The sequence below is a fragment of the Homo sapiens genome, chromosome 8 (genome assembly GCF_000001405.40).
Source record: "Homo sapiens chromosome 8, GRCh38.p14 Primary Assembly".
NCBI classification, from domain to species: Eukaryota; Metazoa; Chordata; class Mammalia; order Primates; family Hominidae; genus Homo; species Homo sapiens.
In genome coordinates, this window is record NC_000008.11 from 182,146 (window position 1) to 297,789 (window position 115,644).

Here is a 115,644-nt window from a genome sequence, read left to right on the forward strand (position 1 = left end):
GGGGTCTACTTGAGGGTGGAGGGTGAGAAAAGGAAGAGAAGCAGAAAAGATAACTATTGGGTACTAGGTTTAATACCTGGGTGATGAAATAATCTGTACAATAACCCCCTGTGACACCAGTTTACCTATGTAACAAATGCCCCTAAACTTAAAATAAAAGTTAAAAAAAAAGAAAATTAAAATCTCCTTATCATCTACCTGGTAATATGAAAAACACAAATCTTTCATTCATTCCTTTCAACTGATGAGGAAAATGAGGCATCGGGAGTTAGTAAAAGTCCACATTGAGATATGAGACCCACCACTGGCTGGACGCAGTGGCTCACACCTGTAATCCCAGCACTTTGGGAGGCCGATGCTGGTGGAACACCTAAGGTCAGGAGTTCGGGACCAGGCTGGCCAACATGGTGAAACCCCCATCTCTACTAAAAATACAAAAATTAGCTGGGTGTGGTGGCAGGCACCTGTAATACCAGCTACTAGGGAGGCTGAGGCAGGAGAATCGCTTGAACCCAGGAGGTGGAGTTTACAGTGAGCCAAAATCACGCCATTGCACTCCAGCCTGGGCAACAAGAGCAAGACTCTGTCGGGGAAAAAAAAAAAAAAAAAAACCACCACCATCATTTTGCAAGTGTTACCACTATTGTGTGTTAATATTGTAGAAGTATTCCTAATTATGATTTCTTTGTATTCCTAATTGTAATAGCTTTGTATTTGAAAAATTATTGATTCATACTCTATATGTTATTATTTTGTATGTGATGACAACAGAATATATTATCATGCTCCTTTTGTGAATCTCATTCATAATATAAAGTATAAATTTGTGATTTTGCTTTAATTTGAAATATTAATTTCAAATATGTTATCACAATTTGATACAAACTATTGACAGTAAATCTGTGGATTAAGTAATGTCTTAGTAGGTATTGGGAAAATTTGAAACTAGTAACATGGAGGACTATTGTCATTGTTTATTTCAAAGCCAGTTAAAATTCTGCAAAGCAGTGTACATAAAAATAATTTCAAGAAATTTATAAAATACCGAGATTATGGTGTATAAACAACTTTAGATTCTTTGTTTAAGAAATTCTGCCAGTTTGTAATATATGCTTCATTCAAAGTAGCTAAGGGCTGTACCTGGCTAATAGTAGGCACCTAATATTTGTTGAAAAGGAATACTGAGTAGCTGGGACCTCCTGAGTAGCTGGGACCACACACATTTAACCTGTATTTATAAAATTACTGTTTAGAGAATAACATTTGATGGAATCATGCTTTTACTTTCTGCTTATGACTCAATTGTTTGTACTGACATTAACATCCCAAATCCTTAGCATGGCCTACAAGGCCCTGAGCAATGTGGCACCTGCTGAAGCCTGCTGCCTCATTTAATAACTCTTTGTCTCTTTCCCAGATCCAGCCACTCTAACATTTTTTAGCTCCTGGACCAAGACAAGCTCTTCCCAGAACCTGACCTTTGTACCTGTTCTTTATTCCTGGAGTATTGTTCCCCTGACAAATTACTTATCATCTATCATAATTCAGGTTAAATGGCACTAACTCAGGGAAGCCTTCCCTAACTGCCTCCCTTCTCCAACCAAATTAGGAACAATTATATGGCCACATAGTATCGAATCAAGTTTATAATTTTAAAATAATTGGGAGATTTTGTTGTTTAACACTTGTTTTCACTATAAGACTGTAATTACATGCAAGTAAGAACCATGCCTGTTTGTTCACTCCTGCCACAGTCAGAATAGTGCCTGGAATATGCAGTAAGGGCTGAACAAACACTAAATAAATGAACAAGTGAATAAATGGATATTGTCTCATTTTTAGAACAGAGTACTGAATGGATCATGAACACTATCTGGTATGTCACGTAGGTAATTTACAAGGGCTACAATTTCAGCTCAGATTTACCTTTTCCTGGATACAGGTCTTGATAGGTCTCTTGATGTCATTTCACTTCAGATTCTTCTTTAGAAAACTTGGACAATAGCATTTGCTGTCTTGTCCAAATTGTTACTAAGAATCAAGAGAGATATCTGACATGAAATGACATTGGAAAACATTAAACACGATTGAAATAATGCTAGCCAATATGGTTATTATTAGAAACCAATTACATTTTCAACTTAAAAACAGTAATACTTATTGCAGACTCAAATGTGCTTATTCTAAAACAAGTAAATGTTTGCCTATGGTCTGAGATTCTAATCCACGGAGTTCATTCTAATCCACATTCAACACTATCATGTACCAGTGGGCCTCATAACCCACCTAGCCCTGTGATTTTTCAGGTTCACTTTTCTAAACTTGTGAATTAAATATTTATTTTCTTAGTTCAGAAGAGGAAAAAAACTCTTGTAATTGTTGCCCATTTCAGGAGAAATCTTGCATATGAAAACAAGAGATAAATATACACAACTGAGGGCTGTGGTTTAAACAAAATCTTGAGAATGTTTTTTGACCTTATACATTTGTGCTTTAGTATAACAAAATGATATAGACAAAGGTAACTTTTAATAGAACCAGTCACTAAATTAAAAAAATGACAAATTCTTCTGCTTAGCTAAGCAACAGAGAAGGTAAAATACTAATTCAATTCATCAATTTAAGCAATACTCATTAAGAGCCAAGTATGTGCTTACTGAATAAGCTGCTAAGGTTTGGTGGTTACATAGTGTGCGGTGAAATGATGTCTACATCACAGTCCAACATTCACAGAGTTTAAAAGCCTACCAAGAATCAAGACAGACACAAATACCTAACATAGACGTTTGTATATGATAAGAGAGCCAGAGTACAATTTAGGAGAAGAAATTGTATGGAAGGAAGGTTCATTTCCATTAGACCAGAAAAGACAGCACATTTGAAGGCCTGAATAAGAAATATTCTGGATAAGATATTGTGGCTGCTACCAGAATGGCTCTTGATGATCTCTACCTCTTGGTATTTATACCCTTATATAATCTCTTTCCTATAGTGTAAGCTGGTCCCAGGTACTTGTTTCTATTGAATAGAATAGAACAAAAGAAATGAGATGCCACTTCTGAGATTAGATTATAAGATACTGTGAATTTCTTCTTGTGCCCTCTCCCTCTCTCTCTTTCTCTTGCCCTCTCATTTGAATGAAGCCAACTGGCATGCTGTCAGTGGCCCAGTGTAAGTCCTGTTACAAGAAATTGACGATTACCTGTAGCCAACCCTAAGTGAAGAACTGAGGTCCTCAGTCCTACAAATGGAGAGAAACTGAATCTAGCTAAGAACCATGTGAGTGAGCTGGGAAGAAGATCCACCCTCAGTTGAAATTTAAGATGACATATTGAGCAGACATACTGAGACACACTGAAAGTAAGAGAGCAGGAGGAAACAAAACCAGGGTCATACAAAGAACACAACTGATTTTGAGATTCTCACATAAGTATTACACCTTCAGTGAGCACGTGTACTAGAAATTTAAAAAATAAATAAAATAAACCTTCAAAGTGAGCTAGCAAATAAATTTCCCTATGGTCTCAGCTCTGAGTGGAGAGAGAAAATGTTCCCTGTGGAGTTTATAGCCAGAATCCAGCTCTCAAACAGGTTTCAGCCTGAACTCACACAATCTGTGTGGCTTCCAAATTTGCAAGCTGAGAATTTAATTCAAAGTGGTCTCAGGTTGATAGCAGTCCAAAATGCTAGGTAGGAAAAAAAATCCTCTCTGGACAAATAAATCATCAAAGCAAGCTCATAAGAGCAGGTTTCAAAGGTCATGAGCTTCTAACACACACACAAAAATCACACACACAAAATGGGGGTAGCAGCAACATGGGTAGCGTATTCAAACTTGAAAAGACTTTAAATATTTGTATTATTAGATGTAGATTATGAAACACATATTTTAATGTGGTTAATTTTTTTAAGGAATCAAAACTATGAGTAAAGACCAAGAAAATTGTGCTGGATGGCCACTTCCACCATGGCTCCCCTCCTATTTAAGTCTGGGTACTGTGTCATCCGAAGTCTTCAGGCACATTGTTCCAGGTTTGGGTTTGCCTATGAAAGAAACTCATGAGAGCTGGAAATGAGGAGTGAAGAGGAGGTCTTCACATAAAGCAGGCTTAAGGATTAGACATAGCAGGTTTGACAGATGTGATGGCTTGCAGAATCCTTTATGAGCTCCCACTGTCCATCTGGATAAGATTTACAGACCTTTCAGAAATTCCTATAAGCTTGGGTTCTGTGCCCACACTCTAGACTGTCAGGCTAAGATCTCTGATATAAAACAGACCTCTTCTGATTTTGTCTAGCTGCTTTTCTAATATCTATTCACCAAGCTCTTCCAATAATAGCATAAGGCCCTAATTAATATTAAACTTTTATCATTATAATACATAGGATGTCTTCTGTTTTCCTGATCAAATTCTGACTACTATTAAAATATAAAGAATTGTCCAGAAATATATAAAAAAAGAATCACACATTGATCTTCTTTAAATGAAAATATAACAATTGTATGGACTAGGATGATTACAGTTGTTCAGTTCTGACTGTTATTTGAAGAAAAAAGCAATAAGAAGCCTCAGCAACTTAACAGAAGGAGCTGCCATTTACTAGGAGAAAAGATTGTGGATGAGAGTGTAGCAAAGGTCAGAATTCTGTGAAGCTTGAGATGTTTATTATAATGAATTATCTTTTATACTCACTACAGTTTCCTAACAATTTTGGGGTTTATATTTTTGAAAGAGATATACCTTTAATTTTCTTTCTTTGTACTACTGTTAGGTAACTTTAATGTGCAGATTATACTACAGTGAAAGTTGCCAATGACAAGGCAAAGTCACTTACATCAGACCCAAAGCAAAGTGGAGCCGGGTCATGAAAAAGGGGATCTTGTGTGTGTGTCCACGATAAGCACTATCACAAGGACTTTCTATAAACTCACAAGAAATTTCTGCCCACCCAGCACACTCTGTTTGTCCAGCTCATCCTGTAGGTGTCTCTATAATAGGACCTATCATAAAAAATTCCTCAAGACTGCAGCATTTCAGATAAGCCACCCTCACAAGAACACTTGCCTAGCAATGGCTGTTTCTGCCAGTAAGTTAACACCAGCTCCTGCATCAGACCCTGTGACCAATGATGTTTGTTTCAAAACAGCTTGCATGGACTTCTTTTTGTCTTTATATATTTTCCTTACCTCAACCTCTTGGGATGCACCTATGATTGATCATAGCACAAATATCTCAGATTATAATCCTTGTTTATTTCCAAATAAATTTATTTCTTTGGAGTTCCACTTTTTCTGTTATTATACATTGACATTGTTATTATGAAATTGGTTGGGTGATGTGTCTTATTTTCTTGTCTCCGGAAGAATTTCTGTAACAGTGCAATTAAACGTTCTTTGCATGTTTGCTAGAACTCACCTGTAAAATTGTCTGAGCAACCAAAGCCTGGTTTTTGTGTTTAGTTTTTCTTTTGTGATTGGGGAGGGGGGTTTATCGTACTGATTCAAGGTGTGAAGGTAACATCATTTTGATTTTATACATCTTCTTCAGTCCATTTAAGCATGTTACATAGCGTTGTTTGTTCTTTTCATGATATTCTTTACAGTAGTCTCCTAAATGTTCCCTCTGCTTCTGCCAGGAGCCCCTACAATCAACTCAGAAGCTATAGAGTTTAAAACATGTAACATATTATGCCACCTTTCTTACTGTAAAACATCCCATGGTTTCTCATAGTATTTATAGTAAAAGTGAAATTTTTATGATGGCTTGAGAAACTTTTCCCATTAGATGCCCAAGTGCTGGTCTGGTCTGATCTTCTCATCTTCCCTTGGGTGATTCTGTGGCAGTCACACTACCCTCCTTGCTGCTCCACAAAAACTCCAGCATGATCCTACTTCAGGATATTTGCCATTGTTACTGCATCTGCCTGGAACCTTTTCTCCCATATAAACATAGAGATTGCTCTTGCCTGTCCTTCAAGTCTATTCTTAAATGTCCCATTCTCTGTGAAGCTTTCCTGCCCACCCTATTTAAATTACAGACTTCACTCCCAATTCCCCATCTACTTTAAGAGTCTTCATTTATCATTCCTTGACAAACTGTAAATATACATGTTCACTTTTTTATCGTCTGTCTCCAAATACTGGAATGTTAAGTTCTGTAATGTCAGATATTTCTGTTTGGTTCACTGGTGTATTCTTAAAGCATGTTACATACTAGGTATACTCAATGAATATTTGTTGAATAAATATCACATTGGGCTTATTCCAGAAATTCAAGCTTGTTTCAATAGTTAGAGCAATCTACAAATGTAATTCATTACATTAACTAATTAAAGGAGCTAAATCACATCACCACCACAATAATGCAGAAAACCACATTTGATACAACTCAATATTCATGTCTGCCTAACAAACATCTCATGATACTAGGAAAAGAGGAAGGGATATATTATTTTCATGTATAAAGCACTAACCATTGTAGCATGCCAATATACTCAAAATTCAATGAAATTCCTATCAAAATCTTAGCATTCCTCTTAGTCCTCAACAAAGCATTTCTAAAATGTGTATAGAAGACCAAAGGGCCAAAAGAGTCAACTTCTGAAGAAGCGCAAAAAGAAAGTTGAGGAAATCTTAAAACATGTTATTGAGCTTAAAGTTGCAAAAATAAACTCATGTACCATAACTGATGAGTAGAAAAATAGACTAGTGGAATAACATAAAAATAAAAACAATGCTTACATAAAATGTTGTAACTGATTTGGATGTCATTAGAAATCAGTAAGTAAATAGATGGACAATGTAATGAAAGATGCTAGGCAAATAATGTGGTAGGGAGAATAATGGCCCTCAAAGATGCCCATGCCTAACCCTGGAACCTGTGAATATGTTACACCGAATGCAATAAAGGCTTATCAGATGTGATTAAGGATGCAAACTGAGATGGAGAGATCTTCCTGGGTTACCCAGATGGGCCCAGTCTAATCACATGAGTTCTTAAAAATGGAGAACCTTTCTTAGCTGAGTCCAGAGAGAGATGTGACAATGAAAGAATGGTCAGAGAAATGTGACATTGCCAGCTTTAAAAAGAGAGAGGAGAGGCAATGAGAAAAGGAATGCTGATGTTCTCTAGAAGATAGAAAAGGCCAGGATATGGATTCTACCCTAGCCGCCATAAAGAAACATGCCTGTCGACAACTTGATTTTAGTTCACTAAAATTCATGCCTGATTTCTGACTTGTGTACACTGTAAGATGACAAGTTTGTGTTATTTTAGGTCACTTAGTTTGTAGAAATTTGTTACAGCAGTAATAGAACAAGTGGTTATCCATATGAGGCAAATTAGATTGGATACCTATCTCCAATAGAAATCAATTCAAGGTGAATTCCAGGAAAATACTTAAAACATTTAGATTAAAAATAAATGAGAATTTTTGTTACTTTTTGTAGGTCATAGAACCAAGAAAAACAAACATTAAGGAGGAAAAATGAACATATGACTACATCAAAATATAAAGCTTCTCTATTTGGATGATATCATAAGGTGACAAATCATAAACTGTAATATTTACAACATATATATGAGTGAATAAATATACATTTAGAATATATATGAACTCCCAAAAATCAACAGGAAAAATAAGACATAGAACAAGCAAAATGCATAAACGAAAGAAGGCAAAAGAAAAATAATGACTCATAATTATATGAAAAGAAGCTCATCTTCATAGATGAGCAGATAAATGCAAATTAAAACCACCCTGAGATGCTTTTTACATCCATGAGCCTGATAAAAGTTAGAGTCTAAAAGTAATAATTAACAAAGATGGGAAGTAACAGAAAATCTTGTCCATTACTGGTTAAAGTATAAACTGATACAGCTACTTTATAGAATATTACATTATAGAATAAAGTTGTAAGTATGTATATGCAGTGACTCAGCATATTCATTGCTAGTATGTACTCAAGAGAAACTTACAGGAGTGGACTAGGAAGTAAATACAAAATGATTACAACATTGTTTGTTATATCAAAAAATAAAAAAGACACCCAATTTTCCAGCAAAAAAAATAAGTAAAAATAAATCCTGGTGTATTCTAACAATGGAATAATATATAGCCATTAAAATAAATCAACTATTACTGTACATATGAATGTAAGTATCAGCAAAACATATTGTTTAGTGAAAAACTAAGAAGCTGAAGAAGAATATATACAATATGGTTACATTTATATGAAGTCCAAAAACTTGCAAAATAAAGAAATGTGTTTAGAAATAGATTCACATGTGAGAAAACTAGAAGAAAATTAATGAAAGGATAAGAGGGATAGCAGTAATTCTGAGTAGTTGAGGGAATTTCAATTGGAAAAAAATAATATCATATTCTTTAAGTCAGGTAGTGGGTATTAGCATTTGTTTTACCATCGTTCTTTATTCTTATAGCTACACTATATATTTTCAATGTATTTAATGTATTTTTTGCATAATTAAATATTATGCAATAAAAATGAGAAAACAAAAAAGTAGAAAATGATAAATTACAATAAAGAAATGGAGAAAAAATTATAATCTAGTTGAGTAATGGTATATTACATAGCTATTTTCTTAAGTAGATGTATGTACATGATGTATGCACGATTGTACATACATGTTCTTAATTATATATAAATATATATGTACATATTTTTAATATAAAATACTAAACAAAGTACACCAAAATATTAGCTCCTATGTTAGTGAGATAATGTTTTGTTTTTTTGTATTTTAAGTTTTACATAGTAGGTGTATTTTTCTGTTTTCATACTGCTATAAAGAACTGCCCAAGACTGGGTAATTTATAAAGGAAAGAAGTTTAATTGGCTCACAGTTCAGCACAGCTTGGGAGGCCTCAGGAAATCTACAATCATGGCGGAAGACAAAGAGGAAGCAAGCCAGCTTCTTCGCAAGGCAGCATGAAGAAGTGCCGAGCAAAGGGGAAAGAATCCCTTATAAAACCATCAAATCTCGTGAGAACTCACTATCACAAGAACAGCACAGGGGAAACTGCCCCCATGATTCAATTACCTCCACCTGGTCTCTCCCTTGACCTGTGGGGATTATGGGGGCTATGGGGATTACAATTCAAGATGAGATTCAGGTGGGGATACAAAGCCTAACCATATCAGTAGGCATGTATTGAATTTTAAACTCAGAGAAAAATACTAGTGTTTTTATAGGATTCTTACTAAATAAAAACCAGAAAGTAGTAAACCATCTACGCTAAGACATAAAATTCAGTTGTTTAGTTACAAGATAGAATGTGGCCTTGTAAGAAAGCAAATTAACTTCTAACATACAAAGCCTTAGAGAAGATTCAAGTGACTGACGGATCTTAAACAGAGCTATTATTACAACTTGAACTGCAGTAAAATATCCTCAGCAACATAGATGTGTGTGTTTCACTAGTCAGAGCAATACAAATTTAATGAAACTCCATTGGTGGTGTTTTTAATCAGACAATTTCTGAAGATGTCCTGGCTTATTCACAGATGCAAGCCAAATCTCTAGAAGAGTACCATAATAAGAAAAAAAAGAATACAGGCAATTGAGAGCTGTTCCAAAGTTTAGGGAGTTTTTGTAAGGAATTAATAAATAAAAATGTTCTTGAAAGAGAGAAATTAATATGCAGTTCATACTGCCAGAATTGCAGGCAATTTATCAAAGTCCCCTAATCCTCCAAAATCGCTATTTTTTTTTTGACACACACTTTACAGTACAGAAGAAAATGTCTCCGGCAATGAATCACAAAGTTAAAATTACCTAGTCTACAATTAACTAGACAGTGATGGTAAATCATTTTCTACCAAAAGAAAGAAATGTCTTGTCTATTCAGGTTCTGCTCTACTTAAAAGTTTTCCTTGTTGGCGAGCAAGTGGTTAGAAAATCATATTTTATACGTACATTCAGCTTAAATATCATTCAGCTCAGGAAGATGACTCAGGGCCTTATCCATACCTTCAAGTTTGCTCTTAGCAAGTAATTGTTTCAGTATCTATATCAAAAATGGCTTAAGCCTGCAACATGTTTCTGAATGATTAACAAGGTGATAGTCAGTTCTTCATTGAATCCTGGATGCTTTATTTTTCTTAACAAGAGGAATTCATATGGATCAGCTAGAAAAAAATTAAGAGGAAAATCACATGGAAAGTTATATATTATATATCTATTATATATATTATATATCTATTATATATTATATATTGTATATCTATTACATATATAATATTATATATGTATTATATATATTATATATTATATATCTATTATATATATAATATTATATATTATATATCATTTCCAAATTCCCCAGCGTTCATATTTGTCAGTGCAAGTAAAGAGCCTTACTGCTGATGAGGTTTGAGGTATGACCATTTGGCCAGAATTTATGAACTCTACATGTCGCTTGATGTGTGCTTCAGGGTACACTTTTTTTTTTTTTTTTGAGACGGAGTCTTGCTCTGTCGCCCAGGCTGGAGTGCAGCGGTGCGATCTCAGCTCACCGCAAGCTCCGTCTCCCTGGTTCACGCCATTCTCCTGCCTGAGCCTCCTGAGTAGCTGGGACTACAGGCGCCCGCCACTATGCCCTGCTAATTTTTTGTATTTTTAGTACAGACGGGGTTTCACCGTGTTAGCCAGGATGGTCTCGATCTCCTGACCTCGTGATCCACCCGCCTCGGCCTCCCAAAGTGCTGGAATTACAGGTGTGAGCCACCACGCCCGGCCAGGGTACACTTTTAAGCAGAGACACTACTTTGAAGGTCATAAAAAATATAATAAGAGATAAGGCTAATTTGCTTTAATAATAATAAAATCCTTTAATAAAAATATAAAGGAATAATATAATAATTTTCTTTAATAAAATATAATAAGAGATAAGGCTAATTTCCTTTAATAAAATATAGTAACTACATACCAACAGAATTCCAAAAAAAGAAATGGAGAGGAAGGGAGCATGGGTCATTAATCTTGTCAAAAATATAAAATTATATACGAGGAATTCCTAGAAACTGTTTTCCTTGTCTGCGGCCATTGTGCTGCTGCTACACAACTACTGCAAGCAGCCCTTCAAGCCCTCCTCCCAGTACAAAGCTAATTGACTTGTGAGAAATGTTAAGCTTGGAAGAGTCAGCATCGCTGCACTTATTTTTTATTCTACTCTGACATTAGAATAATCCTTGAGTGGGGGAAAGGTTAAAAACCCCCCTGGATAAGTGTTACTAATTAATGATGATTGTTTTAAACAATGTTTGGATAATTTTTCCTTGTCCCTTGACATAAACTTGATAAATAACTGAGAAGTGAGAAGGAGATTAGTGGGTTGATTAAATTCCATTCAGGTACTTAAAGTTAGCTCCAAAAATTTAGCTATTTATAAATTGTCATGCATTGTTAATGTATAAGAGATGTAGATTTCATTTATCTTTGGTGGAGCGAGATGAAGCAGTGAATCATTGAAGACTGAAAGAAAGAAAAAGGTCTTTTCCCTTTTCTTTAAGAAGCATCATTAGTTAAAAACATGTTAGTTGATACCAGAGAACTATATTTAAAGGGACAGCAATAAGCAAATTGATTACTCTGGTGATTATTGGAGTGACATTGCCTTTTAGTTGTACTTTCACAAAATTCACAATATTTGCCAAAGTCAAGTTATCCATTACACTATTAATTTGTCATTCTTTTGTTTATATAGTCAATATCTCTATCTCAATTGGATCTATCTCAACTGCTTCTAAACAAGCCACCATAGTCTCTCCCATTTCAACAATCTCTTCCAAGTACCATTTCATTTCTTCTTTTCATATTTTTGAAAACTTTTGAAAAACTACCTATTTTCCTCCTCCATTTCTTGTTCATTCCATTCTAGTGGACATGGAATCTGTTCCTCCTCCAAAACGGAATTTGGTAACCCTTAAATTACTAAACCCAAAACAATATGTTGTCTTTATCTTTACCTCTCTGTGGCATTTAATGATAAGACCACTACTTTCTTCTCTTTTACCCTTCTTTCTTGAATTCAGTCAAACAACGTACTTACATTTTTCGTCTTATTCTCCATCTTAGAAACCACCTCAGCTTTCTCCATTCAGCTATAAAATTGTGCTTTTCCTCAAAGATTAATCTGCCTCTCCTCTCACTCTATACTATCTCTGTTAGCTAATTTTATTTGTGCACATTGCTTATACTGGGCATTATATACACATATGCATGTGTGTACATGTGCACACACACAGTGTATGTGGACATGTATATATATGTGTGTGTGTGTATATATACAGCATATATATAAATTACAATAACATAAAGGTGGCATTTTAAATTAGTGGAAATTACCCTGATTTGATCACTACACATTCTATACATGTAAAGAAAATATCACTCTGTATCCCAAGAATATGTACAATTATGGTTTGTCAAATGAAAAAGTTCATACATTGAAAAATTTTAGATAAATATCAAACTTTCTCTGAAACTGTAACTGTAAAATGTAAAAAACAGTAATTGCTATATTGCTTATTTCTGAGTAGAAGAATATGAGACATTTCCCTAATCATTATGTGTAATTACAATTACATATATATATGTAATTGTAATTACACATAATGGTTAGGGAAATGTCTCATATTCTATATATATAGACAGAAAGAGAGAAAATATATGAGGGATAGAAGGAATCTTTCCATCTCCTTTGAGTTCCACGGTGTTGAGAGTCAGGACAACTGCAATTGCTTCATCATGCCTGCTTGCAATTATAGGGCTTTTGAACCATTTGTTCCCTCCTTAGATATCCTCATTTTTTTCAGATTCTTGCTTAGAAGTCACTCCTCCATGGACCTCCTCTGACATATTAAACATTGCAGTCCATTATAAGCTGCAAGAGGACAGGGATTTTTGCCTGTTTTATTCCCTACTGTATCACCAGGGGCTACAGCAATATCTGACAAACAGTGGGCATGTAATGAATATTTGTTAAGTGAAGTAATAAATTCAATCAAATCACATCACCTGTTTAAAGCACTTCATTGGCTTCACATTGCACTTAGAATAAAGAGAAATTCTTTTTATACAATATACAATATATTTTATACAATATAAGTTCCTGCAGAATGCAGACACTTTCTACTTCTCCAGCCTCTTTTTGACTCCTCTCCTACTAGCTTCTGTATTTAAGCCACATTAGACCTTTCTTCAGTTTTTTATATAGACTTTGTCGCATCACACCTCAGAGATTCTGTACATGTTCTTCCTCCTGCCTAGAAAGGATCGTCCCTCCACTTTCGCCAACTAATCCCTGCTCAACTTTTCATCTCAGCAGGAAGCCCATTCTCTTTGGCAATCCTCTGGCCTCCAGCCCATTTATTATATGCTCACATGTCAACATGTACTTCGTACAGCATGTAACACAATTGCACTTTTATATTTTAACAAATTATATTTCCCATATTGAACTGTAAGTCTCCTGAAAGCAGGAATTTTGTTCTTGCTCATCATCAACTTTTTCAACATCCAGTGCACCATTTAGAACTTAGATGTAGTCAATACAGGTTTGTGGAATGAAAGAAGAAAAGAAAGAATTAATATTCCTTTAAATTAGGACGGCAAAGATCGTATATAGAAAATTGGCTAAGTTGTGGTACATTCATGTTTGCTCCCAATTAAGGAGCACAGCTATGAAAAGGAAGGCTTCAAATTAATAACCAATAGATTTTTTTAAAAAGAAAACTGGCCAGGTACTGTGGCTTATGTCTGTAATATCAGCATGTTGGGAGGCCAAGGCAGGATTACTTGAGCCCAGAAATTCCAGACCAGCCTGAGAATTTGGCAAAACTCTGTCTCTACAAAAAATACAAAAATTAGCCAAGTTTGGTGGCATGTGCCTGTAGTACCAGCTACTTGGGAGGCTGAGGTGGAAGAATAGCTTGAGTCTGGGAGGTCAAGGCTGCAATGAGCTGTGATTGCACCACTGCACTCAAGCCTGGGTGGTAGAGTAAGACCCTGTCTCAAAAAAAAAAAAAAAAGAAAAATCACTAAGCAAAATAAGACATGTGAAGGATCATGTCAAAGGTAAGAAAAATTAGGGGAACATTAAAAGCTTTCTTCCCAAGCCACTAAATCAACTTGACTAACAAAATTACCACTTGATTTAGTATTAGAAAATTACATTACATATCAAACATAAACCCATTAATCAAATACTAAAGAAATTTCTGAGTTAAATGGTATAATGTTAGCTTATGCCAGAGCTGACCTTGAAAGATTGTTCAAATATGGCTCAGTGTGATTGAAAGTTCTGTGTGAATATGTTTTTGGAAAGATCCAACAGCAACACCTTAGTGTATGTTTTTGAAATAAAATGTATCTGAGTAGCAGCAAAGTTATTCTCAAATTTCCATTTTATAGCTGGAGATGTTATACCGTGACGTATATGATAGGACCCAATATGGATCAATCCCTTTTAGAAGTCAATCAGGAAGAGGGGAGCAGTTAAAACAGTTGCTTGGTTTACAAACATTAGAACAATTTTCTTATTCACACCATCTGATTATTGTATTTTATTTTTTCCCCAACGTTTAGACTACACAATGAGTTAAGAATGATAAAAATAAGCTCACCAATATATTATGTACATATTTACCAAAATCTGTGCATGCTTATACATATAAACACAGCTGATAATTTATTAGTTAGGCTCATTTGTAATTTTTGTCACTATAGACCAGTTTTTTATTTAAATTGATGATTAGTATACATTTTAAATGATTAGTCAAAATAAAAAATCTAAAATGTGCTCTAAATACCTCTTAGGTCAGAAAAAAAAAGTCAAAAGCTAGAGTATAGAGAAATTAAGAAACGCCCTAAATTTCTAATCTGACAAAAATTCATACAAGATTTAAATATTTTAATGGAAAATAGAACACAACTAATTATTGAAGAAATTATAGAAAGGAAACAAAATAAACAGATTATATGGAGGATTTTTAGAAGATAAGTAAATAAATTAATATACTAGGAAAAAACAAGGAAAATATAATTGATAAATAAATACAGGTAAGAGTTCTTTTGAAATAACGATAAAATAGAAAATCTCTGTCAAAACTAAAAGGAAAGATGCATAAATATATAAATAAATGATAAAAAATGTTGCATACATATATGACTTTTTCAGAATCAAAAAATTTAAATTTCTGTAATAAAATTTAAATGTTTATAAATTTAAAAAACTAGAAGAAAGAATGTTGACTGTTCACAATACAAATAAATGACAAATATTTGAGGTGATGGATATGCTAATTATCCTTATTTGATCATTGGGCATTGTATACATGTATCAAAATATCACTCTGTATCCCATGAATATGTACAATTATTTGTCTCAAAAACAAACAAAAAAAAGATAATGGGAGAATGTTGAAAACTCAGAGAGAAGAGCAACTCTCACAGATAGGGATCCAGATAACATTAGCAGCTGATTTCTCGGCAGAAACCTTGAAGGCCAGTAGGCAGTGGATTATATATTTAAAATAATGAAGAAACCTGTCAATTGAGAAATATATAGCTGGAAAACTTATCCTTCAAAAATGAAGGAGAAATTAAGACATTTCCGGATTTTTTTTTAAAACTGAAAAAAATCCATTTATCCCTGAATTTGCCATTCAGGAAGTGTTAAGTCCTTCAGGTTGAAATAAATGAACTCTAGGCAATAACTATATAAGTAAATAAGCAAGCTGTATGAATATACAAAGCTCTCTGGTAAAGGTAAATACATAAACAAACATAAAAACAGTCCTATTGTAATTTTGGTTTGTAACTCTGCTTTTTATTTTCTACATAATTTAAAAGGCAAATGCATAAAATGTAATTGTAAATCTGTTAGCTGGTATACAATGAATAAAGATATAATTTGTCACATCAATAACATAAAAAGAGTAGAGCTATATATATAGCAGTAGAATTTTGGTATGTGATTGAACTTAAGTTGAAATAAATTCAAATTAAAATGTTATAACTCTAGGATGTTATATGTAATTCTCATAGTAACCAAAAATGAAATATACATAGAATATAAACAAAAGGAAATGAGACTAGAAACAAAATGTGTCACTACAAAAAAATCAACTAAAGATAAAAAAGAAATAATTGAGAAAATGATTGGCAAAAATCAGTAACTCTGACGTATTAAAACTTTCCATGCTACATAAATCTGAAAACTCTATTTCACATAAAACTGGAGCTGAAAGAAACAAATATTTACCTATAAAGTTAAAAGTTATATAGGGAACAAACACTAATTTTTTTTAGAAAAAATTATAAAAAGAGTAAAAATATGCCTTATACTACCGTAATTTCATGTTTTACAGCTCTGGGAAAATAGAAAATAAAATGTTCTGTTAGCATGAATCCCTCTGTGCCCCCAAAAAACCCTATGGATTGCATCATTATTACCTAAAAAGTCTATTCTCAAATGCAGCAGAGTGATATTTTTTACAAGGTAGATATTAATTTTAGATATGGAATAATATTGGTGATTTCAATTTTATAACACTGCGTTAAGATGAAAGAATGAGAAGATAAAGGTCCCTCAGCAATATAACTCACAAACATGTTCAGAAGCAGTAAGAAGTTACATTAATTATCTTTTGAAAGTCGATAATCTACATCTTTAATGTATGCATATAGCATAGCTAATGTACTATCGCTGGGTCCATTTATTCAATGAATAATTGCTGCTATGTGTCAGACATTTTTCTAGGCCTAGGAATGGATACATAAGTGAACAAAGCAAAGATTCTGGTTCTTGTAGAGTTTCCATTAAAAGACAATTTAGTAAAACTTTTCTTCCCCCAAATTATAAAATCTGTAAGATGATTTAACAACATGTGTAAAAGTCATTGTGGGCCAGGCACGGTGGCTCATACCAGGTGTGGTGACTCATAGCACTCTGTCACCCAGGCTGGAGTGCAGTGGCACAATCTCTGCTCACTGCAACCTCTGCCTCCTGGGTACAAGCGATTCTCCTGCCTCAGCTTTCTGAGTAGCAAGGACTACAGGTGCACACCATCACGCCTCGCTAATTTTTGTACTATTAGTACAGACGGAGTTTCACCATGTTGGCCAGGCTGGTCTCAAACTCCTGACCTCAAATGATCCGCCCACCTCGGCCTCCCAAAGTGCTGGAATTACAGATGTGAGCCACAATGCCCGGCCTTATTTTCTACAACTTTGGTAACTTTAGCATATACCCCAAATCTGTAAGACATAATATTATAATTCAAATGCAACTCATGGCTTCTCTTTGTACTCTTTCTCTAGCTTTTGAATTATTTATTCTAATACCAGTTTTAATTCTGACACAAAATCATGGGAGTTCTAATCAAAATCCAACCTTTTATCATAAAAACTATGAAGAAATTATGAGTAGAATTTAAAAAGGAAAATAGGCCTATTAATTAGATTTGTCTTTGTAGCATTTAACTCTATAATAAATAATATTTTATGCCTATGAGTCCCCAACAAAGCCTCCAGCTTCTATTTAGATATAAACTGTAAAAGTCACTACTGGATCCACAAGCAAGACTATGGTAAATAAATTTCTCCACCTAACCAGCTTCTTTTACATGATGTTACATGTTTCTTTTGTTTTTTCATTTTGGCAAATATTGATTGTCATCTTCGTGTTTGTCTATGTCCTAAGTGCTGGGATACAGAATCTGAAAAGATGGACACAGGACCTGCCTTCAAGTTCACCCCCTTTTTTTTTTTTTTTTGAGATGCAGTTTTGCTCTTGTCACCCAGGCTGGAGTGTAATGGTGAGATCTCTGCTCACTGCAACCTCCACCTCCAGGGTACAAGTGATTCTCCTGCCTCAGCCTCCCAAGTAGCTGGGATTACAGGTCCCAGCCACCACGCCTAGCTAATTTTTGTATTTTTAGTAGAGACAGCGTTTCATCATGTTGGTCAGGCTGGTCTCGAACTCCTAACCTCAGGTAGTCGACCCACCTCGGCCTCCCACAGTGCTGAGATTACAGGCATGAGCCACCACGCCCTGCTAGGAGTTCACGCTTTAGTTGGGGAAAATATACAATAAGCAAGCCAGTTTTTAAAATGAGAACTGCAATTAGAGTTAAATGCTACAAAGACAAACTCACAGGAAGATGGGATGTAGAATGATAAGGCTCTCAGAATAGTAAGAGAAACTATTGCTTCTTACGATGTTTGTCTTTCTTTGTATCGGTGCTCAGCTGAGTCTGCAGTGCTTCAGAGGCAGCTTTCATTTTATAAAAATCTATGATTTCTCCTTCCAGTTGTTTTTTCTCTTCCTCGAGCTTCCTTATCTCCTCCTGTTGAATCATTTTAAGATGCTCGAACTTGTCCTGCAGCTGTGAAACCAATGTGCAGTTGTGACACCAAAGCAGTGTGGCTGAACACCTAAAAGAATATGCTTTTTTTCTGATTATCAAACAAACCCAAATCATCACAGTAGAGCACGATCTTAATAACAATCTCAAAAACTCAGGAGTAAACACTCAGATATGGAATTTTTCTTTTCTTTCTTTTTTCCTTTTATAAGATGGAGTCTCACTCTGTTGCCCAGGCTGGAGTGCACTGGTGCGATCTCAGCTCACTGCAACCTCCATCTCCCAGTTCAAGTGATTCTCCTGCCTCAGCCTCTTGAGTAGCTGGGACTATAGGCATGCACCACCACTACAGGCGTGTGCCACCACACCTGGCTAATTTTTGTATTTTTAGTAGAGATGGGGTTTTGCCATGATGGCCAGGCTGGTCTCGAACTCCTGACCTCAGGTGATCCACTGACCTTGGCCTCCCAAAGTGCTGGGATTACAGGTGTGAGCCACCATGCCTAGCCAAGAAACCCTTATTTTAAAACAAGCCAGGCGCGGTGGCTCATGCCTATAATCCCAGCACTTTGGGAAGCCAAGGCGGGTGGATCACTTGATGTCAGTAGTTTGAGACCAGCCTGGGCAACATGTTGTAACCCCATCTCTACTAAAAATATATTTTAAAAATTAGCTGGGCATGGTGGTGGGCACCTGTAATCCCAGCTTCTCAGGAGGCTGAGGCAGGAGAACCACTTGAACCTGGGAGGTGGAGGTTGCAGTGAGCGGAGATCACGCCACTGCACTCTAGCCTGGGTGACAATAGAAAGACTCCATCTCAAAAACAAAACAAAAGAAAACAAAACAAAAAACCACAAAAAAAAAGACTCCATTTCAAAAACAAAACTAAAACCAAAAACACAACACAAATGTAGTACACAAATGAAAATAATTACTGTGTTAAACACAGTTTCATAGAAAATAAAAGACCAATCAAATACAATAAGCTGCCTTTTTAGATGGGTATGTTATTCTTCTTTCACAGCTAAAGAAACAGGCTCAGAGAATGTTATTTGATTGGACCGTGTTGCATTTCTGGACAGTGCAGCTGAGATCAGACTTTGTGTGTAACTCCACTAGCCTACCAGGGTGCCTCTCATAAAGGTAAGAAATGTAAATCTGGCCTAATATACAAAGTTGCCAGGGCAGCACTGGGTCAATTCTACATACAGTACTTCTATGTTCATCAAGGGAAACCTTAAGGGAAAATGAAAATGTTTCTAGAAGGCGACTGGACACCAGCGCCTTTGCTTGTTGCCTTTGGGCTCTTCTTCTAAGGCCAACAGTGACCTGAAATTATTGACTGGCTTTTCCAATCAAGTGGACAAAATGGTACCAAGGTCGCCAACATCGATGTACAACATTGATGTTCTACAACATTGCTTAACGCAAGGGGAGACGCTCCTGACTCAGAGTGTTTAATTGCTCACCTACTTCTTTTTCTGCCCTCTTTGGCTTCTGAAATGAAAAGAACCCTGGGGTGATACAGTGAGTCAAAGGGGTGCCAGCCGCATCACAGCAAAATAGATTCCTAAAAAATCCCTGGCCTAAGATGACAGCCTTGCCTGGATCAGTTTCAATGTGCTGATAGTGGACATGGTAGAATGAAGGTGGTTGAAATGTTCATATTAAAGAACTTCCACCCAGATTGCAAGAAAAGAGAGAGGAATGGAGATGGCAGCACGAGCCCCTACAATAAAAGCAGATGTTTTGAGATCAGTTATATTTCTTCTGACAAAAATTAAAGATAGAAACCAAAGTTTAGCCTGAGACTACAATTAACTGGGCAATAAGCCAGAGGCACATATGGCATAGACAGATTTAAACATTTCTCCCTGATATTAATACAAACACTAAAATTACAAATGCATGGATTCCAAATAAAACAAATATTTAAAAAATTTAATGAATAAAAACTGGGGTCTACAGTAGTATTTGAAGGAGATCTCACAAACAGGTTTGGTTTTTGAAGGTTAGAACTGGTGGTTTAGAGAATTCATTTCATTCCAGAGAAAGAAAGAGAGGAATTTCTTGGGTTCCTTCAGGAATGCATCTAGCTTTGCCTCATCTTTGTTTGAACTATGGATACGGCAGAAGAAAACAGGAGGATTTCACAGATTTAAGGTACAAAAAGTCACTGGGTTCTCTAAGAAGTCTGGGATTCTTCTGCTGGAAAAATAAGTTTGTTGAGAAAAAATGAGTTGGAGGAAGCTGTTATTGAAGTGAAGCAGAATTGTTTTTACTAATCTGCTTATTACCCACTCTGTAGTGTGGAAACAAATTATTCATGCACAAGGTCCTCTTACTGTTCCTAGAATGCAGTGGAAAGAGAACAGATTAGTTTTCCTCCCTCAGAACACAATCCCTAGAAACAACCTACCTCAGATGAGATATTGCCTAATTATTTTCAAAAGACAGTGAAACATCATGGATGTAAATGTTTGCTGCAAAATAAATACATGCTAGAAACAGAAGCATCTGGGTCACAGCTATATTAGAGCTACCTGTGTTCCCCTGTCACTGACATTAAAACAAAAATGTCCAATACAATCATTCACAGCGTGGGAGAGGGGAAGTTGAAGGATGGAAAGGCCAGGCATAAAAGGATTTCAGAATTTCCGTCCATAAGGAAGTGGCTTTGTGCACTGTCTGTTACTGTGTGCAAGGTGAAATTTGAAGAATGAAAACGTGCAGTAACAAGGGCTCCTTTGTCCAACTCACCTCTCCAGATACCAAGTTTCAGACATGTTGCATTTTAATTGAAAGGTTGATATAATTTTTTTTAAAGAACACTTGCGGTGTTTGAAGTGACAAAGGCTGCTGTGACAAAAAAGCAGGGAAAGGGAATTTTTTTTTAAAAGCAAACAACAACAACAAAAACCCCACAGAAAAGCAAACAACAAACAAACAAAAAACAGAGGAAGAAGTCAAACACCCTGGGCTGTGACTACTTCCAGGAAGGGGCTACAAGAGGCAGTTGGAAATTCTATTTGTTTTGCAACTGTGGGTTTTCTGGCCCGCTTCCTTTCTAAAGTATATTACTCTGCTTTTGGTTCATGAAGTTATCCATTTCTGTTTTCTGGAACAGCTATGTATTTTCTTTATCTATCATCTATCTATCTATTTACCATCTATCTTTTCTACCTTTTGCTATCAAGAGCTTGGGTCAAGCAGGATAGAATTCCAGTGTATGTTCACTCTACCATTTAAAACAAGAGCTCTTGTAGGCATTCTCCATCACATCATAAACCTGAGCTTTCTAAAACAGGGTGTGGCAAACTACCATGCATGGACCATGTCTGACACAGTCTGCGTTTGTAAGTAAAGTTGTAATAGGACACAGCCAATACATGTGTTACATAATGTCTCTGGCTACTTTCATGGTATAATGGAAGAGCTGAGTCATTGAGAGAGAGACCATATGGCTTGGAAAACTTAAAATATTTAACATTTAGCCTCCTGCAGAAAATACTTGCTGACTCTTGTTTGAAAAGATCTCTGTTTAGAATGCTACCTATTGCGTTCTGGATAGAATCACAACTCTTTACCACAATCGACACAGCTTCAGCCCTGCTTCTATATCCAGCCTCATCTATTTCTGCTCCTCCTCCTTATTTTCCTTCTGGCCATGCTGATGGATTGTCAGCTTCCCAGATGTGTGAGAATCTCTCCTCCCTTCCTAACATTCTCATGCTCTCCCTCTGCCTCTCAAGAACTTCCTGCCCCATCTCTCATGACAAATCCTTTCTACATTCTTTAAGATGCAGCCCTTTTGCTCCTTCCTTAAGGATGTCTTGTCTGGCTCTATTTTGGGTGACGTGCTCCTTCTGCATCTCCCAGAGCCAGCCTGTGTGTGTCAGCTACAACATTTCTTTGCATCTCTGTGTCATATATTACCAAATCTGCCTAAGCTTGCATGAGTCACTGCATGACAACTTCAGACTCCACCAGCATTGTCCCCACTAACCACAAGGCTTAGACATTCGTCCAGTATGCTCGGGGTTGTGGGGTGGTAGCAGTAACCAGCTGGTGACCATCATTTCTTACATCAGAATCAAATCTGTAGATCTCTGCCATTCATAAGTATTTGGAGTTTAAAATTAGCATAAAGATTTTCCTTAAAATAAGAAGAAATGCCTTGAGTAGGCTTTTGGAACATAGGATGTTTCCACTGGTTCATTTCTGTGTTCAATATTCCCACATGAATCTAAACACGACTCTGCTCTTAGTAGCTATGTGACCCTGGGAAAGTCACTCAATCTCCCTCAGCTAAATTTTGTTGTGTGAGTAATGAGGAGAGAGTTGTGATTTGTATTTAGTGAATAATAACAAAAGGCATTTAGCTTTCTGGAACCTGGTATGTAGTAGAACCTCATGAAATACTAGCTCTGTTGATAAAACTAGACTGAAAGAAGCTTTCAAAGTCAACAACAGTTTGAGGCAGTGAAGGACGTAGAGGAGAAGCTGCTGCTGCAGGGGCCTGTAGCTCCTGGAAGCCCGTTTTGTCCATGATTTAGCAGGAATGCATTACCCTTCCATGACGAGGCACAGCCCACAGAAACCAAGGCCATTCTTTGAAGAAAAACATGTCTTAATAGCGTTTACATTACGTAACAGTGTAATACAAATAATAATTTATTATTAGTAATAATGTGAAATTATTTACAGTACCGTAACCCTAACTCTCACCCCTAATCCTAACCCTAACCCTAACCCCTAACCCTAATCCTAACCCAAACCCTAACCCTAACCCAACCCTAACCATAACCCAACCCTAACCCTAACCCTAGCCCCTAACCCAACCCTAACCCAAACCTAACCCTAGCCCCTAAACCTAAACCTAACTCCTAACCCCTAACTCCTAACCCTAACCCTAACCCTAACCCTAACCCCTAACCCTAACCCCTAACCCCTATCCCTAACCCCTAACCCCTAACCCCAACCCCAACCCTAAACCCAACCCCAACCCCAACCCGACCCTGACCCCGACCCCTAACCCTAAACCCTAACCCCTAACCCTAACCCTACCCCTAGCCCGAACCCGAACCCGAACCCTAACCCTAACCCCTAACCCTAACCCCTAACCCTAACCCTTAACCCTAACCCTACCCCAACCCCAACCCTAACCCCTAACCCCTAACCCTCACCCTAACCCTAAACCACATGAGCAATGTGGGTATTATATTTTGGGTGTCATGTGTGCATTAGGAATGCTGCATTTGTGTTCCGACACTGCAGTTGGCCCCTGCAATGCAGCCCCTCGCCTTGACTTGGGAGAATCTCGGTGCGCAGGATTCAGAGGGGCTTTTGGTTTCCCGTTTTCCACACTGAACCGTTCTAACTGGTCTCTGACCTTGATTATTAACGGCTGCAACCGGGAAAGATTTTATTCACCGTCGATGCGGCCCCGAGTTGTCCCAAAGCCAGGCAGTGCCCCCAACGTCTGTGCTTAGGAGAATGCTGCTCCACCTTTACGGTGTCCCCCAGGTCTGTGCTAAGCAGAACGCAGCTCCGCCCTCGCGGTGCCCTCAGCCCGCCCGCCCGGGTCTGACCTGAGGAGAACTCTGCTCCGCCTTCGCAGTACCACTGAAATCTGTGCAGATGAGAACGCAGCTCCGCCCTCGCGATGCTCTCCGCGTCTGTGCTGAGGAGAACCCAACTCCGCTCTCGCAAAGGCACGGCGCGCCGGCGCTGGCGCAGAGAGGCGCGGCGCGCCGGCGCAGGAGCTGTTCGGGAGACGCGGCGCAGGGCATAGACGCACGCCTCCGCGTCCCCGGAGGGGAGGGGTCGCTGGGCGGGCGGGAGTGAGGCGCGGCGCAGGCGCAGGCGCAGAGACGCACGTCGCTGGGCTCAGGATGGCGGGGCGTGTTGCAGGTGTACAGTTGCACGCCGCCGGGCGGGGAGCGCGGGAATGGCGAGGTGCAGGCGCAGAGACACACGTCCCCGGCGGCGCAGCGCACAGACGGGTGGAACCTGAGTAATCTGAAAAGCCCGGTTCGGGTGCCCCCTGCTTGTACCCGGGCACTACAGGACCTGCTTGCCCACGGTGCTGTGCCATTGCGCCCCCTGCTGGCAACTAGGGCAACTTCAGGGCCCTCTTCCTTACAGTGGTGTCCAGCGCCTCCTGCTGGCGACGGGGCACGGCAGGGCTCTCTTGCTCGCAGTATACTGGCGGCACGCCGCCTGCTGGCAGCTAGGGACATTGCAGGGCCCTCTTGCTCACATTGTAGTGGCAGCACACCCGCCTGCTGGCAGCTGGGGACACTGCCGGGCCCTCTTGCTCCAAGTGTAGTGGCGGCTGCTCCCCTGCTGGCAGCTGGGGACACTGCCGGGCCCTCTTGCTTGCAGTGTAGTCGGGGCACGCCCTCTTCTGTCCGCTGGGGGCACTACAGGATCCTCTTGCTCAGTGTAGTGGCAGCACGCCCCCTGCTGGCAACCAGGGCACTGCACGGTCCTCTTGTTCATGGTGTGGTGCCCCTACGCCACCTCCTGGCAGCTAAGGACACTGCAGGGCCCTCTTGCTCACAGTGTAGTCGTTGTTCGCCCCCTGCTGGCAGCTAGGGACACTGCCGGGCCCTCTTGCTGACACTGTCGTGGCTGCACGCCACATGCAGGCAGATGGGGACTAAGCAGGGCCCTCTTGCTCCCGGTGTGACGGCTGGCGTCCCCTACTGGCCGCCTCCTGCACCACTTAAAGTCAGAGCGCCAGTTATTAATCCCCATCAGTTCTGTAAATGAAAACTGAAAAGGAGCTATTACTGGGGAGAGCTGATGTCCCAGTTATTAACTTGGAAGAAAGATTTTCACCAAGAGGCAGTACAAAGATGGAAGATAACTTCATTGAAAAGAAATACAGTGTAAAGAGCTTATTGTAGGAAAATAGGGAGGAGTGGGTTCATAGTGCATGAAAACAGCCTAAGAGTCCTGTGCAGGGAATTTTATTTTGGACTTCTTCACATTCCTGCCTCTGTCTCAAGTCTATGCTTGTTTTCCTTGGTTTTCCTGCTACTGCCTTAGGTCCCTGACTTGCCCCACTTAGGCTTGTGGGACCTCCTGTTGATTGAGGTACACGTGGGGTGATGAATCTGAATCCACTCTGGCACCAACCTCCTTCCCGCCATCCCAGGCAGGCTGACAGCAGTCACGTTTGTATCTACTGCACCTGCCTCTTTTGAATGTCTTTCTCTGCCCTAATCTGTACTTATGGTGCCAGGTTTCTCTTAGGAATGTCCCCTTTGTCCTTCTTATCAGCATGTAGCTAGCAATATTCTGACATTTTTATTGCAGTGAATGATGATTGGGGCATCTTAAGAGAAGTTCTAGGGTGTTTCTGTGTAGGTACCTCTTCTCCCTCCTAAGCACAATTGACAAGTGCCCATCCACTCCAGCACTGGAGATGCTACTAATATGTGCATTTTTGGTGGTCCCTCCAGGTGAGCCTTCACAGACTTTCCCTTTTCCAGGAGCTCCCCCTCCTGTTCACGTCTAGCTAGCTATCTACTCTAACAGAGCCCACTATCCTGTGTCTTTCCCAAAAATAGTGAGGGAATGATTAATTGGAAACCATAAGAAATCATATGCATGTAGATGAAAACTTTACAACTTACACAAATAACCACTCAAAATCATCCTTACACTAAAAATGCAAAACTATACAATTTCTAGAAGAAACTATAGAAGAAAAGCTATGTGCCTTTGCGTTTGGTGATGAATTTTAACAAATGACACAGAAGGTTGATATACACAGAAGAAATGACAATGTGGATTTCTTAATATTTACAGTTTATACTCTGGAAGAGACCTTGTTAAGAGAACCAAAAGACAAGCCACATATTGAAGAAAATATTTGCAAAATACAGATCTGAGAATTTGTATTCAAAATACATAAAAAATTGTTAAAACTAAACAATAAGTTAAACAGCCCAATTAAAAATGCACACAGATCTGAACAGACGCCTCACCAAAGAAGATCTACAGATGGCAAGTACACTTACAAAAAGATGCTCAACATACTAGAGAACTGAAAACCACAAAAAGATAGCACAGCTGGTCTATATCTCTTAGAACTGCTAAACTCTTTAACAAATGACAAATTGCTGGAGGAAAAACAAGAACTCTTTTCATTGCCGGTGGAACACAGTGTATAAGACCAAAATATGCCACCCCAAAATATAATGGTAGGAAACCAGAATATGCAACCCCAAAATATGTCCCTTTGGCTTAAGAATTATTCCAAGCTAATTATTTTGAAAAAAAAAAATGCTAACAAAGGAAGTTGTGAAAACAGAGAAGTTACACTTGTGTAAGGAAAATTTACATCTATAAAGGAAATCACCATTTAAAAGCTACCTCTCTCGACACCAAGAAGAGAAGGATAACTAAATCACTAAAGAGTCTTATCAATGGAGAATGCATGGACTTAAGTCTGTATAATGAACCTTACCCTTGTCTAATGTGCTTTTGCTGGTTAACTCCCCAATACTGCACCTCAAATCTTCTTTCTTTAAGTTGAAGACAGTATTTATGCTTGAATTGAAAGCCACCTGTTGGAGATTTACTCATTTTTCCCTGAATATCTCCCATGTAACCATAAGGTATACGTGTTTTTCAACTTTTCTGTTTTTCTCATTTTAATCTGTCAGTTTTTACAGAGCATCCCATCTAAGAATTCCGAAAACAGAAAATTATTTTTCCTCCCCTATTACAAGTTGGGCATTTTTTTCCAAAGCTAAACAAGTCTCACCTTACAATCCAAAAATAACATTCCTAAGTATTTTGACAACTACTTTGATGTTATTTCCAATCAAAAGCTACCATGCAATTATTTACATAAGCCCTATTCATAATGACCAAAGGAAAAAAACGGAATCAGAAAGTCTTACAATAGATGACTGTATGGGAATCCACTCAGACATCAAAAGTTGTTATAAAGATTATTTAAATGAAAACATTTGAGATACTGAAGATAAAAGAAGAAATCTTACCACAACTTACTTTGTCCAATTAAAGCAGAGCTCCCAGAAAAATACAGCTGCCATTAACCCCATCCAAGGAGTTTCTTGCAAATTCAGCTGCCATGAAGACAGCGTACTCTTTCGCATTAGCATTGATAAACAAAAATTAAATTATAAGCTCCCAACTGACTGAACAGAACCACTCTTGGCTGAGGGGACCACAGAGTAACTTTCAAAACTGAGTTCTCAGCTTTGCTAGGATGGGATGATGGGGTTAACATACACATCGTTAAACCCACTCCTTTGCTAACCATGATGAGGCTTTCTTCCCTAAGGATTTAACAGAAACCAGCCCTTTCAAAGCCTCCACTACCGATATCAACCTCTCCTTTCTTGCCTGATAAGAGACCACCCACAACAGAGAGGTTCTGGCCAGCGTACAGAGGATGCACAGAGCGAGTTTTCATGTCCTCTGCTTCACCTTTTAATGTCAGAGGGCTGAAAACTCCACCCTGGGATCATGCTAACACTGCCATTTTTTGTACATGGGACCCATGAAGAAGCCAGAAACTCAATTGTGCATGCATGCATTTCTCCTTCCATAAATATTCATGACTCCTCCTGGAGCTTATTAAATAAATGTATTTGGCCATTCCAGTCAGCATAAATTGCTATTTCCTTTACCTCCTCCTTGAAGAGTCTGTTTCTGGCTTCTGGCTGGAGGCTATGCTTCCCAGCCTGTCAGAAGGACAACCCTGCAGGCTACAACCCTTTATAGGAAATAAATCTCTCACTGGTTGGGTGGCTCATGCCTGCAATCCCAGCACTTTGGGAGGCTAAGGCAAGTGGATCACCTGAGCTCATGAGTTTCAGACCAGCCTGGCCAACATGATGAAACCCTGTCTCTACTAAAACTGCAAAAAATTAGCCAGGTGTGGTGGTGGGCATCTGTAATCCCAGCTAATCAGGAGGCTGAGGCAGGAGAATCGCTTGAACCCAGGAGGTGGAGGTTGCAGTGAGCCAAGATCACGCCATTGCACTCCAGCCTGGGCAACAAGAGTGAAACTCTGTCTCAAAAAAAATAAAAATAAACATAAAAATGAAGAAATGTCTCCTTTCCAAATTTATGAACCTCATCATTCTTCCGTTGACAGCATTAAAAGGTTCAAAAAGACCTTTCCATACTCTCCCACAGAAGCCCTAGAAATTGTCATTTTGTTCATCATTCTGGATGCCTGAGAACTTGTAATCCAATGAGTAGAAAGTTTGGTACCCCATTTATGGCTGTCAACCCGCCAGTTCTCAGGAGTTTGTATAAAAGCCTAAATCCGAAAGGATCTCATCCCATTAGGACCCTTGTCTCCTTTTCTGTTGCCTTTGCCCACTGGCTCTGGCAACAGGGGTCTTTCTTTCTCCTTGGCTATCTTTGGATATGGGGGCTCCGTCTTCTGTGCCACCTTAGGGAATGCCTTTTGCAGGCATGGCTAAGTCATTAAAAAGCCTTCAGTTTCAGTAACATTTTGAGTGAGCACTCTCTGAAGCTGCGTTGGAATCTCAGGCTTCTTTGTCTGGAAGATAACTCTTGGGCTACAAGTTTCTTATCCTAGCTTTGGTTTTGAGGCCTCTCTGTTCTCCTCTTGGGTTGGAAGTTATTCCTGGCTTTTTGTTTCAAGGTGTCTCTGTGATCTTGAACTTGCTCCTTTCATGAGAACTTCTCAGTTGACTAAATTCTCCCTTCTCAAACCTCTGCTATGTGTTCCACCAATATGGAACTAATTCTATTTCCTTTCCTGTTTACATGATTTTACTAAGAATTATTTAGAAATTTAATCGCTCCTTTGAGAAAATTTTTATCTTCCAAATTGCCTCCTTTTAGACTTTTCCTTTCCCAGTTGAGTCTCTCAACTCCCTGTAATCACTGAAACTTTAGGCACCCCACTCCATGCCTTGGAGTGCTCTCCATGCTCTCAATGTGCTCAAGAATCTGCAAAAGCAAACATCTGGGGCTGAAAAATAAAATAGAAAAAATTTTATTTCTCAGCCTCCATAAGATTGTATGTCCAAACAAAAGAAAATCTTAAAAATCTCCAAAAATATTGGTGAGAAAAAAGCTTTGGCCCTCATATGAAGAAGATAAAAACTTGTTCCATTTTCCAGATACACAGTTATAATACAAATACAAAATGGGGCAAAGACAAAAACCAAGTCTTCTATATAAACTAGTGAATTTTGTATTATTGTAATAACATTAGTCAGGGTTCTCCAGAAAGGCAGAATCAATAGGATATATGTAGATAGATGAGAGAAGACTCATTAGGGGAATTGGTTCACATAATTATGGAGGCTGAGAAGTTACACAATAGCCTGTCTCCAAGTTGGAGAACCAGGAAAGCTGGCAGCATGACTCACTCCAGATATAAAGGACTCAGAATCAGGGAAGCCAATGGTGTAACTCTGATTCTGAGGCCAAAGCTCTGAGACACTGATTCTGATGTCAAGGGCAGGAGAAGAAGGATGTTTCAATTTCAGGAGATAATTCACCTTTCCTCTTCCTTGTTATTCTATCTGGGCTCTCAACCAATTGGATGGTGCCTGTATTCATCCATTTTTATACAGCTGTGAAGAAATACCTGAGTCTGAGCAATTTATAAAGAACAAAGAGGTTAAATGGGCTGACAGTTCCACGTGGCTGCAGAGGCCTCACAATCATGGCAGAAGGGGAAACAAAGACGTCCTTCTTCACATGGCAGCAACAAGAAGAAGTGCTGAGCCAAAGGGGAACAGCCCCTTATGAAACCATTGGATCATGAGAACTCACTCACTGCCATGAAAACAGAATGGCAGTAACAACCACCATGATTCAATCACCTCCCACTGGGTCCCTCCCACGACATGTACGGATTATAGGAACTACAATTCAAGATGAGATCTGGGTGGGGACACAGGCAAACCATATCAGTGCCCATCCACACTGGGTCAGGGTTATCTCAGTGTCTTCCAGAAACACCTTCACAGATATGCCCAGAAATTGTGTTTCACCAGCTACGTGTGTCTCTCAATCCAGTCAAGTAGATGTCTAAAATTAACCATCAGAATATTTATGCCTGTTTCATGGCTGAAATTGTTTGACCAGCTATGTATGTTTCTTAATCCAATCAAGTAGATGTCTAAAATTAACCATCAGAATATTTATGCCTGATTCATGGCTGAAATTTCAGGATGAAAGCTATGAAATCTCTATTTGTGTTTGTATATCTATTACTGTATGTAATGTATATGTGATATTTTCTTAACTCCGGATAGCACTGCAAAATTCATTTATAAAATCCTATAAAAGTGCTCTATTCTAACTTGGCTTGGAAAAAAATAACCATTTATAAATAAATATTCACCAAACTCCTAGAAATATAGGAACTGATCAAATGTTTTTTAAGTTAACATGATTTGGATAAAACTTACTTAAATGAGATTAATATAAAATTTTTGGTGTAATAAAACTATGTCTTCAAAGTTATCACTTGAATATAAAACAAACATAAATTCCTATTCTGCTTGAGTTCTAGTCAAATAAGCTAATATTATACTTACAGAAATGTAAAATCTTAAAGCTTATAGATTTGATTCTAATTAAGTTGTCACTCTTATGAAAAACATTATTCTTTTATGGTGAAAAGATACACATGTATTTAGAGTTAGCCAGCTGGACTCAGTTTAGATGATCCCAATTTTGTTGCAACATCCAAAGCTTCATAATCAGGAGCCAGTCGAACATATATGCCTTGTTCTCTTTATCAGGAAAAATCAGGGTGGTGACCTTGGCCACATCACTGTCATAGACCTTCTTCACAGCCTGTCTGATCTGGTGCTTGTTGGCTTTAACATCCACGAAGAACACAAGCATGTTGCTTTCTTCTATCTTCTTCCGGCCCACTCAGTGGTCAGCGGAAACTTGATAGCATAGTGGCCAAGCTTGTTTCTCCTGGGGGTGCTCTTCCGAGGATATCTGGGCTGCCTCCGAAGTCGCAGTGTCTTGGGCCGCCTGAAGGTGAGTGACATGCGGATCTTCTTTTTTGCGTGTGGCTGCGGACACCTTTCAACACTGCCTTCTTGGCCTTTAAAGCCTTCACTTTGGCTTCGGCTTTAGGAGGAGCAGGAGCTTCCTTCGCTTTCGGTGCCGTCTTGTGAAAAGCGAAAAACATTATTTCAAAAATAATTTGTTCACAGTAAATCTGCCTAATAGTAGTTTCCAAACTACTTTTGCTAATTTTTAACCTTAAACTTAAGCTAAGTAAAAGATTTGCATTAAATATCTAGACCATTTATAAATAAGATACAATACTAAAACATTAATTACTGAACATAAATAATTCAAGTTTATATACTTTTGGCTTCCTGTTTTTACAGAAAGACTAAAGATATTTTGGCCCGTTAATAAACATGTTTTTTTCTGCCACACTGAGAAATTGTATTATGAGGAAATACATCCCTCTAGATGTTGGGAGACAGTATATTCATACATTTTCTAACCTACTATAGAATGCTAATATATGACAGTTTATAACTGACTACTTCCTAGTTTTCTCTGGAAAATAAAAGATTACTAAGTATTAAAATTATAATCAGTATATGTAAATAAAAAGATTAGAAATAATGGAATAACTAGAAACAACCCCATGCAAAGCATGCAAGAAAAGTAGGGCATGTTTCACAAGTAAAGTAGGATGTATTTTTTATAAGGAAAACCATACATAAGATACAAATAAAAAGAGATACCTAACCTTCCCTGTGTTACATTTGTATGGGTAAAATGTTATGTTTTCAGAAATGATATAAAATTCCTGTAAATTTGTTATGTCCTCCTTATCCATGCTATGTGCCAGTATAGAGTAATGAGTCATAATTCCAATTATTATTTTAAATATTGTGCCGGGTGCAGTGGCTCATGCCTGTAATCCCAGCACTTTGGGAGGCTGAGGAGGATGGATCACAAGGTCAGGAGATCCAGACCATCCTAGCTAATTTCTTACTTTGAGATTGCTATCCACTATTTTTATATATACGTGTGTGTGTGTGTGTGTGTGTGTGTGTGTGTGTGTGTGTGTATTCCAAATCAGTTGTCCTAGCTTGCTCCAGCATGCCTGGGCAGAACTAGACAAGCCCCAGCCCATAATACATGCCATTCCTTATTTGGAGATGCTTCCTTAACTATCCCTGGGCAACTTCCTTTTCTTTCTTTGTTCTATTCCCCTTACCTAATTAAGAAAGTGTTAAACTAATAGTCAATCGGGTAAAGTGTAAAATGTGAGGTCCTATTTCAGCCAGTGGAAACTGGACACAGCACTAGGGTAGACACATCAGGTTATAAGTAACTCTGTCTCCTTTGTTTGGTGTGCTCTTGTGGCTGGACAGCTATTGAGTAGCACCCTTTATGCAGAAAGTAAAGCTCGCCTCACTAAGACATCATTTGTTCCCACGTTGTTTTTTTTTTTTTTTTTTTTTTGGAACACCAAAATCTTCATTCCCAACAGCACTCTGAGAAAAGCCAGCCTGATACCTAGATTACAGGGTTCACAGCCTTCAGGTTAGTAAAGAAGGTCATTTCCCGGTAGGCCCAGGAATTTGGGGATATTTTGGGGGCCTCAAGAAGAGAGGAATTCACACAAAGCCATAAGGACTGCGGCTGAAATTTGATAGTATGTGCTTGGCTTGGGTTTTAGCCTGAATAAGGCCTTTAAAAGTCAAATCTGAGATTCTGTATGAAAACTTCCAGCAAAGAAACTTGAAAGCACCTATGTGGTCATCTCCTGTTCTTGCTGCACTTATGTAAATAATCAAGCAAAATCTAACAAAACTAGACTTATTTTTAAAACAAGAATAGTCTTACTTTGATTATGATCAAAAATGATGGTTACTACAGAGAGAAATTTTATGTTTCAATGGAAAACTATAATTTAGCCGGGCATGGTGGCACATGCCTATAATTGCAGCACTTTGGGAGGCCAGGAGTTCAAGACCAGCCTGGGCAACATGGTGAAACCCCATCTCTACCAAAAATACAAAAATTAGATGGGCATGATGGCATGTGCCTGTAGTCACAGCTAATCAGGAGGCTGAAGAGGGAGGATCGCTTGCACCCAGGGGGTAGAGGTTGCAGTGAGCTGAGATTGCACATTTGCACTCCAGCCTGGGCGACAGAGCCGGACCCAGTCTCAAAAAAATTTTTATTTCTTTTTGAGAAATTTGACCCCCACTGTGTCAGTGTGGGGCGGTGGGGCCTAGTGGAAGGTGTTTGGGTCATGGGGACGGATCTCTCATGAATACATTAATGTCCTCCATGGGGGTGAGTGAGTTCTGCTGTCACAGGAATGGATTAATTCCTACAGGAGTAGCTAGTTAAAAAGAGTCTGGGTTCCTTGGCTTCCCTCTTGCTTTCACTTTTGCTATGTGATCTCTGGTGCACACCTTGCTCCCCTTCCACTTTCCATCATGAGGTGAAAAAGACTGAGGCCCCACCAGATGCAACTGCCCAATCTCAGACATTGCAGCCACCAGTATTTTGAGCCAAATGAACCTTTTTTACTTATACATTACCCAGCCTCAGGTATTCTGTTACAGAAGCACAAAATGGACTAAGACACAAATGTAAGTAAAAACTCACTGAAGGTGTAGGGAAAATGGTGTTGACCTAAGTCACTTTGAAAATGAATAGAATCTGTAAGCTGAAGGCAAATCAACTATACTTCATCCTTGGATTCCATTTTACAAAGTTCTTTCCAACAGAAGCAACTGTGAACAACTGTAAAACCACAGTGTCTGTATCTGGAATAAAACAATGACTTACATTAAGTCGCAGATGGTGGGAACCAGGTTTCTCACTGTTGAAGTGGGAGGTTACAAATTAGCAAGGCGACAAGGCTAGAATAATTCATGTGATAGTAGATCAGAGGTGGAGACATAAACGTAAACTTATGTTTAGTTTAATATAGATACACACAGTTCTACATAGAAAACTTTATAATTAGGTGTGTATAGGTAGGTTAGACACACACATATACTTCCTAGCATTACTAATGAGGGACAAGATACAATGTGCTCTTTCAGCAGCCAGACGTAAGTTTTCCTACCATTCTGAAAGGAATCAGGCTCCTTGAAGAAATGTCTGATACTAGAACTGGGAGAGTAAATATAGGAGCCAGGATAATCTGGAAGTATCAGAAAGTAAGTAAGTACTAAAAAAATTAAAATATATCAAAGAAAAATAAGAGCCAATAAAAAAAAGCTACCGATTGCCAACACAGGAATGAATTGTGCAACATAATGCTGCAGGGTTGAATAATAGCTAAAGCTTAAAGTAATTATCTAGGTGTCTGTATTTGTATGCATAGGTGAATAAGCAAATGGAGTTGCATAGAAATCTCCTTTGCAAAAGAATTCCAACCCTAACCTGACAAACAGTAGCTCTGCAAAATGATCCAAGTGAATATCAAAGGTAACAGTTCACCTTGAGAACATGAAGTGACAATGAGGGACATTCTACAAAATGCCTGACCAATCCTCCTCAGTACTATCAAGGTCACCTGAGATGGAAAGCCTGACACACTGTCACAGCCAGGAAGAGCCCACATGATGACTACATGTCATGCGGGATCCTGGATGGGATCCTGGATCAGAGTAAGACACATCTAAGGGAATCCAAATGAAATATGAACTTTAGTCTATCAGTATTGGTTCATTAACTGTGACAAATTGTGTAAGATATTAATAAGCCATGTGAGACACACTAATAGAAGATGTTAATAAGAGAGGAAACTAGGTTGCGGCTACATGGGAAATCTTTTTTTTTTTTTTTTTGACAATTTCTGTGTAAGTAAAAAGATGTAAAATAAAACTTTATTTAAAACACTGTTTTTTGAACACTTCCTTGTTTAATTATTTATACCATGAATTACTAGTAATTGACACTGTTAACTAGTCCTATTTTTTTAAATAAGAGCATTTATGACACAAAAAATTAAACAGTGCAGACTGACATATAAATCAAAACAAATGTTCTTTACATGTTTTCTGTTACTGTAGTAACACACATGTGTAAACTTAATTCTCATATTTTTTTCTTGTGCTGTGGTTGTGTCCTGGGTTCATTCTCTAAAATGCTGTTCACCTTAGACCAGGAAAAATATTAACCTTACAGACTCTGTTTCAATTCATAGCCAAATATTTTCACAAGAGTGACTTTGTAAAAATATGTTCCAATGGCAAATTGATTCATTGTGATGGGATCACTTATTCCGAAGACTTCCTGTCTTTATTTTGTTGCCATGCCTACCTTTTAGCCATAATACAGCAGAATCAAATATTGCTCACTGGGAAAAAATATTCAAAGAAAGAAAGAATGTGGACAGAACTTATGACCATGATGATTCAATGTTTTACCACAATGCTATCTAAAACAGAAGAGTGTAAAAGGATATTCAAAGTCAATCTCCTCAGTGAGGCTTTGCAGAAAATGAGGAAACTAGAAAAACAAAAATGGCGGGACATTCTACGGGTGATTTTACATGTTGCTATGTTTTATGGGAAAAAAATACTTTACCTTTTAAAGAATCACTAAGAATTATTGGAAACCCAAATTCTGGGATGTTTGCAAATTTAGTTGAACTTCTATGCAATTATGTCTATATAGGTAGCCACGAAGTTGATGATTTTTTAAAAATCTGTGCCTTATTTGTGTAATAAAATACACAATGAATAATTAATACTCATAGGAAAACCTTATGAAGGGAAAATAAATCTTGGGGACCCAAAATCACTAAGCTAAAGGGAAAAGTCAATCTGGGAACTGCTTAGGGCAAATCTGCCTCCCATTCTATCCAAAGACACCCACCTGCTCACCGAGATAAATGCATACCTGATTGCCTCACGTGGAGAGGGTAATCAGCAATGCAAAAGAATGAAATCGTTTGTCTCTTACCTACCTATGACCTGGAAGCCCCCTGTCTGGCCTTCTCACCTTTCTGGACTGAACCAATGTACATCTTACACATACTGATTGATGTCTCATGTCTCCCTAAAGTGTGTAAGACCAAGCTGTGCCCCGACCACCTTGGGCCCATGTTGTCAGGACCTCCTAAGGATGCATCATGGGCGCACATCCTCAAGCTTGGCAAAATAAACTTTCTAAAAAATCTGAGAGCCGTCTCAGATTTTCAGGGTTGACACATGTAATGTAGGATGTCAATGTTTATAAAACAGACATTATTCTATCTACTATTAGAAATATGCTGCCAATTAACCTTAAACTTTCTCAACAAAATAAAAAATGTTGAGGTACAAATAATACATCTAAGCTTAAGTGGTGTTGCAAGTTTTAATACGCCTACTTTTCAATTTTTCAATACTATTTTTACTAATTTAACACTGTAAGAAAAATGAGTAATTAAAACAAGAATAAAAGTGTTTACAGGGGGTGCACATGTTTCCTCCAGCCTCTGCCCAACCCCAGCTTTCATCCCAACTGTCCTGATGGTGGCTCTAAGCATTTCTCCTTTCTCTATACCAAGATCTCTCCCCAGAAACAAACCCAAATCTTACTGTATGTTATGGCACGTTATGATGATGAGCAGTGATGAGCAGCCGAAGCCTCAAGGAAGGGATGCTTTTGTAAAACAAGACTTGTGGAATGTAACATGTGAAAGTAAAGCCCATGGCAGAGCTCCCTCCTCAGCACACGGGGAGCAGACAGGAAGTTTTTCCTCACCTTCCTCAATGGCCTGCAGCCACGTCTCCCCAGGTCAGTCTTAAGGACAACGAAACTCTGGTCTTCACTGTGGACATGCCACACTACCAGGTGCTCCAAAGCCATGGTGACCCGTCCTCGGGTGGGTCCTGAGGAGAAAAAAGCTCTGGTTCTAATCCTAACCCTAACCCTGTCCCAAGACTTTGACCCTGAATCTAAATCCTGATCCCTACCCTGGTCCCTAATTCTGACCCTAACTTTGACCCTGACTTTGATCTTGACCCTGACCATGACCCCACCTCTAAGCATACTTCTGGCCCTGACTCTGACCCAGATCCTAATCCTATCCCTAACCCTATTATTATCTTTACAATCTATGTCTAATCTTACTGTCTAGTGCTAAATAGCTGTACCCGAAAGCACTTTTAAATTATTTAACTTCTTTTCCTTGAATTCTCTAAGGACATCCTAAAGGAGATGTCATTATGTATTTTGCATTCCCTCTGAGTGGTATGGCTTCACATATGAAGTTCTAATACTTTGCAAGACATAAAATGTTTGGAGGGTAACAGCACTGGGTTGTTAGGGATGTATGTTGGCATTCATGATAGATTTTCCTTAAAATAAGAACAAATGGCTTGAGTAGGCTTTTGGAATGTAGGATGTTTCCGTTGGTTCATTTCTGTGTTCAGTATTCCCACATGAATCTAAACATGACTCTGCTCTTAGTAGCTGTGCGACCCTGGGAAAGTCACTCAATCTCCCTCAGCTAAATTTTGTTGTGTGTGTAATGAGAAGAGAGTTGTGATTTGTATTTAGTGAATAATAACAAACAAAAGGCATTTAGCTTTCTGGAACCTGGTATGTAGTAGAACCTCATGGAAATACTAGCTCTGTTAATAAAACTAGCCCAAAACAAGGTTTCAAGGTCAACAACAGTATCAGGCAGTGAAGGACATAGACGAGAAGCTGCTTCTGCAGCCTGTAGCTCCTGGAGGCCCATTTTGTCCATGATTTAGCAGGAACGCACTACCTTTCCATGAGGAGAAACTGCCCACAGAAACCAACGCCATTCTTTGAAGACAAACATGTCTTAATAGCCTTTACATTAAGTAATAGTGTAATATAAGTAATAATTTGTTATTAGTAATAATGTGAAATTATTTACACTACCCTAACCCCTAACCCTACCCCTACCCCTACCCCTAACCCCTAACCCTTAACCCTAACCCCTAACCCTAACCCCTAACCCTAACCCCTAACCCCTAACCCCTAACCCCTAACCCTAACCCTAAACCCTAAACCCTAAACTGTAAACCCTAAACCCTGCGCACTGTGGTTCACGCCAGCAATCCCAGCCCTTTGGGAGGCTAAGGCAGGTGGATCACCTGAGTCCAGGAGTTCAAGACCAGCCAGGATGACATAGCAAAACACCATCTCTACTAATAATACAAAAACCAGCTGTGAATGGTGACACACAGCTGAAGTAGCAGCTACTAGGGAGACTGAAGCAGGAGGACTGCTTGAGCCCAGAACGTGCAGGTTACATTAAGCTGAGATCGTGCCACTACACTCCAACCTGGGCAACAGTGCAAGACCCTGTCTCAAAAAAAAAAAAAAAAAAAGACATGGTATGATGGCTCATGCCTATCATCCCAGCAATTTCGAAGGCTGAGGCAGATGGATCACTTGAGGTCAGGAGTTGGAGACCAGCCTGGCCAACATGGCTAAACCTTGTCTCTACTAAAAATACAAACATTAGGGCCAGGCACGGTGGCTCATGCCTGAAATCCCAGCTCTTCTGGAGGCCGAGGCAGGAGGATCAACTGAGGACGGGAGTTCAAGACCATCCTGACCAAGATAAACAAACCCCATCTCAAACAAAAATACAAAATTAGCCTGCTGTAATGGTGCACGTCTGTAATCCCAGCTACTCAGGAGGCTGAGGCAGGAGAGTCGCTTGAACCCAGGAAGCGGAGGTGACAATGAGCTGAGATCCTGCCACTGCACTCCCGCTTGGGCAACACAGCAAGACTCTGTCTCAAAAAAAAAGAAAGCAAAAAGACAACCCACAGAAAGGAAGAAAATATTTGCTAGCACATTATATATCTAACAACTGTCCATTAACTACAATACATACAGAATATGTATAACTCAACAACAAAAGCAACCAAATTACAAATGGCGGAAGAGTTGAACTCACACCTTGCCAAAAAGACATGCAAATAGAAAACGAGGAAATGAAAAGACGATCAATATCATTATCATTATGGCCATCAAAACTGAAACCACAACCACATACTCCTTCACACACACTAGAAAGGCTATAATCCACAAATATTAAGTAACAAGTGTTGTCAAGGTCAGAGAGAAATCACAACCATTAAATACTGTATGTGGAATATAAAATGGTACAGCCTATTTGTAACATAGTTTGGTATTTCCACAAAAAGTTAAAAACACGACAGGCAAGGTGACTCATGCCTATAATCCCAGCACTTTGGAAGGCTGAAGCAGGCAGATCACTTGAGTGCAGGAGTTCAAGACCATCCAGAGAGACATAGCAAAACCCCGTCTCTACTAAAAATACAAAAATCAGCCAGGCATGCTGCCACACACCTCTAGTCCCAGCTACTAGTGAGGCTGAGGTGGGAGGACCGCTTGAGCCCCGAATATCGAGGTTGCAGTAAGCCAAGATGGCACCACTGCACTCCAGCCTGAGGAACAGCACAAGACCATGTCTTTAAAAAAAAAAAAAAAAAGAGTAGGCATGGTGGCTCACGTCTGTAATCCCAGCACTTTGGGAGGCCAAGGCACGTGGATCAATTGAGTCCAGGAGTTCAACACCAGCCAGAAGGACATAGCAAAACCCCGTCTCTACTAAACATACAAAAATTAGTCGTGCATGGTGACACACACCTGTAGTCACAGCTACTAGGGAGAATGAGGAAGGAGGACTGCTTCAGCACAGAATGTGAAGGGTGCAGTAAGCAGAGATGGCACCACTGCACTCCAGCCTCGGCAACAGTGCAAGACCCTGCCTCAAAAAAAAAACAAAAAAAAAACTGGCCAGTCGTGGTGGCTCCCCCTGTAATCCAAGCATTTTGGGAGGCACAGGCGGGCATATCACCTGTGAATAGCAGTCCAAGACAGTCTGATCAACATGGAGACATCCAGTCTCTAATAAAAATACAAAAAAGTTGCTGGGTGTGGTGACCCATGCCTGTAATCCCAGCTACTCGGGAGGCTAGGAGGAGAATCACTTGAACCCAGGAGGCAGACATTGCGGTAAGCCGATGTCACACCACTGAAATCCAGCCTGGGCAACAGAGCAAGACTCAGTCTAAAAAAAAAAAATCAAAAGGCAACCCACAGAAAGGAAGAAAATATTTACACGTTATATATCTAACAACAGTCTGTTAACCACAATATATAAGGAACTTGTATAACTCAACAAAGACAACCAAATTACAAATGGAGAAAGAGTTGAACGCTCGCTTTGCCAAAAAGACATGTAAATGGAAAACAAGCACATGAAAAGATGATCAATATCATTATCACTATGGCCATCGAAACTGCAACCACAACCACATACTCCTTCACTCACACTAGAAAAGCTATAATCCAAAAAATACAAAACAGCAAGTGTTGGCAAGGTCAGAGAGAAATCACAACCATTAAATACTGTATGTGGAATATAAACGGTGCAGCCTATTTGTAACAGTTTGGTATTTCGTCAAAAAGTTAAAAATAGGCCAGGCACGGTGTCTCATGCCTTTAATCCCAGCACTTTGGGAGGCTGAGGCAGGTGGATCACTTGAGGTCAGGAGTTCAAGAGCAGCCAGAAGGACATAGCAAAACCACGTCTCCACTAAAAAATACAAAAATTAGCCAGGCATGGTGCCACACACCTGTACTCCCAGCTACTAGGGAGGCTAAGGGAGGACAACTGTTTTAGCCTAGAACGTGGAGGCTGCAGTAAGCTGAGATCGCACCACTGCACTCCAACCTGGTAGACAGCGCAAGACCCTGTCTCAAAAAATAAAAATCAAGAAAGGTGGGCATGCTGCCTCACATCTGTAATCCCACCACTTTGGGAGGCTGAGGCAGGAGGATCACTTGAGTCCAGGAGTTCAAGACCAGCCAGGATGACATAGAAAAACCCCATCTCTCCTAATAATATAAAAATTAGCCAGGCATGGTGGCACACAGCTTCAGTCCCAGCTACTAGGGAGGCTGAGGTGGGAGGACTACTTGAGCCCAGATTATGGAGGTTGCAGTAAGCTAAGATCGAACCACTGCACTCCAGCCTGGGTAACAGTGCAAGACTCTACCTCAAAAAAAATAAAAAAATAAAAAAAGGCCGGTATGGTGGCTCATGCCTCTAACCCCAGCACTTTGGGAGGCTGAGGCAGGCAGATCACATGAGGTCGGGAATTCAATACCAACATGACCAACGTAAACAAACCCCATTTCAACTAAAAATACAAAAGTAGCTGGGCATAGTGGCACATACCTGTAATCCCAGCTACTCGGGAGGCTGAGGGAGGAGAATTGCTTGAACCCAGGAGGCAGAGGTTGTGGTGAGCCAAGAGCACAGCGCTACACTCCAGCCTGCGCAACAGGGCAAGACTCCGTCTCAAAAAAAAAAAAAGTAAGTGAAAAGACAACCCACAGAAAGGAAGAAAATATTTGCTTGCACGTTATATATCTAGCAGTCTGTTAACCACAATATACAAAGAATTTGTATAACTCAACAACAAAAACCAAATTAAAAAAGGAGAAAGAGTTGAACAACACACACTTTGCCAAAAAACATGCAAATGGAAAACAAGCACATGAGAAGGTGATCAGTATCATTATCATTATGGCCATCAAAACTGAAACCACATCCACATACTCCTTCATACACACTAGAAAGGCTATAATCCAACAAATGTAAAATAACAAGTGATGGCAAGGTCAGAGGGAAATCACAACCCTTAAATACTGTATATGGAATATAAACAGTACAGACTATTTGTAACATAGTTTGGTATTTCCTCAAAAAGTTAAAAATAAGCCGGGCATGGTGGCTCATGCCTGTAATCCTAGCACTTTGGGAGGCAGAGGCAGGTGGATCCCTTGAATTCGGGAGCTCAAGACCACCAAGAACAACATAGAAAAACCCCATCTCTACTAAAAATACAAAAAGTAGCCAAGCATGGTGTCACACACCTGTAGTCCCAGCTACTAGGGAAGCTGAGGCAGGAGGACTGCTTGAGCCCAGAATGTGGAGGCTGCAGTAAGCTGAGGTCGCACCACTGCACTCCAGCCTGGGCAACAGCGCAAGACCCTGTCTCAAAGCAAACAAACAAAAAAGACCTGCCATGGTGGCTCACGCCTGTAATCCCAGCACTTTCGGAGGCCGAGGCAGGTGGATCACTAGAGTCCAGGAGTTCAAGACCAGCCAAGACGACATAGCAAAACCACGTATCTACTAAAAATACAAAAATTAGCCGGGTATGGTGCCACACACCTGTAGTCCCAGCTACTAGGAAGGCTGAGACGCGAGGACTGCTTGAGCCCAGAATGAGGAGGTTGCAGTAAGCCAAGATGGCACCACTGCACTCCAGCCTGGGCAGCAGAACAAGACCCTGTCTCAAAAAGAAAAAAATAAAATAAATAATGGCCAGGCGTGGTGGCTCAATCCTGTAATCACGACACTTTGGGAGGCAGAGGCGGGTGGATCATCCGAGATCGGGAGTTTGAGACCAGTGTGACCAACATGGAGAAACCCCGTCTCCACTAAAAATACAAAAAATTAGCCAGGCATGGTGGCCCATGCCTGTAATCGCTGCTACTCAGGAGGCTGAGGCAGGAAAATCACATGAACCCGGCAGGCGGAGGTTGCAGTGAGCCAAGACCGCACCACTGCACTCCAGCCTGGGGAAAAGAGCAAGACTCGGTCTCCAAAGAAAAAAAGAGAGACTGAAAAGACAACCTACAGAAAAGAAGAAAATATTTGTGCATTATATATCCAACAACAGTCTGTTAACTACAATATATAAAAAATTTGTATAACTCAACAACAACAACCAAATTACAAATGGAGAAAGAGCTGAACACACACTTCGCCAAAAAGACATGCAAATGGAAAACAAGCACATGAAAAGATGATCAACATCGTTATCATTACGGCCATCAAAACTGAAACCACAACCAGATACTCCTTCACACACACTAGAAAGGCTATAATCCAACAAATGTAAAATAACAAGTGTTGGCAAGCTCAGAGAGAAATCACAACCCTTAAATACTGTATGTGGAAGATAAAATGGTGCAGCTTATTTGTAACATAGTTTGGTATTTCCTTAAAAAGTTAAAAATAGGCTGGGCAAGGTGGCTCACGCCTGTAATCCCAGCACTTTAGGAGGCTGAAGCAGGCAGATCACTTGAGCCCAGGAGTTCAAGACCAGCCAGTACGACACAGCCAAACCCCATGTCTACTAATACAAAAATGAGCCAGACATGGTGGCACATGGTGGCAGACATGGTGGCACACAGCTGCAGTCCCAGCTACTTGGGAGGCTGAGGAAGAAGGACTGCTTGACCCCATATTGTGGAGGTTGCAGTAAGCTGAGATCGCACTATTACACTCCAGCCTGGGCAACAGTGCAACACCCTGTCTCAAAAATAAAAATAAAAATAAAAAGGGCCAGGTAAGATGGCTCACACCTGTAATCCCAGCACTGTGGGTGGCTGAGGCAGGCGGATCACCTGAGGTTGGGAGTTCGAGACTAGCCTGACCAACATGGACAAACCCCATCTCTACTAAAAATACAAAATTGGCTGGGCGTGGTGGTGCATGTCTGTAATCTCAGCTACTCAGGAGGCCTAGGCAGGAGAATCGCTTGAACCTGGGAAGCAGAGGTTGCGGTCAGCCGAGATCGCACCATAATACTCTAGCCTTAACAACAAAAGCGAAACTCCGCCTAAAAGGAAAAAAAAAAATTAGCCAGTGTGGTGGTACAGACCTGTAATCCCAGCTACTCAGGAGGCTGAGGAAGGAAGATTGCCTGAACCTGGGCGATGGAGGTTGCAGTGAGCCGATATCAGGCCACTTCACTCCAGCCTGGGCAAAAGAGCAAGACTTGTCTCCAAAAAACAGAACAAGAAAAAGGAAATGCATGGGACGAAGTGGCATATCCTGAAATGAGGACTTTCCTTCTGGACTGGGGTTTCCGATGAAGGTGACAGTTTATCCTTCAGTCTCCACAGGTCACGAATTTGCCGTCCACCAAGAGGCAACAGAGGGAGCCCCGCCAAGTCCCATGCCAGAACTATGACATAATCACATTCCCTCACTCATTTCAGTACCTAAATATTAATAATTCATCAGCTTAAACATCTACACTTACTTTACCAATTTTCCATTGTATAGATGAAGAGGTTTCCAAATTTTATATAGGTTGTCATGATGTGGACAGGACTTTTTGATAGTTAACTATAGCGAATGACTAAAATATAAGTGTTTAAACCTAAAATACCTTGTAACTGTTAACACAGGGCTACAGAACACAGCAACGTAACAGTCTGTCCAGTAAATTCTTCTGAAATTCCTTTTTTTTTTTTTATAGACGGAGTCTCACTGTCACACAGGCTGGAGTGCAGTAGCACAATCTCGGCTCATTGCAGCCTTCACCTCCTGGGTTCAAGCGATTCTCCTGCCTCAGCCTCCTGAGCAGCTGGGACTACAGGTGCATGCCACCACACCAGGCTAATTTTTGTATTTTCAGTAGAGATGGGATTTCACCATCTTATCCAGGCTGGTCTCGAACTCCTGACATCAGGTGATCTGCCTGCCTCAGCCTCCCGAAGTGCTGGGATTACAGGAGTGAGCCACTGCACCCAGCCCTCTTCTGCAATTTCAATAATCAATTGTGCTATTTGTCTTTCTTTCAGCAATGAGATTTTATTTTTCTTTCCTAATTATTTCAAACATGAACTTTGGTTCCAGAGAACTAGTATTTCCTTGATTTATAAATTGAGGGCAGCTGGGCACGGTGGCTCAGGCCTGTAATCCCAGCACTTTGGGAGGCCAAGGCAGGCAGATCACTGGAGGTCAGGAGATCAAGACCAGCCTGGCAAACATGGTGAAACCTGATCTCCACTAAAATTGCAAAAAATAGCCAGCCATGGTGGCAGGTGCCTGTAGTCCCAGCTACTCAGGAGACTGAGACAGGAGAATCGCTGGAACCCGAGAGGTGGAGACTCTGGTGAGCCAAGATCATGCCACTGCACTCCAGCCTGGGTAACATAGGGAGATTCTATCCTCAAAAAAAAAAAAAAAAAAAAATTGACGGTCGTCTCACAGACAATCTAATAATGAATTATTTTTTTGTCTTTAGAAAATCAACATTAACTTTTCTACTTTTAGATATCGTAATTGCTGTGACTTGAAGGACTTATCTAGAAAAAGCCTTAAAAAACTACGGTCAGCACTGGGTGAATGGGTTGAGGGAACCCACATAAAATCCCCAAGACACCTGGGAGTCCATGTCCCCATGAGTGGGACTGCAGGCAGCTGTAGCAGACTGGATGGGAGAGGACAGCAGGCAGGAGAACTCGGTGTCTGGAGTCCACGGTTCTAAGGCCAGTGAAAACCACTGGCAAAGTGAAATCCGAAGCTTGACAGGATGAAATTTGTGATTGTAAATGAATATTTGCCATTTCCAAGTGAGATCGCCAGTGGTGGTGGGATGGACGGGTGCTCCTCCAAGTGGGCTGCAGTGAGGAGAGCGCGGCACCACGCCAGGATGCTCCTGCCAGGAACACAGGATCTGCACACGTTTAGGAGGAAACGCTGGGCAGACCCAGCTTGGAGTCATCTCTGCTCTTTACATCTGTTAAGGCTGTGAAAACTGAGAGTCGGCCGGATGCAGTGGTTCACGCCTGTAATCCCAGCACACTGGGATGCTGAGGCGAATGGATCACCTGAGGTCAGGAGTTCAAGACTAGCCTGGCCAACATGGTGAAACCCCATCTCTACTAAAAATACAGAAAATTAGCCGGGTGTGGTGGTAGGTGCCTGTAATTACAGCTTATCGGGAAGCTGACGCAAAAGAATATCTTGAACATGGGAGGCAGACGTTGCAATGAGCAGAGATGGCGCCATTGCACTCCAGCCTGGGTGACAGAGGGAGACTCCCTCAAAAAAAACAAAAAACAGAACACTGAGTCTCAGGAACAGTTCCCGAGAAGGAAAATTGGGCCCGCATGGAAATAGACATTTTTCTCCCACCTAGGGCAGGGAGTGAAGTGAAATAGGTCTGTGGAGTGGACTTTCACATAGAAACCATGTATTTCCTAAATTGGGGGTTACTTGGGGATCACCTGGAGGAGTATTCCTGGTTTTGGTGAAACACACGGGGGTATTTTTTGTGAAGCTGCAAATCTGGCACAGCAATAACGGCTGGGGAACTGGAGATCAAGGAGAAGGCATACTAAGTGCTGTTGCAAGTTTCCCAGAAGTATGACATTATTGGGAAGTAAACTACTTTTTAAAACAACCGTGGCAATACCACGTCAGTAAGCCAGAGACAACACCATGAAGTTTCATGACAGAGGCCAAATGCAGCCCAAACCCAGCCCAGCAGAGGCTGTCAACTCAGCGCCCCAGCGAGAGCCGGAAGGTTCCATCCTCAGAGCTGCAGACCCTCTCGTGTGGGCTGCAAAGGCCATGTCTGCATCCCGGGCGGTATGTACGCTCTGAGAGATACATGCGTGTTCCGGGGGTTATATGAGTGTGACGGGTGTGGCGTGAGTCTGACTGTGTCACGGGCGTTCCAGGGGTTACGTGTGTGCTCTGAGGGACACATGCGTGTTCCGGGGGTTATATGAGTGTGACGGCTGTAGCGTTAGGTGACGATGTCATCTCCGCGTTCCAAGCGTTATGTGCGCACTGAGGGACACATCCACGTTCCCGGGGTTGGATGTGGAAGGCAGCTACCCCGACGGGTGTGCTCTCTGCATACGACGGGTGCTAACACTAGCATCACAGATGCAGTGTTATTAGCACTACAGAGGTTATTGTCAGTGTGGCGGGTGTTCTAGTTGCTTTCCTGACACTACATTTCTGTTCCAAGACCGCAGCTTGGCCCTGTGGCCGCCTCGCCTTGGGTGTGGAGAATGAACCTCGAGTGCGCTGGATTCACAGGGGATTTTGGTTTCTAATTTTCCACATGAAGGGTCTCTACCCCTCAGCAGTCAGGGCTGAAAACAGGAAGGATTTTACTCAACCATGGACGCCGCCGGCTCAAGGTGTCCCAAAGCGAGGGGCGTTTCCTGGTATGTGCTGAGGAGAACGCGGCTCCCGCCCTTGCAGGGTGCAGGCGCGGAGGAAGCGTGCGGGATGCGGCCGCCTCAAGGCTCAGAAAAGCCGGGCTCGCGCGTGCTCTGCTGGCGGCCGGGGGCACTGCAGCGCCCTAGAGCTCAAGGCACTGTCGGAAGCTGAGCGCCCTCTGCTACCCCTCCTGCTGCACCAACTAAAAGACAGCATGGAGTGTTCGGCGCCATCATTCTAGAAATGCAAACTGACACAGAGCCCATTAGCCCGTGAGTTTCTAAAAATGCAGAAGGGACAATTAATTGGAAACCATAGGAAATGAAATCAACATGAATGCACATTTTACAACTTATGCAAAAAGTCACTCAACATAGTCCTCAGACTTAAAATGCAAAACCGTCAGAGGCCTCTTAACCACAGTGACTTTATTTCAAATAAAGGCTTTTAAAAAGTTAAATCTGGGCAGGGTGCAGTGGTCACATCTGTAATCCCAGCACTTTGGAAGGCCAAGGCGGGTGGATCACTTGAGATCAGGAGTTGAAGACCAGCTTGGGCAAATAGCAAGACCCTTATGTCTACAAAAAATATATATATATATTAGATGGCATGCTTGCACATACCTGTAGTCCCAGCTACCCAGGAGGCTGAAGCGGGAGGATTGCTTGAGCCCAGGAGTTCGAGGCTGCAATGAGCCAGCCATAATCGCACCACTGCACTCCAGCCTGGGCGACAGAGTGAGACCCTGTCTCTCTCTCTCTGTCACACACACACACACGTTAAATTTGTTGGATTATATATTTCGGGGGTTGAGCACTTTTCGTTATAAAATATTTATGATTGTGGGAACAAGTTAATAAAGACATGAAAGTTATTTAAATGTCCCAGAACTTTAAGAACAAAAAGCATTCTTAGTTTAAAAATAAGTTTTACTTTAAAGGTAACAGTACACACATAAATTGTTGTTAAAATCGACAGTAACAAAGAGAAGTAACAATACTAATAGCCTGTCACAAACTGATTCTTAATAACCTATATAAACAAACATTAAGCCCGGGCGCCGGGTGGCTCATGCCTGTTATCCCAGCACTTTGGGAAGCCGAGGCAGGCAGATCACTTGAGGCCAGGAGTTCCAGACCAGCCTGACCAACATGGTGAAGCCCAGTCTCTACCAAAAACACAAAAAATTAGCCGGGTATATTGGCACGCACCTGTAATCCCAGCTACTTGGGAGACTGAGGCAGGAGAATCCTTGAACCCAGGAAGCAGAGGTCGCAGTGAGGCGAGACCATGCCATTGTGACAGGAGAGAAACTCTGTCTCAAAAAAAAATTATATGTTTACAACAGGTGCATTTCTCCTCTTGCTTTCTGAGGACGCCCTGCTATGTAGCTGAGTAGTCACTAATAAACTATCTTAACTTCACTATACTCTGTGACTTGCCAAAAGGTCTTTCCCATGTGAAATCCAAAAACCTGTTCTTGGGGTCTAGGACAAGACCCATTTTATAATGACAAAACTATACAAATTCTAGAGGGAAACATAGAAAGAAAGCTATGTGACCTTGCGTTTGGCCATGAGTTTTAACACGACACTATCAGAGGCATTTGAACCCCTCCTCTATATGAACTCCAGGGTGGTTTATGTTCCATTGGCTAAGAGAAAGTTTTCTTCAAAAATGTGACATGATTTGAGGTCAAACATTAATATCAAGTAAACTCAAAAGATTGAGAAGCTAGCATTAGTTCTGGGAAAACCAGAAGTGTGCCTTTTTTGGAAATAATCATTGGTAGCACAAACTTAAGAATCTCCAAAGGAAATAAAAATGAGTTATTAACTTACAGTTTTCACCAATTAAGATATAAATGAAGCTAACGAAATCCGGAAATACAATTTCACTGTTTTTAATGTTCATTAAAAAAAAATCCTTATCAAATAGCCCCAGTAAGTCACCAATTAAGTCTTTACTACTTAAAAGCAAAATCCACCTATGTCCTGAACAGTATCCACTTTACGAGCCTCATTATATGTACGAGATAAAATTCAGAAATAAATAAATATACATGTATACGTATACAAATATATTTCAAATTAAAAAATACTTTTAGATAGTGGTATGTATTACATTTAGAAATTAATAACGAAGTAAATTATGGGATGTCATCCACGCCTGTCCCAAAGGTACCGAATTTATAAATCATCTCAGGTGCGGAGCAGGACAGGTTGAAAATAGGAATGACATGAACCCGCGCGGAACAGCTGCCGGCGCGGTGTCCAGGGCGGCACCCCGCCCGGTCCCGGCCCCTCCAGCCCTGGGCCCGACCCCTACTACGCCTCTGCCTCGACGCGAACGCGGAGCCCGAGCGCGCGTCACGCCGTGTGGGGCCGAAGAGGCTGCTACCCAGAGGCGGAGTGCGGGCTCGCGAGGGTCCCCACCCGACTCTCGCTCCCGCCAGCACCTACGGACTCGCGTCCCCGCCGCGCGCCGACTCGGGAGCAGCACCGCCCCCGGCACAGGAGCCTCACGCGCCTCTTACCTAACAGGAAGTTGGGTGGAAGCAGCGCGGACCCACGGCACACCGAACGCACTCCAACAGAACCCGACGCAGACACGCGCTTTCAACCGGCGGAGACACTGGCAGGGCCAGAAACGCGCGCAGCGGGGGCGGGAGGTCGGTAAGCTCCCCGCCCCTGCCCGAGACCCCGCCCCGGCCCGGCCCCGCCTTTTTCTCTGCCTCCCCTCCCTGCACGTACGGGCCCCGCCCCTCGCGCGACGTTTTTTGTTGACCCGGAAACGGATTCTCCGGAGCCGAGGTCCGCTCGGGTGAGTGCCCTCCGCTTTTTGTGGCCAAACCCAGCCACGCAGTTCCCTTCCTGCGGCGTCCTCCACACCCGGGGTCTGCTGGTCTCCGCGGATGTCACAGGCTCGGCAACCGCCCTCCTGTCGGCGGGGAGTCCCGCGACGCCCGGAAATGCTCCGAAGCCTGTCGCCCAGCTGCCAGATCTGCGTCTGTGTCCGGTTCCGTCACTGAGGTCGCCCCTGTCCGGCCCTTCCACCCTAGTTCTCTTCACCGTCCGCCCATCCTATCGCGCGCGGCCTCAGGTCCCGATTCGGCATGTGGCTTGTCTTCCATCGTCCCCACCCTCGCCCCTCTTGGCCCCTCAGGGCAGCCCTGGGATTCGGCAGACGCCAGTCCTCCCTGAGATGCTTCCCCATCCTTCCCTCCGCCAGGCCCTACGTCTCCGCAAACCCCACGCTTCGGGGTGGCCGCCTCAGACAGGACCCTGAGTCCGAGACTGGGGTAGGGGACCTGCCCGATCCTGTAACAACCCTCGTGCTTCTGCACAATCGCCTCCCACTAGCGGTGACTGTTGGGTGTTTACCTTCCCGGTGTCCCACTGAGAAGCGGGCTCTTCCTTGGCAGGGGCTTCTTCATTGCCTCGCTGTGGATGTCGAGGTGGGGCAGGAGAGTGAGGAGAAAACAGAGGAGGGAGGTAGAGCCAACGAGCGAGAAAAGGGGAGGGAAGTTTAGATGGGAAGTGGATGGGTCTGAGGAATTTGAACAAACACCGACAATGAAGGAGAGTGACCTGAGCAAGTAGTAGTGGGGTAAATGGAAATAGACAAAATGGGAATCAGCAGAGATATGGAGGACAGAATACAATGAGGAGGCCTTGACCGTCAGTAGCAGAGAGGGCAGCAGAAGCCTAATTCCCAAATTCTTTAGATGGTTTTCTGATTTCCAAATTAGTTTCCCTTTTAAATTTATTGTGTCAGGTTCAGCTTATGAGGCCTCAATACTTTTCAGTCTTAATTGTATATTGAAAATACTTTTTGTTTACTAAATGCTTTTTACATTAATTCAGTGTGCACTTCGTAAGGATAATGATGATTTGAGTTAGTTTAGTATTCAACAGCTTCCTCTATTCCTTTATATGATCTCTGTATTTAATGGCTGTGGCATAAAGTTTCCAACTAAGTTTAAGTATCAAGTTTTCTTTGTGCTGTTTTCTGCAAATATTGAAGGATGACCTGGATTGTCCTAGAACTTTGTTCCAACAGATTACATGTGTTCATAATGAATAGACTGCTCAAAGATATTTCCAAAGCTCACCTTTTATGTTTTTCAGTTCCAATAATTACATCTTTTTAAGGTTTATATTTTTTGATGACTTAATGTGATGTTCTGGAGAAGACAAATGCTTTTAATCAATATGATTAAAACCGTGAAAGACAAATCGCTGTTACTTAAGAGTGTGACATATGATCTGAAATCTTTAGGGGGCAGGGATGTTAAGGGAAAACTGCCACTATCGTATTAAGGTCATGCCATTCCTGTGAAGCTGGTGCTTGTTACTCTCTACTGGCTTCTGTTCACCTTTCCACCGGCCCCAAGACACACACATAGTGACACAAGGCAGTGGACAGGGAAAGAGCAAGACTTTATAAAGTAAGCACACAACAAAGGTATCTTTCTAATGAGGAGGAGGTGTTGGTTCTGGGAAGGAAGCTTGGGATTTGGGTATTCAGGATCCAGAAGTGAGAGAGCCTGGGAAGTTCAGGAACCAGAGAAAGAAAAAGCCTTGCCCATTCTCACCCATGACACTGTGCTCAGCAGGTACTAGCAGACTTCAGGCTCTGTGACTAAAAGGGGTCAGACCAGTTGATATACCCACAGCTGCCATGTAAGGATGTGTGTGGACTTCACTAGGGAAGAACGGTGTTATGAAAGAAGGGGCAGAAAAACTCACCTGTTGGTCTGCATGTAGAGGTTTATTGTCCTGAATTCCTGGAGGTTCAGTGAAAAGCAGAAGATTGTCTTTTACACATGTTGAGTTATGCCCCCATATATGTGGTTGTGGTAAAGAAAGAGGGTGTGTTGATGAGAGGTCCTGAAATGCATTTTCCTAATACTCAGCAGGGGCTTCTCAAGAAGGATCTTCCCTAAGAAAGAAGCTCAGAGAACAAAAATGGAAAAGGATTAGATATGGCACTTTCACTGGAAAAAGTCATGTTATTCATTGATTGTTTTGTCATCTCCCGCCTTAAGTGTTGTTTTTAGGATGTGGTAATCTCTGACCCTGCCTAACACATTTCCCAACTCACCCATAGCCTTCCCTTAACGTCCTCCCATCTTCACGCTATCACACTGTGACCCAGTGAATTCGAACTTGTGAAGTTCCATTCGGGGGATCATATGGGAAGGGCTTCACACCCAGACATAGATTATAGATGGGAAGTGGGCCACATGGTGTCAGTGAGGCAAGTATGGGTCGTTTAGGGACAATGCACTGTCAGATCTTTGTTGACCATGATTAGAGAAACTGTGCATATTAGTAGTGAATTAATGTCAGGAATATCTGACAAATCCTGGAAAAGAAGATTGATGAGAGGAAATGTGTTCTGCCCAACTGTATAATGCATTTGAAGCTTAAAACAATGAATCAGTATTGATCTGGCCACAAAATATTAATGATTTGAATTAAAAAGAAAAGTTTAGAAAATGATAGCTTTGACAAATTAAGGTAGCATTTCATCCACACGATGGAGTGTGTTTTATTCAGTAATTGATTTAAAAATGGAATCAACCTAAGTGTCTAACAGGAGGGAGTTTTATAAATTGTTCACAGAACATCTGTTCCAAGGAGACCTTGATGTTCATAGATTTGTAAAGAATGCTGCTTACTAGCACACTGACTGCTCTGCAAATGTCTGAGGGTTCCTCCACTTGGGGCAAGTTGGGGGTTTGATCGCAGAGTAAATAAATGGTGCATTTTATAATGTAATATATTCTAGCAAGATGCAGCCCACAAACTGTATAGATACTCTTATGTACCACATAAAGTTCATCTACTACTTTAACCAGAACTTGATACTGTATGTATGTTTTTTTTTTTTAGATTTGGATAAAATGACAACTCATTGTTATTTCCAGTTCACAAAGTAATTGTGAGGCTGAATAAATTTTATTATTTTATAGACATATGTGTAAAATGAATTTTTCTATGAAACTCATTTTTGATGTATATTAGATGCTATTTTATATTCTGTAGTTTAATTATATGTACGCACACACAAACACACACTTCGGTGTCTTATTATGTTTCTGCAGTGAAACCAAAATCCTTCCTTCACGCCCTTTGATTTTATGTTTTCCTCAGGAAGGCAGGAGCTATTGTATATGATAAAATATTATGTTTTATTCAGTCCACTTATGAAATTGTTTAATATTGTTATAAATATTTATATGACTTATTTTAAATTTCCAAATAACATAGGTTACATGAAATTTGACAACTTTATTTTTTTCTTTTCACAACTATTTTGACTGTATACTCACCAAAAATCAAAATTTAGACAAAATTGACTTTTAGACTAATTCTCATTTTTTACATGTAAAAGACCACATGGGACTTTTAAGTCTAGGTTGCCCTGAGTCTACAGTCACTGAGGTTTTATGTCACTATGTCCTCCATTCTAATAATAGGATTTTCAGGCTTTATTCATGTCATTTTTATATCCTCATTAAGTTTTAAAATTTATTTACATGGGTCTACAAATTTATTTCAAATCGTAGTCATAATATTTGCCTGTTGTAAATAGACACTGATTTTGTGTGTTTGCTTTTTTTAAGGACTAATGTTGCTAAACAGGAAATATTGATTTCAGAATATTCATAATAGTTTTGCCCACTTTTTAAATATTCTTATTAGTATTGATAATTAGAATTGATTCCACTTTTTCAAGTTTACAGTCACGTCATCTGAGAATAACTACAGTTGCAGCTCTTTGACTCCATTTTTGTAGTCCCTCTCCTTTTCCCTCTTGTTTTGGTCCCACCTCAGGCATCATGTGCAGTGGTGAATGGCATCAGCCTCACCCAGCCTCCTTTTTCCAGCCTTACCTTTAGTGGAAATGGTTCTTTTGTTAACTGCTGAATATATTGTTGAGATTTTATTGATTAAGAAGAATTAGTCCCCACAATTTGGTATGATTTTTAAAGATTTTATATTATTTTTAAAGATTTAAATTATATGAAAATGTTTTTTCAAAGGTCTATTAATGTGATTTTTTTAATCTTTAAAATTACTTTGTGAAAATGATAGGTTTTCTAGTATGGAATTATCCTTTTATTATTGCAATAAACTCCACTTTACCATGCTCTGTCATTATTTAACCATACCAGTGATGGCCAGGTGGCCAAAATAAATAGCCAAATGGCTAAAATTGTATTGATGATTTTTGCAAATGTAAGTAAGGAAAATTGTTGGTTAAATTTGTAGTTATTGTTACATTCATGTTCATTTTGATTAGCATAATAAACTAATGAGGACAGGCTTATTTTTCTCCTTCAAAATAACTTAGGTTACAAAGGAACTAGAAGTGATTTCACATGTAAGAACTCTCACAAATCACTTTTACAGTTAAACTCTGATATATAACTTAAACATTAAAATTGGCTAATCAGATTTTTGTGCTGATTAATGAGGGAAAGTTTTTACTCTTTTTGTGGAAAGTAATATACATATTCATGTTGGAATATAATTATTCCCATTTCTTAGATTTTAAATTACTACTTTTAAATAAATACAGTCTCTTTTATTAACCTGTGTTTTTTCTTTCCACCGTGGGTCTTTTCAGTTTCATGATTTTGCTCTCAAAACTTTTTAATTATTGATTTCTGTCAAATCTGTTCATTCATTACATTATTTTATTATTTATTAAATTGTTTTATCTTTTTAAGTCTTATTAATATGTACTGAATTTGTAACAATTTGGAAAGTCAAGTAACTCCTGTTTTATCTTTTTCTTGGTTTATGAGTGTTTTTAAAGTTTTACGTTTCTTGAAGATCACAGCTGTAGCCCCAATTCCATGGTTCTGGCTACTTACATTTATCATACTTATTAATATCATGAATGTAATTGGAATACCCCTTTGATTTTACTGGTGACGTATACCCACTAGTGTACTGAGACGGAAAAAAAAGTCTTTAGAACTCAGATAAATATACAGTTCATATTTACTATTTATGTATGTGTGATCTCATTATTAAATTACTCTATCATGTTTGTGGAATTAGCAGTTTCTCTTTGAATTTGGATGTTTCTAGTTATGTGTATTTCCAACGTATGTTTTTAGCCACATACACTTTATTGAATATCATATTTGGTGTTTAATTTTTGCTAGGATTATAGGCTGGACTCCAGATCCAAACTTGACATGTAGCAGACCCATTAAAAACATACATTAAGCCCCTAGCACTGTTTTAATCTCCATGGCCTGGCTGAGCTTCTGCCATCTGTCTTCCTAGGCACCATGAGGTCTGGACATCTCATTTGGCATAACTCAGCTGTGGCCATTGGTGGATCTCATCCTTAGTACTAGTCCCTGCTGGCAGGGGTGACCCAGGCCCACATAAGCCATTGCTGGCCTCCTTGGAGGACTTAGAGAATCCTGAGATTGCCCATGAGGATGGACATGCCTTTCAGTCTAGCACCCACCTTTAGTGATGCCTGTGGAGATTGAGAAGCTCACAGGGGCCTTGGATGTCTTTCTTATACCTCCATTGTCTGCAGCGTGACTCCCATACTCTTGAGCCAAGGTAGAGAATTTTTAGGAGGCTTGTGTGGAGGTTTATGGTGGCCCCCATGGTTCTGTGAGACTGGTAGAAAGCACAGACCCCTTAGACTTCTCCCCAAGGAGAATACGTGAGACTAGTGGAGGAAAGGAGAGTAATGAAATATGCATTTCGTGTCCCAGGCTATCAGAGCACAGCTCTAAGGAAAAATACAGGGCATCGTATAGCAACTGGCACAGCTCTGTGAGACTGGGAGATATTGCACAACCTTGAAAAATCAAGATGTGACCCTACTGAATGAACAAAATAAATCTCCAATAATTGACCATAAAGAAATACAGGTTTCTGGCTGGGTGCGGTGGCTCACACTTGTAATCACAGCACTTTGAGAGGCCGAGGTAGGCAGATCATTTGAGGCCAGGAGTTCAAAATCAGCTTTGCCAACATGGTGAAATACAAAAAAAAAAAAAAAAAAAAAAAAAAAAATTAGCTGGTCGTGGTGACGGGCACCTATAATCCCAGCTACTCAGGAGGCTGAGGCAGGAGAATCACTTGAATCCAGGAGGTGGAGGTTGCAGTGAGCTGGTATCGTGCCGTTGCACTACAGCCTGGGCAACGCGAGTGAAACTCCGCTTTAAAAAAAAGAAAAAGAAATGGAGGTTTCTGATTTTCCTGATAAGAATTACAGGTAATTGCCTTAAAGGAGGTCAATGAGCTATGAGACAACACTGATAACAAGTAAAATCTGGAAAAGGATACATGAACAACATGAGAATATCAACAAAGAAAAACCATAATAAAAGAATCAAATATAGATTCTGGGGCTGAAGAATACAGTAACTGAACTGGATCAATACAAGGCTTCAAGAGCTGACTTGATCAAGCAGAAGAAAGAACCAGTGAACTCAAAGACAGGTTATTTGAAATTATTCAATCAGAAGAGCAAGTAGAAAAAGAATTTTTTAAAAGTGAAGAAACTGTCTGTCTTTGCTAAAAATTGGAGGGTCCTAAGAACTCCTCCCCGCCCCCACTGCCAATGCAGAGTCTTACTCTGTCACCCAGGCTGGAGTGCAGTGGTTCGATCTCCGCTCACTGCAACCTCCACCTCCCAGGTTCAAGCGATTCTCATACCTCAGCCTCCCGAATAGCTGAGATTACAGGTGCCTGCCACCATGCCCAGCTAATTTTTGTATTTTTAGTAGAAACGGGGTTTTGGGGTTTCACCAAGTTGGCCAGGCTGGTTTTGAACTTCTGACCTCAGGTGATCCTCCTGCCTTGGCCTCCCAAAGTGCTGGGATTACAGGCGTGAGCCACCATGCCCGGCAAGAACTCCTTTTTATGTTAGATTCACTAGGGTTTAGCAGCTCACAGAACCCAGGAAAACAGTTTACTTAGCTGATTTATTACAAAGGACATTTTAAATATTACATATGAACAGCCAGCTAAAGAGTTACATACAGCAAGTTTTGGAAGCATCTTAGGTTTAGGAGGTCTGTCTCCAAGCAGTTGGGGGGTACCATTGTTTCAGCATATGGATGTGTTCTTCACCCACCCAGAAGCTCTAGGAATCCCATCATTCAGGGATTTTTATGTGGTGTTCATCAAGTAGGCATAATTGTTATTAACTCGATCTCCAGCCTCTGTCCCTTTCCCAAAGGATAGGGGGTGGGACTGTACGTTCCAAGCTTCTGATCAAGTCATGGTCTTTCAGGTGATCACCCCCCATCCTAGAGCCTAGTAATAATTGTCTCATTAGAACAGAAGACACTCTTATCACCTATGAAGTTCCAAGGCATTACGAGCTCTGTACTGGGAACCAGGGTCAAAGACCAAAAAGAACAAAAGCTTCTCCTAGCAACTCTGTTGCTTAGGAAATTACAAGGGTTTTGGGTGGCTCTGTGCCAGGAACTGGGGATGAAAACCAAACTATCTATTTCTTACAACTAACAATGTCACATACATGTTCAAGTTTTCATGTTCTTAGTGTCCTTTCATTTCAACTTGAGGAACTCCCTTTAGCATTTCTTGTAAGGTATGTCACTTGTAAAGTGTGTCTTTTAAGGAATCCACCATGATAAAATGAAATTTGAAGCTGCTTGGTAGATAAATTCATGCTACATTTATCTACAGGTCAGACTTGAGGGACTGGTATTTCTAGAAGCCTCACATGGAAGAGACAGAATCATTCAGTACAAGTGTATCCAGAGGACCAGCAGAAGGGAGAAGGAATGGAGGGAGGCTCCTGAGGGCTGAGATGCATGTGGAGAAAGCCTGCAAGCACACAAACCGAGAATAATTAAATCTGAGAAATTCCAGGATTTATCTGTAGGTGGAGCCACATCTCCATGATTCAGGGATTCTTAGGATTTGGAATCATAGAAGGAATTAAACATTTCAGAATTCCATGCGCTAGGTGGCATATGAAACTCCATGATTTTCACATTTCTAGGTCTAAAATAAAAATATTTATATCTTTATTAGCAGCAATAGTCATTTCTTCTGACCCTGGGAGAGGAGAGCCACCAACCCAACCCACCCCCTACCCACTGCATGTCCTTGTTGGTTGGACTGGGGCTAATAGCTTTGGGGCAGATGTTAGAAGCAAAACTGGAGTGTCATGGTTTTTTTGTTTTTGTTTTTGTTTTTGCTCAGATTTGTCTTCTTAGTGCTTGGATGGTGTGAGTGAAAACCCAGAGGAATACATTTGGTGGCTGAGCTAGTACAATGCCATCACCGGTGAGTGGGAAATTCTTCTTTCTACTGAAATTTGTACCCCTGTTACCAGCCTAAGGGCAGATTCATCCTATTAACATGGATGTTCTAAGTGCACTCAAGGATCCAAGCTCCAATTAAGATTCCCCAGGGCTTCGGAATGTTTACATTGGCTCAAAGAGTCATCAAGAAGTAATGTCCTTTCAACAGTACACTAAGGCATTCCAGCCTCTACTAAGGCTGTGTATTAAGATGTGAGAGGTTTTTGTTTCTCTCATCCAGTCTCAGGGAAATCATTCATTACGAGCCTCTCATGGCCTTGTTGGGGAAATAAATTCACTCATTACCTATGTTATTGGCAGGAGTGGGCTTGAGAGTATATGTGGGTAGGTGGTGAAAATAAGTGAGAGCAGGTTATAGCCCATACAAAGGCAAGCTCAGTTAGTCTAGTGTTTCAGGTGTTAGGGGAGGGCTGTTTAACTTGAAGGGAAAGCAGATAGGGTTAGGACAGAGGAGACAATGAGGAATTATTCATTTATTTTTCCTATCTCAAAATCTTAATGTCTTGAGAGAATAAATGTGAACTTTTGAAAAACTTAAAAAGCAAAATTAAAATTCTTATTACCCTTGTCCCCAAATTAACCTCTGATCAAATTTGATAACTGGAAGCAACTGGAGTGTTGTTTCTTTAATTTTGGTTGTGCATTAAGTGATGGAGTATAGGAAACAGAGTAAATTTAAAACTCTGAGGAAATTTTTGAAGTGGAGAGACCAGGACAATCAAAGGATTTTTTTTCCCCTAAATCTAGAGACAACATGAAGAAACAAAATAGAATAGTACCTAGTGCATTAGTCCATTTTCACACCGCTATAAAAAACTACCTGATAGTGGGTAATTTATGAAGAAAAGAAGTTTAACTGACTGACAGTTCTGCAGGCTTAACAGGAAGCATGACTGGGAGGCCTCCAGAAACTTACAATCATGGTGGAAGGGGAAGCAAGCACCTTCTTCATAAGGCAGCAGGAGAGAGACCAAATCAGGAAATGCCACACACTGTTAAATCATCAGATCTTCTGAGATATTACTAGCATGAGAACAGCAAGGGGGAAGTTCACCCCCATGATTCAATCACCTCCCACCGGACCCCTCCCCCAACATGTGGGGATTACAATTCAAGATGAGATTTGGGTGGGGACACAGAGCCAAACTATATCACCTGGTGTTTGAAGATCCCACATAAAATTGAGAAAGGAAATCCTCAGACCATGGAAAGTGGCAGGATGAGACCATCTTTCAGTACTGAAGTCTTAGAGTCCCTGGCTTGTGCTGCTGAGCCATTCATCCTTATCCATTAACAGTGAACACCTGAGTTGTGTAGACATAAGAGGCTGCATCTGCTGATACCAAGTTCTATATGAAAGTTGTTCACACAACTGAGTGTTCTCAGTCATTTCATGAATAATGTATTTGTGGCTTGTATCTAAAAAGTGATAGATAGGAACCACTTTACATACTATCTCATTGGACCTTTTTGAACTCATAACAGGTCTTTATTTTATTCTGAGGACACTGAGGTCCTATAGTGGAATATCTAACTATAGTCTTGATTAAAACGTGACAAATTATGGATGCTGCCTCCCTTGTAGTGAGTCTATAGATTTTCTTGAAGGTGGTGGAGAGGAGAATTTTAGTTCTAAATTTCCAAGTACAGATTTCATAATTAGTATCTGTAAGTTATACTTTAGAAGTCTATTGGGAAATCTTCAGGTTATATTATGCCACACCACATGTGATATTTCTCTATGTGAAGTTTTATGTATGAGTAAATCTGAAAGCCAGATTCCCAGTTCAGATTTAAAGCAATGTGACAGGAACCCCAAACACTGTTTTGAGTTTTCTGTTCATACCACCCACACTTCCTTAGTACAGTCACTTTGATCTTGCTCCACTGAACATTGGCAGAGATAGCCCTGTTTGCAGTAGAATGTCCATAATGTTTTAGGATTCCATGACCTTCGAGGATATCATTGTAGACTTCACTCAAGAAGAGTGGGCCCTGCTGGACACATCCCAGAGAAAGCTGTTTCAAGATGTGATGTTGGAGAACATCAGTCATCTGGTCTCTATTGGTGAGTCTCTTTATATTTATTATGTATGTATATACGGATTCATTCACTCACTCATTTTTCACTGATTCATTCTTTCATTCTACACGTGCTTAGAACAGCTTTCTCATCTATCACTTCAACTTCTGCTTTGATCCTTTCATAACTCTCACAATTACCTGACAGCCATTTCTTTCCTTTTCACTTATATTGATTTGTCCTCTCTCTAGAAAGTCATCTTTCTGACCACAGTTTCACATCCTTCTTGCTCTTTAATCTCCCAAACTCAGAAAAGTTATGGTAATTCACTGCTTTGGTATGCATAAATAAATGTATTGATTTCTTTAAAGTAATTATTCTATCATAGGGACTGTTCTGCACAGAACCTAGATTGTTCTGGTGGAGCTAATATTTATTGCATAGTTTTTTAATATAATGTCAAATACTATGACAATTTGTAATTTCTCACTAAGTGAAAACACTGAGGATTCTGAAATCAGTATTTGAAGTGAGGCATGGCCATCAGCAATTATAGGTCTTTTATGTCTGGGAACAAGTTCAAGAGTTTTCATTTTGCTCGTGAAGGACTGTCAATGTTGTCTTCAAGGTACTCTTCCCAGGCTGACCTTCAGTGGCTAACTTATCCTTCCCAGTAGGCTGCCCTGTATCTGATAACCTTGTACATTTGTCAGCACAGAACTCAAAATCCATGTATCTTTTTCCCCAAAACAGGCAAACAGCTCTGCAAATCAGTTGTGCTTTCCCAATTGGAGCAAGTAGAGAAACTTTCAACACAAAGAATAAGCTTACTGCAAGGTGAGCTCTAAGAAGCAGTGCTTCAATAGGAGGAGGAGAAACATGGCCAGTGAGTGAGTAGGACCCAACAGTTGCCAAAGGAAGATTTCTTTTGTTTTTTTAGACAGAATCTCACTCTGTCACCCAGGCTGGAGTGCAGTGGCGTGATCTCGGCTCACTGCAACCTCTGCTTCCCAGATTCAAGTGATTCTCTTGCCTCAGCCTCCCGAGTAGCTAGGACTACAGGTGTGCGCCACCATGCCCAGCTAATTTTTTTCTATTTTTAATAGAGACAGGGTTTCAACATGTTGGCCAGGCTGGTCTTGAACTCCTGACCTCAAGAAATCCACCCACCTCAGCCTCCCAGAGTGCTGGGATTACAGTCATGAACCACCACGCCCAGCCGGAAGGTTTCTTAAATTTGCAGTGTTTCTGAAATGTAGGCAAAAACCTGAGGGAAACATTTCTCAGATATTGTCATTATACTTTGTAGGTATCAATTTTTATTCAAGTATCTCTCTGTCATTGTCTTTGTCTTTTGTAAAGGGGATATTTGTGTACTTATTTGAGTTAAACTATTACATACTAGCCCTTTATAATGGTCCTCTTCTTTGAAAATTTTTCTTTCCTTCCTCGACTTGCCTTTATTTTTTTATATGCTGAAAATGTCAGTAGTCAATGTGCTATAATACTCTTCTCCTTAAAGTATGGTTAATTTAACATTCTTTCCCTGTCTGTGTGTATTTGAAACACACTCAAATGGGCTTTGGAGCTATTTAACATTTTTATTCCCCTAATGCCTATATAGCATCTTTTTTTTTTCATTTATTTCAGGTAGAGAAGTTGGCATTAAACATCAAGAGATACCATTCATTCAACATATCTATCAGAAGGGCACGTCCACCATCAGCACAATGGTAAGCTTTATGGATGCAAACCCTGTTCTTACATATAGAAACCTGGACATTAAACAACTTTGGAATTTGGTACAGGTACCTGACTGTACTTAAAGCCCTCCCAGCAGTTTTAGATAGTTTGGATTTAGTGAAGACGTTAACTTCAAATCAAAACCATAATATGAGGCCTTATGACAGGACAACTGTACAAACTTGACTACGTGCTGAAACTTTCAAACATGATAAAGTCTTAATAACTAGTCAGATAGCTCTTCAGTTGGGATGCTACAACAGGAAAACTCTCTACATGCAGTTAGATAATATACTACGTTTGTATAACTGATATAGGAACAATTGTAACTGGAGTCTACCACTGAATGATTATTCTAGAATTAATATGTAGAGAAATGAATGAAGTAATGAATGAGTGTGGATAAACCTTTAATAGTCTTTCATTTCATTCCCAAAACCAGAGATCTCATACTCAAGAGGATCCTTTTCTATGCAATGACTTAGGAGAAGATTTCACTCAACATATAGCATTGACTCAAAATGTGATTACCTACATGAGAACGAAACACTTTGTAAGCAAAAAGTTTGGGAAAATCTTCAGTGACTGGTTATCCTTTAATCAACACAAGGAAATTCACACCAAATGTAAATCATATGGAAGTCATCTATTTGATTATGCCTTTATCCAAAACTCTGCCCTTAGACCACACAGTGTGACTCACACTAGAGAGATAACATTGGAATGTCGTGTGTGTGGGAAAACCTTTAGCAAAAATTCTAATCTTAGGCGACATGAGATGATTCACACTGGAGAGAAACCACACGGATGTCATCTATGTGGGAAAGCCTTTACTCATTGCTCTGATCTTCGAAAACATGAGAGAACTCACACTGGAGAGAAGCCATATGGATGTCATCTATGTGGGAAAGCCTTCAGTAAAAGTTCTAACCTTAGACGACATGAGATGATTCACACTAGAGAAAAAGCACAGATATGCCATCTATGTGGGAAAGCCTTCACTCATTGCTCTGACCTTAGAAAACATGAGAGAACTCACTTAGGAGATAAACCATATGGATGTCTCCTATGTGGGAAGGCTTTCAGTAAATGTTCTTACCTTAGACAACATGAAAGAACTCACAATGGAGAGAAACCATATGAATGTCATCTATGTGGAAAAGCCTTCTCTCATTGTTCTCACCTTAGACAACATGAGCGAAGTCACAATGGAGAGAAACCACATGGATGTCATCTATGTGGGAAAGCATTCACTGAATCTTCTGTGCTTAAACGACATGAGAGAATTCACACTGGAGAGAAACCATATGAGTGCCATGTATGTGGGAAAGCCTTCACTGAATCTTCTGACCTCAGACGACATGAGAGAACTCACACTGGAGAAAAACCATATGAATGCCATCTATGCGGAAAAGCCTTCAATCACTCTTCTGTCCTTAGACGACATGAGAGAACTCACACTGGAGAGAAACCATATGAATGCAATATATGTGGTAAAGCCTTCAATAGAAGTTACAACTTTAGACTTCATAGAAGAGTTCACACTGGAGAGAAACCATATGTATGTCCTCTATGTGGGAAAGCCTTTAGTAAATTTTTTAACCTTAGACAACATGAGAGAACTCACACTAAAAAAGCAATGAATATGTAAGAATCATCAGCTGTAGCGTTAACACTAAATACACCAAGGACAAACATACTACAGGAATATTATGTCTGTAATCAGTGTGGAAAAGCCTTTATTTATATTTACCACTTTGCTCAACCTAAATGAATTCAAGGTAGAGAGAATCCAGATGTATTTAATGTTTATGGCACAAACTTCAGACTCTAGGCTGACCATATACAACGTGAGAGAATGAAACTATAGATCAAAGGAATGTGGAGGAGTCTTCATCCACAGCTCTGTTAAATAAATGGGAGAAATCACATCACGAAAATTCTGTGCCTGTCGTCAGTGTGAAAATGCCTTTGCTGATAATTTATCCTCTAAACAAATGAGTAAAATCCACAGGCAAGCAACCATATGTCTGTAATTGCTGTGCACTCTCATTCAGCTAAGCACCAATTTTGGTGTGTGCAAGAAAATTCATTATAAGGTAACTGATAAAAACAGGAAATATGTGAAAATATTTTTTATTAGGTGGATGAGGCCTCTTGAACAATTCCAGACATTCATAGTGGAGAAGTTATTCAATGAAAACTCATGAGAAATCCTTTTCTTAATACAGCAGCACTTCTATAATAGATCAGAATTCACATGGTGTAGAACTCTCAATGACATGAATGGAGGGTAGTCCTCAGTAAATTACTCATTCCTTAGTCAATACCAGCATTTTTCCAGTGAGAAAACTATCTTGACAGGATAGTGGAAAAACCTTCAGGCAGCTTTTATGTCAAAAAAGTGAGACAGGGATGAAAACTCTAAAAAGCCATTGATGAGATGTATAGCTGGGGGACAAAACATAAAGCCATCAAGCACGTGCTTGAGAAAAAAATTATAATTTTGAATAAAGACTTTCTACTTAAAATATGTGGGTTGAAATGTACAATTCTGAAATAACCTGGGAATATTGAATGCAGAATTATGTAAGAAGTAATAAGATTAAATTAGTACTGTCAAAAATACAAGCATTAAGTGTTGTTGCTGAATAATCTAATAGGTTTATTAAAATCTGTGTTTTTTGTTTTTTGTTTTGAGACAGGGTCTCGCTCTGTAACCCAGGCTGGAGTGCAGTGGCGCAATCTCAGCTCAATGCAAGCTCTGCCTCCTTGGTTCATGCCATTCTCCTGCCACAGCCTCCCGATTAGCTGGGACTACAGGGACCCACCACCACACCAGGCTAATTTTTTGTATTTTTAGTAGAGACAGGGTTTCACTGTGTTAGCCAGGATGATCTTGATCTCCTGACCTCGTGATCTGCCTGCCTCAGCCTCCCAAAGTGCTGGGATTACAGGCATGAGCCACCGCGCCCGGCCCAAACTCTATGTTTTTAATTCAGTTTTAAACACATAGATTTGGGTCAGTTAGAAAATGCGGATGGGCATGGCGGGTCACACCTGTAATCCCAGCACTTTGGGAAGCTGATATTGGTGGATCACTTGAGGTCAGGAATTCGACAACAGCCTGGCCAACGTGGTGAAACCCCATCCCTACTAAAAATACAAAATTAGTTGGGCATGATGGTGTATGCCTGTAGTCCTAGCTATTCAGGAGGCTGAGGCAGGAGAATCACTTGAACCCAGGAGATGGAGGTTGCAGTGAGCCAAGATCATGCTACTGCGCTCCAGCCTGGGCAACAGAGTGAGACTCTGGCTCAAAACAAAAAGACAGTGACATTCAATGGAACTAATACACATAGAACACAAAATTATAGGTCCTAACTATAGTAGTGGTATATATGTACATGGTAATGATTAAGTCAAACATGGATTATGAAAGACTCACTTTAAAAGTACAGTCTTATGGTGCTTAAATTTGCCTTTTTGTTTTTAAACCACTTTATCAAAGTGTAATTGACAAAAGCTGTTACTTAATGTATACAACTTAATAAGTTTTGAGATAAGGATAAGCCCAGGAAACCATCACCACCACCATCTGTGCCACAAACATTCATTCTCTCCAAAATTTCCTTCCCTCATTTTTCATTGTTCTCTTTGTGATAAAACCACTTACATCACAGCAACCTGTAGCAAATTTTTAAGTATATAATACAGTATTGATAAGTATAGGCAATATATTATATGATTTAACATTGCAAAAATAAAACTAATTACAAATGAATCTATTTAAATATAATTTGGCAGTGCTGGATAATTGTGGTTACATTTGCATGAATGTCTCCCAGAATCAGGTATGAGCATCATAACAGAGATTTTTGTTGCCATGGGCTTTTTTTCTTTAAGAACCTTTCTGTTCTGTGTGTAAATGTTTAATATTCTCACTTCTCACAAGGGCTATTTATGGAATCTTAGCTTATATATTCCTCTCTAGCCTCTAAAGCTTACACTTTAAATTAATCTGTTTTTTTTTTCTTTTTTTGTTTCATCTTTATTCACTCCATCCTACCCAGAAGCAGAAACCCCACTATTTTGCACAAAACAAAAATGTCAGCTTATTTTTCCTCCGCCTAGACAGGCCATCTTTCTTCTGGGACCTTATGTTCCCTTCATGTTAATTTTCAAGTGCTTGAGAAAATCCAGTGTGATACTTCATTGACTCTCCCCTTTCTCATGAATTCTACCTCAGAAAATCCTGTCCGAACAGGCTACCCTCATGCCTAAAGCAGCTGTTTCATGTATTTCGTTTAAGTTTTGTTACTGTTAATGGTGGGTTGGTCCAATAACATCCACAGTCATGCTGGGAACAAAAATTTTTTACTCAAATATTTTAAGCCAAATAATGCTTATTCTATTTTTATGGGTGAAATAATTAAATCAGAATTTTCACAATAATGACTATTTCTATACGAAAAAGTTCTCCACTGTTCACAGCTTAACATCACATTAAATCCATTGGTGTCAGCTGCCTCATTTACCACATGCGACCATAAGGCCCGGCTCTTTTGGCCTGTGACAGAAGTCAGTGTATTTTCTCCCTGTGCCACATGTGTCCCTGCTCCCAGTCCTGGGTTTCTGTGTTGATGCCGAGGTATAAGATACCCATAGTAAGAGCACACACATGCACAGCCAGATTTCCTTTGATATCAGATTAAGAAGTGGTTCCTGCAGAAATTTTTAGATAAGGGCTAGTAAGTTTTGAGTCATCAGGTCATTGCCATGGAAAGGGAGGTAACCCCTGGGTATTGCCATGGCAGTGGTAAATAGATATGGCAGACTGGTGGGTATCTCTGGAAAGTTGCTTTTGCTATGGCTTTGTTTTAGCTACTCCTCAATCTGGTCCAGTGTCTGAGCCCTACCTCTGGAGTCAAGTCCCACCCCCTACCTCATCCTCTCCTCAGAGATTAGATATTCCTCCTTAATCTTAAGGGTGCTGTAGAAGGGCAGAAGTCTGTATTCTGTAACTGCTTCCTGCTGAGCTTATGGGCATAGGCCCTGCCTAGCACTGGAGGAGTAAAAATCCCTGGGTACAGGCCGGGCACGGTGGCTCATGCCTGTAATCCCAGCACTTTGGGAAGCCGAGGCGGGCAGATCACAAGGTCAGGAGATGGAGACCATCATGGCTGACACAGTGAAACCCCGTCTCTACTAAAAAAAATACAAAAAATTAGCTGGGCATGGTGGCGGGTGCCTGTAGTCCCAGCTACTCGGGAGGCTGAGGTGGGAGAATGGCATGAACCTGGGAGGCAGAGCTTGCAGTGAGCCAAGATCATGCCACTGCACTCCAGGCTGGGTGACAGAGCGAGACTCCGTCTCAAAAAAAAAAAAAAAAGAAAAAAGAAAAATCCCTGGGTACCTCAACTAAGGGACCCACAGGCAGGACACTTTTTCATTCTCTGGGTCAGTAAACAGGATGGTTGGAATTCTTCTGCCAGCATTGTCTTTACCTGGAAGTTTTGTAATCTAGAAGACACAAACTTTACTAAGAGGTTAAACAAGGAAGTGACAAAGAATAGTAAGATAGCTATCAAAGGTCCTAGGAGAGGTAAAGACCAGTGAGACTTGGGAAGGTACTTTTCATAGATGACCAGATACAGTTGGGAGTCAGTGCCCTGATTATGTAACCAGGTAACTTGCTCATAGATCTTTTGAATGTTAATCTCAACTTGTCCAGATTTGTTAATATACATGCAGCAGGTTTTACTAATAACTTCACAGACTCCTCCTTGTTCAGCTAGTAAATAATTCAACACTAGTCTCTTATAGAGAACTAAATTTGCCAAAGAGTCTAAGGACTTGATTTCCCTTTAATGCCTGACCTGTGATAGTGGCTAAGCTTTCTAAGGGTTTGAGTCAAGTTCCTTAGAGTTAAGTCATGGTAGACAAAGCTGCCCCAGGGTGCTGCTAATCCTATCACTGCCCTCATTTCTGCCAGAATTAATCCTATCGCTTGCTTACTTCTGGTATTCTTGGGTCTATTGGGGTTATAGACAGTGACCCCTGGTGAGTCAAGGGGGGGCAATGTACATTCACTTCTGTTCCAAGTACTTGACAAAGAAAAGCTACTCCTAAAAGAACAGGTGACTCCCTAGAGTTGGGAGTGGTTACAGATTCTGATTTATTCCCGTTCATGGCCACAAACAGAAGCCCTATGGGGTATGATGTTTATTCTTTGCTGTCAAGTTGGGTCTATAGAGATATTTTCTCCCTGTTCCAGTGGGGGTGGTCAGATAATCTTTGTTTCCCAGAAGTGGGCAGTACTTCCACCTTCCTGGACTGGGCAGTCATTTCTCCTTTGTATGTTCTGATCCAGAAATCACCATATATGTTTTCTTCTCACTTACAAGTGGAATCCCACTTACTGCAGCCTTGGAAACTTGACAACTATAGTTGGATCAGAGAGCATCACTCCACTTTTGTGTCATTAACACAGACGTGAGAGCAAAGGATAGAATCATTTGTGCACTGGAGATATGGATATCTAACTTCCCAGGTCCAGGGAATAGTGGTGGAGGAGGGGTTCAAGTGGAATACATTAAGTGGGTGAGAGCTGCACTTAACTAGTAGGGGTTTGATTATTTCTGGATTGCTATGGTTAGTTAGGAGGCCAGGGGGGATGGTCATGAGATTTTCCAGGTAAGCCAGAAGATATAACTCTCTATCCTGGGGATGTTGATGACAAATCTAACAACTGTGAAGATGATTCCCTGATGCTATAATCTTAGAAATCTTTACTATAGAGTTATGTTCTCACCCACACTGGATCAGGGTAATTGGAAGAGCAAACATCAACAGTGACAACATGGTGTCCAGCTAGGCATTAGCATGGTCTCTATACCCAACAAGGACAAAACAGGTGTTTTGCAGAAGTTGGCTAAAGCAACATAAAAGAAGTTCAATTAAGAAGAAGAGAAAAATTAAGCTCCTATTCCCACCCACAGCATCACATTTCCACTTTTAGCTGAGTGTTGAATCTTTTAAATAGGTACCAGAGGTCTTCCAAAAACTCATAGATGTAGGTCATGATGTCCTCTTTTTGTGCCTGTGACTCAGAAACAGGTTTAATCATGGACAGGTATACCCAACTGGTTCTTCCCTGAAGTTTCACAGTGGTGGGAGTACTCAATAAAACCTGATAGTGGGCCTTCCATTTTGGTTGTAGTTGATCTTCAGGGGATATTTCTTTCCAAGTTTTCAGCAAAACTGCATCTCCTGGTTGAATAGGGGGGTTAATTCTTTTATTAATCTCCTGGTTGAATAGGGGAGGGGGGAATACTTTGTTTCCATATGCTTGGAGGGCCTTTTGAACCTGGCTTCTTCAGGCAGCGGGGAATAGGGGCCTGGGCTTGTTGGATAAGTGGGAGGGGTTCCTGATGACTTTGGAGTGTAATTCTGCACCAAAGAACTAGTGGGGTCCCCCTCAAAAGTAGGAGACTGGGGAGGCTCTGAAGTGGGAGCACAGATCTCAGAGGAACAGCTAAAAGGGGGTCATCTAGGGTATCTGGTGCAGCTTCAGACACATTCTACAGCTAGCCCTTAGATTAGGATCCTGGTAGAGGGAAATAAAAGCCTGCACATAGCAAACTTCTTACCATTTTATTTCCTTTTCACACAACAAATCTAACTGTATGATATCATTATAATGTAAAGAACCGTGTCTAGAATAAATATGTTGGTTTATCAATTTTTATTGAATCCAAACATTATTGCAATAGTAAACAAGGTTTTTCTTTTTCAACCTGTCTAATAATTTGAAGCTACTCCAATGGCCTAAATGACACCCGAGTGGCGAGTCTTTTTGAATGCTTACTGTTGTCCCCATGTCTAGTAAGGCTCACTACAAGGGGTTTTAGTTAGCCTAAGTTTAGCAAATGCATACTTACTTTTCCCTTTTCATTTCCCACTTTCTATAGTTGCCAAGGTGTTACAAAAGTAGATTAGGAAAACCTAGCCAATACCAATCAGGACATAGGCGTGGGCAAAGACTTCATGACTAAAACATTGTAGGGAAAAGAAATAGAGATCAGACTATTACTGTGTCTATGTAGAAAGGCAAGACATAAGAAATTCAATTTGGACCCGTACCTTAAACAATTGCTTTGCTGAAATGTTGTTAATTTGTAACTTTGCCCCAGCCAATTTGACCCAACTTTGAGCTCACAAAAACATGTGTTGTATAGAATCAAGGTTTAAGAGATCTAGGGCTGTGCAGGATGTGCCTTGATAACAAAATGTTTACAAACAGTATGCTTGGTAAAAGTCACTGCCATGCTCTAGTCTCAATAAACCAGGGGTACAATGCACTGCGAAAAGCTGCAGGGACCTCTGCCCTGAAAAGCTGGGTATTGTCCAAGGTTTCTCCCCATGTGATAGTCTGAAATGTGGCCTCGTGAGATGAGAAAGACCTGACCGTCCCCCAGCCCGACACCTGTAAAGCGTCTGTGCTGAGGTGGATTAGTAAAAGAGGAAAGCCTCTTGCAGTTGAGATAGAGGAAGGCCACTGTCTCCTGCCTGCCCCTGAGAACTGAATGTCTCAGTATAAAACCCGACTGTACATTTGTTCAATTCTGAGATAGGAGAAAACCCCCCCCTATGGTGGGAGGCGAGACATGTTTGCAGTAATGCTGTCTTGTTATTCTTTACTCCACTGAGATGTTTGGGTGGAGAGAAACATAAATCTGGCCCACGTGTACATCCAGGCATATACCTCCCCTTGAACTGAATTATGACATAGATTCTTTTGCTCACATGTTTTTTGCTGACCTTCTCCTTATTATCACCCTGCTCTCCTGCCACATTCCTTTTGCTGAGATAATGAAAATAATAATCAATAAAAACTGAGGGAACTCAGAGACCGGTGCCAGTGCAGGTCCTCTGTATGCTGAGTGCCGGTCTCTTGGGCCCACTGTTGTTTCTCTATACTTTGTCTCTGTGCCTTATTTCTTTTCTCAATCTCTCATCCCACCTGGTGAGATATACCCACAGGTGTGGAGGGGAAGGCCACCCCTTCAAACATCAAAAGCAATGGCAACAAAAGCCAAAATAGACAATTGGGATCTAATTAAACTAAAGAGCTCCTGTACAGCAAAAGAAACTACCATCAGAGTGAACAGGCAACCTAGAGAATGGGAGAAAATATTTGCAATCTACCCTATCCGACAAAGGACTAATATCCAGAATCAACAAAGAACTTAAACAAATTTACAAGAAAAAAAACAACCCCATCAAAAAGTGGGCAAAGAATATGAACAGACATTTCTAAAAAGAAGACATTTATGCAGCCAACAGTCACATGAAAAAAATGCTCATCATCACTGGTCATCAGAGAAATGCAAGTCAAAACCACAATGAGATACCATCTCACACCAGTTAGAATGGTGATCATTAAAAAGTCAGGAAACAACAGATGCTGGAGAGGATGTGGAGAAATAGGAAGGCTTTTACACTGTCAGTGGGAGTGTAAATTAGTTCAATCATTGTGGAAGACAGTGTGGCAATTCCTCAAGGATCTAAAACACGAAATACCATTTGACCCAGTGATCCCATTACTGGGTATATACCCAAAGGATTATAAATCATGCTACTATAAAGACACATGCACACATATGTTTATTGTGGCACTATTCACAATAGCAAAGACTTGGAACCAACCCAAATGTCCATCAGTGACAGACTGAATTAAGAAAATGTGGCACATATACACCATGGAATACTATGCAGCCATAAAAAAGGATGAGTCCATGTCCTTTGCAGGGACATGGATGAAGCTGGAAACCATCATTCTAAGCAAACTATCACAAAGACAGAAAACAAAACACCAAATGTTCTCACTCATAGGTGGGAGTTGAACAACGAGAACACATGGACACAGGGTGGGGAACATCACACACACACTGGGGACTGACAAGGGTGGGGGCTGGGAGAGGGATAGCATTAGGAGAAACACCTCATGTAAATGACAAGTTGATGGGTGCAGCAAACCAACATGGCACGTGTATACCTGTGTAAAAACCTGCAGGTTGTGCACGTGTACCCTAGAACTTAAAGCATAATTTTTAAAAAGTGGATTATGAGCTTCAAATGGGCAGTTGGATTTTGAACCTAAATGCCACAGACAGCAACGGTTGGTAGAGAGGTGGGCTCAAAAATGGAAGGGAGGGACTGTGGAAGGGAGAAATGGAAGAGGTAAACAGTGCTGCCCAAGGGGAGACCTCAGAGGCCCTGACCTGCTGGGTAACCTATCCCGTAGCAGAGACACTGAAAAAAATATTCACGTGGCCAATTGCCTACCACTGTAGGTGGCTCTCCATTATGCCAGGGGCCTGGGAATTCCCATTTCCTTGGACCAAGAGTGGCTTGAGCAAGCTAGTTGGAAGACAGCATAAAGGAAGGGTTAGCAGCTTGCTATTAGGAAAATACTTCTAACTTATAGGGCAGAAAAGGGCAAGACCAATACTCCCCTAGGGAGAGGGCTATAACTCATATATCCCTCAGAATCCTAGAGGGAATGTCAACACAAATACTCCAGATCATATGGGGGGTGGCCAGAATACCAATGTTGAAAACTCAGAAGGCCCAAGTTTCAGCCAACAAGGGTCCCTTCACCAAATCCTGAAAACCCTGGGGCACCCAGAATGCGGCCAACAGTCAATCCAAGACCAAATTGGGGTCAGCAAACAACATGACTCTAGCATCCCGAAGTAAAAACAGTGGGGATCTCTCACAACCAAGTATCCTGCCTTAATCGTCCCCAAACAATTAACAGAAAGGTAAAACCAAACATAAGACTGCACACATTTTAGGACTGAAAATAAAATAACTAATGGAACAACACAATGGAGTCCGAAGAGAAAGTACTCAGGGAAGGGGTGACAAGGACATGCTCTAGCCAAAGACGTTTATTTCATTTCCTAGTTCTCCTGATACTATGGCGATGGGGGCATAAGGGACACTCACCTGTCCACCAGAGCACATATGGTGCTGACTGATTTTCCCCATGGGACCCAGGTGAAGATCTCGCCAGGATACCTCAGCTTGGGTGGACTTAACTGCCACAAAGGGTGGGTCCTGCACAGGGGGGGCCTGTAACCCACTGGTCGGCCAGTCAGACAGGTGGGTGTCACATAAGGTGGTGACACTATGGCTGCCCTGCCAGTAGGCTCAGCTGCCGCAGTGGGAGGGGCCTGCACTGTGTCAGTAACCCACCAGGCTGCAAATTTTCTGAACTTTTATACTGTGCTTCCCTTATAAAATTGAATGCCTTTAACACCACCCAAGTCACATCTTGAATGATATACTGCTCAGAAATTTCTTCTGCCAGATACCCTAAATCATCCCTCTCAAGTTCAAAGTTCCACATATCTCTAGGGCGGGGGCAAAATACTGGCAGTCTCTTTGATAAAACATAACAAAAGCCACCTTTGCTCCAGTTCCCAACAAGTTCCTCATCTCCATCTGAGACCACCTCAGCCTGGATTTCATTGTCCATATCATTATCCGCATTTTGGTTAAAGCCATTCATCAAGTCTCTAGGAAGTTCCAAACTTTCTCATATTTTCTTGTCTTCTTCTGAGCCCTCCAAACTGTTAGAACCTCTGCCTGTTACCGAGTTCCAAAGTCGCTTCCACATTTTCGGCTATTTTTTCAGCACCATCCCACTCTACTGGTACCAATTTATAATATTAGTCTATTTTCACCCTGCTGATAAATACATACCCGAGGATGGGCAATTTACAAAAAAAAGGAGGTTAAATGGACTTATAGTTTCACCTTGCTGGGGAGGCCTCACAATCATGGCAGAAGGCAAGGATGAGCAAGTCACATCTTAGGTGGATGGCATCAGGCAAAGACAGAGCTGTGCAGAGAAGCTCCTCCTTATAATATCATCAGATCTCATGAGACTTATTCACTATCACAAGAACAGCACGGGAAAGACTTGCCTCTATTATTCAATTACCTCTCACCTGGTCCCTCCCACAACACCAACCATGCTTGGCTAAGTTTTTAGTTCTAGTTTCATAGAGATGGGGTCTCACTATGTTTCAGGCTGATGTCAAACTCCTGGGTAAAGAGACCCTCCAACCTCAGCCTCCCAAAGTGCTGAGATTACAGGCGTGAGCCACCAAAGCTGGCCCGTTTTTCTTGATATATCAAAATTATTCCATACAGTCAGATAACTTTTCTTTTCTTTTCTCTTCTTTTTTTTTTGAGACGGGGTCTCGGTCTGTCGCCCAGGCTGGAGTGCAGTGGCGCGATCTGGGCTCACTGCAAGCTCCGCCTCCCGGGTTCACACCATTCTCCTGCCTCAGCCTCTCGAGTAGCTGGGACTACAGGAGCCCGCCACCACGCCCGGCTAATTTTTTGTATTTTTAGTGGAGACCGGGTTTCACCATGTTAGCCAGGATGGTCTCGATCTCCTGACCTTGTGATCCACCCGCCTCGGCCTCCCAAAGTGCTGGGATTACAGGCGCGAGCCACCGCGCCCAGCCAGTAACTTTTCATGTGGTTACTAACAGCCATGGATTTCCCTGTCCAAGGTACCAGTTTTTCGGTTGCATTTCTCTATATACTCATAGCCGTGGACACTGTCTACCTGTCTGATGAAATTCAAGTAACCTTTTCATTAGGTTTAACTTCCAAGAAATCTAAATGGGTTTCTTATAAACAAAAGCAATCACACTATAGGAAATTTTTCTTTACCTTTCTCACAACTAGCCTAAAAGACAAAAATAAAGATTGTACATGTTATCAAGGCAATTCCTTCCTTGTCTTAATTGGGTTTTAGATTAGTTAGGAAAAGAGCTATAAAAGGGTTAATGTTTTTACATCTATGTAACCTTCTGTATTGCTATTATTTAACAGTGACCCCTGATTCTGTTTGATTGAGTGTTTTGAGTCTTCTGACATCTTTGGCAGGTTTCTTCAAGATTAAAAACCTATATTAAGTCTTTTTGGCCTAAAACTAACTTCGGGATTTTGAAGGTTGACCCCTGGAAACCCTCAAAAATATTGCCTCTTACCTTATAGAGATTAAATGGTTAGACTTATCTGGTAAAATATATGGGCGACATTTTACCACACAGGGCACAAAGGATATCAAGTAATAAGTGATGGAAGATCTTTCAGTTACACTTATAGGTATGTTATTGATATAAATGTTCCTGACATAAATGTTCCAAAAATCATATATATTGATGAAAATCTGTTGTCAGCCATACTTTTGTTTTGTTAAATATCTTCTAAAGTTATATTCATATAAATATGTTATAAATGTAAGTATTCTAAGATTATATACAACTTATAAAGATCTCAGGGACCTGATGCAAAGCTGTAAGACATGATTCTGGTTGTTATAAAATGCTACATATAATAAATATAACCAAATTTTCTTATGAATTGGGAACTTTTGTCAGATTTTAACCGTGGTTAGGATTAGCACAGTGGCTCATACCTGTAATCCCAGGACTTCGGGAGGTTGAGGTGGGAGGATCTCTTGAGCCCAGGAGTTCCAGGCCAGCCTGGGCAACATAGTGCGACCATGTCTCTACAACAGAAAACAAAGTTAGCTGAATGTGGTGGCATGTGCCTGTGGTACCAGGTACTCAGGAGGCTGAGATGGGAGGATGGCTTGAGACCAGGAGGTCAAGGCTGCACTGAGCCATGATTGTGCCACTGCACTCCAGTCTCAAAAAGATTAAAAAACAAAATTTATAACAGTATTACTGTTCCCTCAAAAGCTACTCCTACAGGAGTGGCACAAAGGATATCAGGAAAAAAAAAACCCTCTTAAATGCTATTCCCATTGTCTTCCCACAGAAAATTGCCTGGTCCATTATCGAGTCATGAAAACAAACAAAAAGGATAAACCAGTTCCTTATTACAGAGCTGGACTAAAATCTTATATATAAAACCATTCTAGGCTTAAAATACATAATGAAACAACTGAAATGCCTTACAGCCTTTTAAATGAATAAACTCTTAACAGAGCTTGGAGACCAGATTAAAAAACATAAGATTGGATAGAAAGTCATTGATATGACCCAATTGGTCACTACGAGTAAGCGCTTTGAAAGACTTTTAGAATCATAAAAAATGCTAAAAGAAAGAATAAACAGGCTAATAAACTAATATCTTTACAAGTACAAAAGCTACAGGAACAGACCTCCTTATATCTGTTATAACTCAAAACTGATATGTCCTAAACAAAGGAAACCTGGGTAAGCTCTATACCTCGAGATGGCTGCATTCATTGTAAACAATGAGGTCCCTGGAAGACATGTCATCTGCTCTTGGAGTAGTCCTCTAATAGGCTGGCTCCTTTTGGGCCACACAGTATTCCCATCAGAGAAAGTCCCCGAGGGTTTGACAACAATCCACCCTGCAGGGGTGGAGGACCTGAGGAATTCTCTGGTGAGGAACTTCCTGTAATACCTTTTTTTTGAAATTAAAAAAAATATTGTGGGTACATAGTAGGTATATATACTTATGGGGTACATGAGATGTTATGGTACTGATATGCAATGTAAAATAAGCACATCATGGAGAATGGGGTAATGCATCCCCTCAACCATTTATCCTGTGAGTTACAAACAATCCAATTACACTCTTCTAATTACTTTTAAGTGTACAATTAAGTTATTATTGACTATAGTCACCCTATTGTGCTATGAAATATTAGGTCTTATTCATTCTATTTTCTGTACCCATTAATCATTCCCACCTCCCCCCTGCCAGCTCCCCCTTCTACCACTACCCTTCCCAACCTCTGGTAACCATCCTTCTACTCTTTATGTCCATGAGTTCAATTGTTTTCTTTTCTTTCTTTCTTTTTTTTTTTTTTTTGAGACAGAGTCTCACCCTGTTGCCTAGGCTGGAGTACAATGGCGTGAACTTGGCTCACTGCAACATCCGCCTCCTGGGTTCAAACAATTCTCCTACCTCAGCCTCCCAAGTAGCTGGGATTACAGGTGCCCGCCACCATGCCCAGCTAATTTTTGTATTTTTAGTAGAGATGGGGTTTCACCATGTTGGCCAGGCTGGTCTCAAACTCTTGACCTCGTGATCTGCCCCCACCCCCACCTTAGCCTCCGAAAGTGCTGGGATTACAGTTGTGAACCACCACGCCCAGCCCAATTGTTTTCATTTTTAGTTCCCACAAATACGTGAGAACATGTGATGTTTGTCTTTCTGTGCCTGGCTTAATCCACTTAATATAAAGATCTTCAGTTCCATCCATATTGTTGCAAGTGACTGGATCTCTTAGTTTTTTATAGATGAATAGTACTCCACTGTGTATACATAACACATTTTCTTTATCCATTCATCTGTTGATGGACACAGGTTGCTTCCGAATCTTAGCTATTAACTAATACTAAGATGATGAAGATTCTTGTACACTATTTGTGGTCACTGGAGTCACTGTATTCACTTTAATAACAACTCTAATAAATCAAAGTATCCCTCTGAGTAAAAAAATACTTCTGTGATGGGTGTTTCAAATCCTATCCAGGGAATCCCCATGTCTCAACCTGTCCATATCATGCTTGGATCATTTTAGAAAAACATGCTTTCCTACTATGTGATACTGCCCCAGGAAATGTGATGGAATGACATTTACTTTCTGAGTTGAGAGAACACATAACATTCTGTTTCAAGGGAGAAATCATCTTGGAATTTCCGGATTCTCCAGAACACAAAATTATTAATTAAATTATTAAAAGAATTAAACCTATAAAATATCAAATAGACTATTCTAAGCCATTGCCTAAATTTTCCCAATATCCACTAAAATTGGAGGCAGTTCAGGGACTTTCACCAATTATAGAGGAATTAATTAAATGAGGACTTATAATTCCTTCACTACTCCCTACAACATTCCAATCCTACCAATCAAAAATCTAATGGACAAGTTGGAGACTTGTTCAAGGTTTACGTGCAGTAAGCAAAACTGCAATCCCAAGATTTCCTGTGGCCCTAAATCCAGAAACCAAACAGAGGAAAATTTAATAGAACCAGGTCTTTATGGAGGTCACTGTCACCACATCTGAGTAACTTGGGTGCAGAATCTGGGGACATGATTGACTTTCCTTAATTGGATCTACACAATTTACCTGAGGAGAAATGTTTTGCTAAAGAGGCTAGCCTTGATTAGATTTGGCTTAACAGGAGCCAAGTTATTCAGGTGGGTCCCTTGGATTATACAGTTGATGAGATGATAGGACTGATTAGCATATATAATTGATGAGGTTATCAACTGCATAAAAAGAGGGCTCACCACTCACATGGTGCTTTCCCAGGAGAGTGGAAGAAGCTCTGAGCACCGGAGTGTGGTGACAGCGACCTCCATAAAGACCTGGCTCCATTGGATTTTCCTGTTTGGTTTCTGGTGAGTACTGGAGAAATTTTTACCAGGGCAGACGCATCCCATTTATTTTCGTCAATAAATTTTAACGTGAAAATTATTGTTTAATTGGACTACAGGTATTTGGTGGCAAGCTCTCTGAGAGGAGTTTAGGTTACTGTGGACATGTAATTTCTCTCGAATTCTAGTTCATATGTAATGGTCAGAGAAAAACTTACCTAATCTTGGCACACAGGAGTTGATTTCTCTGGGCTGGGCATGTTGGTTCATGCCTGTAATCCTGCCACTTTAGAAGGCTGAGTCGGGAGGATCACTTGAGGCCAGAAGCTGGATACCAGCATGGCAAACATACTGAGGTCCCATCTCTACAAAATATAATTTAAAAGTTACCTGGGCATGGTGGTGGCTCATGCCTATAGTCCTAGCTGCTTGGAAGGCTGAGGCAGGAGGACTACCTTGAGCCCAGGAAATGGAGGTTACACTGAGCTGTGATCATGCCACTGCACTCCAGCCTAGAGTAAAGAGAGAGACCGTGTCTCAAAAAAAAAAAAAAAAAAAGTTGATTTTCTGCAATTAGATTAGTGGAAGTATACAGTACATAAATAAGTATAATAAGCTGAGACCCAGAGAATAGTTCTCCGAGGAGTGACATATAAGTTTAGACTGTGGGAAAGGGAGAATGAAGAAAAAATGTGTTTGTGTGTATTGGGGTGGAGGTATATGTGGATGAAGGCTGATAGTAAAGAGGGAACAGATAAAGTCATGCTTAATTTTGATTATGCAATTCTTAGGGGCCCTGTAAAAGATTGGTTCGTGGATGCGTTGGTGTTGTCATTAAGAAATATCGGAGACTAGGGGGTGTATTTTTGTATGGTTTTGTGGAGGAGGTAATATCCTCAGACATTTCATTGACTGCAACTATGCAAGTGTAAATGATCTCAGAAGTAGAATCCAGACAAGAATCTGTCACTGTCAGTTTGGAGATAGCAACGGAAGAAATGGAAGCAATTGAATACATGTGTGAGAGTGCCAAGATAGGGTACAAAAAGAAGAGAGAAGAGAGTCTAGGATGGAATTCTGGGTCATTTAAATAATATCATTTGTGCTATTTGCAGAGAACTTAGGGGAGTAGTGACTACAGAGTAATTTTAAAACAGTAGTATGAAAAGGAGAGAATAGTTTGGTTCTTTTCTGTTCCAAGTAAAAGACTAAGGAACACCCATTAGGTATTTTATGGAACAATTATTGGTGTTGTTGGCAAGACATATTAATGAACAGACCATTGGTGGTCTCAGTAAGTCAAAGGGTGAGAGGGGATGAGGAAATGTTACCATTTTGACTTTCAATTTTCAGTTCAACTATGAGGGAAAGCACAGGAAAGCAGATACTAGAGAGAAAATAGGTTTAGATGTGGTTTTTGTTTCAAAAGCTTCATGATGATAGATTGGGAAGAGTAGAAGGAGCTGGTAAAGGAGATTTACTATATAAGTGGTAACATGAAGCTCCTAAGGGCAGGAGATAAAGCTTGAATTTGAATCAATTAAACATGCCAAGGGAAGAAAATATTTCAGTTTTATAGGCAAGAAGTAGTAATGGATGGGTATGGATTAAAGTAGAACTGCAGACTTCATGGCAGTGAGCTAAGGTAATTGGTGAGAAAATTTAATTCATCTTGGTAGGAGGAGGAAATTCCATCTGTGTAAAGTATGATAAAGGTAAGTATGTGCGTGATGCAAAAGTCATGGAGTAGATTTGATGTATTCATGGAGCTAAAAGAATAATTTAGATAGCAAGATACTGTGGGATTGCAAGATATATTTGAGAGTTACTGGGTATTGTGTGTCCGTATTAGGCCAGGATCAATCTCCTAGTCATGTTCTCTGTCAGAACTGGCTGCCGAATAGGAAAAAATATGAAGCCACTAAGATTGGTGTTTAGATCCAGAGTAAGATCAGATAGTAGGAGGTAGTAAGAGGTCAAATGGACAGATAATTTTTGATGCTGCTGGTCAATATTGAAGAGCGTCATGGTGATTAAGCTAAGCAGTGAAAATGATGAAATTTGAGGGCCAATGGAAAGAAACTAGGTTCAACTAACTCTAGGGTCCCTGCGGTAGAAAACTGTGGACATTGGAAATGATTCTGTGAACATCCCCAAAGGAGAGAAGGCTATGATTATGGGGTGTGGCCTCTGATTTTTTAAAATCTGGAATCAACAGTAAAACCTAGGTATAGTATGTACTTCTCAAGGTGACCATATTTAGAAATGTGAGTGTGTGAGCAGTGTTACAATTAGACTAGACTTAAAATCTTACCAGACACGTGGCACAGGTCTATACTCCCAGCTGCTAGGGAGACTGAGATGGGAGGGTTGTCTGAGCCCAAGATTTGGAGGCTGCAGTAAGATATCATTGCACCACTGCACTCCGGCCTGAGCAACTGAGGGAGATCCCATATAAAAAAACAAACAAAGGTCGGGCGCGGTGGCTCACGCCTGTAATCCCAGCACTTTGGGAGGCCAAGGCGGGTGGATCATGAGGTCAGGAGATCGAGACCATCCTGGCTAACTCGGTGAAACCCCATCTCTACTGAAAACACAAAAAATTAGCCGGGCGTGGTGGCGGGCGCCTGTAGTCCCAGCTACTCGGGAGGCTTCGGCAGGAGAATGGCGTGAACCCGGGAGGTGGAACTTGCATTGAGCCGAGATCGCGCCACTGCCCTCCAGCCTGGGCGACAGAGCGAGACTCCGTCTCAAAAAAAAAAAAAAAAAAAAAAAGAAAAAAGAAAAAGAAAAAGATGTACTGGACCCACTTTGGAGCTCTGAAATGTTGTCATGTTACTAAAGCCTTCTGAGCCCACATTCAGCTCACTTCTTACACTGAAAATAACACCAACAGCAGGGTTATTGGGAGAGTTATTTAGACAAATAGATATGTATATAACTAGGTAAATCTATATCTATATCTGTGATCTTCAAGGAGAGCGTCACGTGTAATTAAAGTTTAAATAATTTACTTTTTATTTTTATCTGAACCTTAGGTGAAAGCAGTGAGTTAAGGCTACGTTGAGAACTCTGTCAGAGAGTGCATTGATCACCCACCTGCACCTACAAAGATGGGAAACTGCCTGAGACGCCCCACCTCAGATGACACTATTGTGCAACCGTCGACAGGGCAGGATCTTAGGCCCCTACTGCCACATATGGAACAAGCTCCAGTTCCAGTCTATCACCCAGCACCTGGCCAGCCTCTGTTAGCAATACTGCTGACTGAAGAAGAACAAGTTAGAACAGCTCAAAGACTAAGCCTTCTACAGTGTCTGCCTGAAGAAGTTTATGACCCTGGAAGAGATAAATCAGAAGAGGAGATGCCAGAGTGTGTGATCTGTTTACTGGAATTTGTTTGTGGGGACCCCATTCGATGTCTGCCATGCAAACACTTCTTTCACCTTGACTGCATAGACACATGGCTGCTGCGATCTTTCACATGTCCCTACTGCCGGGGGCCAGTGGATGCAGCGCTGTCTACATCCTTGGGACAAACTGGGTGACTTCAAGATAAACATAATTTTTGATGGTTTTGGTTTTTTGCCACTAAGCCAAAGAGCCAGGGAATAGAAATTATGATGATGCACAAAAAGTTTTCTAAAATTTTTAAAATAACTACAGATGCTGGGACATAGTAAGTGACATTTTAGAAACTTACAGGGAAAAGTAGGGGGATTTTTTTATGGACAGCTTGACCCAAGGTTTATAAATACAAGTGCATTTAGATTTTGTTTTTGTTCTAGTACGTAGGAATTGTGTAAAGTGTTGCAGCAGCTGTATTTGTTTTAATTGTGTGAAGATTAGGAAAAAGATTGTGGTTATTTTTACTAAATGAAATAACTTCTCCCCAGTGCAAACCCTTAACTAAAGTTACTGGCATTTACCTTAAGGTGTTAAGAGCTGCATTTACATGTTCAAATAAACTTTCACAAGGCCCTTATCTTTTTTCTCCAACATTTTATGAGAGGTTTAACTTTTTAAATGTCTCATAAATACAATCAAAATTTTAAAAAGGGCGCATCCCACACAAGAAGCCCAGTTGAGTTTGATGTCTGTGTAATCACGATATGTCTCCAGGAATGTAGTGCTAATTATGTTTATTTTCTGTGTTCCCTGCTTAAGGAGAGCTTTCTTGTGTAACCTGCCTCTGGTGTTTTCTGTTTTTTGTTTTTGTCTCTGTTTCCTGCTATTCAACCATCTTAGGAAATTTGTTCTAGCAGCTCAGGAATGGCTCATGGGCCTTTACCTCCTCTGAGTGGTTTTTCTCCTGACAGGGGACACTTTGCATTGATCCCTGAAGCAGTTCCACTCCTCAAGGCAGCCTTCTGTGGCTCCCTGGACTGTGCTCCTTCAGAGGAAGACCTCCAGACCTCAGCTTCTTCCTGTATGACATGAGGGAGGCTGGCATTTATACACTCATTAAAAATTCATATTTTAAAGCATTTTCCAGCAAATCCACCCCCAGAAGAGAACAATTTTTCTGCGTCTCCCGAACCAATTATTCAATAGTGCGCTGTGATACCCACCCAGCGCAGGCTGGAGACAAGATGGGGTGTGGACTCTCGGGAGGCGGCGACTCCAGGCGTCCACCAGAGCGGGGCTTACGGTCCCCGAGGCGGCGCGGCTGAAGAGTTGGTTTAGGTTTAATGAGAAACAACTTGGCAAATCTGAAAAACAATAGTTGGGAAAAGTGTTAAAAAAGACCAAGCCCAGGAGCTTAAGACAAAATCTGGCAGTTCCCTCCCGCGGCCGCCAGGGGTCAGTGCGCACCTGAGGAGGGGGAGGCCCGGGATCGGCGAGCGCCTGAGGAGGGAGGGTCCGGGGGTCACTGCGCACCTGCGGAGGTGGGGGCGGCCAGGGTCAGTGTCCCCCTGGGGAGGGGGGGTCAGGGGGTCAGCCTTCACCTGAGGAGGGGGCGGCCAGGGTCCGTGCCCACCTGAGGAGGGGGGTTCAGGGGGTCAGCCTTCACCTGCGGAGGTGGGGGCGGCCAGGGTCAGTGTCCACCTGGGGGGGGGTTAGGGGGTCAGCCTTCACCTGCGGAGGTGGGGGCGGCCAGGGTCAGTGTCCACCTGGGGGGGGGTCAGGGGGTCAGCCTTCACCTGAGGAGGTGGGGGCAGCCAGGGTCCGTGTCCACCTGGGGGGGGGTCAGGGGGTCAGCCTTCACCTGAGGAGGGGGCGGCCGGCGGTCAGTGCGCACCTGAAGAGGGGGAGGCCCGGGGTCAGGGCGCACACGGGGATGCGGCGGTCGGGGGATCAGTGCCCACCTGGGGAGGGGGCGGCCGGGGGTCGGTGTGCAGCTGCAGAGGGGGCGGCCGGGGTCAGTGCGCACCTGCGGAGATGGGGGTGGCGGAGGGTGAGTGCGCACCTGGGAGGGGACGATCTGGGGGTCAGTGCGCATTGGCGGAAGGGGTAGTCCGGGCGTCTGTGCCCACCTGCGGAGGGGGTGGCAGGGGGTCAGTGCGCAACTGCAGAGGGTGCGGTCCGGGGGTCAGTGCTCACCTGGGAGGGGGCAGTCGGGGGCCAGTGCGCACCTGGGGAGGGGGCAGTCTGGGGGTCAGTGCGCACCTGCGGAGGTGTGGGGGCCGCCGGGGGTCAGCGAGCAGCTGAGGAGCGGGCGAGGCCGGGGGTCAGTGAGCACCTGCGGAGGAGGCGCTGGGAGTGGGGAGAGGGGACCAGGAGGGGCGTGTGGGGAGACGGGAGAGGGGCTTGGGGGTACCCTGAAGTGAGAAGTGGGGGGGCAGGGAGTGGGGTCTGAGGGGACAGGGGAGTGTTAGGAGGATCCTGCAGTGGAATGTGAAGGGACCGAGACGGGGGTGTGGGGGGACCACAGGGGATATGGGGGCATGAGGGGTTGGGAGGGTTGGGGGGACCCTGGAGTGGGATATAGGGCCACCAGGAAGGGATGTCTGGGGAACAGGGGCGGTGTGGGGATGTGGGGAGATGGGGGAGGGGATTGGGTGGGACGTGGGAGGACTGGCAGGTGGGCTTTGGGGACAAGGGTGGCCAGGGGGACCCTGGAGGAGGATGTAGGGGGCACTCTCTGTGGGATGTTGGGAACAACCTGGTTGGGGGCTGGGCAGAGTGGGGCAGATTTCCTGTGCTCCTGTGGAAATGCAGCCTGGATAATCGCTAGACCAGAAGACCACAGCACAGAACAGTTTTAGTTGACAGAGCCCATAATGTGAAGCCAAATCCATGTGGACATGCTTAGATAGACATGATATTTTTGTGGAGGGATTCTTCAACTGCTAAGAGTGGGAGTAGAAATAGAAGAGTGGGGAAGGACACAAAACCTTATATTTCATTTCATAACCTTTGGAATTCTTAATTTTTTCTATGTGCATGTATTACCATGTAATAAAAATTAATTTAAAAGACATTTAATAAGAGTATAAAGGCATGAAGGACTACGGTAAGGCATGAATAAATTATAGTGTGCTTGAAGTTTTCACCATAGGATGAAAGGACAAACAGAGAATTAGGAGTATTGTTTTCCACACCAAAATATCATGACTTGGCTGAAGAAATATATCTATCTGTATCTGAAATCAACATTAATGTTATCAAATAATTCAGACTTAGAGTTTTCAATAAATGTATAGAAATTGTTTTATTCAAAGACTAAGGGGGAAAGGGTGAGAAATTAAGTCTAGCAGTACAATTATAGAACCTCTGGTGTATTCTCATGGGAAAATTAATGTTTTAGGTAAAATGGAGACGACAGTAGTTACGACAAATACTTGAGAAAAGCCTATGAAATTACTGACTTTGGTAGTCCAGCCAAACATTTGCTTCAGGAAAAGCATCCAGAAATATAATGATTTAGGGATATCAAGGTATACTATATAAAGCATTGTTGTATATATTATTTCCTCTTTTCCCTTGGGAGGTAATATCTGAATTATTATCAGACTCCTAATGAGGAAACACTCTGAGAAGTGAGAAGCCTGCCTTGTGTCAGAGTGGGTAAATCAGAGAGACAAAGGCGTTAGGGCTTGAACTCAGGCCCTCTGACTTTGCAGGGTTCTATTGAAGTGGCCACCTTGCCTGAGGCTATGAGGCTGAAGGAGTGGGCAGAGGAATACACTGTGGTCATTCACACCTGAAATTATCATCTTACCAAGGAACCACCTTTCCCGATTAGGTGACCAATTCACTATTTATCCTTTTACTATTTCTTAGAAACCCCAAAGCCAATACATACGCTATTCCTTTGTAAATTATAGGGTCAATGAAGTTGAATTGATTGTTTCTGGCCCCTCTGATAAAGGTAAATTGAGTAAAGTGTAAACGTGAAACAGCATGGGTTAGGATACTTTTCAAGGATTTTGGTGCCAATTTCTGTTTTCCCCATGGCTACCCTCATATTATCTTTGCTTTTAGGCATTTTTTCCTTCAGATATATAGGTTTTATGCACAAATGTTAGTGAAACAGACTGTTAACTGTGAGGTACAATTTTTGTCCAGCAAATTTTAGTTTCCACATGAAATGTTTCATTGAATTTGGATAATTTGAAAAGAGGAATACATTATTTTATAAATTGTTAACTGTTTTAAATTTGGTTAGGGGAAGACAGTGTGGTGATTCCTCAAAGACCTAGAACCAGAAATACCATTTGACCCAGCAGTCCCATTACTGTGTCTATACTCAAAGGAATATAAAACATTCTATTATAAAGATACATGCACGTGTGTGTTCATTGCAGCACTATTCACAATAGCAAAGACATGGAATCAACCCAAATGCCCATCAATGATAGACTGGATAAAGAAAACGTGGTACATATACACCAGGGAATACTATGCAGCCATAAAAGGAATGTGATCATGTCCTTTGCAGGGATATGAATGGAGGCGGAAGCCATTATCCTCAGCAAACTAACACAGAAACAGAAGACCCAACACCACGCAGTCTCACTTACAAGTGTGAACTGAACAATGAGAACACATGGACACAGGGATGGAAACAACACACACTGGGACCTGTTGTGGGGGTGGAGCGGGGAGAGGGAGAGCACCAGGAAAAATAGCTAATGGATGCAGGGCTTAATACCTAAGTGATGGGTTGATAGGTGCAGCAAACCACCATGGCACACGTTTACCTGTGTAACAAACCTGCACATCTTATACATGTATCCCATAACTTAAAATAAAATAAAATAAAAATAAAATTCAGAAATAACCACCCTCCCCCAAGAAAAAAAGAAGGATGAGAAGAGTTAGAGGTTTGTTTCTGTGCCACCCTGTTCCAGAAAAGAGTTGAAACAGTTTACAATGAAGTATTTAATAACATAAAACCAAATGAAGATAGAAAATTATAGAGTAAAAATGGAATATCAAGACAGGAATATGAAGAGACAGGTAAGTGATGAGCATTGTCACAGATCTTATCAGAGGCTGAGCTCCTATGCAGAATCCATGAATAACTAGACCTAAACCCTATGCAGCTACCTGATAGATGTCATATGCTCAAAAAGGTGTTAGCAAGCAGTGGATAGCCGTTGAATCTGAGCCTGAATGTATGTTGTATAAAGACGATGTGTAAGGAGTAATGTGTTCCCTTATCCACATAACACCACCACTGAACAAAGAGCAAAAAGAAAGAGAGGGAGGGAGGGAAAGTATCTATCCTACATGTTGACAGCAAAGTTACATTGTTTGAATACCAATGTAAGGAGCTTTGGCACCACAGTTGCAGACTGCCTTGAGTTCATACATTCTCAACCTTAACAACAATGTAATTTTTGCAACTAGAGACTTTTTAAAAATTAGGGCAGACAACTATATTCAAAACAGTAGGCTCTGTCACTTCAAGATCTGCTTTGAGAAAGGCAGTGATAATGGAGAGAGTATTTGCTGAGGTGACTAAAAAATTGAACACAAACGGTTTTTTCTGTCAACTGAAATGACCACTATCATTTTGAACTTTCATAATTTTAGGAACACATAGTTGGTTTTCATTAAGCTGAGGATGGCTTTGACCACCTGGTAAAGACTACAATGTCACAGAGGTCAAAACCACGACAGACGCTTTAGATGTACACATAGTCATGTAAATTATAATGCTTCGTTGAAGTGAGGAGAAATCACACTTACATAGCTTAAAAATATCTCACTGGATTTTGCTCAAATTTGTATCAAATATTGTACTGAAGCGCTATTCAAGATCAGAGCCCCATGGATAAGCTCGGGGCTTATCAAGAAAAATATACACAGCTGCATTGATTTTCAGATACACAGAACTCTAGAGAACGGATGTGATCAAGCAAACAACCTAACATTTTCAAGGGGCTAAACCAAGGCCCAGAGTCGGGAGGGGACTTACCCAGACTCACAGGGAGCAGTGCCAAAGCTGGGCCAGACACACATCCCCCTGGCGCCAGCCAGCTCCCCGACATAGGACAGATCAGAGTAATACTTGAAAATTTACAATTCACTATGTAGGATTTGTGTTCCTGGAGAAGGAAGTCGGTTGGTGGGGGCAGGGCAGGGGGGCAAGTGCAATGTACAAGTGAATGCTGTGATCCCTAAATACCCGAGGAGATGAGGGAAACCACAACTGGTGACATCAGGGGAGTCAGAGACGGCACTGTGACAGGGCTTGAGTAAGGACGTGGAGCAGATCAGAGTTCCTGGACAGGACAGTGCGTGGGGTGAGCACCTGGGTAAATGGAAAAGGAGGAACCAGAGGCCTGGGGGAATTCATGATGGACTAGGTCACTTTGGGCCATATGGGCGAAGGGGATCAAACAATTAATTTTAAAAAAGAGACAGATTGTACGTCTCCTTGAGATTTAGCACCAGAGATATAGAAAGTGACAAGACACAGTTCGAGCCCTCCAGCCTCACCACACAGAGCAGACGACAAACCCTAAACTGATCACTACATGCAATGAGAGAAATGTCGCACTGGGGAACACAACAGGGCATGGAAGACCTGTGCAAACTGTTAAGAAAATGAGACCAATTCTTCCTGGGAAAGTGTGACAGGTTCTGAAGAGCACCAACCAAAGATCTGCAGTGGGGGCTCTGAGAGTGGAGTGAGGGGAGGGGCAGTGAGAAGCACCTGCCCCTGCACTGCTAAACAAATCCCACACCAGAGCCTGCAGGCTCCCCAGCTCCAGCTCTAGGCCTGTGTCCACTTCCTACCAAGGCTGTTTCCTCCCGCCCACCTCTGTCCCCACATTTTCACTCTGAAATCATGATACCAGTTTGCTGTTTTCAGAAACATCTGCAATTCCAAAGGAAAAAATCTAAAAGAATATCTAATGATGACGTTTCTCATTAAAATACCTTTTTGATGTTATTTGCCTTCTAGTGAAAATCATACCTAATCATTTTTGAATTAATTTTCAAAAATTTTTGGAATATCAAAAGAATATTACATTTTCTAAATTGGTCAGTTGGGTTAAACACAACAATGGAGACACACACAAAAGAAGCAATACCTGAGGCTTATAGTCAACAGTTACCCAATATGGACACTCAGAAATCGTTGCGTTACTTATTTTTAACCACATCCTATCTTCTTTAAATAGTGGTATCTGAGATTTGAGAAGGCAGTGAGTTGCAGTTCTTCGAGAGCACTGAATTCCTACAGATATATTCATTTTGTTTGTTTTCTCACTTACCTTTTTTATTCTTGTTCATCAAAGCCATGACATAACAGGTCCACAGATCAGGAAAACAGCTCATTACATAAAGGGGGAAATCAGATTCACACACTACCTCGACTTTAGCCCAAACCCAGATGGCAGAGTCTCCTCCAGGGTGGGAAAGTAGCCATAAGCATCCGTTTCAGTCACTCCACATGTGTATTCACACGACCTGCGGGGCGCCCCAGAGGCCAGGCGGCCGCTGGTTCTGGGGACGTTTTTCAGAAGAGCAAACGCACCGGATGGCAGGTTTTGGAAATGTTTCCCCTAAAGCAGACCCCAAAACCCAGCAGCGCTGAGCACTCAGGACCGTTTGTATCTGTGTTATTGCCCATGAGAGAATAGATGGCATGCAAAGACATTATTATTAAAGTTGGTAGTGCAAGAACACACAGCAAATTTATGTCTTGTAGTCTAGATAAAATATTACAGTCTCTGCTACAATTTCAGCAGGCTCACTGGGGCCTGTGACCCCAGCATCCTGGGAGCTCCACGTAGCCCACCTTAGCGCTGGGGTCCAAAGCCCTCATCCAACTCACACCTCGCACTCCTGCCACTCACAGGTGAGACTGAGCTGCTGGGAACATGGGGCCGTGCTGACTTTCCTTGTGCCTGCCCTGGCGTGAACACAGGACATCCTGCACGGAGCATGGGGAGGGGTGTGGTGGGTGTTCCTTGGCTTCCGGTTTCATGTCCCCAGTCATCACACCCTCCTGAGCAGGTACTTCCTCAGTGAGTGGGATGCTCCATCTGTAGTGAGAACCATTGTGATCCGTGCAGGCAGGGTGCTGAAGAGGTTGAGAATAGGGGAAGGCTGCCCAAGGGGGAGATTTGATGCTGTTTACTCTGAGGCCTTTTGTGGAGGCCGAGCACCTCACTCTCTCTCGCAGAAGGAGGCAATTGAGAAGTTGTGACCCAGTGCAGGCTGGGCTGCTTACCGTGTGCAAACTCAGCAAGTGCAGTGAATGGAAAGCCACTTTATTTCCATAGCCACAGGGGGAAGTGGCCAGGTTTACACCTAGAGAAACTGCTTTGAAGGTTGGCTGAGGGCAGGGGTTTAAGAAGGAAAGCTTGATATGGGAGGCATTTCACATTGTAATGGTAAGCGAGTGATGGGGGTGTGACATCTGTGTCTCTTTTTTCAGTGGCTATCTCGGGTCACAGTCCTCCTGGAGCGTGGACTGGCATAACCACAACAATGACCAGGTTGTGGACGAACGGCTTTAAGGTGATATTTGAAATTTTGCAGCTGGGTCTCCAGGTTTGATCTGTCTCAAGGTTAACCCCTGTAACTTCTAAGTAAGCACACAGTTAGATAATGTGGAAAGGGTTTACAGTCGGAGAGGGAGGGATGTGGAGTCTATTTTAAGGTTAAGGGGAAAAGGCTTCTGCAGTCTGCTTGAGACTAGTAAGAAAAGAGAAAGCAAAAAAAAGTTTCAGAATGCATTTTGAAGCAAAGCTGCTCAGCTACAAGGTTAAGGGTTATGAGCCAAGGTGATCCCCTCACCTATGCATCAGCATGAAAGTCAGCATCATCCCCAAGACGTGTGAAGAAACGAGTTCAGAAAGATGGGATATGGCATTCAGGGAGCCCCAAATGACAGGGCCGGGATTCACTCCCAGGTTTAGTTTAGGCTAAAGACCATGCTTCTTCCAGGACCCCTGGACTTCCTTAGCACTGCCCCCCACCCAGAGCTCTAGGGCCCTGGATCCTGAAGATGGGGGGGGCGGTCCCTGGGTCAGATTTGTCCCGTGCCACCCTCCTGGGAGAGGCTGCAGTAAATAAACCAGGGCCCAGGAAGGCCAAGGGCAGGACCCTGCCCCACAGTGAGGAAGAAGGAAAGAAACCCGGGAGCCAGAAGTGGGAGGCACACAGGAGGGAGGTTGTGGGTGTAGGAGTGGGGGGTTGGGGGACTGAGGGGTGGGGGAAGGGGGTGTGGGGTGGAAGGTGTAGAGGGGGGATGGGGGTGAGGGGTGAGGGGTGGGAGGTGGGGGTTGGGAGCGGGGGATGGGAGGTGGAGGTTGGGGTACAGGTGAGGGGTTGGGGTATGGGGTTTGGGGTGGAGGGCGAGGAAGGTATAGGGTGGGAACTGGGTGAGGGGTGAGAAGTGGGAGGTGGTGGGTGAGGGTAAAGGTGGAAGGTGTGGGATATTGGGCTGGAGACTGTACGGTGGGGTGGGAGTAGAGGGTGGGGTTGGGGTGAAGATTGTGGGGTGGGGGTAGGAAGTGTGGGATGTGGGGTGCAAGGTGGGAGGTGTGGGTGGGGTTGGGGGTGTCAGGTGGAAGCTCTGCTCTCTCCTTCACTCCCACAGGCCCAGCTTCAAAGCACATTTCCAGCACCCTCCCAGGAACCGATGTGATTCAAAGAAGTGAAACAGCCTCTCAGAAAGGCTTACCGGGCTTAGGATGCAGCCTGCTTGAGTTCGGTTCCTTTTCAAAGTCAGGTGCTTCTCATCTATCAACTGGGGGTCCCAAGAGGCAACCTCACCCAGTTAAAAAAGGATTAAATGCGCTTTCTATGCAGACTTGAGGCTTTTCCCAGCATGCAATCTGTCAAGGGCCTGAGATAACAAGAGGGTGGAGCCCTGCAGGAAGGCGGCCCTGGGCACCGGCAGCTGCCAGCAGAATGGCCAGTCTGCTGCTTGTTTACACAGCAAATTACATTTTCCGATAACATATCATAACAGATTAAGCCTGAAAAACACATTCTTTCCAGGCCAGCAAGTGCTTCAGAGGATTACTCAGCCCACAGGGCTTCTGACCTCCCTGCTCTTAAGGTCAGGGGAGCACAGGTTCCCATCTGCCGCCTCCAGGTCCCAGTCCGAACCTGGAACGCAGCTGATCTCAGCATGGAGCTGCCCTGCGGTCGCCACACCCAAGAGCTGGAGCTCACTGAGGCGAGTTACTTTCTCCTGGGAGACGCAGCCAGCTCTTATTTTAAAGCACATAGCATCCACCTAAATGAATGAGCACTTTTTTTTTCTTTCCAATGAGCACCTTTAAAAATTTAGTTTGGAATGACTACAGGGGCTAAAAGCCACTTCTTGGGGCTTGGTTTTTCCATAGAAGGAATGCTTGATCGCTTCAGCAGCTGAACCTGGGGAGCCACTACATTCCTGCTGGTAAAAAATAAATCCATTCCCCAGGGAGGTACCCTTGGGGTCCAGTTGCCCCAGGACCCAGGAGAGCTGGTCTTTCACGGAGAGGTCAGGAGAAGCAGGGATAACATGCTGTTCCATGGGTCATGAATCTTGGTGGCGGAGGCTGCCCACGGGTGGCCCGTGAAAATGTGGGGTGTCTGTTCCTCAAAGTGATAGTGTGCCTCATTCTATGCCCCTGACTTAACACAGCTTCTGGACCCCACAGCCCGAACCCATTTCTGCCCCCTCACTACTGGGGCTCTCATTATGTCATCGACTGGGTGCCCCCTGTGGGGCAGAGGCTTGCAGGGAGGCCTGCCCGCCTCCCAGTGCCTGTTCTTGCGGCCTGCACATGCGTAAAACCCACACTGCAGGAGTCATTCCTCTGTCCAGGAAGGCTCTGCAGCCTCTTCCTCCCTTCACAAAGTCTGCCAAACTCTCACATAGGAGAGGAACTCATGAACCCTGCTCCACTGAGACACCCGCGGCAGAATCGGGCCATGTCAGATTTGGGATCATTCAGCAAATGCTTATGGAACACTAACCTTGGCCACATGGGCCCAGGGCTCTCAGACATGTGGCACACGAGACAGGCAAGGGCCTGGCTTTCAGGAAAAATTATATGAGTGGCAAGAAAGACCACAAATGTTGACTTGGTGACTATATAGACCAGAAAAGCTCATGGAGCGATGGGCCTGTGACACACAGTGCATCCTTCAGGAGCTCCTCCTTCCAGCCCATTAGAGTCATGGGGAGGCTGGGAAAATGGGAAGGTCGGGGTGAGGCAGAGCAAAAAGCAAGGAGACACAGGAGGGAGTGTGCTCGCCCCCCACTCGAAGTTCAGAAAGAAGCCCTGAGAGGCTGCCCTGAGAGCCAGGGAGCGATGAGGACTGGAAGCTGCAGGGAAGGGTTTGGCTTCTTTTCATCTTTTCAATGTGGATGTGACTGGCCTCGATCTCCCTCCTTAAGGGCTCATTTCCTTTGTAGAGAGGAGAGTGAGAGGCCAGTCAGAAGGTGTTGGCCTGGTTCAGTTGAGAGATGACTTTGGCAGAAGAATCAACAGGACTGCTTTGAGACTGGATACTGGGGCTAGGGGAAGGAGAGGGGAAGTGGGGGAGTCAGATTCCAACGCCTGTAGGAGGAACACCCATGAACAGAGCTTTCCTAGCTCCCTGGATGCTTCTGTCAGCATGGGACAGCCTAGGCCAGAAGCAAACCTGGTTTCAGTGATGCCTGGAGGAGGATGTGGGTAACCCCACCTGCACCTTTGCTGCAAAATTCCCCCAGGGATTTAGTCCTTAGCTGGAGCAAAGGTCAGACTCTCTGATCTTCACTGACTGTGGAGAGAGGAGTGGAGTGGGTCAGAGAATGGGCACAGAACAGACGGGAAGAAGCATGACAGGGAAGAGGCCGCTGGGCCTAGAGCCAGCAGCATTGCTCACACAGCTGCAGGAGCCGTTAGCTCTGTGTATGGTTACTGTGTGACGGACTCCAGATGCCCTCGGGAAGCCACAAGCCACTGCCCCCAAGGGGTGAATAGCTGCCCTCTCACCAGGAGCATTTTGCTGAAATGGACTCTTGGGCTCTTCCATATTTAAAATCAAAATAGATAAAGCGCACTGGGTGTGATAGAGCTTGCAGAAAATGCACATACCTCTGGCAGCTCATCTTCTGGGTAGGGTTGAGTCAGGAAGACAGCCTCTTTGGTGAGGGTTTTGGTACAATTTGGAATGCTTTTGATGCTGCAGAGTGGCACACACACCCAGTGTCACAGGATGCACATCCAGTTCTGGTCTACAAGTGAGAATGCTAAGGATTCTGCAGCACTCATACTCCTGTAGGATGGGGTCCATTCCTGTTCCTTTCCGGATGTGTGTATGTATGTGTGGCTTTGTACTTCTTTATTTTGCTTTTTATTTTTATTATGGAAATTTACCAATAGTACAAAAGACAGAATAAAATGTACAAGTCCCTGGCTCACAGAATTGCAAGCAAATAGAATGGATGTTATTTTAGGGCACTGGTTTTAGGGTGGCATGTTACACAGCAACAGAGAAACAAAACATCCACATTCTCGTTTCCTCAAATGCCTCCCAATTATACTTAGAGTGTTTTGGTTTGAATCAGAGGGTCTCATCCATGATTAATTGGTGTGTTTCTTGCATTTCTTATAACCTAAGAGTTGACCCTTCCTCTCCTTTTTTGTCCAAGATACAGAATCATCTAATTTCCCACAGCATTCCCATGAGCCATTTAACACATTTCGCCATCTCCTGTACTTGGATCTAGAGGTTTGACCAGTGTCAGGCCCACTTTCTAGTTTTATTTCTTGCCAAATGATGGAAGATGCATGTGGATGTGGCGGCTCCTTTCCTCCTTTTGGGAGCTCAGCAGTGAGCAAGCTCAGCTGGACTCGGCTGCCCTCGGGAACCTCAGGGTCTTTGGGTAATGTTGGCATCCCAGGTGGGCACAGCTGTCCCGGGCCCTGTCATGGACCAAATGTTTGTTTCTCCCCTGCAAATTTCTATGTTGAAGCCCTAACCCCCAGTGGGATGGTATTAGGAGGTGGGGCCTCTGGGAGGTCTCTAGGGTTAGATGAGGTCCCATAACGGGATGGCTGTCAAAAGAAGAGGAGGAGACCACAGCCCTCTGTCCTCCTGGTGAGGACACAGGCAGAAGGGCCATCTATGAACCCAGCACCACCAGAACCCAGCCTGTTGGCATCTTCGTTCGTCTCAGACTTGCAGCCCACAGGATGGTGAGAAAGGAGCCCAGGTGGTGGTGAGCAAACCCTCCTCTAGATGTCTGTTCCCTCTCCAGGCTCCTGGCCCGGAACTCCTTGGACAGATCACTCATGATGCAGAGAAACTCAATGTTCCCACCTCTGAGGCTCACCCACAAAGATGTTACATGACATGGGCAGGGCTGGCTCTGCCCTACAAGGGTGTTCACGCAGACCAGCCCGACAGCCAGTGCCTCTCCCAACCATGGTGCACCCGAAACTCCTGCATCCAGCCCATGCTGTGTAGGAGTGAGCATCCATCACTTCTCTGTGACAGGTTTTGCACATGAAGCCCTATGTTGTATCTGCACATGTGGCAAGAGTGGCTGTTACTGAGCTCCTTGCACGGGGCAAGCAAGGTCCACCAGCAGCACATGGTGTCTGGCGGCCTCTCCCTATGGTGTCAGCAGCCACTGAAGACTATTGCCTAGATTTACCAATTTATTAGGAGCTATGAAATGATGATATTTCAATTCCAAATTTTTATTAAAGAAAAAATTCCTAATTGACTAGTTGTTTACCTTGAGGTCAAGTCCATATTTTGGGCTTTTTGTTTTACTTTGTTTTAGTATCACCATTAACTCATAAATTAAACAGTTGACGTGTTTCAGTACAGTGCTTATTTTCCTTACTGATGCTCACACTCTTGCAGCATTGGCCAATGGGGGCTTATTTGGGTTGAGCCTTTGGAGGTAAGTTCGGCGGTCTCTGATAAGTCTGTTCCTTCAGGTGTGGTGTGCTGTTGCAGGCACAGCTGGGACACGCTTGGTTCAGGCCTGGAACCACGCATTTCTCCAGAAGCCACAGGTCATTTGCTGAGAGAGGCCATGAGTGACCACAGTCTACTCACGAGGTGTTCACTGATCTGGACTTCATGCCTGTTTTTAGTTTTTTTTCTAGCTAGAGCTAGTCATTTCATACTGGGTGATTCAAATTCAGGAATACAGTGTTTCGAGTTAACCTCGTCGATTGCACAACGATTGCCTTTCAATCATATCAAAAATTTTGATTCTCAATGATGCGAAAGTAAAATACTCACTTAAACTACCCACCATGTAAGTGCCCACCTTGCCTCCAGGTGGTCTAACTTAACGTTTGTTTGTTTTTTTTAACTTGTTTGCTTTCATCATTATTGTTATAGTTGTTAACATAGTGATTTCTTTTTAATATTCAGGAAAATCTATATTTTCCTGACTTGCTTTTATCGTGGGGGGGGATTTGAAAATGCTCGTGTAGATTTTCCCGTGGTTGTTATCTGCTTTCCTGAGCGTGCAAGACAGGGCAGGAGGCTGGGATAGCTTCCTGAGTGCCACAGCTCCGGAGTTTCTGCTGTTTCCACAGGGACAACTTGGCCTTGTGCGTTCAGAAACCAGCCTTCCCCCGCTCCCCAGTCTGGCGTGGTGTTTCCTTCCTTTGCTGTGTTGTGCTTGTCCTGCTCCTGCTCGACTTGGATCTGAGTGTGTTCCTGGCAGTTTTTCTGCAGGGCAGGGATGTGCTCAGTACAGGAGTTTGTAGGAAGCAGATGGCTCCGTGACTGGGATCCTATTCCATTCATGCTCCCTTTGGCAAAGCTACAAATTATGTCCTTCAGGAGCTCCTGGGCCAGACCCTGTGCTCATACCTCACTTCCCCGTGAATTCCTTTTGGCATCTTGAGGTGCTTCTGTTTGTGGGGCCATCAGAAGCATACTTCCCTTCCCAGCTTTCTTCGACACAGAGCTTTGAGCCGTACTGTTTGTCTCTGCCCTGCCATATGTGGGGTTCATGAGGGTACTTTGTCCCAGGTTCTGTTGAAGGTATTTCAATGGGTCCTTAGTTTTGCTATAAAATCTAGTCTGTGTATGTTTCTGGGAGAATCTGGGGAAATGCGCAAGCAACAGAACATTGCTACCACCTTCCCAGAATTCCTCTTAAATGTGCTTTTAATTCTCTGAGGAAACTCAGAACAGGGTTAATTGTAGAAAAGATCAGATGCATGTTATGTTTAGCTCTACAAAACTCTGCGAAGTATAGATTCTCATGCATTCAAAGGAAAATAATACATCGTCGTAAATTGTGTCCAATATAGTCATTCCTCCAACTCAAATTCGGTGTGACTTTCTGGTACCCAGAACTCTCCAGAAATCTCGTCTTCTCCAAAAGTTCTTGACTGTACTGTACTTTTGATATTATTTTGCCACTAACATTATGAAATAACTCTTCTAACCACAAAGCAAGTATGTTCACTATGCCTCCTCCCTCACAGGAGTGCTGTGCATGGTATCGGCCATGGAACCCTGAGAGCAGGGACGCTGGAGAGCAGCTCAGAAGAGGCAAGACATGGGTGCTGGGTTAGTTCCTGCAGCTGCTGTAAAAAGTCGCTACACACTCATAGTTTAAACAATTTAGTGTTCTTACAGTTCTGGAGGCCAAAAGTCCTGAAATCAAGGTGTGAGCAGCACTGCGTTCCTCTGGAGGCTCTGGGGGAAAATCTGTTCCCAGCCTTTTCCAGCTTCCAGAGGGGCCCGTCTTTCTGGGCTCGTGCCCTTCCTCCATCCTCAAGGCCCACAGGGCAGCACCTTCAGTGACCAACTGTGACTTCTGCTTGCCTCCCCACACCTTTCTCCTGCCTCCTCCTGTATGGACCCGTGTGACAAACCCAGATAACCCGATAATCTCCATCTCAAGATCCTTAACTTAGTCATATCTGCAAAGCCCATTTTCCAAGTGAGATAGCGTATTCACAGATCCTGGGGATTAGGATGTAGGGGGCCATTAGGGACCTTTGGGGCCATTATTCTGTGCACCAGTATTCTAGGAAAAACGAACAAGATTAGGGCACTGTTCTGACAGGTGAAGCCAAGACGAAAGGTTTCTGAACACCATCATGATGAACAGCATAAGAAGGAGGAACAAGGTTGCTCCTGAGGCCCTTTCAGCCATGCACTCACCCCCACTCCCCAGCCTTGCATCTTCAGGGTGCACCCAGGCTCCTCAGTGAGCTGCAGCGTCAGTAGAGTGGCCCTGGCCCGAGGATTCCTCAGCCAAGGAAAGCAGGTGAATAAATGAATCATTGTAATTTTATATTGAAAATCTATAACAGTTACACACAATGCGGCTAGGAAGTGCCAGAGAGGAAAAGACAAACCCTGCCTGGGGAAGTGGGTAATGCTGAAATAAGTTTTGATGCATGCTCAGTGTAGAAAAGAAGACAAGAATTCTAGGGTAAAGCAATCCTGTTAAACACACAAGGACAAATGGGAGAACATGATTTTTGAGAGATCTGTGAGCAGCTGGGTGTGGCTAAAACCTAAAGGGTCCTGACTGTAGATGAGGAGAAGAAAGAAGACGGAGAAGGAAAATGGATTCTGATGTGAATGTCTCTGTAGGAGGCCGTACGGGGGTTCGGTCTTCTCCTGCAGACAATGCAGAGACCTTGGACATTCATAATCAGAGCTATTTTGGAAAGATCTCCCTCAGAATACTCTGACAAGCATTGTCCGTATCACGGCCTTCTGTGCACATGTGTTTCTTCCTATACTGATTTGTAAACTCGTTGCAAGTCATGGCTGCATTTGTCTTAGTTTTCCTTCCCTGTAACTTAAGTTTTCAAAAAAATTTTTATAGTTAAATTAGGTTGGACTGAATTGAGACCACAAAATTCTATGAAATGATGGAACTTTTATGTAACAGGCATATTTATATTAAAGATATATTTAAGACAAATAAAATACTAATTTACATGTTCTATTGTGGAATTTAAATAAGCATGTATTCATTCTAATACCTCATATGCACATGCTTTTTAGAACACCATACTCAGGCATTCAAAAACAACCTGAATTTGAAGGTGTGTTCTCATGTGAGGGTTAATTTTATGTGTCAACTTAACTGGGCCATGAGATGCCCAGATAGCCGTTAAAACATGATTTCTGGGTGTGTCTGTGAGGGTGTTTCTGGAAGAGATGAGCATTTGAATCAGTGGACTGAGTGAAGATCATGGGCTGGCCTCATCCAATCCTCTGCAGGCCTGAATAGAGCAAAAGGTGGAGGAAGGTTGAATTCCCTCTCTGCCTGATGGTGGGGCTGGAACGCCAGTCTTCTCTTGCCCTTGGCTTTCTGGCTCTTTGGCCTTTGAACGAAGCCACTGGCTTTCCCGGATCTCTGCCTTGCAGATGACAGGCTGTGGGACATTGCAGCTTTCACGATCACGTGAACCAACACCTCACAGGAAATCTCACTGGAGCTCTTTCTCCAGTCTTCAGACAGAAGGTTCTCTGTTAGGCACAAGAACAAGCTGTCCCAGCCTTGCTGTTTGTGCTGGAAAGGGCCTTATTGGAGACGCTCCACGTTGCAGAATCCACACTCCACGTTACAGAATCCACACTCCACGTTACAGAGTCCACACTCCACGTTACAGAGTCCACACTCCACGTCAGAGTCCACACTCCACGTTACAGAGTCCACACTCCACGTTACAGAAACCACACTCCACGTTACAGAGTCCACACTCCACGTTAGAGTCCACACTCCACGTTACAGAGTCCACACTCCACGTTACAGAATCCACACTCCACGTTACAGAGTCCACACTCCACGTTACAGAGTCCACACTCCACGTTACAGATTCCACACTCCACGTTAGAGTCCACACTCCACGTTAGAGTCCACACTCCACGTTACAGAGTCCACACTCCACGTTACAGAGTCCACACTCCACGTTAGAGTCCACACTCCACGTTACAGAGTCCACACTCCACGTTAGAGTCCACACTCCACGTTAGAGTCCACACTCCACGTTACAGAGTCCACACTCCACGTTACAGAATCCACACTCCACGTTACAGAGTCCACACTCCACGTTAGAGTCCACACTCCACGTTACAGAGTCCACACTCCACATTACAGAATCCACACTCCACGTTACAGAATCCACACTCCACGTTACAGAGTCCACACTCCACATTACAGAGTCCACACTCCACGTTAGAGTCCACACTCCACGTTAGAGTCCACACTCCACGTTAAAGAATCCACACTCCACGTTACAGAATCCACACTCCACGTTACAGAGTCCACACTCCACGTTAGAGTCCACACTCCACGTTACAGAGTCCACGCTCCACGTTACAGAATCCACACTCCACGTTACAGAGTCCACACTCCACGTTACAGAGTCCACACTCCATGTTACAGAATCCACACTCCACGTTACAGAATCCACGCTCCACGTTACAGAGTCCACACTCCACGTTAGAGTCCACACTCCACGTTACAGAGTCCACACTCCACGTTACAGAATCCACACTCCACGTTACAGAGTCCACACTCCACGTTACAGATTCCACACTCCACGTTACAGAATCCACACTCCACGTTACAGAGTCCACGCTCCACGTTAGAGTCCACACTCCACGTTACAGAGTCCACACTCCACGTTACAGAGTCCACACTCCACGTTCAAGCGCAGGCCATGTGTCCTCTTCCCTGTTGCCCCAACACCTCCCTGCAACCCCCACTCCGAGTCTGAGGCTGTGGGGGTCTGGGTGGGGTCACACTGGTGTTGAGGTGGGGTGTGAGGTCACTGCAGTCTCCTGAGCAAACAGGCAGCCAGGCCCACTGCAGCTGCAGGGGAAGCGCCTTGCCTGAGGAGCCATGCTTCTCATCGTCCAGTTTCTAGGGATCTCCAAACTCTGCACCTTCCAAACGGGCTGCGTATCGGGCATTTTCCAATTTTCTTTGTCCAGTAATCTTCATTTCATCTCAGACTTCACAGTGGAAAGTGGTCTGCAGAGATTGCCCTGTGAATCTCCATTCTTGGGTCACACTTAACGTAAGAGCAAATTTCTAATCAGTTTGGCAACTGACCACTTTCTCCCAGGACTCATCTGCCTCCTGCGTTCCTCTGTTCTGGTCAACTCTCTGCCATCAGGGACCTCGATCATGTCTTCTGCAGAACCACAGAGCAGGAAAGTGCTGAAAGCTGGATCTGCAGCAGCAATTGAAAGGCAGTGCGGTCCCAGCGTTCTTTATACAGGTGGCATGGGGTTGGGGCATGCATTTATACAGTGAGGCAGCTGATTTCGTAAAACTTTTCCATGTGAGAAGACAGTGGCTTTGAGAAGTAGCAACAGGACTAACCAGTACAAATTTTTATATGCCAATCATGTCCCAATAAAGTGGTCTTAAAAAAGGCTGAAGCTTATGACAAAAATAAAGAAAGAAAGCAAAAAAAGAAAGAAAAGAAAAAAAGAACGCACCCCCAAGGTGAATTCCAGGCAGCAGCAGCAGCCGTGGTGGATGGGCTCAGACCAACCCTCAGTGGGAGGAGCTAGGGAAGACCCCGCAGCTGCCCCGCTAGGTAATGACTGTGGGAAGCTGGCCCTAATCCCAGAGTTCCCAGTGCCCTCACAGTTTGTTAACCCAGGACACCCCTAGCACACCAGTCTCATGAAAAGAGGGGGGTCCCTGAAGAGCACCCAGGTCCCTCCAGGCCACCCAGGCCCAGGGGTCGGTCTGGACCTGCCATCTCCTGCTTGTTCCCCCCAGCCCCTCCGGGGTCTGCCTCTGACACCAGCTGAGTGTGACCTTTGATGTCTCAGAGCTTCCGTGTCATCAGCTGTAAGGTCATCTGTCTTTCTTTCCCTTGGTGTTGGAAACTTTTAAATAACGTCGCACTCAGAACTCAACTTGTAACACTCCCATAGGGATATCTTCAGTGATGCTGGCCGGTAGCTGCACCCCTCATCCTTCTGTCTGGGCTGCTTCTTCCAGTCCTTTCTTGGGATCTGAATTTTACCCCTAAACTCTGTGCCAGGGGCCGAGGCCACAGTGCATGCTAGATGACGTCCCAAAGCTGCACTCAAGAACAGCTCATGTTGGCGAGGCACATACCAAACGCTGCCTCAGATAGAGAAGAGCCACCAGGACTTTAGACAAACCCGGAGAGAACCCCAGAGGTGAAGACGCCCGGTGCTGGCTGGGACCTGTGCTGTTCCCCACGGGCCGACGCAGCAGGGCCTCAGGTACAGGGCAGACACATCCAGCCCTGCAAGGAACAGCCAACAGGATTCCGCGGGGCACGTGGAATCCTCTGCAGAGCTGTCTGTGTCCAGGGGCATTTCGTTCACTAAATGGTTCACTGAAGTGCTGTCCTGGAGAGATTTTCCAGCTTTAACGTATTTTTCAGTTGCCTTTTAGGAGAAATATCTGGTAGCGATCAAGAAAGCACAGTTGTCATAAATCAATAACTTTTTTAATGGAATTTTTTTCTTTTAAATAGACTTTAGTTTTTAGAACAGTAACATTAAGTGGAAAGTACGGAAAGTTCCCATTATCCCCTCCCCTCACACGGCCTCCCCACAGTCAACGTCCCCCACAGAGCGTTGCATTTGTGATAGTCAATGAAGCTGAGTGAACATCCTTGTCACCAAGAGTCCACAGTTTACATTAGGGTTCACTCTGGATGTTGTTATTTCTATAGGTTTGAACAAGTCTAATGATGTATATCCACCATGACAGCACCATGCAGGGTGGTTTCACTGCCCTAAAAATCCTCCGTGTGCCAACCGTTCATCCCTCCCTCCCAGCTAACCCCTGACAACCACCGGTGCTTTTACCGTTACCGTAATTTTGCCTGTTCCAGAATGTCGTATCGTTGGAATCATACAAGTATGTACCCTTTTTAGGTTGACTTCTTTCACTTAAGAACATGCATTTAAGCTTCCTTCATGTCTTTTCACAGCTTGACAGCTCATTTCTGTTTAGCCGTGAATAATATTCCATTGTCTGATGTGCCACCGTTTATCCGTTCTCCTACTGAAGGGCATCTTGGTTGTTTCCAAGTTTTGGCAGTTATGAATAAAGCTGCTGTAAACATCTGTGTGCAGGTTTTTGCATGGACATATGTTTTCAGTTTATTTGGGTAAATACCAGGGAGCATGATTGCTGGATTTTGTGGTAAAATGTCTAGTTTTATAAGAAACTGCCAAACTGTCTTCCAAAGTGGCTGCGCTGTTTTGCATTCCCACTCTGGAATGGATGAGAGTTCCTGCTGCTCCACATCCTCGCCAGGTTTGGTGCTGTCAGGGTCTGGATTCTGGCCCCTCTAATAGGGGCGTGGTGGTGTCTGGCTGACATTTTAATTTGCATTTCCCTGGTAACATATCATGTGGAGCATCTTTTTCATATGCTTATCTGTCATCTTTATGAATTTCAATTCAGTTTCCAACATTCTTAAAGGAAAAAAGAAGATTTTCAGCTAAACTTTTCTGGTAAATTGAAGATGTAACACATATCTATTCATATGGAAAGTGATGTCACCTCTGAAACATTGATAATTCGCAAGGAGAAGTTTCCACGGAAGACACAACACAGCGAGCTCCAAGTATTCTAGCTTTGGCCAATTGTGAGAGGCTCCTTTAGGTTAAAGGCAGAATATGGTTATGAAAACCACAGGGAAAAGAGGGCATTCTCCAGTCTCTTCGTAAAGAAATTGGAGTCTAGAGTAAAATGTGCCCCTTTGTTAAAATATTATCGCTCAAGAAGTAGAAATATATAAAATGTATATATCATATATATATAATACACACACACACACACAGCAAAGAAAATACGGTTCCAAATTCATTCAAACTGGTTCCGTACTGTGCTTCAATTCTCATGTCAGATGCTGGGTTGGAAGGATTTGGGATGTCGTGTAATCTGAAGCCTAATGATCCAAACAGATTGAACGTTAAGTCAGTAAGAATTTCTTATTGCTTGTTATAGGATGTTTACTGATTTGAAAACAGAATGTTTTTTAAGAGAAAGAAGTTAAGTGCCACACATTTCAATTTAAAATGTGAGATGAAGTATATTTCCTTGCCAATAGACACAAAAACACGTAGCTTTTTTCTTTTTCCACAGACTTTATAGAGCAGACCCGTTATTTCTGTGGAAACCCCTGGTGTGCCTGTTGATGGAATAAACGGTGAGCTTGGAGCACCTCGCCGCTCCCTGGCCGCAGGCCTTCCACAGCTTCCCAGGGCTCTGGGGTGTGTCCCGGTCCTGTAGCCCCCAACAGATGCCTTCTGCTCCTCAGGCTCCGTGCTCGGCACACTGTGTTCCAGCTCTGCTCCTGTAAAGCTCATCTTCTCTTAATTCCACTGAGCATTTTTGCCTCTTTCCTCTTCACATCTGTTGATAGTTCCCTGCACGTGAATGCCAGCCTCTTCTTCTCCAACAGTTAAGAGATGCCCAGGTTTCCCAGCCACTGCAAAGGGGCCCTGCGTGAGGCAGGCGGCACATCTATGCTGCCTTCGAATCAGATGACCTGGGCTCAAATTCAGCCACTCACGAGAACTGTGGAAGCACTTACATTACTTCAGCTCTTCAAGCTTCAACCTGCCCCGACAGTGGAGTGGACATAATATAAGAGACGACATGCCCCTGGTGCCTGCTCCATGCTGGACATGGTCTCAGCTGCTAGGGATGGCAGAGAGGAAGGCAGAGCTCACCCAGGAGGCCAGGCCATGCAGGGCTGTGGGCCACTGTTAGGGGCAGGGGCTTGATTCTGAGGGTGACAGGATTTCATTGCTGGGTTTTGAGCAAGGGAATGCTATGACGGTATTTACCTTTCTCAGGCTCAGGCTGCAGTGTGGAGAGTGGAGGAGGGGAGACAGCAGGAGGCCTGGTGGCATGGGGCTGCCAAGCTCCTATGGAAGGGACAATGATGCCTGGGCCCAGTGTAGCAATGAGGCGACCGACAACCTGTCCAGTTTGGAATCTGTGTTGAGTTTAGAGGCATCAAGGCTCACCAGATGTCAGGAGGTGTAGGTTTAAAGAAAGTTCCTAAGTCTGGGCCGTGAGCAGCCCGATAAATGTGGTGTCACTTTCTACAGTGAGGGACAGAGCAGGGAGAGAAGTCAAAAGTTCTGATTTGAACCAGACTTCCAAGTGGAGATGTCCTACAAGAAGTTGGATATGTGAGCCCAGAGAACAGGGCTGAGTATATAAATCTGTGAATCCACCGGCATCATGACTCCTGGGATGGCGTGACATGGCCTAGGGAGGGAGGAAAGGCAGCTCCGTAAGCTGGAGCTTTCCAAAATGTACAGTCCGGGAGAGAAGGGTCCAGCTGTGTGGCAAGGAGACAGAAGGAAAGTCAGAAAGGTGGTGCCTTGGAAGCCAAGTGAAAAAACTGTTCACAGAAAGATATTTCAAATGTTGGTTTCTAAAAGGTTAGCAAAAGTGTCCAAGTGACACTTCGTCTCTACAAAAAAAAAAAAAAAGCCAGGCAATGGGGTGCATGCCTGTAGTCCCAACTACTCAGAAGGCTGAGATGGGAGGATCGCTTGAGCCGGGGAGGTTGAGGCTGCAGTGAGCTATGATCACACCATTGAACTTCAGCCTCGGTTTTAGAGCAAGACCCTGTCTCAAAAAAAAAAAAAAAAAAAAAAAATGTCCAAACACTGTTGAGAGGACAAAGAAGGTGAAGAGTGAGGTTTTTGGTTGGATTTTTCAAAATGGACATTAATGGAAACTTTGTTAAGAGCAGTTCCTCTTGAACCCTAGAGTTGGAGGCAACAGAGAGAGTGAGAAGTGGCTAAATGGAGAAAGGAGGACGGGCAGCTCTCTTGGGGGTTTATGGTAACAGAGGAGAAGAACGGGCTGGTATCTGGAGGTGGCATCTGGAGGTGGGTGCATGAGCACCAGAGAGGAAAGTCAGATTTTCTGTTGCTTTTTGTTTGGTTGGCTGATGTTTGTTTGCTTTGGTTTTGGATGGAGAGTAGCATATTTGCATATTGATGGGTTGATAACTCTGAGTTATGAAAAGATCTCATTAATGAATATGGAATACCTAGTCATACGCGACAGTGAGTAAATGCTGGCTGTTGTTTTCATCACTGTCACCTTTTTCTAAGCCTCTCTTCACACGTTCTGGCTTATTCTAGTTTGAGTTAGAGCACTGTTGTATGAGCTACACTTCTGGTTTTATAAACACTGTGTTATTCTACACTATTTCTCACATGGGCCTTTGCTTCTTGGGTTTGGTACAAACTCCTGGATGGCAAATTCTGTGCCTTGTCCACTGCCCACCCTGCGATGCCTGGCACTGTGCTAGCTCAAAGCTTGAATTCAAGTCAGCTGCGAAACTGCATCCAAGAGTCATCTGGAGGAAAGTGTTGTTTGCTCTTGGGGCATGCAGACCCAATCTGATGGGGCAGGTGCTCTGTCTTCAATTCCCTGTGTCCCGAGAGGGGGCAGGAGGAGGAGTGGCACAGGCAGCTGTTGTACCTCCCTGTGAACAGGAACCCCAGTGGCGGAGTTCAGATTTCTGTAGCTGGACACACTCTTGGCCTCAAACTGCACTGCAATCACAGCCATTTGGCTCCAAGTTCTGAAAGGGTGGCTTGTGAAAAAAGAACTCTAGAGAGAAATTAAAGCTCAACTTCCAAGGAATTTCTAGTCTGTGTATTTGTGTTTTATCCCCAGTTGATGGTACCTAGAAGACCAAAAGGAGGGCAGCTTCATGTCTGAGAGTGAGCACCGACTTGGAAGTCTAAAAGGCACCACACATGAGTCTCGTCTCCTGTCCTCAAACACTTGAGATTCCTGCATGTGGCACCCGACAGCGTCCTCTTCTCAGGAGGAGAAACCACCACATGATGTGCAGACACGGAGACATATTTCCCTCAAGTGCGTACAACAGAGGTTGGAGCACTAAAGCCCTAACGTTAGAGCCAGAGGTATTAAAAAGAGAATGCAAGGCCAAAGCCTTAATAGTATGCTTTTTCATCTAGTGCTAAACAAAGGAGAATATAGTTCAGTGTGAGAGAAACTTTGAAGCCAATAAAATAGCAGGAAAAATGGAAAATAAGAGGAGGACCAGGTAATTTAGGATATATTTTAAGTTTTACAGCAGAAACAGACACAAAAACCTGAGAAAGACAAGTGCAAATTTAAATGAGAAAATGAAAGCACATTGTTTTCAGGATACCTAAGATAATGACACAAGAATGAAAATGAGTTCATTTCTACAATTACTTGAATCGACCAAATGGGCGTTAACGTCTGTGTATTATACATCTTGCCCCCTCTGAAGTTCTGTCCTCATTTCTCCTCCCTCTTTCAGAGTCTCCATTATTTTCCTCTAGAGATTGGCATTCAAGGCACACGGCTCTGAATCAGCAGTTGCTGTAATTAGGGTGTATCCATGGTAATGATAACGAGGGCTAATACTAATCCCTCCTTCTTCCCTCTTCCTTTCCTTTTCTGACTCTTGTCCCCAGGGTCCCCATCCCACTCATGTGTGCACACACACACGTGCACACAAACACACACACAGGTGCACACAAGCACTCCTAGGACATCCACAAGAGGATGGGCACCCATGCAGAGCGGCCTTGCCACCCCCAGAGCAGATGGCCAGCCACACGTCAACATCAGAAAGGCTCGTATCCTTCTGAAATGGAGGACTCCCTGTTGTGAACCTAATAGAATATCGACATGTGGACACCACAGTTCAGCCAGATTCTCTCGAAAGTGTCTCTGCTGATAGAGGTCCACAATGTCATACTCATGTTTAGAAGCCTGAGATATTTGGACTCTGCAATCAGCTGAATTGTGTCCTGCCAAAGCCCTATGTTGAAGCCCTAACCCTTAATGTGGCTGTCTTTGGAAATGGGGTCTTCAAACAGGTGATGAAGGTTAGGTGAGACCACAAGGGAGGGTCCTGAGCCAATGGGAGTGATGTCCCCAGGAGAAGGCGAAGGGATGTCAGGGATGCGCGTGTAGAGGGAGGACCACGTGAGGGCTTGGGAGGACGTCAGGGATGCGCGTGTAGAGGGAAGACCACGTGAGGGCTCGGGAGGACATCATGGATGTGCGTGTAGAGGGAGGACTACGTGAGAGCACGGGAGGACATCAGGGATACAAATGCAGGGGGAGGACCACGTGAGGACATAGGAGGATGTCAGGGATGTGAGTGCAGAGAGAGGACCACGTGAGGGCACATGAGGATGTCAGGGATGTGAGTGTAGAGAGAGGACCACGTGAGGGCACAGGAGGACGTCAGGATGTGAGTGCAGAGAGAGGACCACGTGAGGGCACATGAGGATGTCAGGGATGTGAGTGTAGAGAGAGGACCACGTGAGGGCATGGGAGGACGTCATGGATGCAAGTGCAGGGGGAAGACCACGTGAGGGCATGGGAGGACGTCAGGGATGTGAGTGCGGAGGGAGGACCACGTGAGGGCTCGGGAGGACGTCAGGGATGTGAGTGCAGAGGGAGGACCACGTGAGGGCACGGGAGGACGTCAGGGATGTGAGTGCAGGGGGAGGACCATGTGAGGACATAGGAGGATGTCCGGGCTTCGAGTGCAGAGAGAGGAACGTGTGAGGACATGGGAGGATGTCAGATATGCGTGTGCAGAGGGAGGACCACATGAGAACATGGGAGAAGATGTCGTCTGCAAGCCAGGGAGAGGCCTCAGGAGGACCAGCCCTGCCACACCTTGCTCTGGGACTGCCACCCGCCAGTACCCTAGGAGAACACATTCCTGTTGGTGAAGCTGCCAAGGCCGTGCTGCAGCACCAGGGGCCTCTGGCTGATAGACTGCAGAGCAGCGATGCCAGTGGTAGCCTCCAAGTAAACTCTCTAAAGGGATTTTGTTTTCTATCCTCATTTTTCCTGCCTTATCTTTCAAGAGACTTCGTTTACCTTCACTTGTGTGGGTTCGTTTCTAAATACAGAGAAGGAATGCAGGCAAAGGAGTACCAAGCCAAGCCATCTTTTTAAAAGATAAACAGGGCACATTTTTCTTCCTTCCTGAGCAACTCATACACCAAATATGTACAGAACACCTGTAAATGGTAGAGGATTCAGATATTTTGAAAGCACAAAACCTACTCTCGAAGAACACACAACTGCTGAGAGGTAACAAAGTTTTGGCCGCTGTAGCTGCTAAAAATAGAGTTGTCATATCCTAAAACTAAAAATAAAGAAATACATCACTGATCAAACACGCTTGATGGCCTTCATTTGCATACGGTCGTGACAAGCCCGGTGGGAGGTGTAAGAATACTTGGGTGTTACCCTGCCCCCGAGGAGCTCATGAAAGCGGTGTTCACAGCATGCTGCAGTTGCTCACATCGTAGTTCATAAGGCATTTTCTCACATGCCACCTAAACTCTTCTGCGGGGCAGCTGGGGCAGGCACCGCCTTTCTACTTCTCAGGTGTGAAAACTGAGGGTCTCAAAGAGGCAAGCACTTGCCAAAGTCACGCAGCAAGCAAGGACAAATGAGAGGGAGGCGTCTCCAACCAGGCGCAGGCTGGCAGATGTGGGCCCGTGAGCACCACTTGCCCTCAGGTCTGTGGTAGGGGTCAGATGAGTGACAGCCACAGGAGAGGCCATCCTCTTGGGGTGGAGGAGAGAGGCCACTCTCCTCTGGGATGGTCTTGAAAGATGTCTCTGTACAGGGTGGGCAGAGAGGAGAGGGAGACCTTCTCAGAGCAGGGAGGTGCACGCTGTCACCAGGAGCTGGCCAAGAGGCTCACCAGAGCTGTGGTGGAGGCCGTGCAGACTGTGTGGCGGGGCTGGAACCTGGTTTCATAGAAACAACAGGGAGAAAACAGAGTTGTGAGCTGGAGAGGTGCATGGCCAGATGAGCCACACAGGTGGGTGGTGGGACCAAGGCCACAGTGGTCAGGAAATGCTGTGAGGGGACAGTGAGGAAAGAGGATGTCCCAGGGCCATTCATGCTTGTGACCACAAAGAAGAGATGGCTGGGCCAGGCTCCCCCTTAGCAGGTCTGGTAGCAGTTATGCAGGTGCGATCATCAGTTGATTGAAGAGCTCTCGGGTGAAAAGACACAGAATAGGTCCCATGTCATCGATGCCAGGGTGGGTTTTTATCTCAAAGAAGGCCCGTGCCCTACAGCTGGGAAATGCCCTTCCCTTCACTGCTGCTTCTGCATTTAAAAGTCCCATCAGTGCTAATGGAACTCACAAATGCCTCACACAGGGGAAAACACACTGCGTGAATAGGGATAGCAATTTATAGGACTGACTGAACTTAAAGACATTGAGATTACATCCCGCAGAAAGAGGCTGGCATACAGTCCAATAACTGGCCTAGGTAGGTGGCATTCTGAATGAACGTCAGAAATAGCCTGTATTTTTGCCTCAGTCAGCCTCTGCATATTCTTTTTCTTAAAAGCTTAAAGCAAACAGAAGGACATACTCAGTCCTAAAGGTTCTTTGTGGCCCAAGATGTTCTGGCATGAGAACTGCCCTATGCCAGGAGGGAAATGTTCCAGGAAAGGAGGTGTTGGTGGTTTTCAGCCACAGGAACCACCTCCTCGTGACACCCAATCCTGGGGAATTAATTCTGTGACCCCAGAATAAGTTTCCAAGGACAGGGATGTCACTTGGCTAAGGCATACCAATTCTCCAACTGTGAACACATCTCCGCTTTTCCAACCTCAGCCAAAGGAGGCTGCAGCTCTGGTCAGGCTCTAACACGTGCATGGCTGTCATGGATGCCCATGTGTGCCTGGGCAATAGACGAGGGTGTGCCTTGCTGACCCTTTCTGTGGTGCCCTGGCTAGCCCAACACCATTGTGCAGAGGAGGGTGCTGAGGCCTCTGGAAGTTACTGCAAGGTCACCAGCCCTTGCCCCTGGAGGAATCCGTGTGGCCCCAGCTCTCAATCTGCACACGTCATATCTCCTCCTTAGGGGAGGTTTCCCACCCCCTCTGAACACAGTGAAAAGTGAGTGTGCTTGAAAGCACCGACCTCAGTCCATGTTCCCTGATAGACACGGCCACATCTGTCAATCTAACCTTTGGGCATAGCACCTGCAAGAAACCAAGGCCCAGGCTGCAAAGAAAGGACGCGACAGAGCCTGGACACCGCTGCCTTCATGGGAGCTTGCTTGTGCGGGTGATACTGATGAGGCTCCTCGCGTCCTGTGGGTGAAGCTGGAAGTCCCAGGCTTTGCCATCTCTGGTTCCCCACTTCCCCAGTTTCGACGCTCTCCTCTCTCCCCACCCCTGCAAACACATCCTATGATCTAATTTAGCATTTTTCAATTTATTCACAAAATCATTTATTGCTCACGAAGGGATCAAGATCCATGCTCACAAGCATTATTCCGGTTTACACAGCATCTTCTCGCTTCTGTGACAGATTCACTTAGGATGGTACACCTTCTCAGATTGTGTTTCCTTCTCATACAATGTCCAAACACCACTTCTCTATCTGGTAAGCTCCTAGTCATACTTCAAAGCCCAATCCAAATGCTATCAACTCAACCTTCCACTACCCAACCCTGCAAGCAGAGCTGCTGTTCCCACAGCTGTTTGCTGTATAACTGATTATATTTGTATTTTTGTATTATATTTGTATATTCCAGATATTTGCTCACATCTTTCTCTCGCATTAGGTAGTGTTGCATGCCACAGCACCAGCACCAAGTGTGGCTCGTAATGTGGTTGCTCTTTATCCAAGGAAAGAGGCATGAGAGAGGCACAACACTAATGAGAGAAGCATTTTCAGGGGACTGTGTAGTAAAACCTAAGTACAGCTGTCCTAGGGAACAAGCCAAGGGAATCTGCCCTCCCCTCCCTCACTTCCAAACAGAAGTGGCAACTGTAGGTGCACCCCTTCCTTTTCTTCATAAGGGCCCTTGGTTTTTCTTTGGAAGTCATTCCTCCCTGACAGTCTGAGCATTAATTTGGATGGGGAGGCTCCGACCTTGTGTTTTCAGGGGAGGCACAGAACCTGGGACTACCCTAGGAGAGTTCTCCATCCCCTGGCCTCTGAGATTGGTGCAAGACGGCTCCTGACCCCAGCAAGAACAGCAAGTTACCCCAACTTTTGCCAGAAGTCTTGAGGGAAAGTCCTCTCTGATGTACTGGCTGCAAAGCATCATGCAAGCCCTGAGCTTTGTTACAGCTGTGCAGAGAAAACCATCTTAGAAATGAAGCCAACACAGAGACAGCAGAGTCAAAGATGGAGACAAACGTCCAGATGGTGCTGAGCACCTGGATCCAGCCATGCCTGATGCTCACACTGGGACTTTTGGTTACTTATACTAAGCCATTTTGAACTGGGCTTCAACCCCCATTGCCACATAAAATACCCTGGTCATTCTCCACGAATCTCCATATCAGAGGGGAACCAGCACCATAGTCAGGCAGCATGGAAGACGGTGCTCAGGGAAGAGACAGAGGAGTTTCTGCTGCAGGGTCCTTGTCATCCTGCAGACCCAGGTCTAGGGAGGACAGACACCCAGCATGGTCAGGGCATTCTGGGCAGAGGAACTGATCATCAGCCCCTCAGCCACCGCAGAGGGAATGAGTAAGGGAGTCACCAAACAGCAGAAGCAAGAAAGCATCGTATGCCTTTGCCTTCACAAGGTCCGGCCTCCAGCCATTGTGACAATGATAACGCCGACCCAGAGGAGATGTGGAGAGGACTCTGGCTCCACTTCTGCGGCTCTGTGCCCATGCTGAGAGGTGCAGCTTCTGGAAGAGCTGCCATTTCCATGTCCCCTTGTTTATCTTTTGTTGTCAGATTACAATATTTCTGATAGCTGGCTGAAATTCGACGTTTCAGTTTGCTGACTTTTGAATCCAACTGGTAGCATTCAGTGAAGTTATGATGCTCAGTCTATCATCCTTCTCTCTCTCTCTATCTCTCTATCAATCATCTATCATCCATCCATCTATCTACTATCTACCTTATCTACTATCAGCTATCTATCATCCATCCATCATCCATCTATTTATCTACCATCTCTATCTACCATCCACCTATCTACCATCTATCAATCACCTATCATCCATCCATCCATCATCCAACTATCATCATCTCTATCTACCATCTACCTATCACATCTATCTACTATCTACCTATCATCTATCATTATCTATCTATCCTCTATCTACTATCTACCTATCATCTATCAATGATCTATCAACCATCTATCAATCATCTATATACTATCAACCTATCTACTATCTATCAATTAATTACCAATATCTGTCATCTACCTATACATAAATCACCTATGTATCTATCATCTATCCATCTTCACATGCACACATATGCACATACATACATGTACATGATGTATGTGTCTATACTCATACACACATATAAAGGCAATTCTTATTTCTTATTTTCAGTATCTCCTCCCTGATCAGTGTTCGAGCTGTCCAGGAGATGCATGGCTGCTCGAAGGGTCTCACAGCCAGTTTGACTGCCCCTACAACCAGTTCTCTCCACATTTTAATGTGACATGACAGGTGAAAACAGTCATTTACTCTAATAAATTCTCCTCAGCAAAATGAGAGATTACTTTAAAATCGAAGCAGCCAGGACCAGCACCCTGGGTGAAAACAATTACATTGATTGCTATGGGGAGATTAGAAACTCTTACAGAGGGCTGAGAAGAAAAGTCAGCTTAAAACGTCCACATTCAAGAGTTAAGTTAGTACTTACAAAGGGCAGGGAACTGTCTAAGGCCACGACCACAAGCACAGGGGGCCTCTGGGCATCAGCGCCAGGCCAGCGAGTAGAGAAGTCCGGCTTGGAGAGTACAAAACAGGCGCGATGTCTAAAGTCCATTGTGCCGCTGAGGAGACAGGCCATTTCTCTTACTGTCTCCTGTCTGAAGAGGAGCAGGAAGTAAAAGTTGAAAAACAACAGGAATGAAGTCAGTGGCAAGACCAGCTGGTGCCCCTGATGATCAGGCCTGAGGTTAAAAGATTAACCCCCAACCCCACTCTAAACGCATGTGCTCTCAATCTATCACGACCCTTTCACGTGGAACCCCTTAGAGTTGCAAACCCTTAAAAGGGCCAGGAGCTCTGTCTTCAGAGAGTTCGGTTCTTGAGACTTGAGTCCGCTGAAGCTCCTGGCCGAATAAAACCAAATCATTCCTTAACCCGGCGCCTGAGGGGTTTTGTCCGTGGCTCATCCTGCTACACCACCGAGAAGTGCCAAGAAGGAAAAGGGCCTCTGGCCCGTGGGTGTTGGGCAGAGTCAGAGAAGGTGGGCAGGAGAACCAAAGAGGGCCTGTGGCACTGACGTTAGCAGGCACAGGGAGGAGGTCTCGCTCCTGGAGCCTAGAATAGGAAGGATGACTGGGGAGCTGGGAGGGATGCAGGGAGGGCATTTGACGTGGACAGGACTTCTGCCTTCAAAGAAGGGCATGTCTTTAGGTTCCCTGATAAATTCAACTTCTCCTGTGCTCAGCCTACAGCAAAAAGAAGGTGGGGCCAGGTACAGTGGCTCCTGCCTGGAATCCCAGCATTTTGGGAGGCCAAGGCAGGAGGATTGTTTGAGCCCAGGAGTCCAAGACCAGCCTGGGCAACATAGTGAGAACTTGTTGCTACAAAAAAGTTTAAAAATTAGCTGGGCACAGGGGCGTTTGCCTGTGGTCCCAGCTACTCAGGAAGCTGAGGTGGGAGGATCGCTTGAGCCCCTGGAGGTGGAGGTTGTAGTGAGCCAAGGTTGTACAACTGCACTGCAGCCTGGGTGAAGAGCAAGACCCTGTCTCCATTAAAAAAAAAAAAAAAAAAAGATGGTAGTGATGATTCTAGCACCTTCCTCAGGTTTCTTTAGATTCCTGGTTCTACCTGCATGGAGCATTTTGTATGGCAGGAAATTTTTTCTTCTTGTAATAAACAGTACACAGGAAATTGTGGAATGAAATGAAGCCCAAGTTATTCTGTTGAGAAAAGCAGCATTTTAGTTAATTTTCAGATAAGATTTCTCAGCCCTCTACTGTGAATTTGCCTTTCTGATTGTTGGAGATAATGAAAGAGGTCATAAAACCTTCTTTATGGGTATTATATCATTTGTCTTCAATGTCATACAATTCTAGAAATCAAAGCTGAAAAGGAACTAAGACAATTTGTAGACAATTTCATAGGTGTAGTAGAGGTGTGTTTAATAACTCAGGGTTGCAATTCTGAAGTGAAATTTAGATACTTCCAATAAGAGTCCACATTGTTGAAGGTACGGGGAGAGGGGCACTTGCAGACACTATCCATGGGTTAATTGAT

At 42.7% G+C, this 115,644-nt stretch overlaps 1 protein-coding gene, 2 long non-coding RNA genes and 2 pseudogenes across 12 annotated transcripts, besides 7 other annotated features; 1 reads left to right on the forward strand and 4 right to left on the reverse strand.

The window, feature by feature from the left end:
• Positions 1-18,039: 18,039 nt before the first annotated feature.
• SEPTIN14P8 (septin 14 pseudogene 8) lies at positions 18,040-18,417 on the reverse strand (annotated as a pseudogene).
• Positions 20,308-23,135, reverse strand: LOC124902051 (uncharacterized). The gene is made up of 2 exons (XR_007061161.1): positions 20,696-23,135; positions 20,308-20,602 (listed from the first exon to the last, which is right to left on the reverse strand). It is a non-coding gene; the product is annotated as an uncharacterized LOC124902051 (long non-coding RNA).
• Positions 24,677-24,756: a silencer, noted in NCBI's record as "silent region_18876". NCBI's record gives its function as "represses an Ori minimal core promoter by ATAC-STARR-seq in GM12878 lymphoblastoid cells {active_cell/tissue: GM12878}" and the evidence as "EXISTENCE:reporter gene assay evidence [ECO:0000049][PMID:35858748]".
• Positions 24,881-25,103: a silencer, noted in NCBI's record as "fragment chr8:157026-157248 (GRCh37/hg19 assembly coordinates)". NCBI's record gives its function as "represses an EF-1alpha promoter that drives an FKBP-Casp9 reporter gene in an ReSE screen in K562 erythroleukemia cells {active_cell/tissue: K562}" and the evidence as "EXISTENCE:reporter gene assay evidence [ECO:0000049][PMID:32094911]".
• On the reverse strand, positions 26,199-50,173 carry RPL23AP53 (ribosomal protein L23a pseudogene 53; annotated as a pseudogene). Its single transcript, NR_003572.2, has 4 exons — positions 49,984-50,173; positions 48,659-48,762; positions 37,145-37,272; positions 26,199-31,565 (listed from the first exon to the last, which is right to left on the reverse strand). The product of NR_003572.2 is annotated as a ribosomal protein L23a pseudogene 53 (transcript).
• On the forward strand, positions 49,992-65,195 carry ZNF596 (zinc finger protein 596). 9 transcript variants are annotated; one of them, NM_001287255.1, is made up of 6 exons: positions 49,992-50,122; positions 58,679-58,762; positions 60,742-60,868; positions 61,577-61,660; positions 62,474-62,556; positions 63,009-65,195. In NM_001287255.1, exons 2-6 carry the CDS (start codon positions 58,751-58,753, stop codon positions 64,215-64,217), a joined length of 1,515 nt encoding a protein of 504 aa, NP_001274184.1. In that variant the 5' UTR covers positions 49,992-50,122; positions 58,679-58,750; the 3' UTR covers positions 64,218-65,195. The 9 variants fall into 9 exon arrangements, with proteins under 9 accessions (NP_001274184.1, NP_001274185.1, NP_775810.2 ...); NM_001287256.1 differs by having other exon boundaries at positions 49,992-50,118; NM_173539.3 differs by having other exon boundaries at positions 50,055-50,270.
• Positions 50,078-50,177: a silencer, noted in NCBI's record as "silent region_18877". NCBI's record gives its function as "represses an Ori minimal core promoter by ATAC-STARR-seq in GM12878 lymphoblastoid cells {active_cell/tissue: GM12878}" and the evidence as "EXISTENCE:reporter gene assay evidence [ECO:0000049][PMID:35858748]".
• Positions 50,198-50,517: an enhancer, noted in NCBI's record as "active region_26938". NCBI's record gives its function as "activates an Ori minimal core promoter by ATAC-STARR-seq in GM12878 lymphoblastoid cells {active_cell/tissue: GM12878}" and the evidence as "EXISTENCE:reporter gene assay evidence [ECO:0000049][PMID:35858748]".
• A 10,926-nt stretch (positions 65,196-76,121) lies between the features above and the next one.
• LOC101927566 (uncharacterized) lies at positions 76,122-92,197 on the reverse strand. Its single transcript, XR_245320.4, has 5 exons — positions 92,083-92,197; positions 83,558-83,698; positions 83,278-83,413; positions 79,205-79,351; positions 76,122-76,169 (listed from the first exon to the last, which is right to left on the reverse strand). It is a non-coding gene; the product is annotated as an uncharacterized LOC101927566 (long non-coding RNA).
• Positions 92,102-92,251: an enhancer, noted in NCBI's record as "active region_26939". NCBI's record gives its function as "activates an Ori minimal core promoter by ATAC-STARR-seq in GM12878 lymphoblastoid cells {active_cell/tissue: GM12878}" and the evidence as "EXISTENCE:reporter gene assay evidence [ECO:0000049][PMID:35858748]".
• Positions 94,146-94,235: an enhancer, noted in NCBI's record as "active region_26940". NCBI's record gives its function as "activates an Ori minimal core promoter by ATAC-STARR-seq in GM12878 lymphoblastoid cells {active_cell/tissue: GM12878}" and the evidence as "EXISTENCE:reporter gene assay evidence [ECO:0000049][PMID:35858748]".
• Positions 109,488-109,607: an enhancer, noted in NCBI's record as "active region_26941". NCBI's record gives its function as "activates an Ori minimal core promoter by ATAC-STARR-seq in GM12878 lymphoblastoid cells {active_cell/tissue: GM12878}" and the evidence as "EXISTENCE:reporter gene assay evidence [ECO:0000049][PMID:35858748]".

Excerpts from the sequence above, each read along its gene's own strand:
- ZNF596 (NM_001287255.1), top strand. Across the intron at positions 61,661-62,473 it reads AAGAATAAGCTTACTGCAAG|GTAGAGAAGTTGGCATTAAA; the intron begins GTGAGCTCTAAG and ends CATTTATTTCAG. Across the intron at positions 62,557-63,008 it reads CGTCCACCATCAGCACAATG|AGATCTCATACTCAAGAGGA; the intron begins GTAAGCTTTATG and ends TCCCAAAACCAG.